Raw genomic sequence first — 139239 nt, 5'->3', positions numbered from 1 at the left:
TTTTGCGCCTTACTAGCCTTGGTGTTTTCGGACAATATTTCATAATGCATTATTAAGGTGTTTTTGGCAGTTTTTGCACCCTTTTATGCCATGGCCTGTTTCGGCACACTATTTAATGCGGTTTTCAGCCATATTTGGTACATGTCAAATTTTTGACATTTTTCGTCATACTATAGCCTTAGTGTTTTCAGCAGATTTTTCGACTTGCACTACAATGGTGTTTTTGTCACGGCTGGTAACAGGACCCAAAAGCAACACACAAATCGGAAATAGTCTTACAGAGTCTTTAATAAGAATGGCAGAATAAATCACAGTTCCAAAATACTCCACAGAGCTGAATGTCAATACCGGTGATCCACCGGAACGATCCCCAGACTGAGTCGAATCATTGAGGTCAGGTTGGAAACCAGGAAAGTGGAGCAGGTAAGCCACGGAGACCAGCCGATCTCACCCCAGCGATGGCGGATCTCACAGATGGGCAGGCTTGCAGAATTCCACCTCTTCTCTGTGACCAGTGATCAGGAAAACACAGACTGAACTCAGAACCAGGACACAGAAGGCAGATCAGATCACCGGGACAGAGAAAGAGCAGGTTGGTCAGGGATGAGCAGATTCAGCAACAGGAGGGCTGACAGGAGAAGAACGCTGTAGAGTCTTGCATGGCAAAGAACGGTCTGACAGAGAGGCTGAGACACAGGACAGGTTAAATGCAGGAGCAGAGATTGGCAACAGGTGAGTGTGATTACCACTGATGAGGGTGCAGCCAGGCAGAGGGAGAGACAGGAAACACCACAGGTGGAGGATATCAACGTGATTAAAGGAGAGGTGAGTGAGGTGAAGCAGCAGTGGTTTTTGGCAGTTTTTTTTAACATCTTATGCCATGGCGTGTTTTGGCGCACTATTTGATGCTGTTTCCAGATGTTTTTGGGACATGTCAAATTTTGACATTTTTCACCATACTATATAGCATTGGTGTTTTTGGCCAATTTTTCGACATCCTATATTATTTTGGTTTTTGCCATTTTTAGAACATTCTATTCCATGGCGTGTTTCGGCATGTTATTTTATGCTGTTTTTAGCATTTTTTGGGACATGTCAGATTTTGACAGTTATCACCATACGATATACCTTGGCGTTTTCGGCTAATTTTTTAACATGCATTATTATGGTGTTTTTGGCAGTTTTTTTTAATATTTAATGCCATGGCGTGTTTCGCCACGGTATTTAATGTAGTTTTCACCTGTTTTTGGGACATGTCAAATTTTGACATTTTTCGCCATACTATATCCTTGGTGTTTGCTGCCAATTTTTTGACATTCATTATTATTTTGTTTTTGGCCGTTTTTTTTGCTACACTCTGCCATGGCGTGTTTTGGCATGCTATTTTCTGCAGTTTTCAGCTGTTTTTGGAAATTTACACATTTTCCGCCAAACTATAGCCTTGGTGTTTGCTGAATTGTATTATAATGGTGTTTTTGGCCGTTCTTGCAACGTTCTATACCATGGTGCATTTCGGTACGCTATTTTATAAAGTTTTCAGGTGTTTTGGGGATATATCAAATTTTGACATTTTTCGCCATGCTATAGCCTTGGTCTTTTGGACCGATTTTTCGACCTCCTTTATTATTTATTATTATTATTTAATTTGACATGTTCCAAAAACAGCTGAAAACGGCATAGAATAGCGTACCAAAACACGCAATGGAATAGAATGTTGCAAAAACGGCCAAAAACACCATTATAATGCATGCCGAAAAATCATCCTAAAACGCTATGGCTATATTATGGCGAAAAAAGTCAAAATTTGACATGTCCCAAAAACAGCTGAAAACTGCGTTAAATAGCATGCTGAAATAAGCCATAACATAGAACGTTGCATAAACTGCCAAAACCACAAGGATAATGCAATCGAAATATCATCCGAAAACGTCAAGGCTATAGTATGGTGAAAAATGTGACATGTCCCAAAAACACCTGAAAACCACATAGAATAGCATACCAAAACACGCAATGGAATAGAACGTTGCAAAAACGGCCAAAAACACTATTATAATGCATGCCGAAAAATCATCCTAAAACGCTAAGGCTATGGTATGGCGAAAAATGTCAAAATTTGACATGTCCCAAAAACAGTTGAAAACCACAGAAAATAGCGTACCAAAACACGCAATGGAATAGAAGGTTGCAAAACGGCCGATAACACCATTATAATGCAATCGAAATATCATCTGAAAACGCCAAGGCTATAGTTGGAGAAAAATGTCAGACGTTGATATGTCCCAAAAACAGCTGAAAACCCGCAGAAAAAAGCGTACAAAAACACGCGATGGAATAGAATGTTGCAAAAACGGCCGATAACACCATTATAATGCATGCCAAAAAATCATCCTAAAACGCCAAGGCTATAGTATGACGAAAAATGTCAAAATTTGACATGTCCCAAAAACAGCTGAAAACTGCGCTAAATAGCATGCTGAAATAAGCCATAACATAGAACGTTGCAAAAACTGCCAAAACCAAAATGATAATGCAAGTCGAAAAATCGTCCGAAAACGCCATGGCTATAGTATGGCGAAAAATGTCAAACTGTGACATGTCCCAAAAACACCTGAAAACCGCATAGAATAGCATACCAAAACACGCGATGGAATAGAACTTTGAAAAAACTGCCAAAAACACCATTATAATGTAAGTCGAAAAATTGGCCGAAAACACCAAGGCTATAGTATGATGTAAAATGTCAAAATTTGACAGATCCCAAAAACAGCTGAAAACTGCGTTAAATAACATGCTGAAATAAGCCATAACATAGAACGTTGCATAAACTGCCAAAACCACAAGGATAATGCAATCGAAATATCATCCGAAAACGTCAAGGCTATAGTATGGCGAAAAATGTCAAACTGTGACATGTCCCAAAAACACCTGAAAACCACATAGAATAGCATACCAAAACATGCAATGGAATAGAACGTTGCAAAAACGGCCAAAAACACAATTATAATGTAAGTCGAAAAATTGCCCAACAACACCAAGGCTATAGTATGGCGAAAAATGTCAAAATTTGACATGTCCCAAAAACAACTGAAAACCACAGAAAATAGCGTACCAAAACGCGATGGAATAGAATGTTGCAAAAACGGCCGATAACACCATTATAATGCATGCTGAAAAATCATCCGAAAACGCAGAGGCTATAGTATGGCGAAAATGTCAAAATTTGACATGTCCCAAAAACAGCTGAAAACTGCGTTAAATAACATGCTGAAATAAGCCATAACATAGAACGCTGCATAAACTGCCAAAACCACAAGGATAATGCAATCGAAATATCATCCGAAAACGCTAAGGCTATAGTATGGCGAAAAATGTCAAACTGTGACATGTCCCAAAAACACCTGAAAACCGCATAGAATAGTGTACCAAAACACGCGATGGAATACAACGTTTCAAAAACGGCCAAAAACACTATTATAACGCATGCCGAAAAATCCCCCTAAAACGCTAAGGCTATAGTATGGCGAAAAATGTCAAAATTTGACATGTCCCAAAAACAGTTGAAAACCGCAGAAAATAGCGTACCAAAACACGCAATGGAATAGAATGTTGCAAAACGGCCGATAACACCATTATAATGCAATCGAAATATCACCTGAAAACGCCAAGGCCATAGTATGGCGAAAAATGTCAAACTGTGACATGTCCCAAAAACACCTGAAAACCGCACAGAATAGCATACCAAAACACGCAATGGAATAGAACGTTGCAAAAACTGCCAAAAACACTATTATAATGCATGCCGAAAAATCATCCTAAAACGCTATGGCTATATTATGGCGAAAAAAGTCAAAATTTGACATGTCCCAAAAACACCTGAAAACCGCATAGAATAGCATACCAAAACACGCGATGGAATAGAAGGTTGCAAAAACGGCCGAAAACACTATTATAATGTAAGTCGAAAAATTGGCCAAAAACACCAAGGCTATATTATGGCGAAAAATGTCAGACTTTGATATGTCCCAAAAACAGCTGAAAAACGCAGAAAATAGCGTACCAAAACACATGATGGAATAGAATGTTGCAAAAACGGCCAAAAACACTATTATAATGCATGCTGAAAAATCATCCTATAACGCCAAGGCTATAGTATGGCGAAAAAGTCAAACTTTGACATGTCCCAAAAACAGCTGAAAAATGCATCAAATAGTGTGCCGAGACACACTGTTGCATAGAATGTTGCATAAACTGCTGATAACACCATTATAATGCATGCCAAAAAATCATCCCAAAACGCCAAAGCTATAGTATGACGAAAAATTTCAAAATTTGACATGCCCCAAAAACAGCTGAAAACCGCAGAAAATAGCGTACCAAAACACGCGATGGAATAGAACATTGAATAAATGGCCGATAACACCATTATAATGCATGCTGAAAAATCATCCTAAAACGCCAAGGCTATAGTATGGCGAAAAATGTCAAAATTTGACATGTCCCAAAAACAGTTGAAAACTGCGTTAAATAGCATGCTGAAATAAGCCATAACATAGAACGCTGCATAAACTGCCAAAACCAAAATGATAATGCAAGTCGAAAAATCGTCCGAAAACACCAAGGCTACAGTATGGCGAAAAATGTCAAAATTTGACATGTCCCAAAAACAGCTGAAAAGTGCATCAAATAGCGTGCAGAGACATTCCATGGCACAGAACATTGCAAAAAACACCATAATAGTGTTTGGGGAAAAATCGGCAGAAACCGACAAGGCTATAGTATAGCAAAAAATGTCAAAATCTCACGTTACAAGAAGAGCTGAAAATTGCATTAAAAGGCGTGCCAAAATACGACATGGCATTAAATGATGCAAAACCTGCCAAAAACACCATTATATAGCATGTGGAAAAATTGTCCAAAAACACCAAGGCAATAGTATGGCGAAAAAATGTCAAAATTTGACATTACCCCAAAACAGCTGAAAATCGCATTAACGTTGTTTGTCCTTGTTTTGTCGATGAAGCAGACTGATTCTATGACGACCCTTTTTACTGGCCCTGGACTTTATTTCCATACAAATCTTCTCTACCGACCCATTAAGTTATGTTCAGTGTTTTGGAAAAGGCAAGATATACACAGATTATATTTCTCTATGTCTGTCAAAATATATCTGTCATATGTGTGGGTTTGTTTTTTTTATAGCAGGAAATCTTTTATCTTGAACAGGACAGCAGAGGAAAGAGTTGGAGGAAGCATCTTTATTTATGAAAGGCACTGAACACAAACACTAAAACAATAGCAAGTTCTATCATAATGAGAATGTCACATGATATCGCAACTGAAATAAATGTTTTACACTTCCTTATTAATTTCCTTTTAATTACCAATTACCACATGTATCAAATGTTTTTTTTTTTAAGGGTGTGACATATTTTCCAGTCATTTTTTCCAACATATGTAAATAAATAAACATACTTCTAGGTCCAGTTAAATTAAGCTTGAGGTGGAATGTTAGAAACATTTACTCTGAAAGGAAATTACAACCTTGTCACACAAACATGTTTTTGTGGCAGCACTTTAAAAGGAACTACAGGGCTGGACACAGAAACATCCAAAATGTGGCATGTCTTGTTTGGTTTTTTTTTGTTTTTTTGTTTTTTTTTTTTGTTTAAACACAATCATTCACAACATTTTTTGCTCAATAATTCTGTGTAATTTAAAACATAAGTGCTGTGGTTGAAGATCAGTGGTTTTTCAGCAAGAAATCTTTCTAAATCTTTTTACTTTCGTATCTGTAAAATGCGAAATTAACTCAGATTTATGTTACGTCAGATATGCCACATCTTTCACTCAAACCTAACAATTACTTCACTAAACACACAACAGCTCAAGGACCTTCAGTAGCATTGAAAAGTTAAAGATGTGCAAACTTACAATAAAAAAAAAAAAAAAAAGGAGCAACTTTGCATCTGAACACAACCAAAATTTCTCTTCCCAAATTTGCAACTATAACATTTAACTAGTTGAACCGTTTTCAGTATTTGGGATCAAACGGCATCGGGCCCAGTTCTATTTTGACGTCTGCCATGTGTCTGTCTGTGTTTCTTCCTGATCGGCTCCACTTGCGTTCACTTTGTGGTTTAGGTCTGGCTCTCTGCTGCTTTCGTTGATGATGCTTTGCTCTCGACTCCTTTGAGTCTGTGTCCGGTCTTTCAAATGGCCCGCTGTGTGGTTAAATCACAAAACATACATGGTATAATTAGTTAACAGCTATAAATATGTACAAACTGCAGCATGATAACGGAAGAAAGCAAGGGCTTAATTCACAAAACAACCAAGATTCTCGAACCTAATGTGGAGAACCATCTGAAAATAAGAGACAGCGCTGACCTAATGAAACTTTTTGGCATAAAAAGTATCAACAAGAAGCTGTTAAGACTGAAAGAAGAGAAGAATCAGTCAGGGGTACATCATGTACCTGCAGAACATTTTCACATTTTTTGGAGGTATATTTTTATGGCAATTGAGGTATTAGTAATGAAACATCCTTTATGCACTCTTTTGTGTTAATATTTCATTTCACATTTACTGAAACAAACCACCTATCAACAACTCCGACGTACTGAGTGAGCTCTTTTAACAGAACATAATGTCATCTAGAGCAGTGAGTCAACCCTGCCACTTCTCTTGGTTTCCTGATCATGAGTATCTTATTAAGTACAAAGTTTAGGAAAAATGTGAATTTCCTTGGAAAAAAGACACAACTTAAACCATGTAAGTATTAATTTACTGTTGGAAACTGATTTCGATTAATGTTGAATTGTATGCGTGTTTGCCTGTCATATTTCTGCATGTTCAGCTGACCACCCACTATAAGACTTTCCACTTTGGGCTAGCTGTTTATGGAAACAGAGAATTGAAGAATTGACAGCATTGCTGTTCAAAGTTAATATATTTTAGTAAAAAAAAAAAAATGTTGAAAGTTTTTGCCACCCTTTTGCACTGTAATTTGCAACGGCAAATTACATAGCTCCTCGACACAAGGACAATTACCAGACATAACTAGAAAAATGATATCAAATAATGAACTTAATGAAATTAGTACAATTTATTATTATTATTATTCAATTTTCTGAAAGAACAGCACAGTTGCGATATGTCATCATGCGTGTATGGTTTTACTGTCCAGGATGCGTTTACAGTCAGTCTGATTCCGTGTGAATGCAGCATAAAGTCTTTAATTCCAGGAAAACTCTTTCAAAGTATTATTGGGAAGTCACTGAGAAATTACACAATAAAAATAAACTATTAGCTGGGTAATTTCAGTATTTCAAAGATATGTTACTTTGTGACTTACTTTGGGCCGTAGCTTCTTCTGTAAGCCTCTCCAAAGAAGTGCCGATAGACAAAGTCATCAAGATCGCTGAACACGTCGTCGTCAAGGCCTCGCATGTCAGTCAGATAGTTTTCCACGCCGCTGACAAAGTCTGTGAACAGCATCTGGTCGTGGATGAACACTCCGTTGTGAAAAAAGTTGTTGATGAAAATCTCCAACTCTTTCCAGTGGTGGAAGTGGTCGACCTCTTGCTGCAGGTAGCTCTGCAGCAGCTGGTAAAATTTGTCCGCTCTGATTGGCTCCGTAGCTTTGTTGAAGAGACTCATAGACTCCTGGTAGGCGCAGTTGAAAACGCTGGAGCATCCTTTTAAGTTGGCTTTGTGGGACTCTTGACTCCGCTCTTCGTGAACTTTATCTCCTGATTTTCGCGTGTTGTGGTTGCTCTGGAAGGAGTTGTCAGATTTGCGCTGATGTCTGTGATGGTGCTTGTGGGATCTGTGCTGCCATGACTCTTTTGTGTTTTTCTCATCACGTCTCTTATCGTAAAAGCCTCTGGCTTTGTTGATGAAGGTCGACGCTGAATCCTTAAAGTGTCTGAAAGTTAATTTGACAGAATCTGAAAACTTCCTGAGGTTCTCCTTCACAGCTTCCTTTGCTTTCTTTATCTGCTCTTTGTGGTGATGGACAAACTCCTTGGTGGAGTTCTTCACAGCATCAAATGTCTCTTTCACTTTCCCCGACATGCCCTCTTTTGGTCTTTTCACTTTGGCCGACGTGTCGTCTCCTTTAGCTCTGTCTTCTTTGGTTTCCACATACAGCCTCTCCCACAGGTCGGAGCGCTGCTGTTCGAAGCTCAGTCGCTTCTCCAGCTCTGTCAGACGTGACTGCAGCTCTTCTGCCTCTGCATCGGCTTCCTTTCCAGCTGTGGGGATTTGACTTCTCAGCACATTTAACTCTCTCCTCAGCTCATCTGTAACTGCTCTCTCCTTTTTGAGTTTCTTTCTCAGTGTCTGTGCTTCAGCCCTCATGTTTTCCCTCTGGCCGTGGAGGCTCTGGATCAGCTGTTTCTCCTCCTCCAGCTGGTCTTTCAGCCTCTGGTTTTCTGAGAGCAGCGAGTCGACACCGGCTCCCATCGCCTCCTGATCTCCAATCTTAGAGCGAAGGTTTCTCAGCTCCTCCTGTAAGGTGGAGAGGGTCTTTTCTTCACGCTCTAGAGAGGTTTTCAGCACCCGGTTCTCAGCGGTCAACCTCTGCTGCTGAGACACAATGTTAGCCCTCTCCTCAGCCTTCTGTTTCAGCAACATTTCCAGGTCATCTGTATGGGCCTTAATGGAAAGTTTAAATCAATTTGAATTATTTCATTTAATTAAATTATCATTAAGCAATTGAGCAGTAAAACATTTTTCCATATAACAACATCTGCATTTGTATTATGTTACCAAAGCAGTACACACACTTCAAGTTACCTGAAAGTGGGCCCGTTTCATGTTGAGCTCCTGATTCTCTTTCTTCATCTTTTCAATCACCTCTTTGAGCAGTGAAATAACTTTTTTCTCATCCAGGTCTCCCAAACCAAAGTCTCCCCTCTGGACCAGAGTGAGATAAGAAAGAAACAAGTTATGGTCCCCTAAAGTCCTCGTTATATGGGTCACGATTGTTGAAGACAGTTAGAGTGCTCACTCACTATATGAATCATTGGGCACATGAAAAAGTAAGCATTAAGAGACTTTTTTTCAACACACTGTGTTTTTTTTATTTTTTCAATACACTATACTATGACTTTTTTCGAAATGCAAAAGTAGAAGATTTTTGTTGATGGACCACACAATGATTTGTATTTCAGCTCTAAGACACTACACACTGACATTTTGACACGCTGTGATATGACTTTTTTTCAGCTTCTTTTGACATTTTATACTATGACTTTTGTAATTTTTTTTGACATACTTTAATTGGACTGTTTTTCAAAATGCTATCCTATGACTTTTTTTCCCAAAATGCTATACTATGACATTCCTTTAAGTTTTTTTCCACATGATTGTTTTTCATTTTTTTAGAAAGACTATATGACCAAATTTTTCAACATGATATACTATGACTTTTTTCAGTTTTTATAATATAACCTATTTTCGACATGGAATACTATAAAATCTGTCTGCACTTTTTTCCCCTGACATGCTATGTGATGAGTTTTTTCAGTTTTTGAAAAAGAAAAAAAAGTCATAGTATAGTATGTCCAAAAAGTAGAGCCCGACCGATATGGGATTTATTACGGGATGGTTGTATTCTGTTGCATTGGTATGCAAGTATAACAACAAGGATAAAGTATATAAGTAAATAAGTATTATACGTATTATGCATGGAAAGAGGTCACACAAGTTTAAAGCATGGTACAGAATGAGCTAATGAGTGTTGTTGTTATGTATGTTCTGCCACAAATGAGCTTGTTGTTTCTTAACCTGTGACCTGTGTTGTAACTGACCTGGTTTGTAAAGGGTTGTTCTCCAACATGTTGCTGAATCAGATCCCTCACAACATCATGTTCATTTACTCTGACTTTATCAGTTTTCTGTCTTTCTTGAATTTGGACTGTACCTGTAACACAAACAGATTATTTACTTATTAATTAAGTTCTTAACATTAGAAAAGTTTATTAGGGCAAATATACATGTAATAAAGCAGCAGTCTCTAGTGCTCTATAAAAGTCAGAAACAGTTATGAGTAAGGAAAGTGGGACGGTCAGTTAAAAGTTCACAAACCAAATATAAAAACTGTTGAGATATCTCCTGCACTTACAAACAAACTAAAGTGCTGTGTGAAATGACACTCTGACACAAAGTGCATTTCTGATTGCTGCAAGAGGAGACTGATTATCAGATATCAGTGCATTATCAGTGCAACACTTAACCAGGCCATGAACCAAACCCAGACCTGATGTGCTTTAAAACAAGCGTGATTACAAGGTCTCTCACATGTGATGAAGGTGATGTACTATTCTGGCGTACATTTCTATTGTTTTGTAATTCCACTGGCCACTTCAAAGAGGTCTGAGGGAAGGGATGGAATAGGATTGAAACAAGTTTATAGACTGAAAAAAAGTGTGTATATATATATATATATATATATATATTCTCTATTTGCTCTATGTACCGCTCACTTGTTTTAATAAAAAAATTAAATACAGTAAAATCTTCTCACCATAGAAGTGGCCAAAGCCCATACTGATGGCTACAACGAGGGCGATCAGGATGCACCTGTTGAGGATGCTGCTGCCCTGGCCTTGCCTTCGGACATCCAGACCTCTAACTTCTGTCTCCTCCAGCTCCTGATTCTGTTCTCTGACGTCCTCCTCCTCCTCCTCCTCCTCCTCCTCCTCACTCTGGCCAGTCTCCTGCATCACCTCCTTCTCCTCAGGCTCTGTTGCGATGCTCACGGTATTCTTCCTCAATCTTCGTCTTCGGACAACAGTACTGGCGCTTCGTCCTGCCTCGTCCTCACTGCTGCTTGAGTTTGTTGCTGCAGGCTGCTGCACTGGGAAAACTGTAGTAAAAATACACAAATTTGTGGTTCTTGTGATTAGATTTTTAAAATAACAAGACATAAAAGTATGACAATTTAGGCTCAGAAAATTGGTAGGGTTAATCATGCAGATAAAAAATATTGCACATTAACAATATTGAATAATATTTTTGAAAATTCTTGATCTATTTTTGTGTTTGAAAAATGTTTTTGAAAACATGAAACCGGATTCCTTCAGCTCCTACAGAGTTTTTTAATGAATTTAATTAATTAATTAATTAATTATATTTACAATGGCCACAATTTTGCCCAAATGTTTATTGTGAGAGTAAACATGACTTTTTAAAATCAAGTTAAAAAGTTAGATGATACATTTCAAATGTTTTTTTGGAAATTAACACTTTCCAACCATCACTTTAAGCAGGGGACAGCTTAAACATGTATGGAAAAAAAGTCAAGAGAAAACATCACCTCTGCGGTAATTTAAACATTTATGGGGGCATAGCCTAGTGTGCTTCTGTCAGAAAGAAAAAAATGCAAAAATTCAAATTCAGAAATTCATACCTTAAATCTTCTCATGCACATGAATATTAAACAAAAAAAAAGCCAGTGTATGGCTGCATATTATCCAAATGTTATTCTTGGACTGAATTCACCCTAACTGTAATATGACTATATTTATGACATTAATTACACTCCTGTTCTGAGGTAGCCAGATCCACACATGCACACACATTAAAAAAAAGGTGAAGGACACCATGTTGTGGTTGATCATGCTTTTTAAAAGAAGCTCAGCGTGTTTTCTTCTCTGCAACTGATCAGGATTAGTTGTGTGCACTGCTGAGCAAGCTTAACACCATATCAGATCCACTCAAGTTTCAATCAAGACACCTGGAAAAGAGCGGCCTCCTGTGAGCTGACTTCTCAGATGGTAGCCTAAGTTCACAAGACTCTGTGGAAGTTTCCATTGACTCAACATCAATCCTGCTTCAATGATGTAAAAAAAGAAGGCAAAAGAAGACAGTATTTGTGTTGATGTGTCTCATTTCTTCATATTGACTCTGTGAAATTAAACCAGCTTGCTGAAGAAAACATGAAGGTGGTCCAGTGTGTTGGTGTGTGTGGTGCTGCCGGCCTACCGGTCTCTGCAGCAGTGAAGGCGTACTGGCTGCTGCAGGAGGTGCCGAGGTAGAACTCCTCATTGCCTGCCGCCTCCTCCTCCACCTCAGCCTGCTCATCCTCCTTCGAGTCTCCAAGAGTCACAATATCTGAGTGATCGCTATAGGACAACAGAGTGGCATGCTGTTTCTCTGTGCCGTTGTCTCCTGCCTGCAGAAGAGAGAATGTTTTAAAGATAAAGGGCTACGAGGGAGCATGTGGATTATTAAACCCAGCAGATTATTTCTGGGGTCTTCTCACCTCTGCGGCACACAATGTCTCATCTATGGTTTGTTCTTCCAGAGTTTTATCAAGCGACTCAGTAACCTTCTCTTCAACACACTGAGCTGAAAATATAATTAAAACAAATTAAAATAAATGTGTGAAATGTGGGGTGCCACACTAACTATTTAAACATTTAGTCTGTTTTACTGTTTAACTAAACAGCATTATTCTATTATTTTAAACATTTTTATCGATAATTATTTGTTCTGTTAACCTTTTATTTATCTTTGATCTACTTATTAGAGTTGTTTATTTATTTATTTAAGTTATTATTAATATTATATTTTTTTATTTTTATCTTTTATCTATAGGTTTTATCCATAGCCTCTGGTGTTTCTTCACTTATAGTAGGGTTTTCCTCAGTTCCTGCTTTTATTCAGAACTCTTATTTTAGTGTATTTTAGTTGTATTTTTAGTGTTTAATTAATTACATGGTCTTGCTTTTTTACCCCTGTGCCTGTGTCCTTGTGTATGTGTGCGTTTGTGTGTCTGTGTGTGCACTATTTTGTTCAAACAACTGTCCAAATCCAATGATATGCAGTTTCATGTCATACAAGACAAAGACAACAAGAAAATAATCATATTTGAGAACCTGAAAACAATAGTTTTGGGCATTTGTGCTTAAAAAAAACAAAACAAAAATAAACATCTGACCTAAATTAACCAGTAAACACAATAGTTGCAGATACATTTTCCGTCAATTAACTTAGTAATTAATTGTCTAATGGTTTCAGCTCTAATCAAAATTAATGTTTACTTTCAAAACAAGTATTTTCTAAAGTATGAATGGCTCAACAAACTCAATAAAATAAGGTATAAAAGGAGGGCAGATCATATGAAATAAACAATATTTTAAAAGGCGTGCGATAAAAACGTTTGGTTTGAAAGAGTTTATAGGCCATAGTGTGACTTTCAGATGTTTTACAAAGTTAACTTTGCAAAATGGCATTGAGCTGAATCAAATGTTCTAATTCTCAAGCTTTGTTAACATTACATTACATACAGTGAGTGTACCAAAGATCCTTTGTAGCAGGATCTAGGACAAATGCAATTTCGTTTTTTAAACTTTGTTTAAAAATTGACTAATAAATCTACTTTCTGCTTCTACCTTCTTCTTCTCTTCTTTATTTTTATGTCATATTAACAACATATTTAACAGTTAACACTACTGATAAATCTGCTATTGTTAAACACACACAGAAAGAACAATATGAGGATTTTTACCATCAGATGCAGAGGCCTGTTTTTCCTGCAACTCTTCTTCCTCCACTGGAGAGCGCTCTAACAGCTCGGCTCCATATTCCACTGCAGCCTCCGATCCCAACGTCTCGATATCTGAACCCTGTAAACACAAGCATATATTAAAACAGTTTATCTTAAAAAACTCATACAAGTTGTCTCAACAATTCCAGGAATACATTTGGTAAGAAATGTTCAGCAACCTTAACAATTTTCTGACAGGTGTGATCAACCTGTCTGTTTGAAATCCTGTGATTTGGTAATCATGTAACAATTTTACTTAAACTATCATAGTTTGAGTTTCTTTGATATAAACTTTTAGGAAACCTATATCTCCTTGCTGCCACCTTAAAAAGTCAAAAATCATACAACAAAACACACACACACACACACACACACACAAATCATTTATACCTCATTGCTGATAATGGTCCAGCCACAGGACGACTCTGTATCACTTGACGTCTCTGACATTTCTGTCAGTAGTCAGCAACACACAGGGATCTAGAGGAGATAAGGACGTTGAACACTGGAGATAGCATGTTTTGGTGAAAAAAATTAAGTAGGTCAGTGTGTCACAAGCTGAAAAATTGTGTCATGAATCTTCAGTTTAATCAGTACAGCACCATTATTATTATTACTATTAATGCAAATAGTCGAGATATAAAATAAAATAAGATACTTCAAAGTGAAGTGTGCTATATAAATAAACTTCTTTGCTATTCTTTATTGGGGTGTGTCAGAAATGTCAACAAAGTGCTATTATTAATAAAAAAGCTATTTCAAAGCAGTAACCTAATAAAAGCATCGAAAGTTACTGTACTGATTTGTTGAAAAATGAATGGGTCGACCCTGCCTGTCAGTTGGGTGTCACACTGACGACAAATAATGATAGTAAGATCTATTCTACACCTACTTTTCCAGAAAGCCTGATCCCAATCCGCCTCTAACTGTTTCACTTTTTTAAGTATTGGAAAGTACCCTTTACTGAGGATTACTTTCAGTTTCTTTCTTGTAATTATATTAATTTTAAGAAAAAGAAAAGAAGAAAGAAAAAAAGAAGAAAAAAAGGTAAAATTAAAAAATGAATGAGTATGTACAAATATTTACAAAAAATCTGGTCTTAAGTTCGAGAGACACAGTACCCATCTTGTTCAGTTTTCAATCTATGTACCCTTTTGGGTTCTCAATAAAGCTGCATTTAACTATTATTTTTATTGTCCAATAATCTGTTGATTGTTTTCACCATTAATTGATTACTTGTTTGACATTTTGTGCATCATTTTATGACATTTTATAGACCTATCAGTGACAAAAACCCAAATAAATTTAGTTTAATATCATAGAGGAGTGCAGACACCATGAAATATTCAGATCATTTTTTTACTTGGAAAAAAAAAAGTTGATCAAATTAGTTGCTAAATATTCGACAGTTGATAACCAATTAATTCATGCTGCAGCTCTACTATTTCTCTGCATTATATATGCCTAAATATTGCTTATCAATCAGTCCATTCATACACATCCTTTTCCCTGGCCTTTCCTTGGTGAAAGGGATTTCTTACAGAAGACCAAAAGTTTTCTAATACTTAACCTCCAGCCAAATCAGACACATTAATCAAAAGTAAAAATGATTTGCATTAGATTTGTATTAGAAAGACAGTTTCCAATATGCCATGAATTTTAGTCCAGAGGGACAAAATATATGAAAGTGATTTGCATGTTTGTTCCCGCGGGATCAGTTTTTACAGTCAGCCTGATTTGAATAAATGTATTTTGGGCAGGAGTGCATACACAAAGAAAGCCATTATACCTTTGTTTTGTTTCTGGTAAAGTGCAACAGAATCACTGAGATACTGTAGATCCTTTTTCTTCTGGGTTACTTTTATTTATTCTAGAGGGAAAAAATGGGTATAAACAAACAGCGACCTCTATCATTGACAGACCACAGTTGCAGCTAACAAACAATGCCAGCTCCTGCGGCCTGAAAATAAAAACAGGAAACGTTTCCCTCAACAGCAGAGTTGACAGCGGTTAAAAAAGCTGTCGTTAATTAAAGCTAACATGATTTTCACCTGCTAACGTCAAATAATGACATTTAATGCTTGATTTACGGCTAGTTAACAAACTTGTCAAGCTAGTTTTAACGTCACCTCTACAAGCATCGTCATAACATATACTCATTCCCGCGCTGACATCGTTAGTTTTTAGCAGCATTATAACATCACTAGCTTGTTAAAAAACTAAGAAAAACGACTTAACTCACCGGTGTTATGTGCCCAAAGACGAGCCAGCTGTTTGCAGGAGCTCCAGAGTTGTTGCAGTATGCCACTGCCCCAGTTATCCGTCAACAACAACACAAAGCCGACTGTTCTTCTGCTGGTTTTATTGGGTTTAACGGCGGCTGGCGTCCATAAAGTCGCATTACCGCCGCCTACTGGATTCAACCTAAGGCCTCCACCGTGGATGTATTATAGTGAAATGTCCACTAACTAAGCATAAACAACAATACTACTACTACTAATAATAATAACAATAATCACAATACTCCTCCTTATCTCCCTCTGAGGTTCAACAAACTCTGAGTCTAACCCTGAACTCTGAGCTGAGTCTGAGTCAATCACCATGGTAACTGACTCTGTGGACATAAATGTTGCTTTATGCTGTTTCAACACATATATGTCCTCTCGCCTAATATCCTGCTGAGTCAACATTAGATTTTGATATAAAGCACACACCGTGGACACAATATTAACTTTCTTTATGGGACTGAGAATTACTATGTTGATTATTGTAGATTATGGTGCATACGAATGTGAAGATGGACTGTTCAGCTGACTGATATTTGATTATTGGTTTTGTTTGCTGTCTTTTATTGTATGGTGGTATTTTAGCTTTTTAGATGCTTTTTAAATTAAATTTTTTGTTTTGTTTTTTTTGTTGAGTTTTGTTTTTATATTTTAATTTTATATTTAATTTTTAAATTGTATTTGTTTTATCCATATTGGAATCACTGATCTGTAGACTAAAATCTTGTGTCTATGAAAATTCAATAAAATACTAATTCTAAAAAAAAAAAAAAATAAATAAATTTAAATAATATTTGAGTTTCTACTCAGCCAACAGAAGGGTGGTGTGTAAGATTGAATAAGTACGGCCAGAGAACGTTATTAAGATAAATGATTGAGTGTAATGAAAAACTTCCATTATAATAAATATTCATCAGGGAATGAGATCCAATGAAAAATGAAATGAAAATCCTCTCCCGATGTAAGGCACTGCGTAAAGATTTTGCTTCGATATCTATCGGATTGCAAAAATACAGACAACCCATGTCTGACCGTTTGCTTCAGGTGGGAGGAGACAGGTAGAAACTCTGGGCTTCTTATAGAAAACCTGCCAGAAGGTTATGTTAACATAGTCAGTTACCATGGTGATTGACTCAGAGTTTGACCTAATTCAGGGTTAACCTACTCAGAGTTGAGAGAAAAAGAAAAAAAAAATAAAATTACATATTTTCACAACTACAAAAAAGTGCAAGTACAAAAAACGTTGTTAAGGTAACGAGAGTAAATGTACTTAATTATCTTAACACTGACATTAGCTATAACACCACAGACACACAAAAGAAGTAGACCTACGGCCTACAGCTTTCTTATTTTTGGAGTTAGAAAATGTTTTGATGTACTGTTAAGTTTTATTGTCAGATAATAAAAATGAAGGTTTAGAATTGCTAAATTTATGAATTTATGAATAATATTGCTAGAATGATCATCAAATTGATTATATGTGAGCTAGGCCTTATCCTTTTAAAGGCTTTTGTTTGTTTTCTTTTTTGTCTGTTTTTGTTTGTTTGTTTGCTTGCTTGGTGATTATAGATCCCAAACTGTATTTCTTTTTAGTAAAAAAAAAAAACAAAATAGAGTCACTGTTATCAAAAACATAGCTCAAATATAAATGTGTTGTGTTTAACTGACTTTCTGTCACTCTGCAAGATAAGGGATCTTTATGAAAGTAATTCTTTAAAATGATAAATAAAATTTCGTTTTTTATGCAGGTTTATTTGTTGTAGTTTTTTTTTGTACAATCATTATAAAATAACTTGATTATGGATTAGCGATCCTCTGATCTGCAGTTAGCATACAATACCAGTAGAGGTCACTGTTGTCACTGTTAAGATGTGTGCGTGCTGTGTTTGCATGTCAGTGCTTTGCTCATGTCTTTCCATGATGACAAACAGAGTAAAAGCTTATATGCATGCAGAAATCATGGCAATGGTAATGAGAACATATGACAGCATCTTCAGCAAAAACAACTGTACCAATGTTGCAATTTTTATGCTTTTATTTAAATTGAGAATCAGACTTCTTCATTATTAACCGCTGTCTAAAGTCTCCTAACTAAACATTTTTCTGCAAAAACCAACTTGCAAGTGATTTTACTTACAAAGACAAACTGACAAAATATAACAAAAACATTAACAGAAAATATCAGAAAAAAAACATACTTACAAAAAGGTACATTCAATTTTCAAGATTTGAAACTTGCATTCTCTTTGAGGAGGAGCAGCCGAGGGTTCCCCTGAGTTTCACTGTAAATGACCCGCAGCGCTCCACCTCACATTATTTAAACACAACATTACTGCAAAAAGGGAAACAAGTCTCAGTGTTTCATCCCTTTTAAATTCACATGTTTGGACAGGAACATAATTCCAACATAACACCATTCATGAGATTAAAGATAACAGAACAACATCTCGGGTCATCTCAAACTTACTGACACTAATGACCCAAGTTAACTGCATCTGCACCTTTCATAAAAATATGAAAAAACAAAAAACCTGAGGTAGCACGTATGAACTATAAAAAGGCTCAATTCAGAACCTGAATAACTCCAGCAGGTGTGGTATCGTGACCTGAAAACATAAACAGCTGCAGTTTTGTTGTGAAGCAGAAGGTCAGTATCTTATCAAAGCTACACAATATCACTCTAACGTTTTGAGTTCAGAAAATAAGCAGAGAACGAGTTTACAGATTCTGAATTGAGCCCTTAAAGCTCTCATAATACAGAATATATGAATACATTATGGTTCGAGATCAAATGGAAATGTGTATCCTTTTACTTTGCAAAAGCAGGATAAACATGACATCACTGTATTGAAAAATCAATTTTATCTCAAAAGACAACAGATTTAAACAAAAAAAAAGAGGAAAACTTGATTTAGTGGAAATACATGATGATTAAGAAACACAGTTGTCATCCTGCTTTCTCATAGTACAACATATTATACAGCTATAAAATGACACTGAAAAATGACATTTCACACAAAGATAGGATGCTATTAAACAGATCTCTCTCAATATGCCAATATGCAACGGTGACCTTAAAATAAATCTTTGGTTTTCATTGTTTGCTTTTGAAAAGAAAGTTTAACTGATTGTGTCACTTCTCATCCCGAAAATTTCCCATGATTGAATCCTCTGCAGAATCCTCTGATTAAAAATACATTAGTGTGAAAACATCTGTACGCCCACTGAACTTTCTATAATCTTTATTATAACTGAAATCATTTGTGAGACCTTTAAATTATCTCTAGAAATGAATCATATTTTAGTACTTAAAGGAATACTTCACATCCGAAATGACCATTTGTATATCGATTACTCATCCCGTTTTCGTTGAATTTGTAAAGAAAATGTTTTTCTCGCATTCTTTCGGTCTACGGAGAATCTAAAACAGACTGTAAAAAGACATTTTGATATAGTTTTGCTGCTGTTATACATGTTCCCCTAAGGGTTCAACCCATCAACATTTTCCAATTTTAGATTCTTCTTTCATTGGAGGCATGCAAGAAAAACTTTTCTTCATGAATCCAACACAGCAGGGGGTGAGCAACTGATATGCAAATGGTCATTTGGGGGGTGAAGTATTCCTTAAGGAAGTACTTTACATATGTCACATTTGAGGAAATCTCCCAAAAAACGCTTTTGAAACATTTAATAAATATTTTTTTCACTCCAGTGAAAATCAGTGGGTGCACATTTACACACAACTACACTGTTGCAACACAGAAACTACTCAATATAATATACTGTATTTAATAATTTTCTCCTACAATGTACAGACATCTGTTTGCAACAGTTTTCAAGGAACTCTGCAGCAGGATAGTTTGGTTTTTGTGCATATAATTGATTATAATTGTCACTCTGTCGTCGGTGAGTGCCCATGTATCCTGCTGGCACTTCTTCAGAGTATTAGCCCGCCTCTCTCATCACTCGTTTCGTCGCGGGTCAAGGCCACTAATGTGCAAGGCTTCATTTGAGGAGCTCAACTGATCTCAAAGGCCACGTTTCATCTTTGGTCTGTCTCGATTATTTCACATTCCTCAGTAACCTTCTGCCAGAGATTAGTTGAGAGACTAAAATAAACTCAGGTAGCAAACATCTCTTGGGGTCATAGCGTCACAGTCACCGCTGCACATTGGCCGATAATACAAAACTACTTGGCAGACAAGTGCTAATCTTCATCTACTCTACAGCAAAAACAAAACAAAACAAACTACTTGAAACAAAAGTAACTACAATGTGTACTCAGTAGTACAATATCTTCTAATAAAAATATAGTTTCATGGTGTTCATTCAATTCTTCACTTTCATCTCTGATTAAACACTTCCATTGCTTTTTACTACAATCATTCTTCACGTGTTGCATCCTCAAGTGGAGCTTCTCCCTCAGAGAGATTAGGCTTTGGTTTCAGCATCTGAGGGACGCTTTCCCACATTAAGGCCAATTATAAAGCTTTTCTGTACCGACACACCGCCACAAGCACTTCTGGTGCGAATCTTTCCACGCATAAAAAGGAAGAAGTCAATAGACAAAGGAGTCTGTTCTGCTGTAAAGGTAAACAAAACAGACACCCCAGGACCTGAGGACAGAGGATCTGTGGGGAGCACAAACACCTGAGCTACTAGCACACAATGTCGGAGATACATTCATAGCATATTCTATTATTACGCTCTACAACAGTTTAGTACTGAGAAGATACCCTGTCAGTTCAGCATGTAACACTACATGACTTTTCAAATGTACTAAACTTTGTTCCCTGAGTTTAGGAAAACAATAAGTATAAAATAAATTCTGAATCGAGGTAGTATAAAACAGGAATAGCAAGGGCAGCTGCACACTGACATACAAAAAAAAAAGCAGACATTCATTATCTTTTCATACCATTACTCAATAATGGAGGAAATGAACAAAAATTGAACAAACTAATACTGGCTCAGTACCTCAGCATCATCTGAGGAGATAAATAAACTGCATGTGTGTTTTCTGTCCTTCAGTCCAACGGGTGGAGCGAGAGGAGAGAGCTGCGGTGCCCTTACCATCCAGTGAAATTAGAGCAAAGTAAAAGAAAAAGACAAAATGGGATGACAATCAGAAGAAAAGTCATCAGGAAGTATCAAATGCAATGTAACTGAAGCAGCCCATCACATAACATAGGTATAAGTAGTTATTAAATACACAGTGGAGGTTTACCCGGAGGTAAACCGAGGTAGATAATCAGTGAAAAGGACTCATGCTTCCCTTTCGCTCCAGTGATAAACTCTCTTAAATAATGTCAAAAATGTCAATTTTCGTCACATTTTTGACAGTCTTTTTAGACATTCATGGTGGGTGAGATTTTTTTTTTCAAAAACATACACACACAAATAAAGAGAAAATTAAAAAAGACATTCGTTGAGTGAAAAAGAAAGTAACAGAAATCAAACGACCTCTCCCTGCCAACATGATACTCTGTAAAAGGCATTTGTTGGCTTTCTGTTCATTGTGTGTTGGACCAAAAGAGGATAAAGGTAAAAAAAAAAGGTCTCTCTCTCCTTGTTTCTTTTCACCTCTCTCTCACTTACATTCAGGCCTGCGGTACACTGCAGCGGAAAATAACTGCAGGACGTTAGGTGGATGAATTCTGGTCAGTTACGGAGTCAGAGAATAGAGCTTTTGGGCCGGTTCATGCTTTGTTGTTTTCTGTGTATCATCATCCGGTTTCTGTTGGTGGTAGTTACATAGTTAAAGGATTCGTTTGACACTTTTGGGAAATATGCCAGAGCAGAGTACATGAAAGTTTGATGAGAAAATCCATGAATTTACTGCCCGCAGCTTGTTAGCTTGGCACAAAGACTCAATCAATCTTCTCATCTATCTCTCCACCAGAGGACAAATAAATGAGAGATCTGTTCAACTGTGTCTCTACTTCAGTGCAGTTTGACTGTTTTTGCAAGTGTACCACAGCCTTCACATGTACACATACATACACACGCTTGCACACACACGCTTGCACACACACGCAGTCTCATACACACTCAGGCACACACGCTTGGAGAGAAAGTGCAGACTGAGGACTGCTCTGCGCCTCATAATGACAGCAGCCGTTCTCGACAGACTCCGTTATCTTCAGGTCAGTCTGACTTTCCTCCATCAGCTTGCCTGACTCCTCAGGGGGGCTGCTGTCCTCTGAGCCTCCGCTGTCCTCCACTGTCAGAGACGGAGGACGGCTGCTGGTACCGGAAGACAGGTTGGTCATCTCTGTCTCGTCGTGAGAGTAACGCCCTGAATCACCAGTGGCATGGCTGCCCTCGCTGTTGGAGGAGCCCTCCGAGTCACTAGGGCGCCAGAGCATGGCCTGCAGGGCGGTAGGCTGGTCCGGAGAGAGTTCCCCTTCGTAGGTCAACACTGTGGTACCGGGCGTGTACGAAACAGTGCTGTGTTTCATGTTCTGCACCACAGAGCAAATGTTGCTTTAGTTAGTTTTGATGGCTCAGGTGTGTAGTTGATATTGATGTCAAAAACTGCAGAATGAGATCTTATTCTGCCTTTGCATGCTTTCATCCAAACTGAAGCCTCAGAGGTCTTTTAATAAAATTTTCTAGTATTAAATGCAGTTCCTGAAATGATTTTTATTACTCAGCAAATGGGTTTTCTTTCCACTTGTTTTTGCTCATTTTCCTTGCTTTTTTGCTCTTAAGAGTAACATTTGCCAAGATAGAACTTTAATATCCTGCTGACATCCTTCATTGATTTCACCTACACTGGATTCATGATTATCACATGAGAAAAGACGCACCTAACAATGTGCTTTAAATATCAAACTCCACTTACAAGATTAAGTTAGGAGGTCTTCTCTGTGCAGAGCACTACCTTGAACTATGAGTGCATTATGATAAAATGGGCATCATACAGGAAACGATATACGGCCAAATTTCCTCTTATTCTTGTTTGTATTATTTTTATTTCTTATTTTTGCTCGTCTCTTAGGTAAGACAAAATCTTACAAGTGTTGGAGAGCACAACTACCGAGATATGAGGAAACATCACGTTGTGACAGTCCACAAGCTGTCCAATGCAAGGACACATAAGTTTAAAAACTAAAGAACATAAAAACGCACGACTATCATTTAATCAAATTTGGATTATTGTATGTCTTTTGAGTAATTATAATGATTGGGTTAAAAAATTTGTGGCAAAAGAAATAGTAGTGGTGTACTGATCCCAATTTAAACTATAAAAACCCCTGTATGATATTGTGTGCACTCAGCTTCTAAATGGTTTAAATCATGCTTTTTCCATTCAGTTACAAACCCTATTATTATGCCAGATATGTCTGCTAAGTTTTTTGGCTGAGGTTTCAGTTTGCAATCTATTTTTTCCAGGATTTTTACCTTCCAGTTTACTAATTACTTATGAGAACTGAACAAGCAGGACTCATCATCCTCAATCTTACCTGCACTGCTTTACTGTCCTTTTTCACATTACTGCTGAAGGAAAACCATTTCTCTTTCTTCTCAGTGCTCGGCTGAACAGGGCCGAGAGAATTGATAATGAGATTGGTTCCACCCTGCAAGTGAAGAATATATATATTATTTTTTGAAGTATGAAAACAAAAGAGTCATATCCAGTACTGTACTGTAAAGTAGATATAATTTTATGTTATTCTGATTATGTCAGGTCCTCACACGGCAGCAATTGGTATCCTTATGTACAATTTAATGTTCCCCAAAAACTGTATAACTTTAACACATTTCCAAACATTTTCCAGGCCTGAAAAAAATATAATTTAAAACATTTTCCAGCAAAACTAGTACTGGAAAAAGTACTAGTGCTTAGTTGTAAAAGCAGTGTTAAGTGTTAACTACCTTTGCATCAATGAAATGGTTTTGACTCATCATTGGCACGCGCACATCAGCGTTTTCAGCTTGTCCCTCAGAGCTCAGATGTCCTGCAGCTGAGGCAGATGTGTTCACTGCTTCTCTGTACATTTTAACAGCTGAAAATTTCCTGGAGGGAAACAAACATTACAATGTCACTACAGACAGAGGATACTGGACATTTGCTGTTAAGTGTTCAGACATATGAAGTACCTGTTTTTGCCTCTGCAGACGATGATGAAAGCACAGATGATGATGCAGATGAGAGCGATGCAGACTCCGACAGTGATCCCTGTCATTGACTTTTGGTCCAGGTGGTAGAAACCATCAGAAAAACCTGTGAAGAGTGAAGAAGACACTGTCAGACCTTCTATCACTTGCTTTAATAAAGTCTGAAAAAGCTTAATCAATTCATCATCAATTTCAAGTTCTATGAGAGGAAGAGCCTGAGCTTAACATATGAAGGGACTCTGTCACGGTGATGTTGATGTTACTTACTTGTTGAGTGAGCAGAGCCACCAGAGACACGGGTATCATGACCGGATGAGAGGTCAGCTCGGACCATCAGCTCCACCGTATGAGAAAACGGCCCATCACCCATGTCGTTGGATGCAGAAACTTTGACAAAGTAAACCTGGCCAGGCTTCAGGTTCTCCAGCAGAGCCATGGTGATGGTTCCTGTTGGTGAGATTTAACTTTGTGTTTAACTGCACATTGTTGGAGAAACAGTTTAACCTTATTTACTGGTGTTTAATGATAATTAACCTTCAGATATTTCACTCTGAGGTAGTGTAATGCATTACATCTGAAATAATGAATTTAAATACGATTATAGATAACAAACTAAATCAGTCACTCTTTAAAAACTCCGTGCTAATTCACTTTGAACAATGATCAAGTTCTGCTCGGATGGAGACAGACAGAATTTTGAGCTGGCGTGTCTTTGTATCACACCAGAAAAGAAGCAAAATTTTGTGCATGAACCTGGGTATCATTTTTCCATCACTGCAGATTGGAGACAATAAATGTCTGCAAAGTCATTTGTCCTGGGAGTGAAGCCAGATTACAATCTTTCCAATTTAATACAAAAGCCAAATGCTAAAGGATGTTTACTTCAATGAATAATGGTCTTAAAGCTCTTGGATCAACACGCTATATCTTGTTTAGATATTTATATTATATATAAATGTATAAACATTTATATATTTGTATATAATCCGTATAAAAAACAAGGTGTAAGAAAGATGAATTGCAGCCAAATTTGGAGTTTCCCAAAATGTCCAATCATTCCTTTAATGTCCACATCTTCAGTAAACACGTCATTCTGTTACTCCAATATTATCAGTTCCTGTCAAGATTTTTTTTTAGTCATCTGACTTTTGAAGAGCAGGACTATGAGATGCAATGGAAGACAAAGATAAAAACAATCCTCGCTGAGAGGTGCTATGTGAAAGAGGAGCAGGGGGTCAGGGGATCAGGGCTATACACATTCCCTTATCCAATACCACCCAGTGCACACACCACCAGGGTCCCATCAGAGAATGAAGGGGGTGGGTGTTCAGTTTGAGGTGATGGGGGGGCTGGGCCGAGCTGGAGGGGCTTTGTGAATGGCTTCACTTTTGACCCCTTTACCGGGGCCAAAGGGGAATCATGTGTGTCCTTTCTTGTGTGTTTCCTGAGGTCATCTGCTCTGAAAAACACCTACGCTGCTTTACAAATGGTGATACGACGACATAGATACTAATAGCTGTTACTAAGTGAAAAGGGTTGCTTTACAAACATTTCTCACTTTATTCTGGTTAGGGCAAAATCACTGTATACAATAATTTAATAAAGTGGCTCAAAATAGCCTTTGTGTGAAAAGGGTCAGTAAAAAGGTCAATCAAAGTCTTTGTTTTAAACACATTTAATCTCCATACTGGTTTGTTATCAGTAAAACAAAAGCAATGAGCTCAACCTGTCCTGACACCATTCAGGGACCATTATGAAGAGACGTAGATTAGAGGGTGAAATTAGTTACTGATTTCCAATGGACCCTTTGTGTGGGACAGGAGGTGACCCCCCCCACCCCTCGCACACCTGTATAACCTCTCTCGACACTCTTACTCACCTTCTCTTTGCAGCACTTGCCATTCCCCGGCTATCCAGGCTTTCCTGGAGGCGTACAGGATGGTGTAATGTGTCACAGCTACGCTGGGTTCATCTGGGGGTTTCCATGAAATCAGCGCTGTGTCCTCTTCAATCAGAGTCACTTTCACACTAGAGGGGGGCTGAGTGGGAGCTGTGTGCGGGCATTAAAAGAACAAGGTTAAAATAAAAATACTACTACTATGCAGCAGCAATAACAAAGTTCTTCATAGGTATAATTATGAGGATTGAAATGTTTGATAATCTTGCATTCACCATCGGGGAAAGTGCTCTGATACACCACAGGGCTCCAGGGGCTGGACAGCTGGTCAATGTGGAGGCGAATGGCGAATTCATACTTTGTGTTGGGCTCCAGATCTCGCACCAGGAGGCTCTGCTCATGCCTGCAGAAGAAAGACATAACAGAGGCTTTTAGAGGACAAGTTCACTTAAAATCACAGTGTTATAGCCAAGACCACCTAAATTAAGACCCAGACATGACCAAGCCTTTAAGGGCTTCAGACCAAGTCAAGACCAGACCAGACCAGTGAGAGTCCCAAAATGCAGCCATCACTTACAATAACAATACAATGTTACAAACAATGTACAATGTTAAACATGTAAGCCATAGACACTTTAAATTCACCTAAAAGATTCACATACCAATAAAAAATACCAAAGAAAACAAATGAAGACTCCTCTTCAGTCACCTTTTTATGGTCATATATATTGTAAACGTGTATGAATACTGAGAGAGCACCATGAGAAATGTCTTAAGAAAATAATATAAATGCATTGCAAAGATGACATTTATGTGTGGGATTTTTACTTGTCTTCTATGAGTTGGTCCAAGACAAGTAAAAATGCAGTCCTTAAACTGGTCTCAAGACCAAGACTGATCATGAGTACAGCATCACTGATAGATCACTCTAAAAAAAACTACTACCTGACATTTGTGTGCCAAAAAGTACATTAAATATCTTAAATGGTCTTTTATTATGCAGTCAGTCATATTAATCCATAACTACTTTATCAAGTTTTACTGTGTTTCTGAAAAGGAGTTGCCCAGCAGAGGGAGGTGTGGAGCTGTGCTGGCAGTGGGAGGATAACAAAACAACAGAGGGGTTCTGGTGACCAGTACACTTTCCTCCTCTGTGAGGAAAGTATTAATGTTGTTAAGTGTAAAGTCTTGTAAAGAAGCAGTTGAGGCTGTGATATGTCAAGTTGTTGTCAATATCATAACATGTTGCTAGGATAAAAACTTGAACAGCAGCATGAGACCAAGTCATCACACAGTAAGTTAAACAAAACACACATTTGTTTTACATCTGGCTTAACTTACAAAAAAAAACATTCTCTGCAATCAGGAAAGCATCTTATAATAGTCAAAACTAATTTATTAAAGCTTCATTCATCAATATTGCAGTTCATTGGGTGACAAAAAACACTGATCAAAACTGCCTTAAATGAAAAGTTGTATCATGAAGAAGTTCTTACGTCTGCAGGTAGAGCACCAGGGAGGCATTCTGCAGGCCCACTGGGTTGCAGCGGACAGTGTAGTTGACCGCATGGCTGGAGGTGAAGGCTGGTCGACCCCAGTGCAGAAAAACGGCGGTCGAACTGTTAGTCTTAGTGTACACGTTGTGTGGAGGAGGTGGAGGAGGCACCAGGCGATCTCTAACAGCTGAGAGATACATTTAGAGTTATTTAATGTCCAGATACAAGCAACACTAGAATTAAAAAATATCTTGTCAAGTATACTGAGGGACTTACAGACACATCCGGGGGTACTGATGGTCTGGTCTGCCTGGTAGCCATCTCCAACAAAATTATAAGCCAGAAGTTTAACGTGGTATTTCTTCCTTGGGTCTGGAAAAAGAAAGAAACCAAACCGTTTAAATAAATCATGTCAAAGAAATGTGAAAACACCAACATTTCTTGCTGCAAAATACACAATAAAAAGTCCGTGTGCACAAATTATCACCACAAACACTCAAATATTCACCACAACACAATGGCGGATGACAACATGACTCGTACAGCCAACAGGAAGCCAGGGTGAAACATGAAAGAGCCGTGGACTGAGTGGGTGTGGGGTCAGCGGGGTTTTCTGGTGTGATGGTGTGGTGGGAACCAGAGGTGAGGCAGAGCGACAGATGCTCATTGCCGTAAGTCCTTTGGTCAGTTTCTGCAGGGCAGCAGAGCAGAAGAGCTCCTCTATCCATCACCCTGTCACCTCCAGTCTTTTGATAAAATGAGCAGGCCCTTTCTCCGGCCTCGGTCAGGCCTGCTGGTCAGTGGTCAGTGGCCACTCCTATTCAGGTCCAGAATCTGGGGGTTAAATTGACGGACAAAATCCCCTGGGAAGGACATCGTGGACAGTCAACAGCAGTTGCAGGCCTCAGTGACCCTGAAGACCCTGCGCTGAACAAACACCATCTGACCAAATGTCCCTTTTACCCCAAAGAGAATAAAGATCAGAGTGTTGCGTACAATATCGATATTGTGAGTCATATTTGTCAACTCATACAGACCGTAAAATAAATGATCCCTAACTTCCTTAATTAACGTTGCTCAAATGCTTGGTCATAGTTTGGTGGGAAGATGAAAATAATGTTTGTAATACTTTTTCGAACCGAGAAAATAAAAAGCATTTTCTAGTCTGAGGCCTTTGAAGTCTCTCTGGAAGTTTGAAATTGGTATGAGCGGGACCACCTATTATTACTGTCATTGTGTCTGGTGTTTGGTTTTGTTCATCAGAAATTCACATTGCTATGGATGCTGCCTCTAAACTGGATTTTAATTAATTTTGAGATTGATATTCCTATGAATATTGCATTAGAAATTGGTTTTTCGTGATAATTTTAGGCAGTTTTTACGATTCTCTGTCTGTGTTGTGTTTTTTTATTATTTCTAATAACCATACATACTTAATGGGTGTCTTTTTGACAAATTCAGGGTTTTCTTCTCTCTTGGCCATTGTTCTCGTAGCCCGAAATAAATGAAATACTGAGATATAGGCCTTCTATGTATATCCCCTAAAAAGTGTACATCTGTATATCTGTGTCCTCCAACTCCTTAAAATCTATAGGTCCTTGCAACCTCTGTGAGGCTTTGGTGACCCCTAGAGGAAGGCGGGACCTCCAGGTTGGGAACCACTACTCTAGAACAATTTATTCCTGCATGCATGTTGTTGACAGAAGCACATAAAGAAATGTTAAGTAAAAAAATGATGATGCATTTTGCTCAACACAGCACTAAAATGATGTTGAATCTATTACTATCATTACCATCCTGTCTGTCCTGCAGAGAACAAACTTCTATTGTTGTATGCGACATTTAGGGGCACAACCACTGAAGATGAATATGTGTCCACCGAGGACAAGTTAAGGAGGAGTTGAGTCGAGCTGCTTGCACCCCCCTGCAGCCCTGAGGAGTTTCACTGGAGCCAGACCAGGGCCAGCAGGTCAGGCCGAGATTAAACTCTGAAAGAATCTGAGGTCACGGGTGGGGAATATGAGATGAGCCTCCTCTTGTTTTTTGCTCAGAGACCCTCCTGCCAAAAACTATATGGCTCTGTACGATGACAATTAAAAGTCAAAGAAAAATATTGACATTCTTATCAGAGATATGAACTGCAACATGAATTAGTATAAAATTTAGTGTGATTTTTTTTACCAGCACCTGGTAAAAAATATCTCGCATACCAAGACTGATCTGGAGGAAAATAAGTTCTCTTGATACATACATTTTTCTTTTGCAAAGAATAAATAGAACCAGTACTTTCTGTATATTTTGTTTGTAAAATGTCCACTGTGTTGTCCAGAGTGTCTACCCATTTTGTTTTGCCTCAGTGTCCACCTCTAAAGAGGCACATAGCAGGCACCTCCACCCAGCCCCACAGTACAATGGGCCTGCCGTAATTATGCGAGAGAGTTGCTCTGCGAGGGGGGAAGCTGTGACATCTGGGCCACGACCTTTGACATGGAATCTAGGCAGGCTAAATCCTGCAAAAGGAGGGGTGATAGGGCTCTCCGTAAGGGGGGAGGGTCAAACAGGGGAAGTGAGTGGAAAAACAGGGAAGTCAAAATAAAATGCCACTTAATAGGCGATGACACAGCATCCTGATAAGAGAAAACTCAGAGGACAGGTTTGTTTGTCCCTCACATGGACCTGACACCTGAGACTCTTACCTGAAACACTATGTGACCATGTAGTAATAAATACACACTCAGGCCACACATAACGAGATATCTGTCATTGCTTATCGAATTCAGCAGCTTTCTAAAAGATCCTGACCAATGCTTATTTCTATTATCAATGAAGAGTTGAATTTTGTTTTGATTAAAGCGAGTCACCCCAGGTGAAAACAGTTTTTATATGCACTGGTCAATTTTGAGATGTGGGGCTATTTTGCATCTATAACATATCTTCTTTCAGACTAGTGGAAAGAGAATGCCCAAAATGAGTGCGTGTGTGTGTGTGTCTGTGTGTGTGTGTGTGTGTGTGTGTGTGTGTGTGTGTGTATCTGTTTACAGACTGCGACTACCAGCTTTACCTCCTGAGGTCTTCAAAATGCGGGTGTGATGGCCTGGATTTTAGGGACTACCAACTTTTCTTTTTTCCATTATTTCATTTTATTGATATGTATCAGCACTCATATCACCTTTATTACTGCTCTTTCTGTGATTATTTTTATTTTTATTCAGATACCTGTTCTGAACTGATGTGAAGATAGTGAATATTTAACTAGATAATTCCTCATTTGCTTATTTAAATAGTAAAATCTCAGAAAACCTGTTATACTAAAAATGAAGGGCTCAATGTAAGTGATCAACTGGGGAAGTTTTTATGGTGATGTCGTAAAAACTTTTCCCCTATTCAACCCAGGCATATCCCCATAATCGTTTCATTTGTGAAACGTTGAACGCTTATATGAGAACCAAAGTGTTCAAATGCCAGCCAGCAGTCCCAAAATGAATAATATTGAGTTTAGTGACACCAGGTCACTAACAAGGAATTTGCTGTGGTGTTTTGTGCATACATTAAACATATTAAGAGAAATTATAAAACTGCAACACTCAAGAACATCAATATAGAATAGAAAAGTCACAACAATGATAACAAATATGTACAATACAGCTGTTTCAGGTAAGAAAAACTGCAGTTTTATGCAGGATGTACACAGAAGAGCAGAAAATTGTTACATTATAAAAGCTGGAGACACTGGCTATCTTTTCCTTGATAAAAGACTGAAATGATTAATTCAATATCAAAATTGCTTTTCAATGATTTCCAATGCATCTACTAATTGTTTCAGCAACACTTGATGCAGCAGAGGATGCCTAAAGTCACAAATGTGGCTGTGTTAGAGTGCTGCTTGAGTTGCCATTCCTTGAGCATTTTCCCGTCCTTCCCACTGGGATAAATCTCACATGGCCTTACACCCATAAATAAGGCTGCTTGTATTAAAGGGCATATTTGAGCCATTTGTGGTCACCCTTCTTTTTTTTTTTACAGCCAAAATGCAGATCCTGTTGGCCCCTGAGGTTTTTGTTCTGCCCTGCGAAAGGCCCCCCAGGCCGCAGCAAGCCAGGCCTGAACAGGGGCCATAAATGTCAACTCCTGCATGAACCCTCACACCAGCATCTATCATCTCTCTCCCTCTCCTCCCCCTCTCTCTCTTTTGCCCTTACTCACACAAATCAGCACATAGATGCATACTGACACACACAGAAGTTAAGCACAAAATGACCTTTTAAACTGATGGTCAGAATCTAGTTTTGAGCCTCATTTTTAATCAAAGGAGCAGAGAAGATACATGGCCCGCAGCTATGAGATAAATCTACAGTTGTGCGCACAGCGCTGCCTGGTGCCAACAGGTATGAGAGGTATTTAAGCCTCGACTACGACTACGTGTTCTTCTCATGGGCCGAGCAGAGAGTACACATGCGAGGAAAGGTCACATCACCATGTCATTTATACCCAACTGGAGCCTCTCAAACACATTCCTGTCTCTCAGGGTGCGCTTTCAATCATCTGGCCCGGTCATAAGTGATAATTTAACAGTCAGCTCAGAGCTTGTCCTTCTGCAGCCACACACAAAGCTAAATCAGCAGTACCTGGTTTTGATTGAGCTGACAGTTCAGAAATCAATGTTATTGGTGAAAAAAATAAAAAGAGTGAGAGAGAGATATGGCTGATGTTGGATTATAGGAAATACCATTGACAGTACAAGCAGATTTAATTTAGAAAAATAAATCACCTGTTGAGAGAATTCTATAGTCAGCATTTGGCAGTCTGAAGGACAAACTGTGGAGTCTTACATTAGAGCATCTTTAGCAAAAACTATGTAAAATGAAAATTAAATATGCAGCTAGAGACATTTGCAAATAATGCTTCAAAGCAAATCAGCCAAAAAGTAAAAGTTAAACTGTCTCTCTTAGTAGGGGAGGAGACTTAGAATATCTTGCAACGCAATGACTGGAGCAGGAAAGTGCAGGAAGAGAGCAACATGTACTCAAATTCCAACATGATGAACTGGTTGTTGCTTATTGATGTAGTTTCACTGTTACAGCACAAGAGAAATTTGAATGAACGAAAGACCTGTCAACTCTAGCCTCATCAGGTGACTTGTCGGTAAATATCAATTATGGCTGGCGCAGTATCAGTTTTTTACCAAACCATTGTCTTGGCCAAAAGAATTCACAATGATGATTTTATCGCGATATCTTAGAAAATTAAAACAATAGTGATGGTAATGCTGTCAGTTAAATTAATCACACTCAAAATACGAGTGGAAAGAGGTAAAGATGGAGACAACAAATGAAAAAAATCATTTAAGAGGCTCTGGATTATTTACATTATATTATCATGTGTGTATCATTGAGAGGATATTGATATTTCATTTTTTAAATATCATATTTAGTGGCGACAGCACTGTATCACAACACTCCTAATATCAATATTACAAGTTGTCATTACTTAATGAGACCAGCTTGTAGTAAATAGCATGTAGCAGTATTTATTCATAATAAAGTATCTCACATGTCCTAATATGAATATCCTCTTAAGTATCATCATTGTGGATACAGAGTAATTACTTAGCTCAACACTTGTGGAACAGATGATCGCATCTCCAACTCATCACCTGATCGCCTTGAGAGTGAGACTACGTAACGTCTGAGAAATAACATTTTCTTTCTCTTGCGAATGAAGTGAAACTCATTTGCCAAAAATGCAATCTGGCTAAATTCATTACATTCAGAGGTTTTGCTTCAACACCCTGACTTGGTCTGGTGGGAGCAGCAGTTTAATGGTGGCTGATGATGGCAAATTTAAGACACAGTCGATCGTGCTTTATAACTGGCATTACTGACTTTCTCCATATGTGCTTCTGTCAAAGTATATTTTAGCGTGTAGTGTGGATTTATATCAGGATTGCCTCTAAATATGTATATCTGTTTAAATTAAAAAAAAAAAAATCTTTTAAGGTTTGCTTTTGTCCCTTTTGAAATCATTGTGTTCAAATTTGATGAATTTATACTCAACTTGAAAAAAATTAAAAATAACTTGCTATTCGACTTGAACTTTAACACCAGTGACTCATGACTTGACCTGGACTCAAGCCTTTCCACTTTAAAGTGCTTGATACTTTCCCCCCACGATGAAAAAGATGCCTTTGTTAGAACCAGTTTGAAAGCATCCAATCAAATTGCAGGAGAGCCGTGAAGAACTTACATTAGGTTACTGAGTGTCAACTGAAAATTTTATACAAAACATCACATTGTTCACATACAAAAACTATGCGTGGTCATGGAAAAACAAATTGCAGTATGCAAACACATGGGTCGAAAAATTAAAGACGCACTTCCAGCAAAAAAAATAAATAAAAATACATTTTAGAAGCATTCATGATTTTTTAAAAATTTCATATGTATAATCACTCTTGTGAAGGCTGCATAATAACTTGTTAAGTACTCAAAATCCAAACTTTAGGACTTGGGACTTAACTTTTAATTCAAGACTTGCTTGGGACTTGAGTGCAAAGACTCAAGATTTTCTTGTGACTTGAAAAACAATGACTTGTACCCACATCTGATCAATAGATTAGTGTTTAATTAACGGTGCAGCTGTAATAACAGCAAAAAGCTATGTCTCGAAAAAGGAAGTAATAATTGGTAAAAAGCTGTTTAGTCAGATTCCTCAGAGCACAGCAGGTTTCCTCTGATGCAGGATGTGTTTCCACACAGAAGGTCAGATGCTGCATTTTACACCTCCCTCCTTTATGAGAACGAAATCTCAGAGCTGCAAGATAGTGAGCTCACAAGACACACTCATTGTTTGGCCTGCAGCTCAGTTGGTGAGGCTGCATTTCCTTTAAGCCTCGGCTAATAAACTATCTTTGTGGCTCTCGAAGCCAAACACAATGAGAGTCTTTGATGTCAATGCTCCTCCAGCAACGCTGCTCAAAGCAGTCATAAAACACATAATAAATCAGCCTCCACAAAAACGCTGCCCTCTCCTCAAAACACAGCCCTGCAAAGCTCCTTTATCAAAAAAGAACAAATAGATGATTCTTTTTATTTGAACGAAGCTCTATTTTGAAAGTTGCTAATTTTGTTGATCGGCTTAATATTTATCAGCAGCTGTGACCAAGGCTTTCTCTTCCTCCCAGAAGATTTATTCAATAGTTAGAGGATTGAGAGAAAGTGCATATCTCTCCATGGCATTACGCACCAATGCAACTGGTACCGTATGACAATAACATAACATATTTTTGAAGGCATTTAATTAATAAAAAAAAAGAATTTAGTTAATTTCATTTCTTTTAAACTGGCATGATTAGTTGCTGTTTCTTTCATAGAGGGTGTATTGTATGAATAGTGTTGGTGTTTAACCCACTGAACTAAATATCTAACTAAATGCCTGCAGCAGTTAGAGTTAACACCTATAGTAATTTATAGTGCTTCCTCATTTCTTTCTTTCTGATCCCATCCAAGCACCAAGCTTCCTGATTTACAAGTCAGCTGCTGACCACCTGGTTGACCCCCCCGGCCACAGATGGTCAGTTGTCCACTGCATTGGCCTGAGCTCCCTCTCCTCTCTCAAACAAAAAAAAGGCCAAAATGAATCTGACCTAAAGGCCAGAAGAGCTGCGATATGTCCCAAACACCATCCGGCAGCTGCTGAGAAGACACACACACTGCACAGAGGTTGGGAGGTCATGGAAGTGGGATGTGGCGCTGTTCTGTTTCACGGCTCGGCTCGACATCTGACGAGGCTTAAGCTAATTAATCACTTATCGTAAGGTTCATCGTCAATAGATGCTGCTGCTGGTTTTTACCACCTCAAAAGTATTTTACTTTTGTGCTTGAACATCTTAAAAAATACCCCTAAAACATGCACATTTTGTCTTACACTTATTTGTAGAAATATTTGGGTGCAAACTCAAATCTGTCTGTGTACTCATATTTGTTTTTTTTGTTTGCACACATAAGAAGAAGACTTAAGCTGCCTAAAAATTAGAGCTGCGTGTCGATACTCGATACCTGTAAGGTATTGACTAAAATAACCCAATACCAAGTAGTATTCAAACGTCTTTAGTCATATTATACCTTCATTCAATCATTTCTGTGCCGGGGTTGTGATCCAAGACCATCCCGCCTTGCAGCCAGATCAGCAAACTTTCTGTTGCTGCAACAACAGTATCTGCTTGGTTAGCACAAGCTAACACAGCAGCAGTGGCTTTCATCCAACACTGAGCCATTAAACGGTCCCCACAAACTCACACTGACACCAAAACGACTCTACTCTGTCATTTAACCTGTTTATAACCATTAGATAACAATAGCCGTGTGATGCTAACAGTTAGCCCTGTCTGTTGACCCTTATTCACAAGTATAAGCAGCTTCTGAGGCATATCGTGATTAAGATTATATTCAGGACAGGATATGGTGTTTCCATGAGCACAATGGGTTATTCCCATTAACAAAAGTACTTTTTCTTCAACAAGATGCTCTAAAATCTCATCAGATCAACCAAACATAATCTGATGTAAAAATGAAGCTAATCCTGTGCTACTGTTGAGCGTTTGTGTTCAAAAGTTGACCATGAAAACACTGTATGATGTAGTGCATAACTACACTGCCACTATGGCAGCAAGTGATCTGAAACAAAACTCACCAAGGCCTCCGATGGTGTATGTATAATCCGAGGCACGCAGCTGAACCGGGGCCCTCTCTGACTGGCTCTCCTCGTGATAGAAGAGTCTGAAGCCCTGAACGCTGGCTGAGTTCCTGGGTACCAGCTGCCAGCGCGCTGAGATAGTGGTGCAGTTTAAAGGCTCCAAATGCAGCTCGGGAGCCAGAGGGACTATAGAGAAAACAATCAGATAAACATCTATATTAAGATAATGATATTATGAAATAAATTACAAACGTACACTTCGACAAGAAAGTGTACACAAACAGTCTTTTTAGGTTCGTGATGACAAAAACACTCTTGCTGTGTGTGTTACGACTTTTCAGAAAAGACCAACGTGTTCTTGGAAAACTGGAAGCTGTTTCCAGTGTTTATGTGAGGGACAGAGGAGGTTCCTGTTCTTTGAAAAGTGAAACTACCATCTGATGCCTTACCAGCTGTTTCACACTCAATGCAGACCAGAGGAAACCACACGAGCAGCCAGGGGAGCCATTTCACACATTTTTATTTTAGGAATGAGGGGAATGATGTTTAGCAATGGAAGGCTCCTGTCTGAGTTTAAACTGGAGACAGAGGGCAATAGAGATGGGCAGGAAAAACAAACCTTCCCCTCCCCCGCCTCAAAGCTTCAGATGTGGCTCTAAACAGCCATATACTCTTTCCCACCCAGAGGCCCGAGTCGCTCCCTTTATGACCCATGACTGAAACCCTTCCAATGTTACTGACAGTGCGGGGCAAAGGTCACAGAGTAACAAACGCAATGCCTTAACAAGATTATAAGATCCTCTCTTGAGTCTGTCTCATGGCCTAAGCAGAAAATAATTCCCTGATCATTTTGGGTCCTCTATGTCCTAATTTTGTGCTTGCATGTCTGAAAGTCTGAAAATCACGAAATCTTTTCACCGCAACATTGTACCTTGAGCGCCAGATGCTTTCGGAGTACGGTGCGACGTCCAGGCAGACTGCTCCCCCCACCCAACACTGGTGGCAGCAGCAATGCGCAGGAGGTAGATGGTGTCAGGCTGCAGGTTTTCCAGGAGATGCTGGGTCTTTTCTCCAGGTAGCTCGATCTGTGAGACTGTATTCTCAGCACTGGTGCGATAGGACAAACGGTAGGTGGAGACTCGGCCACGACTCAGCTTTTCTGGAAGAGGCTGCCAAGATACCTGGATGTCCATGGGACTGCGGCTGGTGAGGCTGAGCTCAGGAGCCCGGAGGGGAACTGTGGACCGACAAGACAGGGAGGTTAAGACCAAAAGGGCTTCTGTGAGCCAAAAGACAGAAGAGTCACCCCTGATGCTTAGATTAACTGTTCCTATTGAAGGTTTGTCTTTACTAAAAAGGAATAGAGGAACACATATGCAAAATTAAAACTGACAAATATTCGCCTCCCATTCACTTCCACTCAATGAGAGTGAAGGGGCAAATAAAAATTAAAATAAAAACCACTACTAAATACTGATATTAATATATAATAATAATAAAAACAATGCAAATTTGCATATTTTTGGTGGACAATCACTGGTGAAGTCAGAGCGTCAAACAGTATCAAAGACATCTGTGTGGTTGACCCCACTTGTTGCCGTGTCTAACCACCCGACAATGTTCGATACTGGCCATGAAAAACAATAACTGCCTTATATGAGAGAGGCTGCCTGGCTGGCAGTGAGTCAGGAGACGCACATGGAATGTAAGAAAATAGAAAATGTACCAATAACATCATATTTTGGCAGACTTATTAGCAAGATACAACTGTCACATCTGGCACTGCCCTCAATTAGCACAAATACAGCATCTCCTGCATTCGCTCATGTGTAACCGTACCCTTAGGATGGGGTTTGGTAGCCATCTATCTTTTTCCCAAACATACACAATCACTCTTGAATGTATTTTGCTAACCATATTTATTCAGCTGCTTCAATTGCTAATTGAAAGCTTGAGCTCTGAATGAGAAGAGCTTTAAGTAAACATCTCAGGTTTGGGAGGTAAGAAGATATTTACCTGAGACAATATAATTTTGTTGACCATTAATATTGTAGCGATTCAATGAATATGTCTGATTGTATCAGGTCATTGTTGGCAATGTTGCAAATAACTGTAGCTGTTTTAAGGAAATATGTGATTTTTTATCTACCAACTTTCCAAAAATGTTGCAAATCACAATATAAAGAGGCTTAAGATTACATACGCAATGATATGGTATCTCATCCATATTGCTGACCCTAACACAAACTAACCCTAAAACTGGAAGACATAGCAAATCACAGCGGCTACAGTTTGTAGTAAAACCACTCTGACGTAAAGTCAGGATATGATAAAGCTACACGTCCCGTTTTAAGTAATGCTTTCATATGAAAATCTGACACAAACCTTTTAATGTGTTTAATCGAATCAAAAGACATATAGACTACTTATTTCTAATATAGAACTGGCTTAAATTGTCTTTACCAGAGCATCTATTAAAGGTGACCTCGAGCTCGCCCGGCAGGTTACGTGTGATATTTAATAACTGCGGCCATGTAGAACAGACAAAGGGCAACCTTGACCCACAGGCCATGAGCAAATAAGGTTAGCCTGGAACCCAAAAACACTCGAGGGGCCTGAACACAGATACCTGAGCTTGTGGGCACACGCACACACACACACACACACACACACACACACACACACACACACACACACACACACACATACACTGTACAAATAATTGTCTCTTACATCAACAGCAAAGCTCACTGCTAACAAATGCTAATATATTCTGCAAACCATCATCATCATCCCACTGAAATAACAGTCTGTTATAATAGCAGCTTGTCCTTTTATCTATCTCACTCCTAAATACATCTCGATTCTAATTTTGTCTTCACTGTGGCAAGGATTTCATTGTCTGTGACCTTTACTAAGTGTGTGACTCACCATCCTCAAGCGTGTGCTGGAACACGTTGTCCGACATACGACTGGCTCCCATGGGCATGTAGGCCACCACATAGAAGGTGTAGTTGCGAGCCGGCTCCAGGTCATCAATAATGTAGCGAGTTGTATCGTTCCCAATGACAACTTGATATTCCTCATTGTTTAATCCTGGACAAATGACGACATTGTAACAGGAGTTTTATATCAAAATAAACTCAAGTGATGAGGAGTTCTTATTCTTCTAAGAGCAATCTGTCCTGTGTTTTGTATTTTTCACATTTGTTTAGATAAATTGCAGCATATTAAAGAATTAAAAATTTACACACCATGCAGGAGATCAAAATCACACCCAATCTCTTATTCAGTTCATAAAAACGAGTAAAAATATAATAAAAGTTTATGTTGTTGCTATGGCACAGTACCTTTTAACACCTTTTTGTGTGTATGGTTTCATAATTAAACACGTGTGTGGTTTAATCACCCGTGGGGAAACATTTCATGTTCATCCAAGTCAAAAAAACAAATAAGGTCTGTGGTTAACACAAACTTAAGAGACTTTCATGTTTTGTTCTACAACATAAAATACATCAGTAAATACCACACTTGTGAATTTTTAAGATTTTACATCTTAAAGTGGCAGTTGCAAGTGGCTAAAAGAGACTTCAGAGGTTGACGCCAAACAACAAGTCCAAGTTGTTCACAAACACTTCTGGAACTAATGCAAAAAGTAGAACAACACAGTTCATGTACAATACATACAACCATGAGGCCGTAATTCTGGTATAAACCATGTAATCAGGAAGACTGTGATAAGATGACCAGTGCACTGACAGGATTGAACAAAGAAATCCCAAATTAAGATAAGAGTTGGGCTGATGGACGGATCAAACAAACACGGGACTGTGCGAAACCAACGGATGTTATTTCGATCAATCTCATCACCATGTTTCTTATAACTCATAACTATACCTAAACCTAACCTACATGACTTTGCATTAAGCACGTAACTTAACGATAAGTATGTAACATGACAATGGCATACTCTTTAGATATTATTAACCACTGTGTGAGGACACGTTGTGAAGTCGACTGTAGTGTAGTTCATTTATAGCTAACTATAAACTTTTTAACTTTTTACCTCTGATTGCATTTAGTTTTCAAAAACCCTAAAAGTGGTGTTTATTTGTTCATATCATCTTGCGCAACTAAACGTTTAAGTTTCATAACTTCTGTTTGCCACAGAGCTTATTTTTTGCAGAAATCCAAAATCCCCCCTAAAATCAAAATAAAAAGAAATTCCACAGACTGTTTGTCAACGTCACCCCTGCAGCACTCTCTTGTGTAAAAGTTATTTTGTTAGAGCAGATTAGCAAAGACACAAGAGATTTATTTTGTGTCCTAGTGGAATAAAAAATTCTGACTTCTGACTTGGTAAACAAGGTACTTGAGCAGTAAAAAAAAAAAAGCTTTCTCTGTGGTCTGATGGCCTCAGTAAGCCTCACTGAAAAATGTGTAACAAAGTCTGCCTTCCTGTCCAATTCACACTCTCCCACCCGCACTCACAGAACACACACTTTCCGACACTTAATCACGGGGGTTAATTAGTTCCTCCTTTCATTAGAGGATCCATTTAGTGCCGAGCTTCCCTCTCTGTAACCTCAGGTGCAGAGCGTACTGTCTGATACTGAGTCAATGTCAATGAACAGCTATTCTCTGAGACTGGGAGCAAGAAGATTGTGTCACTAAATCTAAATCAAGAGCAGAAAATCCCTGACAGATGCCAGTTACTCAAGAACAAAACAGAGAATTTGTTCTTTTAATGTTGACCTCCTTATCCCCAACAAAGTCCGGCAGGTGTTCCTTTCTCTCTGGTTGAATTCTGTACATTTCACCTCCACAATGGAAGTCAGTGGCATTATGATTAAGTGCAGTACTTGAATGAACAAGCTGATTTTTTTTCTCAAATGTTGCATTGTTTGATGTGACTCTTGCTGTCAACAGCAAGAGTTCCCAGGAAAGCTGAAAGGCTCTAAGGCTTTTCTGCTGCCACACTACAACCCTTGTGCTTTATGTGAATAGTTTTGTGTGCATCCTGCATTTTATCAGCCCAGGAAAGGACCCTGCATCTTTAAATTCCTCAGGGTTTCTGTCTATAGAAAACTATGCCTGTTTTTCAAAAAAAAAAGCCGTTGTTCTTTAGTTTGAAGAAGCATTTCTTTTTCTTCCCTTGACCTCTGCCCACCAACATAGCATTAACAACACTAATTAAGCTGCAACAATACACTTTCAAGACAGAAAGTGGCAGAATTTAAGTTCCTCAAGTGCTATTCTCTAAAGCTTCAACGCCTCATTTTCACACAGTTTTTTTTCCCGTAAGACCTATAATAATAACTACATATTGGACACCAAGATGCCACCTATTCATTCCAGTGGAGTTTTTGCCTGGTGCATACGCCAATAAAAGTTTTTAGCCTCCGGGTTTTTCCTCTGCAGTATGTGCCATTTTACCCCAACTGGCCTAAGTTTCACACTCGGCTCATGGACTGCACATTGTGACGGCGTCACCTCATTTTAAATTCCTTCTCTCATCGCGAGTTTCAGATTTTCATCTCGAATTTTCAGTACAGGTTCGATTTTTCTGCATTTTTCACATCCGTCAAAAGCTTTTGGAGAGCTGTTTGACCAAGAAACAGTGAAGAAAATGTGGTAGCAGGACACATAAGTGACAAGACAGAGGAGCGGAGCACACAGTATCCTGGCTCCCTCAGATGATCCCTTTTAACAGGTCAGACAGTAATATTCAGGTGGATGATGACAAGGAGGTGGATGAGGACCACACACAGACAGAGAAAGCGAAAGAGTGGAAACAGAAAAGAGGACAGTTAGTCTTCATGAGAGTGGTGAAAACCAGGGAGGTACCCCCAGTGGACAGGAGCAAGGGAGCAAGGGAGCAAATGTGTCTCATATTGTGAATTTTCGCAACAAATAAAACAATAAAGCGCATCGAACTCAGTGCGCAAGGTTTCTGAGGCTAAGGTTTTTGATTTTTTTTCAGGTAATGGATTAAAAAACGGACGTGTGTGCAAAGGCCTTACAGCAGGCCATTACTTTGCTATCGTAGGATTCGCAAATTTGCTGGAATGTGGTCAACTTGGGTGTCATCAAACGTCATTAAAACCCCAGATTTCCAAGGTAAAGGAACGAGCATGATGGACAACATGAAAAAAAACAACGACAGCTCTGATACTGGTGCATGGTGTTTTTAACCTTTTTGTTTCAAACTGTCCATCATGCAGCCAACAGTGTGACTGAAGTGCAATCCTAAATCAGTGGAGTTCTCTTTTAAAGGACACAAACATCAAAGATCTAAATACATTAAAAATAAACCTATATCCCTGCGTGACAAAATGACATTGAAAATCTGATCCCTGTTTGTCTCTTGTTTGTTTACACACCACTCACCTTCAGCCTTCATGTAGTGCACCGAGTAAGCAATAACTTTATCAGAGTTGTACTGAGGCCTCTCCCAGGCCAGGAGGATGGCCGAGCTCGACACGGTGTCAGCTTGGATATTCCTGGGAGCGCTCGGCCGATCCTCAGACATCACCACGATGAGCCTCGCCATGGAGAGGACCGATCCCTGCTCATTCTCCGCCTGGCACTGATAGATGGCGTCGTCCTCAGGGATGATCTGGTTGATGACCAGTTTGCTGTGTGACACAGACACACAAAGATGAAGCACAAGTACACAGATGGCTTTATCCTGAGGCTCTTCTACGAAGGTCTAATAATTCGATAATTACCTGAAACGAGGACGTTTGAACTAGGAGCGGGAGCAAATTATAGAGAAACCAACTAAAACCCCATTTGCAACGCTGTAAATTATTCAGTGTCCTTTCTACTGTAGGGAGCATAGTGAATTATTAATATCACTCGTTTGAAATTGGCAAACAAAGACTGTTAAACGAGTGTTTAAGGGTAGTAAAAGGAGTTAGGGTTGCTGTTTTCATGTTCTCCGTGGCTACAAATACATGTGACCGGTCAGAATGCCGATTTATGGATACCAGGAATTATCCCCTCAGTGGAAGGAGGAATTTACCTGTTGTACATCTTGATTCGACCATTGGAGTGAACTTTCTCTCCGTTCTTGAGCCAGGTGATTTGAGGCGTTGGAACTCCTTCGGCTTGACACACAAAGCGGGCTGTGCCGGCACGTGGACGGGTCAGGCTCTCCGGCCACTCCACCAAGGAAGGTGGAGCTTTATGAGAAGAACACCAGTGAGAAAGATTGAATCATAAAATATCAATACAAAATCCAAACAAATGCAGCCAAACAGCAGTATTTCTTTACCTAACACAGTGATATTGGCTGAAGTGACTGTGTAGTTTCGCGTGCCGGGGGTGGTGGCTCTGCACATATAGACTCCTCCATGCTGGGGCTTGATGTCTGTGATAAGGAGGTTGCCGTTTCCCAACACTTTGGTGTTGTAAACATCGATGGACTTGCTGTCCGCTCGGCTCCAGGAGATGATGGGTCGTGGATTGCCTGTGGCCATGCACTCCAGGATGGCGCTCTGGTGCAGCGACACTGAAATGTTCTGCGGCCCGGCAATGATGCGTGGCCTCTGGGGGAGCTGCGGCCTGGGAGCTGAAGGGAAAAGACAGCTTTAGACATCATAGACTGGAGTGAAAGTGATATCTCTGTCGTGTCCCTTGAGTGACTGAACAATCCTTTTGACTATTGACCAATCTACAACTGCTGGTGACACAAAAAGCTATGACTAAGTTCTGTTTTATTAGAGTTAAATAAAATACTCCTACAAAAAATTTCAATGAAGCACTGTTAGATAAGGTTAAACAACGTGCTGCTATGTAGTTAAATAACATATTGTTATAATAAAGTTAAATAAAGTTCTGTTACAATCAAGTTAAATAATGTTTTAATAAAGTTACAAAAAGTACTGCTATAATAATGTTAAATAAAGTATTGTTATTTCAAAGTAAATAATGTACTGTAAAAATTAAGTATTGTGATGATAAAGTTACATAAAGCACTGTAATAATAAAGCTAAATAAAGTACTGTTATAATTAAGCTTAATACAGTATTGTTACAAAGAAATGAATCAAAGCTAAGGTGGAACTACCTCAGCCCTTTCATCACATATTCTTTTTACATCGATTTCAGCAAACATCGACAGCAAACACAGTTCTGGCTTTGTGATGGATATTTCAATAATAAACTGTCTATTGATGAGGTTTACACAATATATTTGCAAAAACAGTACTGGTTGACAAACCTGGTGTGACAGTGAGGGTGGCCTCTGTGCTTCGGCGGCGGCTTGCAATGTTGGTGGCGATGCAGCGGTAATTTCCAGCATCTGACCGCTGCACACCGTGAATCTGAAGAACACCACTGGGCAGAACTGTGATTCTGGACGAGATATGAAACAGCATTTATCACTTACAATACAAATAAATTACATATAAAATATTTAGAATAACTAAGATAAAAATGATCACAGATTATATTTCATGTCAACATCTAATGTCCAGTAATTATATTAAAAATGATCATGAATTTCAGGTGACAACAGCGCATACCTCTCAGTGGCAAGGGGTAATGTGACCCGATTGAACTCCCAAGTGATGATGGGAGGAGGGTGTGCAGCGATTTTGCAGGAAAACCTGGCGACTGAGCCTTCAGTCACCACTATGGACGTTGGCTGGATTGTAAAAGCGGAGATACCTGCAGCAACACAGAACAAAAGGCAGATTAATATTTTTTAACCTTTATCTTACACTGTACCACAATGAGATGGTTTATATCTTAAGAGTTGTTACCAGTATCGCAAATGCCTCTGATACTGGCTAAAATGCAGTTATTGTTGAGTCACAGGAAAATTCCACCAGTAAGAAGACGATTGTGCCCAGAAAGCAACACTATAGTTTGGAGGGGTGACACTATGTTAGCACCAGCAATTTTAAGGGTTTAAAGACGCATCACACAAAAGAGTGAGACAAGTTCACCAAAGCAAAGGGCGTAAAAACGGAAACTGCAGAAACAAACATTGGCGGCTTCATTACAACAAGACAAGAAAAAAGACAGCCCAGGAATGACAAAGATAACCGATAAAATCGTTGAGTTAATTATTCTGGATGACAAACACCTCGGTCATCAAAAACGGGATATCAATGTTTAAATGGATTGGATCGGTACTCTCTATTGGTCAATACAAAAGTTCGCTTATCAAAATCAGAACGGAAAAAAGAAAAAAAGTAACAGAAACATCTCATATACTATCTCCCACAACGAGTATGTAACACAGCCACATTTATAAACAACTCTTTGATCACATATTGAGGTCGTACTTTTGCCAATAGGCAATAAGGAGACAAGTGGCTCAAATGTACAGCTTCTGCTGACGAACAGAAACTCCCTTTGACTCATTCAGTGGAATTTTTCCCTGTAACCAAGAAAGCATTCATGTTTTTATCTCTTACATGTGGCCTTCTTAAGAAAAAGCCAAAGGGAACTCCTTTCCCCTGAGGTGTTTCTTTGTCGTAAAAGCTAGTGTTGTATTTCACTTCAAGCTAAACTTGGTTTGACATAAAACTAAAGCACATTAGACATCTAAGCCAGGACATGCAATCAGTCAAAAGCTTGACACAACTGCCCACAACGTCACACATTAAAGAGAAACTCCCCAGTCAGGATGGAAAGATGATACAAGAGGAGGTTAAATCATTATTAATGTGGGTTTTAGCACTTTTATCTGTACTTTTAACCAACATTCTGAATAACTTCTCTTCCTTTCCAAACATATTGATGTATTTCGTCATCTCAGTCAGATCCAGTGGATGTCAGAAAACAGAGATACCTCTTTAAAGCTTCAGACCTGCTGAGTGCTGCAGGACGGTGATGACTGGAGTGGAACAGCTACATCCTGCGTGGATTGGGTTTCCCTGAACCTGAGCTGTTGTCAGCCACCAGCTGAGCAGAAAGCAAATGAGGCCCGACAAGAATTACAATGAGGCCTTTTACGGTGAACCAAACAGCTAACATATAATGATTTAAGTTGTTTTAGCCCTTTTTGTTAATGAATGCTCTCTTTTACAGTAGTTCCTCCAGGGCCGTAAAACTCCTAAAAGCCATTAAGGTCACCCACTGCTGTACCGTCCCCCTCCGAGCTTAAAAACAAGCAGAAGCCTGAGGTCAATCATCTGTTAAAAGAAATCAATTGCACTGCTGTTTGTGATAAAAAGCATGTATATATATGTCTAATAATCCATGGTGAAGACTGGAGAGGGACAAATCAATAAACTGTAAGAGATTTTTCCAGTGGACCAGAAAAATAAACCTGTATAATTACAATCTCAGCACGTCTCTTTCAAGATGTAAAAGTGCGGCCTGCTTTCAGGATGAAACTATCACCTCTCAAGTAACAGATAAACAAACACACTGTGGTGCTCTTTGACCTCTGTGCACATATCCAAAGCTTCCTCTGCTGCAGTGAACCATCAGCACTCAGCAAAGAAGAAACAGAGAGGAACACCAAGCAGGGCATCAAAAAGATTATAAAACATCCCAGAAAGATCCCAACTGGTTTTATTTATTATGCCAAAATCTTACGAAGATGCTGCATGAAACCCACAGATACACATACAAACTAGTGCTGCACAGCATGAAAATACACGATAATGTTGTTGTATCTCACAATTACAATATTACTTACTATATATGAACAGATATTAAAATTGAATCAGTTATTGACCCAGTCTTGCTCGGTAGCTTTGTTTACGGCACATCATCTCTCCTGTATCAAAAACACTGACAAATGGCTGAGGTGCTATTTTTTTAGGCATCTTCAAACTTTACTCTTAACCACGTAGAGTCGTACGGAGTCTATTATAACTCACTGACTTGGGTGCAGATTTTGCAGATGCAGATTTAGAGCTCTGTCTAACTGTCCCAAGATTTGACAGCATGACACATATCAGACAAACAAGCACCGACCTTAAATACGTTGTTTCTGCTCATACGATTCAGAGCGTTTCTCTCAGTCTTTTGTAATGTGTTTTTTGCGCAAGTTGACTTTGCAGTGACAATTATGGTGGTGGACAGTAACAAGGTACATTTACTTAAGTACTGCACTTAAGTACAGTTTTTAAGTATCTGTATTTTACCTGATTTTTTTTCTTTTGTAAACTTATTACCTTAACTCCACTACATTTGAAAAAGAAATATCATTTTGTCAGTTTGTGTTTCTGTGGGCATTTCCACAGGTTTTGCAGCGTATTCAACAACAAGCTTTTCTTCCTGCAGGTTCAACAAGCAAGTCAGTGCATTTAGTGGGTTGTTGTAGAGTCAAGTCAGGTTCTGCAAATGTGACAAATACTGTGAATACTTGAGTTATTTTTAAAGTACCCCAGTACTTCAACTAATTAAACTAAGTAATAAGTTGACTCAGATATAGGACTCATATATATATATATATATATATATATATATATATATATATATATATATACACATTTTAAAAGACACAATTTATTACACAGCCCTATTCCATTTATATGGATAATCCTAATATTGATACTTGTAAAGACAATTAAATATTTCTTAATATTTCTTGTGGCAAACCCACAATTAATAGGGAATATGCATGAATTTCTGTCTCAAACATTGCAAACAATAATTCTTCATACTGAATTAGATCCTTATCAGTATATTGTTCTACAGAGACATCCAACATCAAGCAGAGGTAACCCGTACTTTCGAGAAAAGTCTACGAGGAATCCCTCCACTGCCATAAACACGTTGTAGTGTCCATGAGGGCCATGATGGATGGCTGTGTGTAAGCAGTGCTGCCAGGTGTTGTGGTGCTAAACAGCAGGAGAGCTCTGACTGCCAAAAAAAACATTCAGTGAATTATGACTTTTACACAACTGACAGCGCCTTCCCTTTAAATCAAGCTGACGTTTGGAGAAAAAGAGCACCTCATTTTGGCTGAGAGATGGGTGATAGTTTCAGTTGCTGAGATAAAACTTTGAAGAATAACTTGTATTTCTGATCACTTGATTATTTTTAAATGAATATAATGATAAGTTAGTTGCAGAGATGTACTGTATTTTATGATGACGGCTGGGTCTATTTTTCTGTTGTCATAGTGCCGTCATGGAGCCTGATACAAGGGACTTGACGGACATATGAATCTACGTGATTCTGTTTATTAAGTTAATGGATGTTGTTTACAATTCTTTTGCTTTCCAGACTCAGAGGGAACGTCTCGGGTATCATTCAAAATGCCGGCACAATCAGATCCTTTCGCTTCGGACACATTTAATCAAATTAGTCCTGAGCTGCTACCCCTCTTCGCTCCTCTGTGGTTGTTTGATGTGAGGACAGAAGCACTGAGAGGCATTTAACCCCCCTCCTTCACAAGCACACCCTCTCCCACCCCCCAGTGTTAATGCAGGCTCTTACAAAAATGCCATTAATGTGCTGAAGTGATATGACTGCAGGGCATGAGAGATGAGCTGCACTGATCTTCTGCCGCACTACTTTGCCTTTCCATTCAGTCAAATGTTGCTGGATTGGCAAACAGCGGGATGATCATTGATTATTGATAAAGTACTAAGACAAGGAGGAAAATCTATAAGTGCTCGGGTTTGTGGAGCTTTGGCCAGAGCACTCACAGAGGAGGCTGACCTTCTGCTTTGAGTGATGATGTTTGCCGAGGGGCGTCTAATGTGCGGATGAAATTATCAAAACAAACACGTCAGGCTGTTTGTGATTAACCATCTGCATTTTGTCATCTAGTCTCTGTGTTACTGAAGTGTTACTAAAGACTTAAGTTTTTTTACTTTCGCTGTGAGTATGTGTGCATCCTCTCCTTCATTCCACCAAAGCCTATATTTATATAAAACATCAACTATAACAACTACTACAACTGCTACAAATACTACTATTACTGCCACAAATATTACTACTACTACCACTACTTCCTGTACTACTGCTGCTACTACTCCAAATATTACTAGTAGACTAGTAGCACTAATAGTATTATAGTATTACTACTACAGATACGACTACTACTGCTACAACAACTAATACTAGTACTTCAACTACTACTGCTACTACAACTACAACTACAGCAACTGCAACTACTACTGCTACGACAACTACCACAACAACTACTACTACAATTGCTACTACTACTACTGCTTTATGCTGCCACGACTACAACTACAGCCCATTTAGCTACTAATACTAATAGAACTAGTAGTACTTCTGTACATTTTCTGATCGCCTACTACCTCTGCATATTTTCAGCTACAGAAACCATTCAGTGTAAAAATGTTAAGCTCTTCAAGGATGTTTATGATTCTATACATTTTTTCTACTTTTAACAATTCAAAGTTTGAAGCATTTCTTCTTTCAAACTTTTCAGTTAATTTTAACAATCACCTTTGAAACTATTACAGTTTACCCTTCAGCTTATATAGTAATGCATTTCTGCTGTTAGCATCTTAAGGTTATGCAGTTCAGCCTCCATTTCTGACAGATTTTCGGATGTTTTAAGCAATTATTATTATTATATTTCTGCATTTTTAGCCATGGTTTTGAAATCCACACATATTTTCCGCAGTGAATACATTTTATAGTTTGTTATAAAATTTTAGATAACTAGACGATAGAACACATTCCTCAGCCTTTTCCCCCAAAATCATAAGAAAAACTGACTTCCTGCCAATCCCACCTCTCACCTCTGACCTCCACAAATCCTCACTGGCACCCAACTCAGATCTCTACATGACCACCCCAAACCAGCACCACTCCTACTGCTGCCCTGCAACCTGCCCATAAATCCCTCTATTCATTCTCCAGCTGCAACATTTTAAAGATCTGTTATGTAATAATATCCTCCTCTGCTGTATCAGTGACATCTGCCAGTTGCTGCTACTACAACAAATAATACATGCAGTCCAGCTGTTGCACATGGAAGTTAAAACTAATTGCATGCTTGATGTAAATTGACAGCAGTTCAAAATCCACAGCTAATAGACAAATATGTGTTGGTCTGCATGTCTTCCATGTGTTTTACAGTCATTCTCCCAACAGTCCAAACCTGAAGATGCATTTCCTTCACTTCAGCTTGTAACAGATGGGCCTGCCGATGCCCGCAGCTCAACAAACTGAAGGTCAGTGGACAGGTCAGACCCAGACAAAGGTTCCCACACAAATACCAGGAATTAGTTCAGCCCTCTCCCCTTCTGGTTACTGTGATCAGTTTCTCAGCAAGAGCAGAGCACAGCATAGTCAACCTGCATGTGTGGAGTGTTGTACTGCTCTTTACATAAATTTAGCATGTTCTTAACGACTAAATTACCAACCCTTAAACGGAAGTTTAAACTTTAAACTTCGACAACTCTATCAGTAAGAAAAACTTGGACAACATTCAAAACTGAGCGCAAAGTATTGCATATATCATAAGGGTAACTGGAAATCGTTCATCAAATTCTTCAATACCAAAATCACGTTTTAAATGCGGCTGAAATGTGCGTCGCTTCATGCATTACAAGCATTGCACATTATCCCAAAAAGAATGACAACTCAGTCTCACTAAACTCTTCTTTAGGTCAATAAATCTTTAGAAAACATGCCTGACTATTAAAACAGCACTTGTACAGCATATAAAAACAATAATTTTAATACGTTTAACAGATTTGTATCTCTGGTGCAGACTAGCGACGGTAGCAAAATGTAACTGACAAGTCGAGATCACACTTATCCCTAATATAAATCATTCAATTATTAATCTTTAAAGTCTTTTTAGCTCTTTATCATAACCAAAATTTTCATTACAAACTTAAAAACATAACAGCACACAAAGACACACGCATGCTCGCACGCACGCACAAACACACACACTTGTTTGTGGACTGATCATCAGCTTAATCTTCAAACACTAACAGCGCTGTCACAGTGCTAAACACAAAAAAACAACATGTAGAGACTAATACAGAACTAACTAACCACTTCAATCATCACTTATGAGCCACTGGAAGTGTGTGGTGGTGTATTTTTCTGCCCGCTGCCTGTGTTTTCTTAATTGCTTCTCATTTTCTGTGTTTGGGACTTTTATGAGTGTGTACCCCACACAGCGCTCACATGAGGTCAGGTCTCAAAAAATGCAAACAAAGCGAGGTGAAATGCAAAACAAGAGTGAATCTGGGGTTAGCTTTTACTTTCACTGGCGAGTGTCTTTACAAATAGTACCTGACGGTCATGCATAGTGTACCTAAACCTGACCAACATGCACTTCTATATCGATAAAGCTCTTACTCAGATGAGGGAACTCTCTGTGTCAGGACAAGATGATAGCATCATTTAAATTGTCAAACAAGGAACAGTCCTCTTTTGCAAAACCCAAATGTAAAAATGATTCTGGGAGAAATAAATAGTTTCCCACTGAAAGGAACAATCTGAGAAAACAGCCACATCCAATTTTTCAACTTTCCTATAAATGAAAATATTGTCAACAGTCAATAATAATGTTCACTTCAGCCTGGTTTTAACATTGTGGATGTCCAAGGCAGTTTGTGTTCACTTATGTTCAGATGTGGATGACCGCGACCCCCCAACCATCCCCAACCGACCCACCCCCCAGGGTCCAATCTTTTAGGAGAGACATTAAAATTGATCATTTTCTCCTGATCCTGCAGGCTGCATGTTAAATTAATGGCTTTCAGCATCAGGAGGTCCATGAAAAACCTTCACTAAATCACTGAAACAACCCTGAAAAGTTTCATGTTTTCTTCATTTGGGGCTTATTCCTGTGAGCTGGAGTGCACCGACCATGTGGTTACACCAGAAAAAAGTGTATTCTACATTCATTCCACAACTCCTACTGAAAAACACCCTAATTTAACTGAGTGATGAGTCCTATGTGCGGTGACCCCGCTAAACATTAATAAAAGGTTCTTAGAAAAAAAAAGAGGACTGATAAGCAAGAAGGAGAAGAATGCAAAGCTGAAAAAGCCCACAAATTAATCACTAGCTGGCTGGCAGATGTGCTGCTGCTCCACACAGGCTGCAGGACAGTCAAGTGACCACTGGCCTGGCTAAACAAAGAGCTATTCCCATGAGCAGTGTGACCTCTGAAAGCAGCGAGCGGCCGGTGGGGGAGCAGTGTTGGAAGAAGCACTCGCCCCCTCCTCCAAACCCTTATCTCTGCTACAAAGTTTTCCAATCACTCAACAGCAACCCTCCACTCACCACACACAGAGGCTTCATTGTCTTTAATCTCTGTATCATAGCACGGAGCTGAAGAAGTCAATCTGTAAATAGCTACACTCTGTTTTTAAGAACAGGTTTGTCCTTTGGCATATTAGAAAAATAAGTTGATGGCAGATAACGAAATTAAATCTAAGTCACAGAGTAGAGAGAAAATAAAAGTCAACCCACTGACGGTGACTAATGCAGCAACTGATAAAACTCGATGAGCATCCGCCTTTATTGTAGGAAAGATTTAAGTCCTGTGCTCTGTCTCACTGCCCTCCATCTATTGAACAATTTAAAGAAACCTTTGACCTCTGGGCCTGCCGTTCAGGGGAACCATGGTAACCTTTCGTGTCCAGCAGAGGAGAAAAACAAGATTCCAGGCTTTGAGTTGTCTCACTTCAGACCATCTCATTCATCCACACCACAGCTCACAGTGGGCAAGGTTTGCTTTCGTCTTATTGGGGTTTCTAATTGAACTGAGCTGGTGCTGGTCAGATGTATTCCTTAGCAACTGAAAATAATGCTGAGGTCCTCACCTGGCTGATACAATAACCTTTATATTTGAACAACAGCAGCTCCTTCAAATAATTCTCATTGTGATTCCAGTTTTAAATACCAGTCAAGTGAATACTCAGTGCAAGATATTTAACATCAGTTTCTGTGAGATTGGCCTCACTAGAGATAGAAACAATTGCAACAAAACTGTGATCTTGGATGCCATTACAATGCACTGACACTTATTCTGCTGAAGAGAAAAGGATGGATCAGTTCATCCCTTAAACAGCTGCAAATGAAGTGTTCACCGCAAAACAAGAACTTGAATAAATTACTTTTTATTCATCAAGCAGCAATACCATACACTATACTATGCAAGATTTCCCTAAAAGAAAAACTCATACAAAAGTCAACACTTATGACCCACTAGAGGTGTGAGGTTAAGTATTTTTCCTTCAGACTCTGCCCTCTGACTGTTTTTTTTCCTCTTTTTTGGTCTTTGGGATGTTTATGGGTGTGTATCCCCACAGTGCTCAGGTGAGATAAGGCCTTTTTGAAAAGGTAGCGACCAGGTGCCAGACTATAAGCAGCAGGCACCCAAGAGACACAGCGCAGAAAAAAACACAATCTGGGATTGGCTTTAACTTTCACTGGTAAGCGTGTTCACAAAAAGTAGCCGACAATCCTGCATAGTAAACTTTTTAACTTATCATATTTGCAACAAATGCAACGAGGAACTTTTTGTGGGTAAAAATCAGTAAAGCAATTTTAAATAAATGTACCCCATCTATGGGATTGCATCACACATTATTTAACACAGATGTGCTGAAAATAACGCCAACAATGGACTGTCCTCAGGGCGCCAAGTAGCCCAGTTGGTTGAGCTGGTGTCCCATATACAGAGGCTACGTCCTCACAGCTATTATGGCAAGTGTTACTGCAGGCTGCATGCTAACAAAGTGGCTAAAAAGTCACAGTATTTAAGGTGCATTCACTGAAAACTAACATTTACAAAACGTCAGACAAATGTCCTCGTCTCTCATTAACCTGCACTCCTTGATGCTTCTGTAATTCACAGATATTTCTTACCGACTCTTCAGTGCCCAAAAAACAATATTCTGGATAGCACTGATTTTCGCCACCTGACAGTGTCCAAATTGGGGGCCACAACTGAGCCGTTCATTTCCCTCATACCTGCGATCACATGCTACAAGAGGCCAAAAAACAAGCTATCTCGGGAGACAATCTCTCCACTGAAATCCCCATCAATCTGAAGTCTATTGACAAAAGTCACATGGTAAGGCTCATGTGTCACATTCCTTTTCATCAAGCCCAAATCCCTTCTCACCTTTGTGCTTTTAGCAAACCCAGTGTTTAAGGTTACCCTCCATCACCATCACATTCCTGAGAGAACAACTGGCAGGTCCACAGCTTCAACACATGAGCGCAGCATTAAAAGCTCACCAGCGACATCACTCCTCCTACGGCCGTCAAACGATGTTTCTATTTTTTTCGGGATTAATCACAGAATTTCAACAGTCAACTGCATTTTTTAATCACATGCTTTCAATTCAATTATTTTGCATTACAGAACTATTTTAAAGTTATGTAGGTGAATCAATTCTTACCAGATTGTCTTGATAAAGAATCAAATGAAAAAACTGTATGTGACGAGCATAAAGTGGGCACGTCTGTAAAGAGCAGACTCATGGGTACCCACAGAACCCATGTTCATTCAGATATCTTGAGGTCAGAGGTCAAGGGATCACTGTTAATCGGCCACGCCGTTTTCCCATCGCCAAAATGTAGCCTAACTTTGGAACCTTAGTTTCATATGATACCCATATCATCACTCTAGCTTTAAAAATTAGCCCAGTATAGCCTCTTAAAAACAGGAATGTTGGCAAGTAAAAATTTTAAAAAATGCATTGTGTCACATTGCGATTAATGCGTTAACACTGACAGCCCCAAAATATTGTCAGCCTTACATTTTATAAAGAAGGCTTCACACACGTTACACAATCCATCTCTGAACTGAGGAATAAACACATGAAACCACCTCAAGAAACTCGACCAAAACTTAAATAACAAGCATAACTTCATGTACAGCTAAAATAAACAAGCAGAGGAAGAGAGCCATGCTGTTTAATGAGGACTGCCCCCCTGACTTTTCAATCAAAATGTAACTTAGACTCAGTTATTACTATTAATGTAATTAGCCTTTCAGTGGTGAACAGGTCCAGCTGTTCTGTCCACTGATATCAGGACAAACAAAGGCCCCCAAAGAAAGCCTTTTCTTTTGAGAGCACAGGGGGCAATGTGGACAAAAACAGTCAGAGTGAAAAGCTTTTCACTCTTTCGCCAGAGAAGTGAAGCAGAAAACAGTTGTGGGCAAAGCCTGCAGCCTGCACTGACCCTGTAAGACCTGCAATAAAGTTTGGTCATTTAGACAGTCGGGGTAAGGCTGCGGTACTGGGAAACAGCAATTCACATTTGTGTGTGTGTGCGTATGTGTGTGGGCACACCGCTAGCAACAACCCCCACTGCTGCCTCTGTGTCCTTCAACTGAGCATTTCTCAGGTATGTGCAAATTTTATGAGCTTCCAGATAGACCCTCCAGCAGGTCTAAGAGCCATTTTAAAACAAACTAGTAAAGCTTACAGGCAGCCTTTATCACTTCTTAACTTGAAACTATGAAGCAGGTAAAACACTCCATTAATTCATGAACTATATATACTGTTAAAGGACCAGAAAATATCTGAGTTACAACTGGGATCTGTACCAGAGAGCATCGCCTGTGCAAATTTAACATACTTCATGCAAACTGGCTCAAGAAACTGTTATGTCAATCACACTAACTGCACTCCATTAAAGGGCCAGCGTGTAGGATTAATGGGGATATCGTGGCAGACATAACATATAGAATGTAAGTCAGATATCTTTAGTGTATAATCACATGAAAATAAGAATTTTTGTGTTTTTGTTACATAAAGATGAGCCATTCATATCTACATACAGAATGGGTCCCCGTCTTACCATGTCATAAGTGTAATAACTCGAAACCGGACGTCAAGATGGCACTCGCTCAGTTCAATGGAAAGAAAGTTTCTTGCTTTTATCAACAGTTTCACCAGCATGTCTTGTATCATGGTGGTCTATGGGGGAAAATTATTTTGGGGCCTCGGGGGATTTTTTCACTGTAATACCACAAGTGGCCACTGAAAAAACTGGAGGCAAGGCTGAGCTGCATTACTGTGCGCCCTACATGTTCTCATCTCAAACTATCAAATACAGATGCTTTGTAAGAGGACTTTCATGTCTCAATATGACATGCTAGGTGCCCCCCTGCGTCTGTTGCTGATGTTCCAGTATGCAATGAAAGTTTACACTTGTTAAATGCATTGTGTCTATTCAATATACACTTGATTCTGCTTGTTACAGGCATTCAGTCTTATCAAAATACACTCAACGACGATGGCAAAACAGAGTTTTTATGTTATTTCCTTTTGCAAAAAAAGCATTTGGTAAGGTTTAGAAAGTAACTCAACATTCACACGGGAAGCTAACAGTGGGCTTCTGGGTTAAAGTCGAACGGTTTGAAAGGTTTTGTCGAACCATCAAACTCCCCTCCCAGGAGCCCTACAGGGACTTTCTATTTATATTATAATACTTATAACAAACTGCCATCACCCTGTGCATATCATACTGCCGCAAAAGGTGCCTCTTATCGTCACTGTCTGACGCCGTGTGACGCTGACGTCATTTGCAAAGAGGTGGTAGTTGACAAGTTGGGAACGAGAACATGCTGGTCCGTCATGTTTTTACAGTAGCCACAAACAGACAAACCAAACACAGGCTTCAGACAGGGCCGTTCACGTAGCAGCTTCAGTCGGTTGCAATGTGCAGCCTTACTGGTAGATGCCACTAAATCCTACACACTGGACCATTAAACAAGCGTTTATTAACAATTATTGAAAAAGTGCTGCCAATGTTATCAAGCTCATGTTAATCTTTTTATCTGTTTAAGATAATTATCAAAGTTAATTTTGAACAACTCAACAATTATGTTTCTAAACTACTTCTCAAAATCAGGATCTCATAAGAGGGAGAAAAGACTTTGAAGAAGAAAAACTTCTGCAGAATTAAATTCCATATGATAATAAAATTTCAACAATGTTAAAAATGCACATTTTAGTACAGATGGGAACGCACTGCAGACGGGGTAAAAGGGTTAACATACATTCTGGAAAAGTGGCACAGCAAGATGCATGGCCAGTGGTGTGGGAGGAGGGGATATAACGTCCCAAAAGACCAACTCTGCCTGAAGCTTTTCCACACCCCCTTTAAAATACGAGGCCAGCTCGCATGGCACTGGAGGAGAAAGCATTCCAAAAGAACAATTCCTCAAGCAATCAGGGTGCAATAACATGAAAGCCGCAGCCCGTGAATAGGGGTCATCTGCTCTTTAGCATGGGAGAGCCGGTATCCTGGATAGCTCCTAACCTTTCAAATCTGCTGCTGCTTCATTAACACACCAATGGGCCAATATTCTCCTTACAAACAGAATCTTTTTTGGGCTCCAACTTTGAAGACTTTGTCCCTCTTCCTGCACTGCTAACACCAAAGCTGCCTTGAATGCAACACTGAGCAAAAAAACAAGCAGTAATGTGTAAAAGTTTAAATCTCCATGCAGGCAGATTTGAATCTCAAAAAGCAGTTTTCCATCGCTTCCGTCCCCTCTCATGTCCCCACCGCTATGTTTCTGCAGTACCATACTCACTTGCGATTGTAAGACGGGCTTTCTGGCTCAGGATTGCTCCATACTTGTTCTGAGCGAGGCACTGATAGAGCCCTTCATCTGATTTGTCTCCTCTTCTGCTCTCCACCTCTGAAATATAAAGGGAGCCGTTGGAGAGCAGGTACACCCGCTCGTTCTCCACCACTTTTACTCCGTTCTTGAGCCATCTGACGTCGATGGGCGACTCTCCATGCGCCTGACAGTCCAAAATAACGGCTTCTTTCCGCATGACAGTGACATCATGGGGCTCCTTGATGAAAAATAACTCACTGAAGCATAAAACACCTGCAGGAGGAGAGGAGACAAGCAGTGAGGAGGAGTGGAGGAGGTGATCAGCCCGGGGCGTCCAGTAAAACATTTAAAGCATTTACACACTGATCTAACTGCAGGCCTCTGGAGTCAGAGATTACTCTTACTGGAGTCTCAGTGTCCTCTGAATGGGTTTTATCATCGATTATAGTCTCAGATGGATACAAGTGTGACACTAATTAAAATATAAGCCGAAATATTACATTTTAGAGGCTTGGAGGCATAGGTGTAGATTTTAGGGGGGGAGAAGGGGCCACGTCCCTCTAAATTTTCCCTCACGGCACTGGACATTAATATGACGTCAGAAAGATGTTGGACTCTTGAAATCGAATGAAGATTGGGTTGATGATATTTTTAATGTCGGCGTTAGAATTTCACGCTGTGTGGACATTAACATTTTGTCTCCACACCCTACAAAGTTATTCTACATCTAGATGAGGTTGGCATAAGACGTTTGGAAGATTTTGGTCACATTAACAACGCAAAATAAAACCAACAAAACATCATCATCTGTTGTCAGTATCCTACGTCAAACTGACATCAGCTTTAGGAGTTGTCCCTTCAGGAAAAAAGTAACGCTTGCACACTAAAGACAATGCTTCAGTCCCACTTGTATCTTTGTTTGGTCAAAATGAAAATGTCCATATAGGACTGAAATGTTGTCTTCAACCTTTGTGGCATGATAAGCTAAGTGTGCAGGTGCTGCCCTGACATTGAATTTTGGTCACCCAACGTCACAACCTAAAGTCAACCAAATATCAGCGTCTAATGATGTTGGCGGCCAGCTGGGTTTAGGACATGTTTGTTTGTCCTCCACAGTAAAAACATGAAAGTAGCTCAGTTAAAGACATTTACACCGTAAGGTGATGCAAAAAATGCACACATTTGTACATAAAAAATCACCAGAATGCAGGAAATTGGGAGAACCCCCTAACCCCGCTGTTTCAGATGTGTCCCTCCAATTTAAAAAAAAAACAAAAAACAAGCCCCTGTGAACAGCAATCAGCAATGTGTAAGTACACTTACACAAGTACTGTACTTATATACAAATCTGAGGTACTTGTTCTTTATTTGAGACTATTATTTTCATGCCACTTTATACTTCTACTTCAATGCATTTCATAGGGAAATATTGTACTTTTTACTCCACTACATTTTTTTGAAAGTTTTAGTAACTAGTTATATTAGAAATTAAGAGTTTTGCTTTAAAATGAGAAGAGCTTATAAAATATGATGTTCTGTTATAAATGTATCTACCAAACAGTTTATACAAGTACATCTGCAATAAGTAGTTGATAAATCAACTGGCCAATTGACAGAAAATGTATTGGCAACTATGTTTTATTAACATTTAGTTCGTTTTTTTTTAATATATATATATATTGAACACATTTTGTATGTTTTGTTTAATTTCTGAATTGGGTACTTTTACTTTTAATACTTTAAGTAAATGTTCCTGATTATACTTTCTTAATTTGTCTTTAAGTAACATTTAAAGTACAGGACTTAAACTTGCAATAACACCGTTTTCCCAGTGTGGTATTAGTACTTTTACTTAAGTAAATGATCTGAATACTTCCTCCACCACTGACAGTGATCACATTGTAGCTTTCTTTCTGCACCACTTAAATCCACACGAAGGTGAGCTGTTGATCCTGTTTGTCTCTTTACTTTACTCAAAAACCATCACTGAGCTCTCAGTATCAGCTCAGTGACCAGACAGAGACACACTCAAATTTAAAGTACTCACGCAACAACCTGCAACGTTTTCTCACATCAGTCATTCATAACGCCACAGTGTGCGTCTGTCCTCAGCCACGTATCTCCAAAACCAGGCTACCTTTACGGTTAATATCACATAATGTGCATAATTCAGCTGTTGGACCGACACAGCAGCCTGCTAATCTCTCACTGCAGCTCTGAGGTCGGATGATCCTGCTTCACGGCGTCACACCGTAACTTAATACTTTCTGATAAAGTTTTCACGCTTTCACGAAATCAAACACAAATCGCTGCTTACCTGAGATGGGGACAAAAACGAGAAAAAACAGCAGCCGCTGGTATAATTTCCTTTTGACAGGCGCCATTTACATGAATTGTCTGTGCATGCTAGCTACTCTCTCATGCTTGTTTCCTCCACATGAACTGCGCTGCTACTGAGGAGGAGGACGCGTGTGTGGAGCTGCCGGAGAGGAGATCCCCTCCTCCGGGATGGACATCAGTCAATTAATCAGGTCTGTGTGTGGGACTGCAGCTTTTAGTCCAGCGCCACCTGCCGTCAGCTGCAGGTCACAGCGGGGACAGCTCACATCAGACCTCAGTGCATCTGCTATTCATGAAACATCAGCCATCACCACACTGTGAGGCTGCTGCACAAATTACATTTAAGCTGTGGTTTACCAAACTACGAGCTATTTTACAATGAAAAGTAGTTAAACTAGGTATTAATTATTCTCAAAAAATGTCAAAGTAAAAACAGGTTTGAAACCTGGGCAAATTGGCTTGATTTCTTAAAAAAAAAAAAAAAAAAAAGGTGAAGAAGGCATTGAGCAACAAAAGAAGAAATTACCCTAAAAAATAAATTATAAAAATGTTTTAATTAAACAACAATAATAATAATAATAATGATAATAAATGTATTGTTTTTTAATCACCTAAAAAATTGTTTGTTTTTTTAAAAATAATACAAATAACAATCATAATTCTGTAATATAATTTGAAATGTATAGTTTTTACCCAGCTTTTTTCATTTTTTCATTGACATTTTCCCAATGCGTTTTAAAAATGATTTTATAAGTCTATTAATTTCTTGTGAGTTGTGCTGCACTTCTTACCAAGTTGTTCATTTCCTTTTTCCCCACGTTTTTGGCAGAAGTCGCACCAATTTGCTCAGGGTTCAGAGGTTTAAATACTTGTGAAAGGTGTCTGAAAACAGCACAGGAAAAGTGATGTCGCTCCATGTTTCAAAGTAGACTGGTTCGCAAAAAAGTGGCTTCTACTTTGGTAGCTAAGTATTTTAAATGGAAAAGTTAACTTCCTCTTTGAGGACCCAAAAGAAAATATCTTTCAAATCTGTAACAGATGGATCAGTAATTATTCATATACTAGCAGACTTTGCTCCTGCATGTCCTGAGGTCTTTGTGACAGCAGCTCAGGTGCCATCTGATAGATGAAAAAAAAGTAAGAGGTGTAACTGTGAATGCATTTTAAGTACATATAAGTACAATGTTGGAAAGAACATTACAAAAACTTTAACTGATGAAGGAAAGTAGTATTCTTGTGTATGTTTACTTTTTTGTGTATGTGTACCTTTTAAATCAGCTATTCCCCTCTGACTGAAGTTGATTTTGATTATGTATTTGTACTTCTATGTATTGAATTAATTTGAGCCTTCTTCCACTTCTGAGGAATCATGCAATAATACTGCATGCTTTAATACGTTTAAGATGGGATTACTGTCTTCCTGTATAGTGTGAACCTGACACCAAAAACCTGAGTGACTCATAATAAATATTTTGTAACAATGGAAATTCAGCACCGATGTTTTAGTCCCACTTGCTCCACCACCACCACCTTTCACTCTCCCTTATCAATACATTTGAAGCTGTATTGATGAAAGCAGATCCCTCACTATCAGAGACCAACTGCACACCAAATGGTCTCTGCAGACTGAAAAAAATATTAATGGAAATTAGTTTGTCCTTTAAAACTGGGTTCTGCAATTAGGAGGAAGCATTGATAGGAGCAGGACAGCTGCTGTGTCAATGTCGATATTGATCCAATGTCCATCACTTATTGTGGAGAGAGATCAAACCCCCTTCCTCCCACAGTCCCACGGTCCTCCCCTCCTCCCTCTGCGGACCTTTATTCAGCAGCAGGACCGCAGCCCAGCTGTGATGTCCACTCAATCAGAAAAACACACAAAGTGCTGATTCGCTGGAAAAAAAATTGCACTTCAATAGTTGTAAGTGCAACAAAAATATTACTGATGTTGACTCACTGTTGTTGTTAACAATATATGTTCATAGTGTATCAAAAATGTTGTTTATGCACATTTATGTAAAAATGGAGGATCCTGTGCTTAAAGGGTCTCACAACCTCAATGAGCTGTGTATTGCTAGCTATGTATTTTAGCTTGTAGCTTCTTTAGGTAACGCAGTTCAGCTTCCACCAGTGTTACATTGTAGCTTTCAGGCTTTTCAGCAGTGTATTTAATGCACTTGAGTTTTCAGCATTCACACACATTTTCTGCAGGAAAAGTATTTTCTGGTTGACTTTGGACTCCTGCAGGCCTGGAGGGTGATAGCAGCTTTATGTGGGAGAAAAATGTATGTACCTCTTATACATGTACGGGTGAAGAAGATGGCATCATGTGTTGTACTGGAAAGACTCAGTTAAAATATCAGAGGAAGTAATTTGAAAAAGAGTAGAAATCTTTACTAGAGTACCTTGGACATTGAGGTGCACAATCAGTGTGTTTTTTGTTTTGTTTTCTCTTATATGTGGTGTCTTTTATTGAATTTTATTTACTTACTTACTTAATTTGTATGTGTGAAATTTGTCAAATTCTATTAAAAATATTGTTAAAAAAAACAACAAATTGGTTCCAAATGTCCTCACAAGTTTAATATAGGATTTTTTAGATGTCCAAAAGATGTTAATAAAAATGTACATTTATTTGTAAAATATTTTAAAATTCCAGATCTATTCCAAAAATAGCCTCAGGATATTTATCCCATTTATCAAAAAAAAACTTCTTCCATCACATTTAAACTTTCTGTTACAGTAAGCTTTTTTACACACTTTATGACTAACTTATGTTTCCCTGTAATGTGCTTGTACTGTATTATGTAACCAAATAACAGTTCACAGCCAAAGTGACACCTTGGGGCTCCTCTGTTACATAACGTGAGAAAGTGAAACCTGTCCTCATTCATGGTCAGAGATGCTCTCCAGGGTGTTTCATTAATCAAGAATTCAGTTTCAGCACCTGTCAATACCGCCCAGTTTGTGGGTGGAGTGACGGTCAGTCTGCATGTGAACTCGGGTCAAGCTCTGCGGTCGGATCAATGGAGGAAAAGTCATTATCAGCTTATGAATGTTGGTGAGGCTGTGGGTAGAGGGGAGCCAGATTTCCCAGAGCCTGCTGCTATTGGCTGAGGATGCTGTCTCTCTGCTGCCACACGAGCCCATCCCCACTGACCCCCAGAAGTGTCCAAAAGGCTGGCCTGAATGGTGTGCGACCTTTCCACTGACCCCTGTGGTGGGGAAGGGGCTTTTAGTGCCACATCAGGGGGGTTGTAGAGAATATAGGAGTGTGGGTGTTGAGCTGAGTCACACAAAAGGCTCTGACCACAGAGATATCGATGAATCCTCTCAGACCCCGCTCCTGTTAACATCTAACACCACTTGTGAATCAGTGCCCCATACTGTAGGTCAACAAGCACAGATCATCACAGATTCACATCTGACTGCAGCAAAAACCAGCCCCAGATAAACAGACAGTCTGTCCTCCCAGCACAGTAATGCAGGGACATGTAGTCTAAAATTTAAAAAAATGGTGTAATGCAACAAAATACTATTTCGTATCAGTGTTTTTGAGGAGTATCCGTACTGTGCACTTTTACCCCACTTCATTTCTCCTAAGCAGTTTAGTTACTTACTACAATATAGGAGAGAGGAAGGGACAGCCGCAAGAATGAAGGCATGAGAGGCAAGGAAAAACTGGATTTTGTTTCTCTTTAAATTGTTTTAATTTAAAAAAAAGTAATGTAGGCTGAATTTTTAAGGTGGTGAACATATTACAAAAAGTTAAACATAGTTATTCTCAAAATTCTCACCTTTTGCTTTTTATACCATTTTTTACTTGTACTTTAACTTTCAATAAGTACATTTAATATCATTACATTACTTGTGTTGATTAAGTAGAGAGAATATCAGATATTTTGAGACGTTTACTCAAGCAAAATCCTCATAGGTGATTTTAAGTCATTTCATGACAATATTAGTACTTTTACTCAAGTATGGCTTTGAGGTACTTAATCCACTCCTAAAAATAGATAAAACAAATACTAAAGACAGACAGTAGTTGGACATTAAAAAAGAAAAAATAACAGATTTAGTGTTTCCCCGTGCAATATGATTTTAAACAAACAGATTTTGTTTGATAGATATAAGTTTAAATGTTAAAAGTTGGATGATGTCATTCAGAAAGAATAAAATTGTGCTCCATCTCCCCCAGCTGGAACAACTCAGTACTACAAACATCTATATCTATACAAGCCACAAGAATCTGGTAACGTTGCTGTATTTTAGGAAGCTTAAAAGGGAATACTGAAACACAGCACCTCAGTCTAGACATGGACACATAACCGATACAGCACACCAAGTCATAAACCCACACCAGCAGTTATTCAGTGTGAAAACACAAAACTGAAAATAAAATTAACAAAATATTTTAGGTAGTTTGTTTTCTGCTCTACTTCTCCTTACTGTTGTTTACTTCACTGTCATTCACTGTTCATACACAGCTTATAAATACTAAATAGGATGAGTTCAGCTGTTACTGAGAACTGTGAAAAGTTAAGTGAATGCATTTTAAGTTGGCAGAAGTTCATTATATCAATGGAGACAATCCACAATAAAAACAAAAAACCAAATGCACATCAGCAGGAAAGTTAGACATAAAGACACTGTATAATGTTTTTCTATTTCTTTATTTTTCAAATATATTTTATATTCAACTTGGTGTACTATAGTTCATCAAATTGGGAATTAACAGCTACAGTTCATTCCGCCCTTTAAACTGTTGTATATATGTTGCATGTGTGTTGTTGTTTTAATGCACTTATAGGTGTTACAATCAAATTGTATAATACGAAAATTTGATATATCAGAAATTAAGTTTTGATCTATTCATTATTATTCAATAGACAATAGATATATAACAGTACTTCCATTTAGAGATTAAAACATCAATAAACAATCAAATTCTACAATACATTACAAATGAAGGCCTCCGTATTTAACTTTAAATATAAGTGAAAGAAGAGAATGTGCTTATTTTCAGCAATGTTTACATGTAAACATTTAAACACATGTGCACTTGAAGCATAGGATCATTTTCTTAAAGAGTGATTTAAGCGGCCTGCAGGTGACAGATTGGCAAAGGTTCCGACAGTTCAGAAGTAAGACTCATCGATATGAACAAAGTGCTTCACTTTATAAAAGCATAAAATATAAAATTGTGTTGTCAGAGACAAGAACCAACCACGATATCTTCTTTTATCAACGACCTGTAAACATGGCAGGTAGTGTAAACACATGTTTTACCATTCAGAAAATGTTAAAACCACTGCTGAAGCACAGTTACGTTCCCACAAAGGTATTAACAAGTGATTACTCATTTTGAAAACAGACAATAAACTGTACACATTTTGACAACCAAGAAAACATTTGTTAAAAATGTACTCTTAAAAATAGAGCACTGTGCTGCAATTAGACACCCATGATGAGTAGAGGAAAACAAAATGATATCACTCATTGATAAAAGGCAACAAACATGATTTCTAACATACTGTATGCAAAGTGTGTGATTAAAAAGGTCAGTCTGTTGGATAATGTTTCCGTGGGCTACTGGCCGGGAGATATGAGTATGTACATTAGTTTATTCCTCTTATACACAGTCAGTGTTGAACTTGAGTATGAGCGGGTAGTGATGAGAGAGGATTACATATTGAAGGAGCAGTGTGTAGGATTTAGTGGCATCTGAAATCAGTGAGATTTGCAGACTGCGACCAGTTGAAACTTCTGTCAGTCATGAACTTCCAAGTAGGATTCCTTCAGTGTTCGTTGTTCAGAGGGTTTTGACCAGGAGCCAAATTATCTGCAGAGGTCTCTTCCTCTCCAAAACAAGCGGAACAGGTCATTTAAACCGGTAAAAACACTTTTAAAAAAGCAGTTTTAAATTAAAAATCGATGCTTTTCTGACTGCTCGGCTTGTCAGCGGGCCCCTAGCCCACTGCCTGCTAATGCATGCTCATTTTTTTTCACTGAATAAAATAGTTTCACATTAAAAATTAGTGTTTTTCCGAATGCTCTTTTACACATCTCAAAGGGGCCGTTACCTACATAGCCAATGAAAACATATGAAAATGCAAATGACCCTATCCAGAGCCAGTGTTTGGTTTGTCTATTCTGAGCTACTGTAGAACAAAATGGTGGTGCAATAGGGCGGACTCCATGGATAATACATCCATGGGATGACAAGGCTATTTTAAGATGGCTGGGTCACGCTTTTTTATCCCATGGGAGCTTTTTGGGTATGCTCGGCCACACAGAACTTTTGGGTACGCTCAGATAATTGGCAGCCAGTATTCAATAGAACATTTGCATATAGGAAATGTATGGCATTTTATTCTGTTTTTTTTTTTCAATGACAGCAGAATTGTTATTCTAACCCATATCTTTATTTTTTATACAAAAATATTACACCCCAGGGCTGCCTCAGTGAAACAAATTAATCATTCCCATGTGCTGAGATAGTGCACCAGGTATTGAACCTTTTGGAAAGTGCAGAGCAGATTTCACTGTGTATGTGTTGTACCCCAGTGACATGGTGTGATACGCCACTTCTCTTTTTAACCCGCTTGGTGGACGAGGACCCACTCCTTCTGTAGATATAACCAGCTCATTTTAAGGAAGTGAAAACACTACAATTCTTATTTTCAGGTGATTATAAACTAAAGAAACAATATTTATGACAATATAGTCAATTTCTGCCAATATATTCCCCTAAATCCTACACACTGGACCTTTAATGTAGAAGTTCACCAATAACCATTTGCCAATTTCAAAACTTTGAGAGAACAGTTTTAACAATAAATTCTTTGTCGTTTTGTAGAAGGCAACGTTGAATTTGCATGTACAGTAAATTTATGTAAAAACTACAAACTCAATGATCTCATGTCAATATGTACAAATCTGTATTGCACTTCAGCACAATCTAACACTGCATGTAGTCAGATTCAAACTACTGTATAATTAGTTTAGCCGTGGTCCAGGTATTGATACATCACTATTGTATTGATTAAATGATACTCTTTTCTTCAGTGTAGTCGCTCAGACTTGTATAGAACTTTTCTGCTACCAATGCTTATGAGGTGAATATGTATTTGGGATTTGCATCAGTGTTTCTAGTGTGATGGAATGAAAAATATATAATTACTATGTATAGAAATTGAACGATAGTAAAACATCTTCACATCTGTTTTATTAAGGGTTGAATTGCCAATTAATCATTCAGGTTTTGCTGTTTAAAACGTCTGACGCATTGCTGCCTTGACTTTTTAATTATAAAAACCTTTGGACGATATTTTCTTTGCGATTCCAGTTGATCCAATATCGTGTTTAAAGGGAGACTTGTTAACTTTATTCAAAATATTTAATGGTTTGGGACTGGAAACATGGGTTAAGTGAGTTTTATTTTTTTAAATTAAATTGTCAAGAGTTGATGCTATCCTTGTGTTGAACTTAATGAGTATTCTGACCCATGGTCCACTCTTTCCAGCGCTAACATGAGGTGACGGGACAAGTTAAAGGATTTCAACAAAGAAGCTACACAACTTAACTAATTTCCCAACGACAACAAAGTGAAGACAAAATCTTACAAATACCTGATGTGAGAATCTGAGAAAGTTTTTCTGAGGCAATTCAGCCCAAATGAAACTAATGTTTTTAAGGTTAAATGTTTTTGCTAAACAGTATACAGCTTTGCATTTTTGCTTTGTAAACTTAAGAACACGTAGAGTGATTAAATACCTCTGTCACTCCAGATATAATGTCCTTTCTCCACGTGTGCCTCAACCGAGGACCAAAGTGAAGGCTGCGTGACTGTCCTTCATCCGTCACACAGCTGGTACGTCAACACCCGAATCTGATGCATGGCTTGTGTCTCTCATCAACTTCTCGACCACATCATGCAGTAATGTCAGTTCAGCTCAATAACAGCAAAAACTCTAATCCACACCGTCGAAGCCTTGTGCATTCTCAATGGCGATGTGAAGTTTCTCCCTCAGCTCCTCAAACGACTCATAAGGAGGCAGGTCCAGTCGGTTGAAGCTATGTGAGGCGAAAGAGAAATGACAGTGAGGGAGGATATAAAGTAAACATTTACAGGAATCAACTTCAGCTGCTATTTAGCCATTATATTTCTCATGGGACAGTTCAGTGATTTCGTGCTGCATCTCCGTAAAGCTGAAGGACTTTGCAGAGATAGTTTAACAAGTGAATGGCCAAATATGGTGCAGCAGAGGCAGAAATATCCTGACTTTTAGTCCTTGGTATGAATCAAGCTCCAAAAATGCTGGATAATACACTTCCCATAATGCAACTCAATTTCAACTTTTATAGAGAAAATTATAGATAGATACATTGGTAATCCTTGACAGGAAATGACATTTGTTATGGCAGTTCATTCACAGCCACACCCACACACAACCACACATAACATAAAAGCACATCTGCAATTATCCACAGGAAAAAAGAAACAAAATACCTTAAAAATAAATATTACATAAATACTAAAAAATACAAAATTAAAAAAAAAATCAAATAATAATAAATACAATGTTGTGTATAAATTTCATTGTATAAAAGTGCAGTAATTCATTTCTGTAATTAGAAATTTACTTGGAATGCAAAATTAATGGAGTTTGCTCTTAAAGGGACAATTCACCTCAAAAATACATATTTTTTTTCTCTTTCTTTTTGTGCTATTCATCATTCTAGATTTTTTTGGTGTGAGTTGCTGAGTGTTGTAATAATAGTAATGTTGCATGTGCAAGCTACAGTGTGTATATAAACTGTTATGTGTTTGCTCACAACAAGCTCTATTGATTATCTTGAGTCACCAGGCCATGAGTTCCTGAATCTTGTGACATTGCTGCTGAGTTTTTCAAATGTATCGTTCGGTGCTTTGACCACCTCAAGCCAAATGCCATCTAGTTCCATTAAGTTGGAGAGAAGGCAGACATCTATAGCTGTTATCTCCAACAGTCTGCAACGCACACCAAGCTTATCTAGACTGATAAAACCCACTACAAGTAAGACGAAAAACATGTACTTTTGATTTGGGGTGACCTGTCCCGATTTGGGGTAACTGAGGCGTCTCACTTAGCCCACTAACAGTTTTCAAGCAGCAGAGTGAGAGCTATGACTATATCCAGCCACTAGAGGGCTTCAACCCATTATTGCTCAGTAACATATTATTTTGTAATAATCTTTTAAAAAAAATATCATTCATTCATCATCACATCTGAGCCCATCAGGATGTCTTTGAGGAGCACCTGAAGCCCCAAAATATGTTTTTTTTTATCTCGCATGCACGGTTTATAATCAAGAGCGGCCCTTGTTCCACAGAGCTGAACTGAAAGCTCTGCTCTAATTCCAAACATCACTGCACAACATAAGCAACATATTACTATTAAGCAGAGCAGAAAGCAATGTAAGCAATTACGGTTTTTTGGCACAATGTGCTTCAGTCTTTTTGAAACACCAGAAAATATTAAGGAAAAAATCTTAGTGAAGTGCTCACCATGTGTGGGCTCGGGGGAGTTTATCACGTGTTCCCCACTGCTCGATGGTGAACAGCTGTGGTCCGTTAGACCCTGAAAAATAAAACATCAGACAAACACAAACAGCTTGATTTAAACTGGAATTAATTTAAATCTAGACTACAACAGAGTACTTTCAACAACAATGCAGTATAAAAAGCGTTATCTCACCATAGAGTTCAGCAAAGCCGTTCATTGGGACCCTTGATGTTCCTGTCACAAACTGTAAGAGCCTGATTCTCTTTTCTGCATCCATCAACAGCACCGTCTGTGACAGCACAAACAGATACACAAATAAATAACCAATGCAAAGCTCTGTTTGAGAGGAGAAAACCTCTGAAAGATCCACAGCTCAGCTGGATGGCTCCAGGCATGGAAAGTTGTCTTACTTTCCAAAACCACTGGATAACGACGTGGTTGGCGCAGTAGTTGTTCTTGTACTTGGTGTTCTCTCGCCAGTCATTCACGTCCACGTCTCCGAGACCACACATGAGCAGCTGTGGGTGAGAAGGCAGGTAGATACACCGTTATTGATCTCTCTGGACAAATCTGGTTCATTTTAGCACATCAGACGGACTAAAAACTCACCTCGAGCTCATTCTCATCAAAGATCTTGATCAGATCCTGTGGTATCAACTCAAAGAATCCCTAAAACACAAAAATGTGACTTTTATTAATACTTTATAACGTTAAATGGTGTCTACTATGTTGGGAAAAAATGTATGAAATAAATAGTTACGTCTTTGAATGCAGTCATCTGCTTCTGTATCCTGTTCACGAACCTAAACTGCATTACCAGACTGTCAAATACAAAACAGCAGATTAACATCAAAACAAAATTTCAACACTTCAATGAAGGTAAAAAGTGTTTGATTTTTTTTTTTGCTTACTGGATGTACTCCTTCTTGTTGTCATTAGTGATGACGATCTCTGAGCCACCGGACTTCAATTCATGCTGGTGAGTCTAAAAAGGAAGAATGGGGTAAATAATGTAAATAACACAAAAAGCAAATATCACAAATTGTAAGCTGTAGGGGCAAAGACTGCATGTTTGAACACACCTGTCCAAAGAGTTCCTCGTCGATGGTGAACCTCAAATCCAAGTCTGTTGGGTCGTTCTCCAAAATCCACATCAAGGAGTTGAAATATTCACTGTCCTGAAAAATACAACAAAACGAAAGTCTTCCAGATTACCTGGTCCCGAAGAGCTGAAATCAAGGTGTTAACTATTTGCAGTGGAAAAATGTGACACTCACCACAGACTCCATGTCCTGGAGAATGATCGGCTTCTGCAGCATCATCTTGTAGAAAGGACGAATGAAGAAAGCTGTTGAGGACAGAAACAAAATTGTCAGGAACTAAAAAAAAAAAAACACTAAATTTTCCCTAATCCATTTGATATTCTGTCTGCACTTCGACATCATATCTACAGAGATTTTCACGAGTGGTATACAATCAGGTGGCACTCACCATCAAGCAGTTTGCCATGATAAACAGCCATGCCTGCCACGCGGCCGATGAACTTGAAGTAGGACAGGTGGTCCTCATTACATAAACCTGAGTTGGGGTTAATCTGCAGTGTGTAGTTGTCCCTGGAAGCAAAAAAAAAAAAAATGAACTTTAACTTTTAAGTCCCTCTCAAGGCATGTTTAAAGTATACCAATATGTTGTTTAACATGGTTTTCCCACATTATCGTAAAAAAAAGCACAACTACTCTTTCTCCCTTATTGAGAAAATCACTTCCAGTGAGTTTTTACTTTTGCTTTTCGCTTTCTCCAGCATTGCTTGCGCTATGTTGACAGAAAAAAGAGCAGTGCGCATCACGATGGCTCATGTTAGATTCAGAGGAAACATCAGAGAGATTCAGCCGTACAAGTTTGAGCCTCAGTCAGACCCAGACTCAGGTGTTGAGGAGTCTGTTGTGCCCCAAAATCGGCGACTAGCGGACAAACCAGAATGCTAAGTGTAGTTAGCATCTTTTACTTAAGTTGTTTGTTAGCTTGTAGGCTAATTGGCAGTGACTGCAACAGTGTTAGTGATTGTGAAATGTACAATAATATCTGCTACAGTGGAGTTTCTGGTAGATAGTTGAAGGAAGCTTCAGTTTACACCCAAAACTGCACACTTTGCCATGTTTGCCATCAAAACTTTAACAATGCTAATGCTAACTCTCGCTCTGTCACAAGTCTGCTCTGGGCTTCAGGTTCCACGTTTTTTTGCAGGTGTTTAATGTGTTTAATGTTTTGGAAAGGCCTTCGTATTAGTCGCCTACCAAATCTAGCTTTCAAGGCGTGAGCTTGAATCTCAGATTTCAGGGAAATGCAAAGACATCATTCTCTTTAATATATGAAAACACCTTTCTAGTGACAAACGTTGCACAGAAACAAGTCAGTGTAGTCACGGTCAGACATAAACAAAAGAAAAGAACATTTTTAGCAGGTCTTTAAAGCACAAATATTTTGTCCTGGTCCCTACCCACAGATAATTACAGCTCTTGTATGTGTATTTTTGTATTGCCACTATAATAAGAAATACAATCCCGTAATTTTTTTAACTTAAAGTTGTATTTTCATTGATGCTCCTCCCAGGCTGTGTAAATATCCATGGAGAACTTAATCCCAACTAATTTTTCCATTTACCAAATAAAGCTTTCCAGAAGACTTTGTAGATTTCGACAGTAAATGACGATGAGTAATTTGAATCTTATTGTGGCCTGACACTGTGTAAACAAAAGTGCATCCTCACAACAACAAAAAGTCAGTGACAACATGAAGTGAGTAATGTGTATGCCTGAGTATTTTCACATATTTCTCTAGACTTTCCAGACCTAGAGGCAGGATATCCGTCCTGGATGTCTTTCATTTACTGTTCTTTTATATAAGTCGGAGCAGCACTACATGTTCGTCTAAATGTGAACAAGCTGTACAATACAAGACTGTTCTGGATGTCTTGGATGTCTGTACTCATTTTAAAGGGAACCAGTTATGCTCATGTCCAGGTTCATACTCATATTTAAGGTTTCCACTAAAATGTGTTTACATGCTTCAATGGTTAAAGAAATGGTCAGCGTTTCTGGGTCTTTTGGATCCCGGCATCTCTACACTGTAATTACAGCCGGTCAATGACTGTAATGGAAAATAGTGGCACTTTCTACATAAAAAAAAAAAAAAATCACCAATAAAAGCCTCTAAACAAAAATCTCCACAACTGGACATATTCCAGCAGGAAAATGTTCTGAAATCGTGAAGAAATTAACAACAATGGTAACCAAGTTTACATGTTTCCATGACCTTAGAGTGTAGCTACATGTATGTTAGCAGTATACATGCAGCCAGGGAATGACTAAAACAGAAAATGACAGCACTTTTTACAATGAAAAGTCACCAATAAAAGCTACTAAACAGCCAGACATGTTCCAACAACAGGAATATGATCCGAACCAAGTGTACCTGACTCTGATGGTAGCATGTAGCTGCATGTAGCAGTGTAGTCAAGTCAAGTCAATTCTATTTATAATCACAATTCGCCTCAGAGGGCTTTACAGCTAACTACGCCCCTCTGTCCTTGGATCCTCACAGAGCATGATGAAAAACTTCCCCCAAAAACCCTTTAACGGGGAAAAAAGTAGACTTAATATAAACACATGCAGTAGCGTGCCAGGAGCAGATGACCATATAAAGAAAACTGACAGGCTATGATGTCATACTGTAGCCAGAGAAGTAAAAACAGTTGTGTTCAAAATCCTAGAAGACCTAAGGTTTCTGGTCACTGGCATTACTTCTACATACATTAACCTCATTGTTTGAAACTTTGGCCACCTGTAATATGAACATCCGACATTGTAACACTATAAGACACAAACGGAAAAGCAAAATAGGCCCCCTTTAACACACCATAATAATGCTTAAGACAATAAGAGTATTTATAACAAGAGAGAGTGTTTGGACTCACGTTGCAGAATACTCAAACAGTCCGTAGTACGGGTTGAACATCTCCTTGGACATGAGGAAGAACCACTCCCTGGCCAGGCCACCGTAGTCCAGTCCTTTCTCTCCCTCAAACTCCACCCACAGTCGTGCCTTCAGCAGGTCTGCCCTCTTCACTGAGAGGATGCGTCTGTATGAGTCCTCCAGCACCGCATTTCTTCTCATCTTCATCTCAAAGCGGTTTGGGATGTCGGCCTATGAAGAAATGTATTGCGTTCATTAAAAAGACAGTTTACGATCATCTGCAGGCTGAATAAATAAACCATGTGAGAAACTGATAACAGCTATATGCAACACCAGTCTTCATTAAAGTAGTTTTAATAAAGTGGAGGTCACAGTTGCTCTTTGAGGACACTCACCGGTTTCTTCAGCTTCTTCCGGAAGTAGTCATACTTCTGTTTATAATCTCTGGAATAAGGCACTGCCTATAATCAATCAGAAAAGGACAGTATTCAGTGACAACAAATCAATCTGAACCTCATGACCTACACTGTGGTTGATGATACATGTTTGCAGGAAACTTGTAAACTTTAAATATAGATAGCTGTATTCACTGTATGCCAACATCATGTCAGTGATGAAGCATTTCTGAAATATAATCTATCAACTCACTGGTCCAGTTATAGCTGAGTTCTGTAATCTGGGGTCATCCCATTGTGTGGTCCTGGTGTCTATGAAATACAATATGACACATCAGAAATCATTTATTTACACAGAAACCTATTCATCATATAGTCCAAATTAGCATTAAACGTGATACATACTGTGATCTATGTAGAATATCCTCCCATCACTGTGGACTCTCTCCTCCCAGCCAGGCTAGGAACAAAGAAAACACCACATTATTTACCACAGTATCAGTTCTGATTAAAAAATACAACAACAAAGACCAATTAAGGCGTCATTAAGGATCTTTTTTTTTTTGCCTGTGATCTAAAGCCTGAAATTGATATATGTCTTTCAATTGATTTGTCAGTGATTATCTGTAAGTGATGAACTCACCGGCAGAGGGCCGAGATCAGACGGGTCGAGGGAGGGTCTCCTCCTCATTTGCACAGGAATCTTGAGCCTGGGGTCTTCCTGTTCAGAGGAAAACAAACAGGATGTGTTTTAGTCAAAGAGGAAACACAGGAAATAAATATGAGCCAGGGGAGGCAAAAGCATATGTGCACAGCCAATCCAACCTTTGAGCAGGTGCTGAACCGAAGGTAGTAAAAAATAAAAAGGCAAAAAATGCCTCTCTGATGAGGAGCTCGAAACATTACTTTGGTGCATTTTGTAGGTGATAAGTGGGGCCCTGCAGTGAGCGAGCCATTTTTTGCCTTTTTCCTTGGCGTCAGCCCCGGATGGCCATGAAAGCGTTGATCGGACCCAAAAATATTCAGGCCCAACTCCACCTGAGCCAGCACAGTTTCTGTGGGCAGCAGTTTTGGACGCAAGCCCAATTAAAAACTTGAATATCTACTGTAAAAACCAACTTTAAAAAAAAGCATGAAATGTTTCCTTGCACCACTTCTTCCTCTTCTCTTCTCTGTGCCATTTCAGTCGCTGGTCAGTGACTCAGCAGGTTCAGCAGATGCCTTTCACTGTGTATGGTGATCCATAGAGTTGTGGTGTGCAGATGATGATTATTGTTCTTTGCTGTATGTTACACACCTCATCTCTCACATCTCTCCCATTGCTGAGGGGGCAGCAGCAAACACGACGAACAAATATGGTCTTGCAACCTCCCCCTCCCTTGTTTTCAAATCCTCTTTCCATGCACTTTATCTCTCTCCCTGTCCACTATACTGCTCAGTTGTTCCTTCACTCTCTCTCTTTCTGTCGTTCAAACAAGTAACTGCCTGAGCCCGATTAGGTTCAGGCGGAGAATCAAAGCTCTTGTGGCCATTAATCTCCACTGATAATGATACTTATAATTGGAGTTAAAAGCAAATCTGAAGTCTGCTGCTTTCTCACCCAAGTAGTAGTCTTTGTGTTGTGGTCAATGAAAAACGGTCTTCCACTGGGAGCACTGCGAACCTCCCACCCAACTGGCAAGAAGCCAGATTCTTGTGTGGCCTCAGGGCTTGGGGCGTGCTGAGGAGACCCCTCGGGGGACATGGCTGGCAAGGGTGGAGTCAGGCTCTGGGGAACACCAGGACCCCTCTGTGGTGGTGGTGGTGGTGCTGCTGCTGCTGCTGCTGCTGCTGCTGCTGCTGCTGCTGCTGCTGCTGGTGGTGCTGGTGGTGCTGCTGCTGGTGCTGGTGGTGCTGATACCTCTGCGGTTCTCTGTCAAGCAAAAAGTAATAATATGGAGAAGTTTAGGCATTGTAGAAAAGACTACATTTGACTTTGTTTCAGATCTTGTTTATGAACAGAGAGCAGCAAAGAGCACAGCCAACCTCGAGGAATTGGTTTTATGTCTTCCCTTATCAATATCACAAAAAAGCCCACTTTGTACCTGGATGAGAGGTCGTGTCCATGAAGTGGTTCGGGTGTTGTGGTTGACATAGTAGCGTCTTCCTTTGAGGTCTCGTTTCTCCTCCCAGCCTGGAGGAAGCCCAGCTGAGGTTGGAAGCAGCTATTGAATGACATAAAAATTGAATTTAGCGACCGATACTGAAAACCTCAACCTTATTGGGTCACATAAAAGCGACAAAGAAACGCGTAACGTGACTCAAATGATTTCCTAACTTCCACACCACAGAAACCGATAGACTGAAGAAAACACCTGTGAATCCTGAGCACTGTTGTCTGTCCACTTTAACAGCAACATGCTGCTGCAAGAACAGGTTTGGTAAAATGTGGGAAGGAATGATTTCAACAGTGAGTGAGATACTCACCACAGGATTAACAGGATGTTCCTCTCCTGTTGAAGTCTGGGCACTTCCTCTGAGACTGGAATGGCTTGAATTACTAGCACGATCCTGCAGGACAGAGGAAGGATGTCAAAGACAACAATGATCACTTAGCCATTAATGTGTTATATACTTTCCACTTTTCTCCGTCATCCACTGAAGGCGTGTGGTTCATATTAATCTCATTGTGGGTCTGTCTTCCCCTGGCTTTCCTGTAACCAGAGCCATATGCTGCACAGAAAAAGACTCACCCTCTGGGAGGTGCGACGCTCGCTAGCTGTGACCCAAGGCATGTGAGTGTTTCTCGGCTCGTCGCGGAACGGTTGGAACTCTGTAGATGAGTGTGGTGGTGGAGGTGATGTGATCTGGTTATTGCTGTGGTACAAGGTGGACTCGTCCTCTGTGATGATCTCCCAGCTCTAGAAGATGAGGCAGAAGAGACTCATCAATAAGACACGGTGGTGGACTCATCCAAGGTCAGATATGACAACAACTACTCTGCCAAATGACTCTGTTTAAATGTTTAAACCTTGTTCAAAGTTAGAAAAGTACATTTCTTAAAGTGCTTTTTCTAAAGTCCTCAGGACAAGCCAGAAGTACACTGCTACAACCACCACTGCAGCACTTGGCTTCAACATCTGCATCACTATCAGAACAGTCTTCCCCCATTCACCAAAAAAGCCTTTTTAAAAATGGTGTTAAAATTACCTCAGGAGACTCTCGTGTGGTGTTCTCATCCGGGTCTGAGATCTGTCTGCGTGTAATGAAAGCATGCTCCGAGTCCATATTATTGTTCTGTCTTCTTTGCGTCTCCTCATCACCATCCCTGTTTAACACACACACACACACACACACACACACACACACAATGAGTAATGCACCAACAAGGAAAGTGAACTCTGTTAGAAAGAGGGGAGCAGTCTTACTGGATCGTGGGTCGTTGCCACTGCGTGGTTCTGCTCTCGTGATTGACATAGAAGGTTCTTCCCAGGTTGTCCTGCCGCTCCTCCCAGCCAGGGGGCAGAGCAGGCAGCAGCTGGCTTTGTCTGGGACCTGACATGTCCTGTGCCTCCAGATACTCCCAACTAGGCTGCACAAGGAAAACAAATACTTTAAAAGGGTAGCACAAGCAATATGGAGACAACATCCTCAATGCCAGCTGCTAAACTGCACAAACCAAAGAAGCTACCAGAAGAAAATTCACTGGTTAGGATGAAGACTGAAGCTCCGAGTTGGCTTAAGGTTGAAGAAATCTGCATATTTTCTGTAAAGTGACGTTTGTCATCGACCTAACCATTGGTGACATTTAAATACGCCTGAAAAAATGCTTCTTTTAGTAGTTCTCTTAAGATTTATAATTTTAAAACATTATGAATTAAATCATGCACTTTGTAAGTTGAATAGAGATTTGTGGAGATACTGGATTGATTCAGTTCAATAAAAATAATTTTAAACAGCCTCACAATCAAAAACAGCCTATACATATTGTACCCTTCCTTGCTATGCCAGTTCCCCTCTCGAATAACCCATATGTCAATTAAACATGTTGTTTTTACAAATTTGAACAAATTTTTAGGTTGCAAGTTATGTCAATTGTTTTTTATTTTTTTTAAATTCAGACTGATCTATTCTTGTTTTATTTTCAATGTTTCATTTTCATTTCATTCATTTGATTCATATTCAAGGTGGTAGGATTCACTTCTTCCTACTCCTTTTCAGGCATGAAGTACTTGTTATTTTCTGAATAAGTTTGTGGGTAGTCTTGTTTTGTTTTCTTACTTAAATGTCATTTTCAATCTTTATTTGTATTTTTTTAAACTTATTTTGATATGTTTGAATTCACATCAATGTCCAGTCACACAAATGTCTGTGTGAGGATACGTAATTATTTTGACTGCTGAAACTTATTTCATGGTGAAAAAAATGCATACGTAAAAGGCAATGATATCTGAGGTCACACTCAATTTGATTTTGGGTAAGAACCTGGTCATTTTTGGCTGGTAGAAAGTCGTATAAAGTAGGAGCTGATATCCATTAATTATTTTGCCTCCGAAAAGTTAATTGGAGGCTTCAGCTGATCTATTATGAATATCAGGTAGATAGAATAATCAGTAAACGCAAGACGATCTGTAATATTTTGGACGATCATGTGAGATATTTTTTTGCTGAACAAAGACTAGCCACACACACTTACATCCATGTCCTCAGTCTGCTCTGTTGTTTCCTCCTCTGAGCCTGAGTTTTTTGGCAGATATGTCATTTTGAGACGCAGGTGACCTTTGACTCTGGACTTGTGGCTGCGTGACAAACACATTTAATCATTTTTTTTAACACGGAAGAAAGAGAGAAATGCCGTCAGGAGTGTTTCAGAATAAACTTTGAACTATGGACTTTAATTTCTCCTGCTAAGAACCACATGTTAATATGGAATTTAAAACGGGAAAGCCAAAAGATAAAAAACCATGAAATCATGCCAACCTTCGTGGGTGAAGCAGAAAATCCTTGAATGTGTATGGCCTTTCTGTTCTAGGATTTTCTGTCTGAGAAAAAAAAATACAACAAAAAGGAAATCTTTAATACTCCAAACAATTTTACAGCCATGTTCAGAATGGCATGGTATCATAACACAGTATATGTACAGATAGTGATGACGGTGACAGTGAACCATGAGGGCTTATTTGTGGGTGTTGTATTTATATTGAAACAAAAGCAAGAACGTAACATAAACATAACGGACAGTGTTTCCAAAACTATAGACAACGATGTGGAACAGACACTAGAATAGGGGCGAGCGTGTTTATATTTACATGGTGACATGGGTGAGACTGAGGTCAAGAGCTTGTGCAGCAAAGCCACAATTAAAAACAGAATAAATTCTGACTTACATGAACTTAAACAAGTCACAGATATTAATAAACAAAGAAGAAAGATTTCCTGCAACCCAGGACTCACCGGTATCTGATTTAAAGGGACGTCCACCTGTCCAAGAAAGTCATCACGCGTCTGACGGGGAGAAAGAGAGAGAGAGGGAGTTACACACACGAAGATCATGACAACACACACACACACGGACAGAGGATTGGCCGATTTCCTGTCACTCAGCTGTCACTGGAGTTATGGGAATCACTGTAATATCCCCATGAGATCATGCAGTGTGTCTGTCACTTACATTGATTATGCCACATCTATTTCCTCACAAGCCAGTTCCTCGAACAGACTATCTTTAAACAATAGATCAAACAGAGCACGGCACTACTGAGAGTCATTTGACCTGATCTATTTCGTTATTATGTAGTCTAGACAGGAATGTGTTTATCGGCCCACAATGAATGGCCGCACTGTGTTATTGCTGGTAAGATTAGGACCAAACTAATGTAGCATTTGTCAGATAAACTTTTCCTTTGACACATTTATGCTTTACATCAGCCGTTACAGTCCTGAAGGCAGAGTGCTGAAGGCAAACACACAACACACTGAGGGAGTCAGCTTTGAGACCAAATTAACACCCGCTGTGGGTCAAACTGTCTGACAGCGGTATAGGGTGTTTACGTGAGCAAATATAGATGGAGGCCTCCTTCGTCCTGCCCTTGCACATCTAATGGTGCAACCCAGAAAAGCAGTTAAGTCCAGATTAAAAGATACCTGCTACATGCACACATGAACCTTAACATTTGTGTTAATATTTCCTCCATATATTTTTATTTTGGCAAAGAGCTTTACTACAACTAGTTTGATGAGCGCAGTTGTCAATGGTGGTTTTGAATGATTTTTAATATTTTAACACATTCTTGGTTTCATGTTAACTTTAACCGCATAATAAAAAAATAAAGGTGCTTATTGGATATTTCATTATAGATACACTATGCAGAATTTTATTCAAAAACAAAAAAAAACCGAACAAACAAAAAAAAAAAACTGTATAGACTCATAAAGAATTAGTCCCTCTCAATCATTACTTATAACCCACTAGTATGGTCGTATATTTTTCTGCAGAACTCTGTCCTCCGCCTGTATTTTTCAATTTTTTCTTAATTTCTGTGCTCAGGACATTTATGGGCGTGTACCCCCACAGTGCTCAGGTTAGGTCATGGTTTATAAAAAGGTAGAGACTAGGTGCCAGACCGCAAGCAGCAGGGATCCAAGAGACACATCAATGAAAAAAAAAACACAAATATAGCGAGGCAAAAAGCCAAACAAGAGTAAATCTGAGGTTGGCTTTTACTTTCACTTTCATTGGCAAGCATGTTTACAAAGAGTATCCAGCAACCTGGTATAGTATATCTTTAAAAATGTCTAAAAAGTCAACAGTAAATACTCTGAACAGTTACAGTTACTGCCAACTAAATAGAAATTACAAAGCACAAAGCTGAGCTACAACTAACAATTGTATTCATTATTGAGATGAAAAAAGAAAAAAAAATCCAGTTTATTACAAAGTCAGGCAGCAAATACTTTCAGCTGAGCAACTGGAAGAGTATTTGCTTGGGTAGGTCAAACACAGTTGTTACCACAGCTACTCTGCAAGCTGCTTTCAATTTCCAGAGAGCAAACTGCTTTTATGGTTGCAGTGCATTTAGAAAAAACACTTTGCACAATGTTTCCTTACAATAAAGTTTTCTAAAATACTGATGTTTAAGCAGGTCTCAGTACTCTGTGGCTCTAATGTTGGTTGTATTTATTTACACACCACAGTTAGAATTTATTTCTTTTGGTAGTGTTTAAGAACAGCCACAGTACTAGAGATGTAGTACAATAGTATGAGTGTATACAGGAAACACAGTTGTGTTGTTTATATAGAACCCGGTCATGCACTGATTTCCTCGCTCTTGTATTTATGTTTTCAACATTCACATGAGTAGAAAGAAAAAAGTAAGGCTGCACATGGAAACAGCAAATAAAAAATATACTGAGATTATTTTGACAGATATTTTGATTGCAATATGAATCACAATTTTGGTGTGAATGGTAATTTTTGCATTTAATTTTCAAATGGAAAAAAAAAACCCATGATGATGTGATTTTTGCTGGGATCTGTACCAAACAAGTTTGTTCCCTTAGGTCTGGAATATGATTTGATGAATGGCGGGCTGCGGCCTCTCTGTCGCACCACAATGCTTCATTCATAAGGGTATGCGCAGACCCATTTTGCTTTTATTAAAAACTTGGGATTTGGATATTGCACTTGGACATATTGCAATTTCCATAATACTTTGATTAATTGTGTAGCCCCCAAATGCAGAAATAAATGAAAAAGCCTCATACTGACTGAGGCATTGTTAAACTTCAGTGTCCTATTCCGGATCTCATTTAGGTCAATATAACAAGTACAAATTCTAGAAGATCATCATTATTTCATCTAAACTCCACTTCCTTTTTTGGGGGGGTAGGGTTATTATTTTTTGGCTTTTCATGCCTTTATTATAGTGCAGTCAGAGAGTCACAGGAACGGGGGAGAGAGACGGGGATGACACACAGCAAAGGGCTACAAGCCGGAAATGAACCCAGGCCACTGCTAAGGATTCAGCCTACAGGGGCGCACGCTCTGCTCACTGAGCTAGAGGCCGCCCCTAAACTCCACTTTCTCTAAAACCACAGTATATTTTACACTTAACCCCAGCACCCATGTCACAGTTACCCACTTCTTCTGGAGCTCTTAACAACAATATTTATCAATACCTTGCCCTTCATAGCTTTTAACAGTCTGCCCAGATGATGAGAAGCTGAACTTCACACAGACTAATTGGACAACTGATCCCTCTGTTAGGCTAAAATGCAGTACTTCATAAACAGTAATGCATAAACAATTACAGGCTAATAGTGATGACTGTCCCTGCTGGTTTGAAAAGGCAAGTAGGTCACTGCTATATCAGTAACAAATTCAGTTTTCTATCAAGTGAAACTGTGTCTGTTCTTGGAAACGCTGTGGATGTCGGGTGAGGTGAGGCCAAGCTCAACAAAGAGGAAGTGTATGCTTTGGACACATGACAAGACTGCCTGAGATAAAAAAGATAGCTATAGAGAAATGTCTGTTCGGAGCATCCCTGAAGGTTCATGTGACACAAAATGCAACTCAGTTTAGCATGTGGCATTAAGCAGTGCCGAGCACGGACTGTAAGAGGCTGTGGCAAACAGCTATAGACACATGTTTGGGCGTCTGTGGAGCAAGCTCGGTGATATCCATCTCAGCTCTGCAACGACAAACTACTTTTAACAGGTGGATGGCAGCTTGTGAAACCTAAACTTCTAAAGCTATTGGAGCGTGCAAACAAAGTGTCTCATGATGGGCCACCCTGATGAGGAGCTGAAGTACACATTAGAAAATCAGTTCCATTTAATACACTGAAACAAGATTTTTTTTGGCAAATGCTAACTGGGAGCAAACAAAAGGCTGACTCATGAGACTGCCAGAGCTGCAGAGACTATGTTTGATTATCACGTCAAAGTTAAGTCAACGCTGTAAAATAAGGAAGCCCTTGTTCTTTGTACCTGAAAGCATTTGCTATCACAGCAAGAGGCAGTAATACCAAGTCTGAAGCCCTGCACTGTTCATTTGTCACGCTGATGAGGAAGAATAACCAAAACCGTTTTATTTTAACTCTTAAAAGGAAAAAAGAGTCACATTTTCCTGGTTGCTCAGATTTTTTAACAGTTGAAGCTTAAAAGTTGTTGCTGGGGTCTTTTTATACTAGTTTAGAGACTTCTCTAAACCAGGAAGGACTCTTAAAGCTTCATTTCAACCAGGAAATGCTACCCACCCCTACAACTACAAACACTGTGGCAGCTGCACAAAACTAGTTGAGGCTATAAAGTCTAGGCAGTGCAAAATGTAGGTAATGTTTATCTTGATACCCCAGAAAATTATAGTTGAATTTAGGCATTTATAACACGTCTTGGGTTTGAGGGTTGCTCAAAATACAGCAGAGAGATTCTGTGTTCATGTTTTTCACCTTTCTCGTGTAATGTGGTCAGCGCTGGTTGTTCATTAACTCTTGAGATGAGGAATTACAAGGTTATGAGGGCAATGCAGATAAGAACAGCAGAACTGAAATTTAATAAAAAAATTCCATTGTAGATTTCTTCTTCTTTCAATGCCCCACCAAGCTGCATCACAGCGGACACATTCAGCTATATAGTTTATCAGCTTTATCTTTGTTTTTCTGGCAGTATTGTGCTTCAAACAACAGGCACTGCCTAGATATGTCACATTTAGCCTATCTAGGTCTACGGATTGGTGACTTCAATTTTGTAACATTCTGAATTTGGAAATTTGCTAAATCATTACATTGCAAAAAAAAAATGTAGCTGTTTTTTTTAAATTTTGCAGTAGACAAATAGAACATTGTAGTTGGACTGTTATTAGGCAAGAGGTGATCCTTTAGTGCTGCGGTAAAAGGAGATCAATGTGAGTACAAAGCTCATTTAACCATACTGAGTCAAGAAAAACACTACCCACAAATACTTACATTTCTGAGGTGAGAGGAAATCTTAAAGGGAACACTTTACCCCATTTGTTAATCAATTGGTCATGAATTACCTAGTTACCTTGAATTTGTGAAGAAATGTTTATTTTTCTCACATGCCTGCATGGAAAACATTGAACAAATGGATTAATTGGTGGATTGGGGACCATGCTTAATGAAAGCAAATCTATATCAGAACACCAGTTTACAAACCGTCATACAACTGGTGCAGTAATATCCAAGTCTCATTCAGTACTTCCCAAACAAATGCTTTTTCACTGAGACATTACTTTACAAAACCAAACTAAAAGTGAAACTTATCTATGCTATCTTCAAAGCCAAAATACAACTTGATAAATAAGACTTGTATTATTCTACACGGGTTGTGCGAGAGTTTGTCAACAGATGTTTAAATAAAGTTCTGCTGTTATTAAACATGATCCCCTATTAATCAATAAATCAGTGTTTGTAGCTTTCTGTGGAGGAATGCACAAAAAAGTTTTTTTCATGAATTCAAGGTTACATGCCATGACTTAGATTTAGAAATTTGTGGGTTTCATCTTTTTGTGGGTGAAGTTTTCCTTTAATCATTGTTGTTGGACTGTGTGAAGGCAAGAGATGATTCTTTTTATTGCTGTGGTAAACGGAGGTCATTGTAAGTGCAAAGCTCATTTAGCCTTATTGAGTCAGGAAAATCACTGCACACTTAAAAAAACCCCTTATCTTTCAAAGAAGGAAGTCTTTAGACCATTACGTACATGTCTTCGTGTTTTTTGCACGTGCTTGATAGTTATTTTAAGTATGATAGACTTATGTAGTATAAATGATGTTGCCACATGAGGGCAGACATGCTCAGAATGTAAACAAAAGGTGTGTCGTATATGATGCAGACGTTTAAAAGCGAGACATGTGATGTGACACTTGACGAACATTAAAAGCTGAAGTGAAATTAATACACTTGATGCTGGTATTTCACAGGTATTTTAAAGTGAGAAGATAAAATCTAAATTTACTAAAGCAAATTTAGATCTTTTAAAGTAAATGCACTGGTTAATTAGGTAAAGAGGAGACCTTCTTACTTGACAACCTGCTAAATGCAGGGGGGGTGAGGGGGTCTGACACTTGATACTTCACAAACACTGCCTGGCAGGGGGACCCACAGGGAAGGGAACGCACCATCCTTTTACTGGGAAAGGCTCACGCTCCCATCCTGCCTACATTACATTACCCCCACCACACACACACACACACACACACACACACACACACACACCATGTCCACAGATGGCTGGCATGACTGTGCGCTGCTCTAGTATCATGCTGTTAAATTTGAATCCACGGGACTGGGCAGTGCTACAGACCACCAGACTATCTGGAGTCAGGGGGAATATTTCAGAGGCACTTTATTTATATCAGCAAGGGGCACTGCTTTTCCCACCACTAAAATTAGCTCGGGTAAATACTTAAGTCGATTACTCATAGCGCTAACAGAATAGTAAAAACGTAGAACTATTCCAAAATGTCTTCACACATACACACACACACACACACACACCAACAAACTCACAAGAAGACAGATGGGCAACTTTTTTTCTTCTTTCACATTTTTCTTAGAAACCAAAATGCGAATGGATTTACTGTAATGTAACCGAATACCTCTGAATGTTTGTCCACATTGGGCTTGTTAATTGCGTGACTTAGCTGTAGCGATCTCCTCAGTTACTGAATGTCGCTCTAGCTTGTGGGGAACCTAATGGCTGACCCTGAGTAAACAGAGTTTTAAGGATTTGTATGGCCACAGCAGTTAAGGGGAGCACCATTATCACAGTATATATATTGAAAAATATCTAGTGTCAGAAAAATAATCTCCTGAACTTTAAACTTTCCATAAGCAATTATGCGCCGAGGATATAGCATAAAGCCAACACACTAATGAGTAACACACTAATGAGTTTGTTATTTGCAGTATTCAGGACAGTCCAACTTGAATTTTACTCTGTACATGAGAGCTTAAGTAAAAGTGCCATCACCTGAGCAGTCAAGCCAAAGCAGTGTGGAATCTACTTGAACCAGTTAAACAACATTATAGGTGACTCCGCAGTGTTCCTCCAGAGGGCATTTATGTAACATGTACAAGCTAATTTGATTTGTTGTCAAGTTTCAGGCACTTCAGCTCCTTCCTGTTGGTCAGGGAGCAGCGGCTAGATCCAATGAAACAACTTCACACTCACCTTGGTGTTTAGAACTGGGCTCTTTGGTGTATTATTCCCTTTGTGGCTTGTGTTTACATCAGAGCTTGGCAACTTAGCTGGGCAGAAAGGAGACAGATGAATGTGCACATGTGGAGAGTGAGGGCTACTGAGTTTTGGATTTGAAACGTGACATGAAATCCCAGTGTTAGCGTAGGGCACCTCCAGGGAAAAGCTCCTTTGTATGGCTCGATGACAGTGTTTTTCCTCAGGCCTTTCCTGCCCTTTTCCTGATGGTTTAGTTGAGGAGAACAAACAAGCAGAAGTACTGCGATACAGTTTTTTGCGAGGGTCGTGCTCACCCTCAGGCTGTGAGGCTGGGTCAGGAGCGTCAGGATATTCCACGTTGACAGTAGCCGTGGTTGTGGCTCCCTTCCCAAACATTATTGGTCTCTGGTGGGCAAAGTGCAGCAAAACTCTGCTAGAGTGACGATTTGATCTGTCTAAAGTTGACGACAGTTCCCTTATTTTATTCCTGTCCTCCATTTTGCCATTTGGTTCATCCTGTAAAGGAATATTAAATTGCACCATGTGTTTGGTGTCCCTCAACTCGGCAAAACAGCCTCCTTTTGGGAGACGATGTCCGCTTACTGCCGTGGTGGTGGACCCTTTGCAAGTCACTTCCTCATCATCTTGTGAAAGTTCATTGGAAGATGTTTGAAGCGATGACTGATGAGACCCTCTTGCTGGTGGGAGCGCAGGTAGAGCCACTGGACTCACTGGGGACGCAGGCGGGGTGCTGCAGGGGCTCTTTGGAAATATCACCAACGAGGAGCACCGTCTCAGCGGGACCTTGGACTTGCAGCAGGGTTGACTCCTCTCCTGGGTGGTCCTGTGCTTTTCCGAACCCTCTGGCTCAAAGATGCTGTTGCTGCTACAGTACCCGGCATCGCTGGCCATGCTGCTGCTGCACGAGCCTCCGTCAGAACCACTGCCCGCTCCTCCCTCACCGGCACCCGGGTCTCCATCCTCTAAACTGCCATCCAGCTCTCCACTGAGCTTCCCACACGGTTGCAGCGAGATCTGCACAATGCTCTTCTTATTTAATCCTCCACTGTTAACCCTGGGTATGAATACTGAAGAGTAGCGCTGTAAATTAGCATAGTCTGGTGACAGAGGAGTCACCTTCAAGTGGACAGAACTGTGCGCCAGACTCTCTGCGGGGCTACGAGCTGACACACTGACTGCGCTCTCCTCACCATGGCTGCTGAGGCTTTCTGACAGAGGGTCCGTGTTGCTTCTCCTTGACGCGAAATGCAAGCGCAGCCGACGTGCCATTCGTTTAACTCTCTAATCCCTGCTGCGTCTGTGAGAGCTACATGATCAAACTTGCTGAGAGGAAAAAAGGAAAGCAGGCAACTGCTCCGAGCTCTGCTCTGTGATCACAATCATTAGCGGCTGTACATTGCCAAAATAGCTCTGGTGACAACCTACATTCCTGTCCAGGCTGATCTCAGCTTTTAGTCAGAGGAGGTCAGTGGTTCTGTTTGGAGACATGACCCAAACACACGACCTTTGAAACAAGAGTAATCCCAGAGCCGCTTTAGGAAGCTTAAACTCTGTCAGAAAAAGAAAATTACACTAAAACTTAGAGCTTCCCCTACTGACCTGCTTTATAACCTTAGCTTAGCTTAGCTGCTAGTTAAATGCACCTCCCGAGTTCCTGCCAGATTAATATCTAACACCTCGTGTCTGCTCCGGCCGCCTCACTCCTGTTCCCCCCTTTGGAGAAAACAACAACATGGTAGCCCTCTACTTTGCATCTTACACTGAAGCGCTGGTAAACTGCGCTACATTTGCCTCAGGCCACTCACTCAAGACTCCACTTCCTGCTGCAGCTATGCTTCTAATGTTTCTGCTGCTCTGTGCCCCAACAAATATTTTTACCCACTGCTATTGAATTACAGGAAATCAAAAGGGGATGACTTTCAGCATAATTCTGTACCAAACGCAGGACTGGGTTGCAAAATCACATAGCACACAATAAGCCCACCACAGCCTGTGGAAATATGTATTGATTGTAAACTGCAAAATTCATCAAAATTATTTCATAGAAAGGAAGAGCTTAAGGAAATAGATATTTCAGAGTTTTCTGCTCCCAAAGTAACAGAAAATGTGGTAAACAAAGATGCAGTGATAAAGTAAGCTGTGACATATTATCTGCCTGCCTACAGAAAACACAAGAAGATGAGGACGAGCTTTGCTAGCGACGTGACACCTGTTATATGACACCTCATGTAACAGTCAGTGCTGCTCTGATTTCCTCTCCGAGGCTGTTGACAGTCCCATTTATTAATGGCAGCCTATTGTGAGCCAGGCTGGCCTATTTCAGAGCATTACCCTGCACCCAAGTCAGTTTCAGTAGAAGGTGTAATAGTAAGAGACACAGCCAGGATAAACGCATGATTCATCAGAGGACACTTCACTGCTGCAGCTGCCTGTCTTTTTAAACCGATGTGACCAGGAAACCTCGTGATCGACTATCAATCACTCATCCAGCCAAAAACAGATTTAATTGATGGTGGCGTGTAGGTGTCGTGGAAAAATTTTCCACATCAGTAGCCCATAAGATAAGATTGCTGACGCACACTGCCCTATTTCTGCCAAGTTATACAGTATGGTGTAATAGACCAATAATAAAGTAAAGCTGTAATACACACACTGAATGTGGCGCCAAAAAGACTTTGAGCCTCAAGAAACCCTGAAAGACAGGCTAAATTTAATAAACATTTGTGTTTGCACGTCATTACACGCTGTGTCAGTGGGGTGTGGTTAGAGTAGTGGCTGACATGAGAGGGGAAGGCTCTGTCAATCAGCAGGTGCAGCTGTAATGAGTTGGTCTAAAGAGTTGCTAAACTGCATGTGCTACCATCAGCTCCACACCACCACTGAGTGACAGGACAAATCTGCTCTGTCTGCTGTGAGCGGAGCAGATATATGGAGGAAAACAAAACACCGCTTTGAAAAAGGAAATGGCCATGTGAATATTTTTACTTTCCCTCTTGTTGAATCTTTCTATGAGGACTTGAAGGTATTCTTTTGCTGGTTATACATAATTTCCTCCTGGCATGAAACACAATAAGTGCACTGACATGGATCCTAATATTCCACTAATATTTAGAATAATAGCCCGATCAGAAAAAAAATGCCTCATGTAACCGACTGAATCGGAAGAGACAGACCTGATCGGAAGGAATTTTCAATCAGGTTGAGAGGGGTGGTGTTAACCCTTGAAAATCCATTTAATAATTAAACATTAGCTACTAATAACCATGTGAACACTTAATCTGATTGTTTCTGTCAGGTTGGAATAAATATATTCTCCCTGCTCATGTTTGCCTCCCTCTGCTGATTTTGACAGAGTTGTTTTTAAATTTAAAAAATATTTAGCAAGTCTATATGTGAGATCTCTGATTAATTAATATAGCTATTCATTGATTTTATACAGTAGCCTTGCAAAATTTTGTTGCTCAATAGTGGAGTCACTGGACATAAGAATCATCTGTCACTACGAGAAGCAGTATCCTGTATATGAGATGTTTAGGGAACATCTCTAAATTGCAGCGTCTGCCAATAATCTGCATGTGAGGTGTTTAGGGGATGTCTGAGATTTGAAGCTACAAAAGTTAACCTTGGTTACACCATTTACTTATTGCGAAATTGTACTAACAGGCAGAGCCACTTCTTCTGCTTCTACACTTAATATATTGAATGAATTAAATTTTTAAAATAAAGTTGGATAAAACTTTATTCTGCAATATTTCCAGCAAATTACACTTCACAGCAGACTAAACTACTATGTGCAAGTCAAAGAAGCCACATTGTAATTAAATGCTTCAGGGTATTCAAACACACGTTCCTTCTGATTACTTTATTCGGTGCCCATGTAAACAATTAAGCTTGAATCTCTGATGAAAGTGTTTCAGTCAGATTGATGAAATATTGTTGATGTAACAGCAGCTAATGTAATTATGCTTTTGTGAATCCACTTCTTTCAAACTCTTTCGATACCTTAATTGTAACTTTTGTGTGGAAGGTCATAATTTTCTGATTTGTATTCACTATCATTGAATTTGTCCAGGTACTGTTTTCTTGCAGTAAAAAAACTTCAAATGCTTACTCAACTTTTATTGGAACTGTTATAGCTATATATAGCCATAGTGAGGGCAGAAGAATGCATCATTAAACTGAACAAAGCCTGCAGGCATGTAGATGCCTTAAAGCAGGACCTGTAAGTCTTATCACAATCACCTGGACTTCAGAGGATACTTTGTCAGTGGACAGATCTCACCTCCAGGACAGGTCTGGACCAGTTTTTTTTTTCTTTCAGAGAACTGTGTGTTTAAAAAGTATGGTGGCATCTCTTCTCTTTAGCCTTCAGCAGTCTCTAAAAACTTCTTCCTGAATCTGTTTGAGGAGTCGAGTGGTCATTCATTCACAGGAGAGTAACCATGGCAACTCCTGCATATAGTAATGTTATGTGCGTACCCTCTATTCATGTTGCCTCTGGAAGTGAGACAAGGCCTGCTGCACAGACATCTTCAACCTTATAAAGTATCTTACTTAGATTTGTATGTATCTGATTCTAAGTATGTCTTCTAGTGGTGTCTGTGAGTTTCTGAGTGTCTCCAGGAATCACAACACTGTTAGATGAAGGAGTCTGAAGTACTCCTTTACTCCCCTCCTTCAGTAAATTGCTTAACCTGCTCAGCAAGCCACAGAAAAGCTGAACTCAGCATGAATGAAATGTACAAACTTCCCCTGTAGCATTTACAAAATGACTGATCCAAAGCTGCAATATTCATCTCAATCCAAAATACCAGTGTATTATTGTGTTATTTGAGCCTTTTATGGCGCCAACATCTGTGTTTGTCCTCCCTATAAGGCCATATAAGTAGCAGCTTTTTTTGACAAAATAATAGTCGTTTACAGCATAAAGTGATGTAGAAATTGCACAAATAATACATTGAAACCAGAATGCAGGAAAATAGGTGTTTCATGCTAAAAGAAAACTGACAATGAACCCCCAGTAATGGCACTAGGTGAAGGTTCAAACTGTGGATTACGACAAAATGAAGATCTCTCATTAGGGACTACACATGAACAACAAATTTCATATCTTGCAAGGGACAGACCAGCAGACCCAGTTTCATTCTCAAATCTGCTGCTAGCAAGACAACAATGACCACGTTTGCAACATTTTCTGTCTCTATTTGTCAGAGCAGCAGTGACACACATGCACACAGAAACACGTTCAAATCCCGGACACACCCTCCAAATTTGTTCTAAATCTACCTGCAGCATGACAAGGCAGCCTTGAAACAGTCACGCCCAGGTTTGTTTAACAGAACGACACGTTCCAGAAACATTCAACCAAACTACACATAAGATAAACATGTAAAGAAGGGGTTCACACGGACAATATGTGCATATGTGTTGCATATGTGTGGACTGTATGTTTGTATTTTACTGTCAATCTAATGTGCTGCTTCTTCTTATATTCACTCAGCAGTCTCTACCAGTTTGGGCAGGTTCATGAAGCTGTTGGCAGGTCAAGATATGTCCAAACTCTGTAGAACTGCAACTAAGTAAGAAAACTGCAAGATACATTTTAATCACTACTACCGTCAATTTTCACGAAGTGAAAAGGGGAATTAAAGCAGGGGGAAAACGCATGTTAACTAATCTTTAGAATCCTGAAAAAAAACTTTACATAACAAATCAATCAACAAAAACTATACAAAGTGTGAAGATAGGCTACAGATGGAATTTCAATTTTTTGTACTTTTCCAAACTCAAGTTTCTAGACTTTTCAGTAAATTTTTCAAAACCATTTTTGAAATCTGAGCACAAATATATATGAGTTGTAAAAAGTTAAATAACTTTATCACCACATCATCTGTGCAGCCTTGTCCATTCACTGTGTCTACTGAAACAAGAGGAACGAAGCCATAAAGGTTTCTACACAGAAAAAGCAGTAGGTTAACTTTTCTGATAACTGCATCACTGCATAACTTCCATAAATGTTTGAAGAAACTTAATATTTGGTTACTTGTGATCCTATGTATATATACAATTTAAAGATATTTAATTTTCTTGCACTCTTATTTGCTTGTCAATGTCGGGCTTTGGTTCAGTTATAAGGTACTGGCCAGAGCTGTTTTGCAGGCTGTGACATACGGGCGAACGGCAGCTCTGCATTAATGTTTGCATTCAGTCACACGCCATATACTTGTAGCCTTGCTTTTGATGACATCAAGCCCGCACTGGCCCGCATTTTCTCACACAGTGGTAAACATTTTGGCTGAACTGGCTGCTATCTTCAAATGCCATGAAAAGCACCATGTTTGTATGATCAATTTATAATTGGAAAATTTGTTTTTGTATTTTTTAGAAAACAGATAAGAGAAAAAAAATAGCCTGGGAACACATTTTTCATAATCTCTTTTCTTTTCCCATAATTATACAGACCTGGAAATTAATTTATATGATTCTGTGTAGGAACCCTTTACACCAACTACAGAATATATTATTATATATACTTTGCCGTGTACAAACAGTGTTAATTGGAGAACACTGTGATCTATATTCCCTGCAGTATTTTATCTCAAAATTCACAAAATAACCCCAAACCTCAGTTCTTACGAAGCTGCAGCTACACACTAGAGCCCTACACATTTATGTCATAACTACACATCTATTATATTTAGCTACACATCAGTACATACAATACCTCCATCATCTATTTGATATTCAGCACTCAACCTGATATATGACTCCTTCAATCTCCATCCACACTTTGTGAGCAACAGCCTTTTAGGATGCCCTTAAGGCAGCCAGATTTACCTGTATTTATAGCTCTGAATAATAAGGGATCCCAGTTTTCTGACAATATCTCAGGTGTCATGGCAAAATAAGGGCAGCAGTATCTGACAGACAAACCACAGTTAACCTTGCACTGACTGGGGGATACCCTTATCCACAGAAATATGACACATTGTCTGACATTCACTGAGCTTTACAGTATACACATTAGGTTACGGGAAATAATTGTTTACAGCTGTAATTATTTCAAAGCTGTTCTGCAAATCTGTCACGTTTAAAGTTTTCTGGTTGGAACATATTGGGGTTGTGTCCAATATGCAGAAGTTTCTGCTCATAATAAGATATTTTTAGACCAGTCTGCAGAGCTAGCAGCCCTGTTGATGGAGAGCCAGGCTTTTAGGCTCAATGTAGTAAACAAAACACCCCATCCTAAACTGACAGGTGTCATGTACAGCAGGTTGGACAGCATGGCTGTATTTCTGTGTATACTTTGTGCTAAAGGTATAGAAGTGATGACCACTATAAATGAGCCAAGGTGGGAGGTTATAATGTATATTTTTTACTTCACATCAGGAAACAGCCCTAAACACTGTTTGTAGGTGAACTAGAGCTGCAACAATTACACGATACATAAAAATATTCTCTTGTTCTTTCCTCTCAATTGTGAGGAGTTGCAGGTTTTGTTGTTGCATGTGAACATAAATCTGAATATATTTGAGTTTTGTGCTGTTGGCCAGATAAAGCTAACAAATTAAAAACATCTTCTTGGGCATACAGGCACTGACATTTATATATAAGTCCATATCTATGTACACAAACCAAACAATTAAACAAGAAAAAAATGGCATATTGATTGCTAAGGAAAATTGAATAATTTCAGTAAAGTTGCAGTCCTTAAGTGAACCAAGCTTCTTTCTTTCCGGTAATATCAAGATGCGCTTAAATAGACTTCATGGAGAAAAAAAACCCAGTTGCCATTGAAAAGAAAGATTTGTCCAACACAACAAGCTAAGATCAAAACCTTAGCATAATTCAGCATAATTCAGCATAATCAAAATTAAACAAAGAAAGGGTGAACACATTAAATGACTTACCAGACGGTTCTCATCAAACACCTCTAAGAGCAGACGATGCTTTGTGGGATCAACCTGAAACATAACGTGGATTGTAAAGTCAAAGTGCTGAAGTACTGGGTTCAACTAGCAGCCAGGTTTAGCAAAGCCAACAACGTGATTTTAACTTTTTTATGGTTTAACATGATTAAATATACAGTAACTTTATCAAGTTTCCTGTCATGAAAAGCAGCATTTTATCTTCTGTCGCATGCAAGAGTAAATATTCACACGTTAAATCGTCAGATTTTAAAATTGTTAAAATATTGTGCGTTTCACTTACTTTGAAAAAAAATTCTTCGTTCCATTTTGGGTCCAGAGTCTTCGTGTAACATGAGATAGGAAGCAAATATAAAATCACAATTAATCAGAATCCACAAAAAAACCTGCAATAGTGAACATCTCACTTACTCACCTTCTTTAGTGTTTTAGTCTGAAGACTTGTGATCTCTCCATTGACCGGGTCATAGAGGGACAGTCTTGTATATGGATCGCTGCAAAGACAAATTTGAAAGGTTATGATCTACTTTTTACTCTTTTGCTATAAATGCTTTGTGTGGTTGATTAGTCTAAACTTTATTTCCAAGGCAAGCTTATCACTTTGCCTCACTGTCAGTTTTAATCTTAGAAAACATTAACATATTGGCTCCAGTTCCTTGAAGCACGACAGCTTGAGGCAAATGTGATGCGCATTAAGATCACATCCATCAATCACATCACATTATCCATTACTAAATCTTTATGCCACTTCAGGCCTGCAGCAATGTTGTGTTATTAGTTATATATTAAGTGACTGGTGTTACATTAGAGTGATGCTAATACTGCAATTTAGGTTATGACATGCACAATTAAACATACAGTGAGCATGAGGGCATACAATCCATATTTCATAAACTCTTGCTTAGATGTCATTTTCAGATTTTTATTTTATAGATGTTATGGAGGAGTAAATGCTGATGAATCAAGGATTTTAAAGAAATCTAAAAAAAAAAAAGTGTGAAAAGGCCATAAACAGGGCTTTGGAGAATTACATATCAAAATTTGGAGAGCAGTTCATGGCTTATTTTTAGAGTAAAAATTTCCAGCATGACAATAAGCTGTAGACTAACCTAATCACCACTCATCATTACTGATCAATACTCTTGGAGGAGGTGCCAACATTTCATAGGTCAGGGAAATACCATAGAAAACATTTCATATGAATTCTTAAAACTCTGTTTTAAAGAATTAAGATTTTCTCCTCTTTTTATAGCTGCAACAAAAAAACTCTCAGCCTTTCCCCTTCTGCTCCTTCCAAAATACTATAACGAGAATAAATAAAAACATAACGAAAGTAAACTATCATAACCTGGAGTTTAATTTAATGTTTCTTTCCAAAAATACAGAATCCATTACTTTGGGTCTTAATAGGATTTTGGAAAGAAAGGCAGATTCAATCATAATAATGAAACACAAGACGATTAATTAACAGATGGTTCTGACGTACAGTTTGTTCATGGAAAAGATACTGTCATCAACTTCCTGTCACTCCACACAATAGTTTAGAGGATGCAATCTCAGCAAGCTTTTCTGACGGTCCGGCTTTACTAAAGAAATCTAAGATAACTGACGGGAAATGGTTACTACACATGCACAAGAAGATGATGACTTTGAATTCACAGAACATGAAAAAACCCAGCTCACATGTGCTACCAAATTTCCCTAAAATTGAAAGGAAATGAATCATCAGAAATTTTGAATTTGTTAAGAAAATTACAAGAAAAAGATCTGGTTTAAGTGTCTCAAACGTGAGAATTTGTTGCTTTAATGTTGTAACTTAAATAGACTTGGGCTTTGGGCTGTTGGTCGAACTCAACATGGTATTCTAAGACGTTATCTTGGGGTCTGTGAAATTGTGACGGATATTTTTCACTATTTTCTGACATATTTTAGAGCAAACCATTAATTCCTTAATTAAAAATTGATCAATTTACCATTTATGTACAGCTAAGGTCAGTAGCCATTTAGTAATACAGTTGATGATTCTAGCCTCTAAATTGTAAGGGTTTGCTGCTTTTCATGTCTTTCATGATATTCAACAGACTGCACTTTGGTTTTAGAACTGCTGTTATCATTAATAACCAACAGGAAGTTCAAACTCTACTCTAAGTTACACAACAGAAGAAAGTTTTAACCATCTACAGCTTACCTGGCTCCCAGTATATCTTTTTTGGCCAGCCCGATTCCAGCAATGACTTTCACTTTTAGGACTCTGGATCCATCCTAAAATGAAAAAATATAAAAAAAACTAATGAGTTCATGAATATGATAATAACATAAAGAGAGAGAAGGAGGCTGAGTACTTACATTGCAAATAAATCACTTGAGTATTACCTTTTGTTGGTATAGCAAGGTGTATATACACACACAAGTATATACAGGTATGTTATATACATATAGGTATACTATAGAAATCAATAGCAATGTAATGAACCACAAAAAGGGACTGTTCTTCATTTACGAGGGGGGAGAAAGTGGTGCAAAAAGGGTGATGATGCCTGGGAAGGTCTTGTGTTTTTTATTTGGGCTTAGGGAAGGGGCATACAACTTTAAATGGCTGTATTTTGTATATATTTTACTGCTGATTTCTTTAAAATCGCCAAAATTACACATTTAGCAGAACCTGAATCTGTAACAGAAGTTATCATTGGATAAACAAATTACGCTTCAGTCAGAAAAAAATATACCACATTTCAGCTTAAAATGGTGATAATTCATCACAATCTCTTAATTCTACATTTCATTTAGCATTTTGACAAATATGAGCCGTTTCCACGAAATACCCCGCATGTACAACAAGAGTGAAAAACCAAGGCTTTTTCAACTCCAGGCTTTCATCTTCAACTTCTCAGTTTCAAACATCAAAGTAGACGCTTTTATAATCCAATAACTAATTTATGGTGGTGATAGGGTCATGGATTTTCAATCAACTCCGGGAGGCTTAAGGAAAAATACTGGAAGCTTCAGGAAAGGTAAAACAAAACAACAAAAAAACATTAAAAAAGAAACCCAAATTCATACCACAGCCACTCCCCTCCTCTCAAAAATACAGAAAAGTCCCTAAACTGAACGAAAACTAAAAACGACAACAATAGTGTCTGTTAATAATTTGTACATACATAATTGTCTTGTGTTGGTATAGCAGGGTGTACATACACGCACGTTTTTACAGGTATGTTAGTAAGTATAGTATAGAAATCAATAGCAATGCACTGGACCATGAGAAGTAGGCAAAACTCATTTTAACATGAATCCCTATCCCATGCATGCAGTTAACACCCCCCAGTATAATCAGGATGATGTAACATCCTGACAATACTTGGCACAGCTGCACATTTCCCATCATAACCCACAGCCTCATAATACTTTTACTGTCAAGTAAGAGAGTCATCATGGGATTTCGCAATCAGTCACACTGCCTCAGCATTAAGGATCAAACGACAGGGCCCTTCTGTGGTTAGCAGGAGTTAAAGCTCTGACAACTTGATTTTTAAGCGAGATAAGTCAGAGTTTGGTCGATGTTTGGTATGTGCGCGCGCGTGTGTGTGTGTGTGTGTGTGTGTGTGTGTGTTGAAGACGGGAAACAGCCGTCGGCGGTCAGAGAGGCGTTACCAGCCCAGGAGCCCGCTGTGTTTCCTGGCTGAAAAAAGTGATCAGCTAGGGATCCAATATGGATAGCATTGACTAAGAAGTAAAGCTGAACAAGTAAATCGAAATATTTATGGAAAACACACAGAGTTGACACATTTTTGTTCACATAAAACTCCTCATATCGGAAGTTAACACGCTCGTGAGTTAGTTAGCTCGCTAATTGATCCCAAGTGTTAGCGTTAACCAACTAGTTAGCACGTTGGCTAACGACGTGATCACATGGACAGCCGCGTTAAACGCGGGGTGAATGTTAAAGGAGAGATAGTTTACCTCATCTGTCTGAAGTCCTCGGAGCTGTGGAGAAAGTGCAGCCATAATATCCTCGCCCTTTTCCCCCCGGAGAGCGACAACAAGCAGCAGAAGAAAAAGGAGAAGACGACAGTGGTCCGCTCAACAGTAGACTCCGGCGGTGTTTGGTTTCTACTCTACGCCTCTATTATGCCCTCTGTGTGTTTACGATACCGTGAACCTGACCTAGTGGCGAGTGCTGACACCGTCGTCACTCACTGTATCCATCCTCATCCTCCTTTTCCTCCTCCTCCTCCTCTTCTTCCTCCTCCTCCTCCTCTTGTTTCCTTCTTCCTGTCACTGACACAGCCTGAGAAAAGCCAGAGCGAAACAAATGAGAGGGCAAGTCATCAATCTTTAACTCAGCTACGTTAATGAAGTTAAAGTACCATAATGTAAAAAGCAAACTCAATTAGAGACTGGGGGAAATGCCTGACCCTTCCTCCACCATTTTTCACCTCCTCTTCCTCACCTGGTTAAAGACTTCCCTCTTTTATCGTTTAAAAAGTATCCTACTACAACAGTAGCCCAACACCATGTGTGTTATTCCATGTTTACCTTTTTCTCTCTTCCTCTTTTTCTTTACATAATTATGTCTGTCCTCAGCTGCCTTATTTATATTTTTATTATAGCATATATATATAAAGTTTTGAATGTTTTCTTCAAAGATCAGGAGTGAAATACAAAATACAGCCATTTAAAGTTGTGTGGCCCTCCTCTAAGCCTAAACATACAATATAAGTCCTTTCCCAGTGCCTAAATGGTTTGACATGCTTCCCTCTTTTTTTTCCACCCCTCCCCCTCTCATAAATAACAAGCAGTCCCTTACAAGTAAGGGCTGTGCATTTAAAAAGTCCCAGAAGCAAAGGCACTGGTGAAGAGTAACTAAGTACATTTACTCAAGTATTGTACTGAAGTATAATTTTGAGGTTTATGTACTTGTATTTCCATTTTTTGCTACATTTTTCTTCAACTCCTTTAGGGACAAATTTTGTACTTTTTACTCCATTATTATTTGACAGCTTTAGGAACTAGTTACTTTATGGATTTATGTTGTCAATGCAAAATATAAATCACATAATAAATTATGATATATTATTATAGATTCTAGATTAAGGTACCCAGCAGTGAACTGGGCAATAAAGCATAAAAAGATGCAAAGCAGCAGAATGAATGTTGTGCTATATGAGCTTTATAGTCAAAACAATATATTTGGATGTAGCTCCTGTGTAATCACCATCTTTTTTAAAAGTCATTTTAATTTAATTAATGTTTTTTCTCAATTAGTGTAACTGACTCAATGACATTTATTGTGTGATTTCATTACAAGTAACTAGTCATTCCCCAGCACGGCTTATACTAATGCTCCGCCTGAAAGTTAGGAAATCTCAGAATAAAAATGAGCTGATGGTCCCACCATGTCTGGCACGCTGCAACTGTAACTAATCGTGTGCAGGCGTACTCTTGGCTCCAACACAGGAGGTCTGGAGATGCATAAACAGTGGATGGCTAGAGAGGGGCAGAGTCGCTTTGGGCTGTCATCAGTCAAACACTCAGGCTTGCTCAGGAGGAGCACAGCCCTGCTGTTTTACGCTGGTGCACGAACAACAAGAGAAATTGACGTAGTGTAATTGTCATGCAGTTAGAAAGCTGGGGCTGGTTTGCAGAACAGGTTGGAACAAGAATAGATACTTCTGTAAAGACTCTGCACAACCACACAGGTGTTTTCAATTATTCTGGCTAATTAAACTCCTGCACAGGCTGCAGTTGAGTGGAGCAATACTGGGAATAGGCATTTTTTTCAACAATACAACATTTTGTCATGACTTAACAGGAAAATCACATGCGTGACTATAACTAATAGTTCTGTTATGTTTTGGTATTCCAGTTAGACACATGTGACAATGAACCAGCATGTAGAATACAAGGACTTCGGGCCTGTAACACACTAAGTGTAACGTTATTTATTTCTCATTGCCAAACTTCCTAAACTAATAAGAGTGATTAAGGTTGTCCAGTTACAACAAAAATGACAGCAAAGTCAGGAAATGACAGTCAAGCATGGTCTATAAAAACACCTGTGTGGGCAGTTTTATATGTTTAAATGTGTATAATTGGGGGGTGGGGGCAGTTTCAAGCATTCACGATTCCTGAACCAGATGTGGCGAACAAAGATGTGAGGTAACATTGCTCCCATGGAAACGTGGCTCTGAGTTAGTCCGAGGGCAGGGTGGCTAACTTTTTAAGTCTTTATTTATTTCAGACCAAATTAGCCCATGAATAGACAGGAGGACACTAAAGCCATGTCAAAATGAGTCTCTGCTTGCTGCCTGATGCATTATGTTTATTTAATGTAATATAACTGGAAAGCTTAGACTCTCCATTGGAATTATACACAACATTATGCCATAAAAAAAATCCTACAATTGAACAAGAAATGCAGCCTCCATAGTGTATAATATATAATGTATAGCATGCCTCTTTCAGCTAAAATACCAGAGCTGTGTAAACTCTATGAGTTTGTTTTGTAGGGAATAATGAATGACTGAACAGGGGGGAGGTTTTGAATGCAGCACAACCATTCTCAGAAATATCCGTGCATACAAAAGTTATTGCGTTTTTCCTCCTTTCTGTTCTAACAAAAGACGTTTCCCTCATTAAATGTTTACTACAGGTCTTTCTCACTGCAGACATTTTGACTTGTCATAGTAGGAAAAGCACAGGTGTCAATAATAACACTAACGATGGCTCTGCTCCAATAAAGGTGAGAGTGACAGTGAGCCAGCATACCTAATACCAGGAGCCTGAATCAAAGCAGCTAAATGTAATCCCGTCATCGTTTTCATTATTTACACCTGTGCTTGTCTACTGTGACATATCTTCTCTGGAAAATGCCCATTGCCAACAAATGACTTCTACTTTCGAAAGTTGCATTTTGGGTGACATTTCAAATGTTCAGGAGCATGTGTTTCCTGTGCAGACTCTCTCAGACTCTTAAAGAAAAACTAACTCCAGGATACTGAGGTACTTAAAAATGTTTATTAGATTGAAAAAGTCTTTAAAAACCAGTATCAACAAGCACTTCCTCTTATAAAAGCACTTGCTAAAATGCACAAAAAAAAAGAAAATTGCCAGTACACTGACCACAGCAACGAAACAGTAGATGGCAGTTCTACAGCTCTGAACCACTTTCAACAAGAGGAAGGGTAACGTCTTATTTTAACACAAACATCAGCGCTAACCAAATAAATGCTTTGTTTGTTTTAACAGTCACAGAAAAGAGAAACTAAAACATAAATAAGGACAGCTTGTCTTAATTGCCCGTTATTGAATTATACTTGAAATGAGATTATATATTACAGTGATATAATCTTTTACAGAAATGAAACATTTTCTAAAATGTATAAAACAACTTGTCACACACTGAAAGAGATTCAATGTACTCCATGACATTAATATTTTACCATATACGTATTAATGGATGGTCTTATTTCCATATTTTAAATGTGTGCAAACATCCTCGGGGATAATTTTCTGCCAAAATCCAGTTCTTTTGAATCTGGAGAATTTTGTTAAATTTTCTCATTATTCACAAAATTGGACAAATCATCTGTTGAAAAAAAAAAAAGTATATGATACCTGGTGGTAATATGCTATGATGCTTAAAAACGTATGCTACAAAACATGATGACAGTGCAAGTCAGATTATTGTGAATTCACAAGATTATATGGTTTGCAAGGTTCTGTACAAACAACACACTCTAAATTAATAATTAAATTAATAAAAACAAAAATACACAGAACAACAGGCACACCTTCAATCTGTACAACAAATCAAGTCAGTGTGACCAACAGTACAAACACGCTCACTGATCTAATGCTAACACAGAGAAACACAATAAATTAGAGTTTTTTTTGTTGTTTTTTTCCTCGCTAAAAATATTATATACCTGTTGGGTTTACAAAAGCATAAACAACAGTAAACAAAGAAAACATTGTCCTGATGTATTGATTTTGTTGTTTTCCAGTGCTGCAAATGTTTCACTTGTTTTACATTTTATCCCTCTCATTACAGAATTTGTATTTGTTATGGCTGTTGTCAAACATGACTAACTATGTCAGCCAAGATCTTAGTGCATGTTATTGTACGTTATATTCAAAAGTTAGTCTTTGGTTTGGACATAAGGCTCAGAAACCAAAACCCTCAGGGAGTCTCATCTCATCTGTGGTTGCATGACATCTTTACACACACTTCCTTATTGTTTTAAAACAGAGACTGTCACATTTTGATCAGTGTTTTTTTTGATTAAAAATGCTCAGACCATACAGAAAAACATGTTCCTCCATCACCAAAACCAAACACAATGCATTTCTGTAAAGAAACAAAAGTAGTACAGATTGTCAGTGCAGTATGACGAGTGCTACATTAGGCACAAAACTTGTTCAAGTTCTTCAGAAATAAAATTCTGCTTAATTTTATCTGTTGGGCTCATTTTATCATTTTCAGACGAGAACCTTCAACTTAACGGAGTCATTTTCACACGATGAAATGCATTTTCTGAGTGCTAAGGAAGATGGCATCATTATATCATTATGTCCCATATTTTTTCTTTTATACAAGAATCATACTTTAAAAGTGCAGAAACCCCACATTCATGGGGTTTAGTTTAATTCTTAGGTAGATGGCTTCTTTTTTTAATAAATATTTCCCCTTTTTTTATCTACACATGGTTAAGAGTTGAGCCCTCATCTTTCACTGCTTATTTTCTAAGTACATCTATGGATGTAACAATGGACAAAGAAATATTATGCATTTAAACTAAAGGGCTTTCATTGGAGCAAGACAATTACTTCTGCAGAATATGGCTTGAAAAACAAAATGAAGTGCAAAATAGGCCTAAATCTATTTTTGACATCATCATATTCAAGTTGTCAGAGCACTTTATTGAACAGGCGTCTGATTCTGGCGATGACTGACAGATGAGAGGTTGACTTGGCTCTTTAAATTGATTGGCTCATTTTAGAGGCATAAAGTCTGTGATGATTGTCAAAAGGCCTTATATAAAAGGATAACATTTTTTTAGCATTTAGCTTGAAAATCTGTGCATGAAAACCAGATGAACTGACAGTTTAGACCTTTATCATGCTCTTTTATAGTTCTGGTTCACTTTAAGTTCACAAAAGCATGCACATCCAGACAACAAAAAGACCAGGTGCCGGAAAAAAAGATAATATAAGAAAAGAAAGAACTTGTTGGTAATTCTATTAAATATTCATAGGAGCATAATATAGTGTGCAGCCTTTGTTTTTTTCTTCTCTGGTTAACTTAAAGCGGTGGTTCTCAAACCTTTTTCCAGCTTTCTTCCGTCTTTGAAATATTTTGTCAGCCAAGTACCCCCTGACCAACGCAAACCTTTTTTTTGGAAGAAGACAAGCCAATATAAAGAGGTACGGTGCTATCAGTCTCTTATTGTGACTGAAAAACACTGAAATGCTACATCCCAAATGTGAAGAATCCATCGACTATCACGCAGTAACAGTAGGATGACGTCGTAGTTGGGTTGAACTGCACATTTTTGATAAGTTGAACTTACAATTTAGTGAGATACAAGGGTCCTTGTCATTCTCAGCTGCAGGCAGGCGACTTAAATTAACCCTGCATTCATGTGGAGTCAGAATAATCGAAAAATGAGTTCCTGACTGGAAAAATTCACATGTTCAAGTCTTGGAAAGTCAGACAACATTTTGGTAGACGGGTTGCCGACTTGATGTGATATATGCAGAAACATGGTGATAAACTTTTTGTTAATTCACACATTGCATGCCATTTTTACTCACATGTAAGGTGTTATGTGATATAAGGTTGTAAATGTTAGTTGCTGTTTGTGTAGAGTGACCTAGATTAGCTACAAAAGGTATTCATTAGCACTGGTCAGGTAAAGCAATATCTAAGTAGTTTTAGGGGATTTCTGGTGCAGCAGCAAATCACGGACAAAATCACTTCGTAATATAAAGCTTCAAACTGTTATCAACGTGTTGTTCAAATGCAGTAAAACATAAACACATCTTCTTTGTAGCGTAAATCTTGTTTCACATTACGAATCAAAGCTAAAAAAACAAATCAGAGTCGGGAGAATGACTTACCAAATATGGAAATTCAGAGAAGAACTTGAATGCAGTGTAACATTTTAAAAAATATCACCTATCCCCTGCAGTACTACTACCCATAGGGGTACGCAAACCCCCATTTGAGAAACTGACTTAAAGTATTAACAGATACTCTTCATGTATTCCATCAAGGTAAACCATCAGTAAAGGAGTTAACACTACTATGTTACATATAATAAGCTAATACATTTATTATTTTATGCTCCATGCCAATTCTAGCAGATCATGAGAGTACAATAAATGGATGAGTTTGGTTCTATGTTCCTGTCACTACATTATTTTTTGTAAACTGAGTGCACACTTTTTGTTTTGTTAATATATTATTTTGGCTAAAAAAATTCACTTAAAACAGACAGACACCTAAAGCTCCTACAGGTATCTTGTCATTTATGACACTTCCAGTTTTTCTTCAGTGAATCTACATCACACAAATAGGCTTCATGACATGTTATTAGTTCAGCAGTAAATATATTTAGTAATTTTGTACGTTCAGCTTTAGTTAGATAATGCCTGCAGTTATAAGACTTAGACACAATGATATAAAGAAATATTTTTGCAAAAGGCTTATTAATTATAATCTTGTTTCATCCATTTCCACATTTCTTTAAACACAGAAATGTGATTCTCTTATGATTTCTTCACAAATTATTCAGTGAAACATTGAATATAAAACATTTTTTGTTGTCGTTTAGTAACTTTTGTTTACTTGTTGGAAATGCTCTTGATCATACAACGTGAGGCGATGTCTTCTGATAAAAGGGAAATGACCAGCATTTTAATCAGAGTGTTGCAGCATCGTAGCAGTCAGCCTGGCACTTAAACTGGACAAACCTCAACGTGTCCAGTGTTGCATTATAAAGTGTAAATGCCTGAAAATAAATAAAAACAAACAGCAACCACACATTAACATGTTCAACATGTTAATGCTCCACTCTCAACCCATCAGCCCGACAGTTGGATGATCTTTGCTCTCGAGCCAGTCAAGCCCACTTGAATGTGTCGCCTCGCTGGTGATTTGCTGAAACAGCGCATCATTCACCAACTCCTCCTCCGCTGAAACATTCTGATATTGCCCTTGCTGCTGGTTGGGGTCAAACAGAAGGTCTGTGTCCAGTGCGTTAAGGTCATTGATGCTACTGGAGAGCTCCGATGTCATTCTGATTTCACAGGGGAAATCTGTCGTGCCTGTAGTCAGCTCTGACACCTGCTCCATGAGCTGACTGCCAGCAGTGAGTCTGTTGTCTGTCAGGAGGTCTTTCACAGTGCTGCTGAAATCCAAATGCTGCTGGAGCTCTTCTTGATGCGGCTGCGAGCTCACAGTTAACAACATAGACTGGGCCCGTTGTGGATGCTGCTCTCCAGAAGCTGATTGTCCTAAGCTGTCACCCGCTGGGAGAATCATTTGCTCATTAATAGCGTTTTCGATGAGGTAATTTGGCCTCTGCAGCTTGCACGTGCTGTTGGATTCAGAGGTCATCAGGCTGAAGTGGCTGTCACTGCAGGAGAGGTTGGGGTCGGACTCCAGGAGCTGGGTGAGGTTCATGCGTGCGGTGTAGCTGGAGGGTAAATTATTGATGCCCAGACCCCGAACCGTATCGTCATGGTCCCCATCCAGCTTGCTCAGAAGAACATTGGTGATGTTTTTGCTGTTGCATTGTTGGCCCGGCGTGGGCAGGACCTCAGTTTGCATCATGATGTTGAGCGGCACAGAATGGCTCCTCTGAGCCATGCTGCTCACCCCGAGATTTGTCTGGCTGTTTGCAAAGATGTTCAACATCTCAGGCGTCACAGGAGAGTTGAAAGGAGACACTACTGAACGAGGAACATGGGGAAGGTTTCCTGTGTTTCCACTCACGTTCCTCTGATGCACAGCGGGGCTCACACTGCGGCAACGAAAAGTGGTAGCAGCCGTGCTGGTGGCTTTGTTATCCAGAGGGGCGGGCACAGCAAAGCCCTCCTGCTTGGCCATGCTCGCTACCTGCTGCTGCACAGGCGAGATGGGAGTCAAGCGGCCAAAATGGCTGTCGTGGTGCCGTGCATGAGGGACGGCGAAGGCGTGAGGTTTTTGAAAATGGTCGCCTATCAGGCCTTGATAGCTGGGCAGGATTCCACTGTTTGACTTGTTTAAGCTTCCACTGCTGCTGTTGTAATTGTTATTCATCCACTCCAGCCTCGTCTTGTCAGGGTGCGTGGCCATCGGTCTCTGCATGGGCTTGACCGGGCTGCTGGAGACGGTGCTGCTGTCATGGAAACCAGTGATGCTGGAGTTGATGGGTGTAAATGCAAACGGGTTCCTGCACTCGACTGGACTGGGAGGCACGGTGCTGCTGCAGTTGGAGTGTGGAGTTCCGACTGGGGTGTGACGGCTGCTTCCCAGTGCGCTGTCCACTGGGGTTGTGGAGGCGATGCGGGAGAAAGGGCTCTCTCCGGTGAGGCCTTGGGTTCCTCCAGTCACTTCTGATGTCGGTGTGGGTGTAGGTGTTGGAGTTTGGATCAAGTTGCTGCTGCTGTTGTTAGCAGCATGATAGAAAGCAGTGATGGTTTGACTGGTGGACAGTGTGTTGTCCTGCATCGCAGCCTGTTGGTCTTGCAGTGCAACACTGTCTCTGAACTCCTGCAGGTTGTTAAGTTTCATCTGCTCCTCCATCTGCACCAGCTCCTCCACGATGCTGTCCTGAGTCACATCATCATCAAAGGAGAAGTAGTCCATATCTGTCTGCATAGGGAGCTGGCTTGACGATGAAGCTTGATTTAAACAGTCAGCGGGGTTGGACTGAGTGTAGGTGTGTTGTTGAGCTCCTTCAAGGCTCCCTGCAGCTGAACTCTGAACATCACACACACCTGACTGTGTTTGGAGGCCCGAGTTATTAGTCATGGCATGCACATTAGCCACCATGTGCCCCTGCTGTTGCTGTATTAATGCTCGACTTACTGAGGTGCTAGTTTCCATAACAGTGGAGGTGTTTTTACTCTGCATCGTGCTCTGTGTTTTGGCAACAGAGTAAAAGCCACTGGCTCTGAAAGAGGAAGTGCAGAGTGCATGGACTTGACTGGAGTTCATTTTCGTCTCGACCTCCCTAGTAGCTGGTGCACTCTCAGGTCTGGTTGGAGCTCCTGGCCTGAGGATGTTACCGGCTGTGTTTCTAATCCCGTATCCAAGGCCAGCAGCGCCCTCTAGCTCTGGCTGCTGGGGCATAAAAACCCTTTTGATTGGAGAAAGGTCCGGAGTGAGGCCTGAACGCTTCCTGAGGCTCTTAGTGGACAAGAAACCGTCTTTTGCTGACGTTACGCTGCTGCCCTCCCCGAATGAAGGTGGTCTGCTGGTGTTCAGTAAAGAAGCAGCGCTGGTGTTGTGTGTTGAGGGAGATAAGTGCAAAGCGCTGGTATTATTGGTATTAATACTGATATTGTTAGCACTATTATTGCTTTCGACTGCTGCCACAGTGCTTGAGGGGGACTTGTCGTTGCATTTAGAGGTTGATGTGTCCTCCAGACCCAGGAAGCCTTTAGACTGGGGTATGGGCACACTGGCTGCCCTCTGTAAAGCTCCTCCAGCCCTGTTTGCAGTTGCTTCTTGAGTCAGAATTTGACCACCAGGATTTTGCATTTGGCTGTTTTTATGTATAGCTTCGACTTCCATTTCAACATCGACAGTGTTGGTAGTCTCGCTGGGCCTGGCCACCGGGGCCAGAATGGGGACTGCAGAGGTACTCCTCATGTTTTGATTGGAGCTGATGTCTTCGGCACCTGCAGAACTACCGACGCATGCAGATGCCGGCCGCAGAGTGGCGTTAGTGAGGGAAGTGGTGGTATTGCTGCTGTTTGGTGCGAGCGATATGGCTGTCATCTTGACCAAACTGACCGGGCTGACGTGACATGTGGTCATCACGGTCTTAACGGGGCTGTTGCCGATGATCATGGCGGAGGGCGAGCGCAAAGTGATAGCAGTCGTCGCCGTCGGCTTGGGCAGGATTTGCGGATAGCGCTGCCGAGCCGAGCGATCCCCCACGGGAGTGAGGATATTTTGCGGGGTTTTAGGGCTCTGTTTCACTGCCTGCACTGGCTGGGTCACCATTTGGAAGTTGATAGGAAGCATTTTGCTCTCAACTGCTCCCATTGGACTCGGGGACATCAGCTGCCTGCTTCTTTGTACCTGCAGAGAGGGAAGCTCAGTCAGAGTCGAACGTCTGAAGCCTAGATGATTCTCACAAGATTTGCATCCAAATCTGACTCTCATGACCGACAAGGAGCACACTGTTTGCTGTTACACAGCCATAAATAAAACTGTGAAACCACAGCCTCGATATTATCAGCTTCATAAAACTGTCATCAGGCCATCAGCGAGGCAGGCCGTGTATTATTTTCAGGACAGGGGCGGCTATTTAGGAATATCATCTTTGTCATATGACCGGTAGTAGACATTTACTCAGAAAAAAAAAGAAATTTAAACGGCATCAAAGTTTCCAAACATCAATCCAGACTCCTTTGAATGTTTAAAAATGGCTCAGGACTCTGATGACCAACAAGACTCGATACAAGCATCATCTATGTCCTCTAAACAAAGCTCTATATGACTGAAAGGGGTCCACAGAGCACATTTTACTCATGCTAGCCTGATAAAGACTCATCTTAATACTGAGCCGTTATGTCCTCGATGTGGAAACGACTTCATGCAGTCAGTGAGCTCTTTGAAGTCTCTTCTTAAAACATGCTTTATTTCCAGAGCCTAACCTGATTTTACTTGAGTTCTTTTAAACTGTCTTTATTTCCTTTGTTTTTATACACGTAATTGTTTCTGTCTTCTTTTAAAACCCTGTTGTTTTTACTTTTGGCTCGTCTATTCTATTATGTTGCCTTGCAAAGCACTTTGTAACGCTGCTTTGAAAAGTGATTTATAAATAAAGATAATCATTATTATATAGTATTATTATATATTCTGGTTATGTCCAAATTTCCTCACCCTCTGGATAAGTATTTTTTAGTGAGATGTTTGAAACCTTACTTTGGTCCTGACCCAGTTTGTGTTGATTGAACAAAAAAAAAACCCAAGCTGTCTGACTAAATAAAGCCGATGTGGTCGTAGCTTTCACTACACTCCTCTCAATATGATCCCCCTGAAAAGGAAGCAACACGCTCCCTCGTCTTTTTTGCATTAGATTAAAGATCTTATGTATTTCTTTACGCTAGAAAAAAAACAAACACTCAAAATGTCCTCTCAGGCGTTGTTAAGATATGAAGAGGTAGGGATTTTTTTTAGTCTCTACAGGAACCCCATTAAAGAGTAGAGTAGTACCTCTAAATGTCACTTTACAGCAGAGAGCAATTTCTTTCTCTACTCCTCTCCTCTTTTAACCACTCAGAGTGATTAGACAGAAAATCAGAGGTGTACATTAGAAATGCAATTTGCAGCAGTGATCTGATTACCTGTTTGATGTCAGTGTGTTCAGTATTAAATTATTTGCTAGAACAAAAAGACTTTGAAAACAATGCATCAGTCAGACTGCACTCATCTTTATCATTAAATGACTTCGCTGTGTTAGATTTTTAGAGAGGGGGGATTTTGTGATTATCAGGTTTCAAGCATTCAGAAAAACACATTTTTACCATGTTAAGTAAAAGTGAATCTGGTTTTTAGTTTTTCCTCACCGTGATGGGGCTCGGGACAGCAGCAACCACGATGCCGATGGTTGGCTGAGGTGAGGGAGGGGCGGGGCTGGCACAAGGCACGCTGTTGTCTGCCCTCTTGGTTTGTGGCTCTCCAGGCGAAGGAGACTGCAGCTTCTGTTCCTGTTGTTTCCTCTGGATCTTCCTCTGGAGCTGCTGCTTTGCGTCAACAGACGGTGAGGACAGGGTCGCCACATGAGGCTGGAAGGAGTGAGCCTCAGCCGCAGTGGGGACGAACGCTGAGACCGTCTGTGGAGGCTTAACCTCTGAAGAAAGGAAACAAGGGATTTACATATATGCTGCCAGAGTGTAGGTATCAGACACTTAAATGTAATGCTTTTTAAGGTTTAAAATATCTGTGGCAACTGAGACCTCACTTATTAAAATGTAAGATTATTTATTGACTTTTAAGGTGTAATATCTGTAAAATTAAATTTAAGACACTCTAAAAAGTTTTTAAGGACCTGTAGGTGCCTTGTGTGCTACTGATTTTAGTAAAAAGTAATAACCTCATCATGTGAATATGTAGCTATGGACAATATGGTTTGATCATGATTATCATGATCATGTTTATTTGATCCCCATTAGCTTTTGCAGTAGCTAAACTTTAAGGGGTCTGCACATATAAAATGTCCACATTAAACATTGACGCACTAATGAATAGAAGGTCAGAAAGTAGAATAAAACATGAAACAGATTTAAATTTCATGTTTTTAGATTTAAAAACCCAGCTGATGCTCATATAACAAAACCATATTAATAACAACACACATCAGTTAAAAATATCAATAACCAGTTCAAATTGCCACATAAAATAAACAAATGAAGGCAAAAGCACAACGAGCAGGGCTAACAAATGACAGCACACCTACAGCTTAAGGCAGGTGACATTTATTGTAACATAAAACATGACTTTTCTATTGTGTGGCCAAAAAGCGGGGGGAACACAAATGGGGCGTTTGTCGGCAGGTTTCCGGGTAATTTTGTGTTTTTCACTCTGCATGTAGGATGGGTTTATTACCACTGTATATTTAAGCCATGCTGCAAAATCTTGGTTATATTTTTTGGGAACGATGTTAGCAGTTATTTTGAGATTTTGCAGTGCATGTACATGAAAAAAAAACAAGTCATAAAATACTACTTCCTATGTCTCTGCATTTATTAGATATTTTAAAGATTGATTTATGACATTTTAATACCAATTAAGGCAATATTTTAGATTAGTGTCCTCAGTGCCCTTTAAGACTTTTAAAGGATCTGCAGGAGCGCTGAATGAGAACTAATAATTACGAGAATACAACCAGCTACAACATCAAATAGTAACATTCATGTATTAATATTCAGTCCTATAGTATGACTTAGCTACAAATGCATTTATTTCTAAAATGTGTGAGCACTTATTGATTCTCTATTATTGAAACTTTTGAAAACGCAGAAAAATTTTGAAAAAAGAAAAGTAAAATTAACTGGACGTTTCAAAGATAATTAAAAGATATTCTTGGGTCTAGAGATTAACTCCGTGTTGTTTATCCATATACAGAGTGTGTTATATGAATGGGTTGTGCAAGAATGCTCCATTAAAGTTGTAAAGGTTTAAGGTACAGCTATCCTCATGAAAAGAAGCATCTGGAATAAAAGTGCAGTAACAAGCAGCTGCCACCAGATGTCACTGTTGACCCGTTTTTTTTCCCCCATGAAGCTCATGTTAACTGAGTCTGACCTGTTGCTGTGCCCGTCATTATGGTGAGAGCTGCCAGAGACTTGTTGCTGATGTAATGGCTGTCGATGAGGAATCGAGCCAAGTCTTCCACGGCATCAAACTGGCGTTTCAGCACCTTTTGAGCCCACTCACACACCAGATCACAGGCTGCAAATCTCACGTCCTCCTTTATGCTGCTCAGCTGGCCCGGTGACTCCAGGACGTCACACTGGAGCTACACACAACAGATATGTGGTTAAATATATTAAAATGGCACATTGCATGACGGAACAGTGACCACACTGAATCAATGTAAGGAAATATTATTAGGGAAAATGCAAAATGTACTTACTCCGTCCCCTGTTTTATGGAGATCCAGAACGGGTAAAGATGGCATGTGAACAAATGGCCTCTTCCTCAGTCCACTGTAGCAATATGTACACTGGTGTTAAGATAAAAAAAACCTTGTGATTCCAAAAAATTAACATACTGGCAATATAAAATTAGAAATATGGAAATTAAAACTTGAACTTAAATATTGAAGAGTGAAGGACTAATGTCAGTTTGCCTGATGACACTACTCTAATTTTAAAATGTTGATATGTTGATATTGAACCCATTCTGTTACTTTTTTTTTTAATCTGGTGCAAAAAGTGGAAAAATGATATGGAGAAAAACAAATGTTTGATTCCTTGGAGCTCAAAACTGACTCCCTTCAACAGGCAAAAGTTTTTCCACAATATAATTCATAAAATGAATGACTTACGATCTGACCTTACACAAACATAATTCCATTAACCAGAATGACAAAAGGTCATGAATATAAATCAAAACCCTCAAAACAGAAAAAATTACAGTTGCATCATGAAGGTCAAGATCACCGTGACTTCTCCAAGGGGCTCTGCATTATGCTTCTGCTTCTGAGGCACAGGGGGACTTTATTTTATTTCACATCTATATTTAGAGGGCTTATGAACTGCGACAGCAGATGGTCTATGACCAGAGACAGAGGCCAGACTGTTACAATCCATTCCAGCAAAGGATATTTTGATTTTCCTCTCATGCCAAGTCGACGCGCCTTCATGTTTGGGAAGACATTTTTCATCATTTTTCCAAAGTCTGCAGCGCTCAGCGGGTGGTAGTTCAGATTGTCACAGAAGCTCCTGAAAGACATAAAACACAGAATAAATGTAACTAAGAATACAGAATTAAGAAATTAATCCAAGTTAGTTTTTAACAAAACCACAGTATATTCTTTATCATGAATATATAATGTCAACAAAGAGCAGGTTATTAATTTGCATCCCTGTTAATGTCAGTTAAAACTCTTTTTCCATTTGAAAACTTAAAGTGGCAATATTTAAAGTTTTTTTGTCTTAACTTATCATGATGAAGTAAAACTTGATGGCACATTGACTAAATGAGTGCATGTAGATTGGTTCCCTGAAAGCTTCACTTTTACTTTGCAGTTCAGTCTGTCACCTTATAATCTTCCGGGTAAATGAAGGCTCAATTTACAGCACAAATGAAGTGCATTTCCCCGTTCGGTTTTGGTAGCTATCCTGACTTACCAAAGATCAATTTAGATTTTTTTGCAGTTATTATCCCCCAGAAGTGGAAATGGTGGATGGTGTTATCTGGTTCTCTGTATGACAGCAGCGCTAACAATAAGTACACATGGAAACACTAGTGGGGTTGAAAGTTGAAAAGTTGTCTTTTTCCAATTTAATGTGATTTTCATCATGGTTTGGCAATACTGGTTGGAATAATTAAAGCTAATATATATTTAAAATAAATCATCTAAAAAAATTGTTACATAATAGGAATTATATGATATCACCTAATAATAAATAATAATAATAATAATAATAATAATAATAATACATTTTATTTATCAGCACCTTTCTCGACACTCAAGGTCACCACACATTCAATGATAAAACAAACACACAGCAATAAAACTGATTTTAATGAAAACAAAAAAATTAAACAGCGCAGTGTGGTCAGTGGGAATATGTGAGTGTGAACAGGTGAGTTTTTCTGGCTCTGCAATTCTCCTCGGCACTGGATTTTAGCATCTTTTGTTTTACTTTTACGGCCCTTAACTGTTCTGGTGTAATCTCTCAACTCCCTCTCTTCGGTGTCGTTTTCAGCAAAAAAAGCTCTGACAAACCTATTGTACATACATTACCTGCTCAACACCAAACAGACACACTGACTGGGGCCTTTAGCGGCCAAAGAGACAGATATTTCCCTAAGCAGCTGGTAGAGACCAAAAACAAAGCTGAAAGAGAGTCAATATTAAACATACATTCATCACGTTGCCCAAAATGTGACTTTGTTGTGTTGCCCCCAAGTGGTCAAAGAAATCAGTTTATAAATCAGTTAATCAGTAAGGTATGTTATGAAAAGTTAAGTGTGTAGAATTGCAACAGCAAAGTAGTCTTATTAGTGCCCGCAGATAGAAGCATTAGTAAAATGATAACCATAAAAACTAAACTCAAAGTGAAGTCCAGTTCTGGTATTCTTGAATTGTAGTTTAGTATGCTTTATTCCCATTTCCACCTAATATTAAGTTACCCAAAAACTTATATACATTTATATATGCACCACACAGACATGTTTATGTATGTATTTTACACTGTAGTCCATTGATTGCGGGGTTAACTAAAGTACTGATGATCTTCAAATGTCTTTGTGTTACTTTAACCAAAAACTTAATATGTTTTTAAATTTAGCATCAGCTTTCAGAAGAGAAAGTACTGTATGTGAATATCAGCTGTTAAATGGACTTTTAAAACTCCCTAGAAAGACTGCAGTGTGTTGTTTAATTGTAGAAAACAAAATGTTTTAATTGCATTTCAATGCAAGCACACAGCGTCTCTTTAAAGCCTTTTCACCTGTCTGTCCTAAAGGCGCCAATATTTCTGGAGGGCACTGTATTTCTGATCTAGTAGAGTTAAAAAGACAGTTACATAACACTGTCAGAGCATTTCAATGGCTGTCTCAGACTTTCCATTCTAATATTACCAACACATGCTGCTCTCTGTGATTCCCATGCCTGCTGCGTCTATTTATACTGTCGCTTCAGCCGCCAGTAATTTAGAGGAGAAAGAATCTCCAACATTGGTATCTATTTAAAAGGTGAACACCAATGATACAAATACATAGTGCAGTTAAATAAGTCAGATTTATTCTCTGTGACTCATAAATTTTTATGTGTTTAATGTAAAGTTTATGCTTTTGACTCCACCGTCTGTTTGTACCTACTTGTATTCATCGTAGACTTCCTGTTTGGGAAGAGAGGTCTCAGGGTATTCCTCTAAATGATGGCGGATCCAGTTGAATGCGTGCATCTGCTGCGTGCGGCTTGATGACAGGGCGCTCTGGTCACTGAGAAAACATAAATGACAAGGCAGAAGAACAACACTTACGCCGTGACCTTGATTGTAAAAAACCTTCCTCACCAAAGATAATCTAAGATATTAGAGTGTGTTTTGTGAGTGTGTGTATGAATGATCATTATATATCAATTCCATAATCCTTTTAAGACAATACCAAACACAAATATATGCCACTATCAATGATCTATTGTTCCCCTTTCATAAATAATTAATAAGCCGTCAATTTTTTCTATAAATACTGTCAGACAGCAGGTGTATTTTTACCTTTTATCGGCGCTGCTGCTCGGACCAGAAGGCAACTTAAGGTAGAGGTAGAGTTTTTCAATGTCTGAGAACTTCTCCACATCTTGCTGCAGAAATAAAAAGGGGACAAAAATAGTTTTATTACTTGTCCTTCCCATTCATCAGCACAAAGCAGTTTCTTGTCATGGTTATAAAAGTCCTGTTACACCTGCAGAGCAGAGAGTTTGTTTGATCAGTCACTGTGTTTAAGACTGAAATACCTCAACCATTATTTCATGAATTGCCAAGAAATTTTGTGTTACCCAGGGGATGTATCTTATTGATTCTGGTGATTCTCTCACGTTTCACGTAGCTCCACCTGCAGGTTCGCATTTGTACTTTTGTGGATATGCTATGCAGGACTTACCAAAACAACAACACATAGGCTCATACAGAGGTAATCCCTCTCATTCATCACCGAACCATTAGTAGTGTGTGGTGGTATGTTTTTCTGCAGAGACTGTCCTCTGTTTATATTTTCTTAATGTCTTCATATTTTCTCTGTCCATGATTTTTATAAACAAAGTACTCATGTGAGGCTTTCTAAAAGGGCACACAGCTTCCAGATCATAAGCAGCAGGCATCCAAAAGACTCGAAAAAACACAAATATCTATGTTTTTTGACCTTCAAGCAAGAGGGGAACCATTTCATCCTTTGATGAGGTCTTGGATGCTGCTCTGCAGATCGGCATTCCCTCCACAAACTCAAATTAATTATCAGCCTTAAGAAAGCATATTGGGTGTCCTGTTAGCCTCGGAATCTAAGATGCGTGCTAACTAAACGTCCTAAGCGCTGCCCCGAGCTTCAAACACTCTTCAACACTTCTAACTATGTTCTTCAAAGCGAAAAAAGAAACATGAGAGTGTGAAGAAGGCACAGTTTAAATTCTGCTGTTTGAATGGCAGCAGACAACAGTTTTGAACATCAAGCAATACTATAATCCTCTAGGAGTGAATTCAGTGACATATACTATAAAAAGCACACATACCCTTTATAAGTATTCATGTTTTATGGTTTTACAAAATTCATTTGTATAAATTACATAATACTTGTTTGCATAAGTATTACAATACATACTGCATCTGGAAGTTTGACTTTTGATGAGTCGGTGTTGTGACAAAACCTTCATCATGGAGACAGGAGCACGCCAAGCAACTCCCCGAAAAGTTGATGTACGAGTTCTACTTCATGTATGAAAAAGCCATTTGGGCTGAAGCCATTTGGGCTCCAGAGAAAGCAGTGTAAAATCAAATAAACTGCCTCAAGTGATGTCACTTGAGGTAACATTACTTGGAGATTAAAGACTAAAAGTTTGAAAATCAAAAAAAAAAAAAAAAAAGAAAATCTGGGAGTGTGGTTTTAGTGATCTTACCACATCTCTGACAGCCTGTTCCTTATCTCCGCTTAAAGCTAAATCAGTCGTTACTAACACCACACGCCTGAATCTCAAGCACTGTACCACGGTCATGTAGGCTCCACGGTTTAAGAGGAGTGAGATTTTTATCTTTTTTTTTAATCTGTCCATCTTGAATTTGACAGTGTTATAGGAATGGAAAGAACAATGCACAGCTGAAATCTGCCTGGCGCAGATATTCCTCCAAAACGTAACATGCAAGGAGACGAGTGAAGGAGGAGGAGAAGTCTAAAGGAGTTAAAAGCTTCAGAAACTGGGCGATCCAAATGCTTAGGGCATACCACATGGGTGCAAAAACCCTGAGCAGCAAGTTTACAAATTGATTCTTGACTGGCCAGACCATCTGCTGCATAATATTCCCCTATTTTCTTTCGCCACATTACCTGTCTCTCTCTACTATCAATAAAGGCATAAAACACCCGAAACCACTGAACAGTTGTATGTCTCTGGAAACCACTTAAGTTCTGTTGCTAAGATATGACGTTGAATACTATAAAGATAAGTGTTTTTGCAGAGCATTATGATTTCACAGTGAAGTTGACCTTTGACCTTTTGTATTTAAAACATTGTCGCTTCATCACTTTATCCTTTTAGACTTTTGTGTGAAATTTTGTCATAACTAGTTTATGAATATTTGAGTTATGGCCAAAAACAAGGTCCCAGTGACCTTGAAGTTTGACCTTTTAACACCAAATTCTTATTGCTTCATTACTGAGTCCAAGTGGACATTTGTGCAAAACTTGAAGAAATTCCCTTCAAGGTATTCTTGAGATATCCCGTTCACAAATGGGAACGTACAGAAATACAGATATAGGCTTGGATGTTTTAAAATGAGTTTTACTCTGACTTTGACAGCAGTGTGGAGATATGACGCATGAACATGCTGCATGCGCTCAGCTGTACAGTGGAGACACACAAGCATGTGCAGACAGACAGTGTAACCGGCTGCAGACAGACACACAGAGACAGACAGACAGACAGACACACAGAGACAGACAGACAGACAGACAGACAGACAGACTTCTGCAGAGCCGGGGAGCTTGTGAGGTGAACTTGAATCCTCTGCTCTCTGCATGATGAGTGTACAGACACACGTCCACACAGCCAGCACACTCATTCACCCCTTACAACTTCCTTCTTGTCAGGAACCACAGCTCTCCCACGGCTGAGAGAAACACTCACATGCACATAATCCACATTTAAAAAAAGCGCTGTCATTTTAAAACTAGGGGTCGACAGATTATCGGCCTGTGCGATAATTGGGACAGATTTTTGGCATTTTGACAATATTCTCTGTCGGTATTTTATTTTCATGAGTCCTGATAAAATTACTAATTAAACAATGAAAAGAAGGTGTCAGCATGGGAGGAACTGAAATTTTTTAAAACCTCAAGGAGCCATTTTTAGTTATTCAATTTTTGTTTAAATTTTCACTTGACTTCATAAAAAAGCATATGATGATGAACATTTCAGTTTTGATTAAACATTTGCTGAAGGCATTTAAACAAAGTTTTGTTTTAGAGTTTGTTATATTCCAAAATCTAAATATTGACAGAAAATTTTTTATTTTTATTGCAAATGCATATCAGTTTCACATACTGGTTAATAGTCTCATTAACTACTAATAATCGGCGTCGGTACTGGCCCTGAAAAACAAATATTGTTCGACCCCTATTTAAAACAAGGCAGTAACGGTGAGCATTTTGTTTTGAGCTAAATTTCAGGCGCAATCTTGCCGCAATCTTGTTGTGGACATTGTTGTCTTTTTTAGTGTGACTCACTTCCTGCTCTGCTTATTTGGGCTGTCAGTGTCTGTATATTAATGTGCCATCAGCTCTGCACAGTGAACTCCTTTCCCCGTTAAACCCACTATAACTCAAAACAGACACCGTGAAAACACACAGGCAGTGTGCATTTTAGGAGCTGAAAGCTACTTTGCACTGTTTGCACATATTTTGTGCCACTTTATACCATAAAGTACATTTCTGATACAACATGCTGAGGGTTTGTCATCTGTAAGATTTTGGTCCTTTCTTTTTTTGAAAGGCACGACAGAGATGAAGGTAGAAGAACCAATCTGTATGAACAGCTACATGACATCACACATTATATACCGAGTAGGCTCTTACATAAGGTGCCAACTTCAACCAGCCTCGGCTCCACCATGATTGTTTTTGCATTGAGGGTTTCTTTAAAGGGCAATTAGAGCATTTAATTAGCAGCAAACAACCATTTGTTATGTAAAGTTATGTTCCCCCTCCAGTACCACCCACATTAACACTGTTAGCTCTGTCAGCACTGTAGCGATTAGCTACCACCCACCGGCTACAGAAATGTCAAAATTTAACTGGATGATTTTTATGTAATTGACTATGCCCAGTAGAGATGTAATGACTAGCTGATTAGTTGATCAAAAGAAAACTAATTGTTTACTATTTTGGTCATCAATTTGTTGTTTCAACCATTTTTTAAGCAAAAATGCCAAATGTTTGCTGGTCCCTCAAATATGAGGATTTGCTACTTGTTTTTCTCATATGATGATAAGGAAAAATGTCTTGGTTTTGAACATTTGGCTGGATAAAACAAGAAAATAAAGGCGATCACTTTGAGCTTCTGAGTTGTTTAGGGTTTTTAACTTCTCTGATGTTTTATGGACTACAGGAATAAATCAAGAGAATAACCTGCAGATTAATCTAAATTGATAATAATCTTCTTCCTTGAGCTTGATCTTTCATGTTTTGGGGCTCGCATTATCTTCAGGTCAGGACTAGTAAAACCCAAGGAACAGTATTAGTATGTTAGTACGTTATTATAACATCTGTGGAACATTTTCCCGTTGTGCAGTAAGATCTGCTGTTTTTTTGTTTGTTTGTTTTATGTATGCTGGGATTAAATAAATCCACCGAGAAGTGCTAGTGTTAAAACTCTAAATGCTAGAATAAAAAATAAATCCTAATTAATACTTCCAAAGGTGATATAAAAACGTGTCATTTAAACTTTAATTTGTATGTTAAAAACACACCAAGGATACTCACCAGGATGTTTTCCACTTTTGATTGAACCGATTTGCTGCAAAACAGAGACAAATTATAAATTAGTATGAAGCCGGTGTAACATGAGCGCTTGTGTCTAAAGTGTATTTATTTATAAAGCAGAGGAATGTTTGGTATGAGACGACCCTCCCTTCAGCATCTCTCAGGTCATGTATCCCACCACCAGGAACACGTGTTGTCATATGTAAAAAGAGACAGAGAGAGACTGTGGTAACATTGTCTCACACAGAAAGCTTTTTATACACAGTAATTCATTTTCAGCCACTGACGAAATCTACAGGGTTCCCACAGATTTTCATAGATAAAATTTGTGTATGTGTGTGTATATATGTATGAATATATATGTATGAATATATATATACACACACACACATACATACATATATAAATATACACTCACATACATGTGTGTGTGTGTGTGTGTGTGTGTGTGTACTTGTCTTTTTTTCATACATATCACATTTAAACACAGCTTCAGACAATAAATCTGCCTTTATGATACATTGCATGACGGTTATCCAGGGAAGTAACAGTTTCATTCAAAATTCCATGAGTTTTGCAAAACTTTCAATGATTTTTCCAGGACTGGAAAATGAGATTGTGAAATTCCATGACTTTTCCAGGTTTTCCATGACTATGGGAATGTTTGATCACATTTAATTCAATCTTGAAGGAAGAATTTGATTAAAAAAAATATGGACCTTTAACCTTAATCAGGTTTATTTTAGCCATAGTGTTTAATAAGATTTTAGGAAAAAGAGTTCCAAAATGTTTTATTGTGATTTCAGATATTGCACATATAATTATGTAATTAATTATGTATAATTAATTATGTAATTATAAATTACATTCATACTGCTCAAATTCAAACTCCAGACAAAAGGTGCAGAACAAATTCACTTCTGCCACATGCTATTCTGACAGCAGGAAATACCAAAAATTGGCAAACTGACAAATTTAGGTCCATAAATTACATGGCCTTCTGCAAGAAGATAAAACAGCACTAGAAGACAGATTTAAACCATTAAAACATTGCACAGAGTCGAACCAGTAACGTGATTATAACTTCTCGAGGTCTAATTCCTAATCTGCAGACAGGTCAAGTTGTTGTTGTGAGTGAGACAGAAGGCAGGTGTCATTTAAAGACTCGGCAGGTCAGAATCAGGAGACACTCTAAGCCATGACAGGAACAGTTCACTTTAATTCACTGTTACTAGGGAGCCAGGGATTTCTCAGTGCTGAAAGGACATCGTTGAGGTGTTTGTTAGGCAGATTTGGCAGACACACTGAATTAGACCTGAGCTGATACAAGAGATCCTTCAGCTCAAACTGTGAATGTCCAGGTGGGTGACTTGAATGAAAGGCAGGAACGCTCGCACTTCACTATCACTCCACCTGAAGACAGTGTGACCTTATAGTTGCAATTGAACTTGCTGACCTGGTTTAAGACAGTCTCACTCTACCATTAACCAGCTGCTCAAGTGAGCGTCAATATTTCTGCTCTAATCGTCTTAGGGTCAGGTCTTAAGGCCATCTTAAGGTTAAAGATTTAGGGAGCAGGACAAATATTCAATAATATGGACGCACAGTGACGTGTTTCTGTTACGGTTCTCCTGCAGACGTTTCACCTCTGAACTGTCCTGCTTTCTGGTAGTTCAGCCTTTTCACATATTATGGCTGTTTGACATTTAAATGATAATACCTGAGTTCATTCACATTCAAAAATAAAATGGTATTTCCAGTCAGAAACTGTCCTTAAGTAACAGCAACCACAGACAGGATACACAATCAAGTAAAAAGTCAAAGTAAAGGGATACTTTGACATTTTCAACTAACTTTCGAGCATAACAATGTGGTTTGAATATGTAATAATAATAATAATAATAATAATAATAAATGATGTTAAACCTCCCTCAATATTACCAGCGCCCAGATTTCTCAGCTCGAAACCTCTGGGTGACGCAAAAGTAGATTTTCGATGGCTCCTGGCCATGGATGTATAAGGAGAGCTGGATATAGTGGTGGGACCCCATTCATTCCTATGAAAGTTGCTCGAATGATCGACACAGCTTCCATATCATCAGGCAAGAGACTAGAGACTTCAGTCAGCCAAGCCGGCTACTTCTGCTTTAGCATTTTGCTAACTTAAATGGGAATAAAATAATTTCATTTTACAGCTCTTCTAGGCTTTTCAAATGTTATCAGACTAAATGGATCCTGAAAGTAAAAAAAGTCATTTTGTAGGAGTTGAGACACAATATACTCACTGATTTGCAGAAGTCTGATTGACCATGTAAGCCAATTGGAAAAAAATCTTTTTGGGTCATAGGGTAAAACTTTCCAGACACTGAAGCTGTAATTCTGCTGTTTGGTCACTATGAAAATTGGCGTCAAAGCCTGGTGCACTTCCTGGGGGAAGCACTCGAAGGCTGTTGCTCAAACTACTGATTGTACTTCTGTATTTCCATATGCCCGCCACCACGGAAACAACAAGAGTACAGAAGAAGATGGAGAGAGAGACCTGCCCCTCTTTCTCTCTCAAACGCAGACCACACTCAGATCAAAAAGTAAAACTAAGCTTGCTGATCAAATATACCCCAAGATTTTTTTAATATAATTTCTCACCTAAAATGTCTTCAGAAACATGTTGTTCCCTGTGTCAAAATGAACAAGCTCGCATTAAATCACCCACCCACGCAGAAGAGTTTATTAGTCTGATGCCGCACAGTGCATTCTGGTAGTTGCAGGCTTTCTAACACAGCCCTTTTTCTCTGTTTTCTCGAGTCATGTAGCACCAAGTTGTGCACTAGTTTTATGGAAACAGCAGTGACATACTACTTTAAACTGACTGGCAGCTTTATGCAATCCCTGAATTAATTTTTTTAAGTGTAATTCACCTTTACTTGAGGTTTGTTTTTGATTTTGACTTTGTTATGTGATTAAACTAAGGTGTCAGTCATCCTTATTTCCAACTGGTAATATCATACTTCACGGTCACTTATAGTCACAAGATACTGTCTGGTTTATTTATTTATTTGAAGCTTAAACCAGGCAAAGACGTCTGACTTCAGTGAGTTCTTTAAATAAATTGGTGTGAAAATAATTTAGATAATATCACTGCCATGTCTGGGCATGTATGAGCAGTTTTCCAAAACAGATCTTGGAGATATACTTGCCATTATAGTTATGATGCATAATATCAGACCAAGTTAAGTTGATTCGCCCGCTGCTACAGGAGCTACATACTACATACTACATACTGGAGGTGCTGGTTTTGGCCTGACAGTAATGTTTGGTGATGAAAATAGAAGGAACTTGAATGTCGATGGCTACTACGGCAACAATGCCTTTGACCAATCAGTAAACAAGCAAGAGATGAGGAAGCTGGTGTGAAGTCACGAAAGGTGGGGACGAGTGCTACGTCATTTAAAAGTAAAAGTAGCAGTACTCTATAATATAATATATAATACGATATGAGATTATTATTATAACAGGTGTGTTTGTGTTTATGCAACACAATATTTTAATGTTGTAGCTGTTTGAGGTGGAGCTAATTGCAGCTACTAAATACAGTATTAGAGTTGGGCGATAGAGGCTGAAAATTATATTGCATTTTTTTAGGCTATATCTCAAAGCACAATATATATCTTGATACTTTAAAATCTCATCAAAAGCACTTCATTAATGCTAGAACTGGGACACAGAATTGACCTTTTTTTAAGAAAAATTCCCTCACTGATGGGTCAATATTGTTGGAATGACTATACTTTGAAAAAATATGAACACAATTCCATTTTTGATCAATAATCATTAGTAATGTAGCTTTAATGACTTATGAGAGTAAAGGCAAGTAGAACTGTTTGATAAGTTGAGAAAAGTCCATCACTTTACTGTAATGCAATCTGTAATATTGGGGGAAAAAAAGCACCATTTATTCCATATCACAATATCCCATAACTTAGACACTATATAGTCTATATGCACACGATATAATATCTTTATATTGCCCAGCCATTTACAGTATACTATCAGGCCGTTTAATGTAAAGCAGTGCATATGTTTATAAACTGTTCACATAATTTGTAGGTATACAGCTGCAGAATAACTGGTGACTATAGCCGTCAAAACTATGCAGAGGAGTAAAACGTACAACATTTTCTTCAGGTGGAGTATTAAGTGTGATAAGGCTACATATTGATCCCAAGGTGATCTTTTGACTTAAGTCTGTCAACATTAACAAATTTAAACACTCATCACATGTTTATCAGACATACTTCATAATACTGCAGTTCAGCTTTAAGATTGCATTTCAGAGGAAAACTTTGTACTTCTTACCCAGCTACATACATGTGTAACTCTAGATTCTTGACGGATTCATGTTTTACATATAAGACATATCATCAGTAAATACTTTACAAGGCACAGCAAAAAACTACCTGACAGCATGAAAAATGTTCAAATCTGCTCCATCAATAGTCATAACAATAATGCAGTTTTAGTCATAATTAACTATTGTGCCATGGCCCATGCATAATTTAACTTTGATGACATTTTGTTTGGAAGACTTTCAGTATACTTGTAATGGAATATTTTTACTCTGTGGATACTACTACTTCTATCAGAGTTAACACAGCGGTGGAATGTGACACTACATGTACTCAAGTACTTTAGTTACTTGAGTATTTCAAATTTCTGCCACTTTCTAATCCCATTCCACCTTACTCCACTGCATTTATTTGACAGATACTTTGCAGATAAATATTTTACATGTAAAACATAGGATCAGATCATAAAATATGATGCATTGTTTCAGGTTAGAGTATATAGCTAAACCTGGCAACACCTTGAGCGACTAAAACAGGGTGCTACTAATATATTAATGCATCAATAATCCAGTATAATAATATCACATATGTACAACATATAATACAAGGTTTAAGTGCTCAGTGAGTACTGATTACTTTTTCTGCAAGCACATTTTGCTGATAATACTTGTGTACTTTTACTGGAGTAATATTTCGCATTCAGGACAAGGTTACTAAATATAAGTATTATTACATTGTGGAACTGCTATTTTCACTAAAGTAAAGGATGTGAACACGACTTCAACTTCTTGGTTCTGACTTTGTGACGGAGAGCAGTAAAATTAAATGTGATAATTGCTGAGTATTTTCCCCTCAAAGTGTGCACGGTGTGTGAACAGCTCCTCACCAGATGGAGTTTTTGATCCTGAGCTGCAGAGCGCTGGCCTCAGCGCCCTGCAGCCCGGTGAGCAGGCCGGGCAGGCTCCTCGCCCCGCGGTCCCCCTGCTGCTGCGGGTCCTCCTCGGCCATCACGGCGGGCGTCGGGACGAGTCTGGACTGGACTGGACTGGACAGGAGGCGTGGACAGGTGCACTCGGGTTAAACAACATGGATCGAAGGACGTCGCGATGCTAACGGGACAGCAGCGCGCCCTGTTGTTGTTGTCGTTGCCACCCTGTCCTCCTCCGACATCGCTCGCTTGAAGTCCAACACTTGGCGAATTAAAGACGCTCTGCAGCAAAACTACGCGTCGCTGTCCAACGCGACCCGATGCATGGATATAAATAAAGGCGGGTGTAAACAGGACACGGACAGCTGCAAAACAACTAGCTGGTCCCTCCGGTGAGCTGTGCCCCTCACGTTATGGGATTTCTCTGCATGTGCATGGTGAGTAGTAGTTGTTGAGCAAACGCATGCGCACTGAAGACCCCCAGAATTAAAAACAACATGTAAGCAGACGGCGTTGCTGAACACGTTACTATCAATGTCTGTGAATGTAAATATACGATGCTAACTTTGACCCAGCAATGAAACAAACTTAAACCTAAGAATATTATGTATAATAAGTAATAATTATGATGATGATGATGATGATGATAATAATAATAATAATAATAATAATAATAATAATAATAATAATAATAATAATAATAATAATAATAATAATAATAATAATAATAATGGTGGTACTAATAATAATAATAATATTTTCCACTATTATTATTATTATTACCTGAATTACCAACAGAGCAATATTGGCAACTGTCCGGGGTACCATGTGACTCAATGATAGGGCCCCTAAAGACCCTATCTTGACAATATGAGGCTGGTTTGGTAAGACGTACATTTATTTGAGAATAAAGCACAATATCCACTGATATAATGCAGTCTTTATTACCCGATGACTCTTACTGTAGAATAACTAAATAGCCTAGATTTATAATATTGATCTATACTCACCTGTACATACGTGGGCTACAATTTTGAACTATTTTTACTAAAATGTTTCCTAGTTCATACATTTACTTCACTAAATTTATTTGGTAGGGTCTAGATACCACATACTTTTTAGATAATATAATAAAAGGAAAACAAAATAACATAATAATAATAATAACCCTGAAGTTGTCATTAGGTTTTCACAGCTTGGATTTGAGACATATTTATTTGTTTATTATTCAGTTATTCAATTTTTTTCTCGAAAGTACCACTTTTATGAGTTTAATGGGCAAATATCACACCCATAGAGCTAAAGCTAATATATCAGTTCTATACAAATATGTTTTTTCTTTTTACATTCTAACCAAGTAATGAAAAAAATAATAGATTTTATATATACATATATATTTTTTGTTGTTGAGGAACATATACATTAGACATTTTTTGTTTTTGATGTTAGCACATTTCCTGTAATGCAACTGCTACTGTATGTTTGATGAAGGTTCGCCTTTGAATGTCCGTAAAGGGCTGCCGTACCGAGCGCGCCCTGAACAAGCAGTTGCTATGCAACCAGAGCCGCGTCTTCTTCCTCTGTTGCAATCGGTTACAATGGCTGAAAGAAGTTGTAATAAAAAGGCTCGTCCTCCTCAGTCCGTCGTCTCAAAGGTTTGTAACATAGTTTATAAAAACGTTTTATTCGTCATAGGTTTGAACAGAACTGTTAGTGGCCTAAAATAGAGGTTTAAACTTTGTCTTTGTTTCCAACAAGTGAAGTTAACAAACATCAACACTAAGCTAACGTTACTTCCTCAAACGTGAATGATGGACGCGACACTAAAAACGCCTCGTCGTGTCTGTCTCTTCCTTAATACCGTGGAAAATAATGCTGAGACAGAGGAGACCAAATATGTACCGTTACAAAAATGTTACAATATGGTCACTTTATGTTGAAGGACCATTTGGGACACATTTAATCAGGAAGATACGTTGAAACTTCAACTCAGCGTTTGACCCCTTACCTAAAAGGTGTGGGCTGGTGCTACTGCGCACAGCCTGACTGATACTGGTCTTAAAGACCAACAACAGTATCAGTGTTTGAGAGTTAAAAATCAGATCATGGTATATTGTTTTCTAGTATAAACAAGCATCCATTAAATCTGATTTTTAAAGAGTGATGACTATTATTCTGTCTGAGCTGTGCTGAAGATTTTTGTTATTTATCAGGCAATGTCTGCCAATTTAGCAGTCAGGCAGGTTGAAATGCAAACAGGATGAAATGCAAATTAATTTATGTTCTAATCAAATCTTGTGAAATGTTCAATTTCACCTCAGCAAAATAATGTTACAAATTCTGCTGTCTTGTCTCATTTAGCTGAAGAAACGGCCGTCCTCTAGTGGTAAGGCTGAGAGATCCAAGAGGGTTGAGGTGAGACCACAGACAAAATCTGCCTCTGCTCCAACGAGGAAGGACACAGACGACCTTTTTGCGAAGGAAGAGGAGTACAAGTAAGACTGCCTGTTTCAATATCTGGTGGCTTTGCTTTGATTCAGTTTGAATTAATTCATGTCAAAGCTCCTCAGATGAACCCTTGTTACTAATTTTAATAAGGAAAGTTTATTCCTCATTTATTCCTCTCTCTTTCCTCTTTTGAACTCATTGGACTCTTTCACCTTCAGTTAATCCCTTCATCAAACTTGCAGAGAAATCACTCCTGTATACTTACAATTAATAATTATAATAACTGACTTTACCTTAGCTTTTTAATAAATCCCTGTCATTACCCCAATACCACAAGTGAGAGTTAATGCAAAAAAAAAAAAAATAAGAATAAAAAAATTAAAAAATCACAAAGACACAATAAGGCTGCTAAGTGGTGTAAACTTTACAATCCATATAATGTCATAATTCTCTATTGTATTTCCTTCAGACTCTTAAATGCAGAGCTGGAAGCAAAAACAGCAGATATAGTACGACAGGCTGAACAACTTCTAGTAAGTTCTGGACATGTTTACTTTCATTAATTAAAAAAATGTACATTTTTGTTTAGTTTTGGTGAGTAAAGACTTGCTTTAAACTTAAAAAACGTGAATCTTTGTCTTGGTGTTTTATCAAATTACAGAAAGATCAAAGTGAAGTTCTGTCAAAACCTTTATCCACCCTCCTGCTCACAGACATTGAGGATGAAGAGGATTCAAGGTAATAAATATCTGAGGCTCAGATCATTAAAGGCTTTGGCATCCCGCAAGAATGACTATTGACTTTTTAATAATCAATTTTCTTGCTTGAAAGTTAACATTTATTCCAGTGAAGTGCTCCAGCCTCAATAAAACCATTTAAATATTCACTGGTAGTTAAAACAGTATTAAAAAAGCAACAAAATCATTAATTTCTTCATTGATGTATTAGCTGATCTATTTATCGGTCTCTTTGTATATATCTATCTGTTCACCTACAGGATAAAGCCTCAGCAGGGCGCTGTGCAGCAGCCCGGTGTGAAGGTATCAGCTCAGATCCAAAAGTTAGGGTGTCTGTATAACTGAAACCAAGTTTACATTTCACAGGTATAGTTTGTTAAAGTTTGTTAATGCTGTAGACCTACATGACATAAAGATGCTTCTGTTTGCTGTCCCTTATCTTAGGCGGTGGCCAAGAACAGAGTCATGTCAACATCAAACATGTGTAAAGGAAATCAAGGAAAAGAGCCTCACTGTAAAACAGCGTGAGTTTGATTATACATAATTTTAGAGCCATTTACAACTATCTTCATTCACACGGTCTGTCATATATTTCGTCACTGTATTAGCATTCCTCATAAGGCTGCTAAACATTTTCACATTGTTTGCTTGATTTCAGAACCGCAAGTGTGTCTCATGTGGATGATTTAGCAGCTGTAGAAGACTCAGCTGATTTTTTCCTAGCAAAGACGATCCGTGGCATGGAGGAGAGGCTGACCGACGATGAGATTCATGAAAATGTTGTGGATGCTGTGGCTGACACTGGAGACAATCTAGGATCAGGTATGTTGATGTCACTCTGTGAAGGCCCAGTTTTATTTATAAATATATAAATACTTTTTGCAAATATTAATTTAAAGATGATGTTCTGTCCTAGAAGCACCACAAATTTTCCATAAAACTCAACAGAAATTATTTTCACTGTCACACAGTGTGTGTTAGCTCTTTTTGCAAATACTTATGAGTTGTAATTGTATTTTGCAACAATAAATAATACATTCACATTATTTGTTGCATTCATAACAAAGAGGAACTGTGTGTAGGGGGTCAGTGTGGGATCTGAAAGTCACAAAGTAAGTATTTTCAGTGTTAAAATTTTGCCGCATAAAGGAGTAGTGTGCAAGATTTAAGGACATTTAGTGGCGTGTAGCTGTAAGTATTGCAAATTACAAAGAGCTGAAACGTCTCCCAGTTAGGATTCCTTTAGTGTTAAGGTTTTCAACTAAATTATCCACAGAGTTCTCTTTGTCTCCAAAACAAACAGGCCACGCGATTTAAACCGGTAAAAACAATGAATGAAGCAGTTCCACACTACATATCAGTGTTTATCTGGTCACTAGTCCAGCACCTGGTAATGTGTGCTCACCGTTTTTTCTCTGGTAACTTAAGATCCATATGTTTAAAATGCACAGATCATGTGACTTAAATTGGTAAAAACACTAAATAAAGTAGTTTTTCTGATGTTGTTCTGCTTGACAAGCTGCCAACTACTATGGCTGATGTTAAAATGCAGATGGTTCTTTTTGGAGTCAGTGTTTGGTTTGTCTGTTCTGGGCTACTGTAGAAACGTGGCAGTGCAACACAGGACTCCGTGGATGAGGACCCACTTCCTTTGTACATGTATTCTTACTTATTGTATTATATTCCACTTCTGCCAATTTATCCCCCTAAACCCTACACACTGGACCTTTAAGAATCCTAAATGAAATCAAGATTGGAGCATTAACATCACATAGCAGCCTACAGTGAAAACCTTTTCTTGGTCTTCCAGGTCTGATTGTGTTGCTCTGTTTTGTTAAGGTGTTTCAGAAGCTCAAATACGAGTTCTCAAGGCAAAACTACGGATCATGCAAGAGGAACTGGACCAACTCTCATGTGACTATTATAAGAAGGTAGTTTGCAGATAAACAATAATTTAAAAAGAGCTGTTATTGCCCTGGACTGTCAGCAGAGGGGGGCAGAGCTTCAGCTGAACAGCTGTGAACCATCCACAGATAGTAAAATGTGGATGTTTTAATACTAAAATATTATTTTTGTATAGATACCAATGTGTTTTTACTGTTGCAGGATGATGAAAACGCTAAACTTAGTGCAAAAATTAAGGAGCTTGAGGAGGATAGAGCCAGACTGCGGAAAACAACAAACATCCAGCAGACACAAATCGAGAAGCACAGAGCTTTAGCAGAGGAGTCCGACAAAAAATGTGACAGTCTTCAAATCCAAGTGACTGCTTTGCACAAGGTCTGTAAAAGTCTGACAACAGACTGCAGTTATCAGTGTTTCTTTTTTTTTTTTTTTTTTGTCATTTACTTTTTATTGGTTTTTAATTTTACATGTAAACAGACAAACAGTCAAACTATCAACATGAAGACCTATAAATGAGTATAGAAGTATCAGGGAAAAAGAATAAGCGTACATAGGGGGACTGGTAAATACCTCCAGTTGAGAAATCAAGAAAAAAGAAATAAAAATAAAGTAATGAGTACTTATAAGTATTCCGATAGTACAGATTGAAATTACTTGAAATCTGGTCTTATGGTAGAGACAAATGCACACCATTTTTGCCAATTATCAATAAATGCCTCTTTTTGTGTTCTTAAATTAAAAGTGATTCTTTCCATTACAAAGATGCTGTACACTGTATCCATCCATTCATCATCAGTGTTTCTTAATAACCACCATCTTCCACTATATGTGAACTGTTGTGATCACTTGCTGTGCAGGAAATAGAAAATCTGAATAGATCGCACAAACAAGCGGCGGCTGTCCACAGCACCGTGGAGGTTCGTCTGAACAGAGCCCTGGAGGAGGTGGAGAGGTTAAAGACTCAACTCAACAAGATGAAACAGATGAACAAGGTATGCAAATAACAGTGTTGATGAACACATCATCTTCTTAATAAAATGTGATTTTTTTATTACTAGTTACAGATTTTCATGCATAAATGAATAATGTTGAACTGACATATAAACTATTCTTTCCAAACTAGGGTTTAGATACAGATGTTCACATTCATCTCACTGAATATCATGCTTTAAAAACACTTTATCTTACATTAGTGATTTGTTGTTTCATCTTAACCATAACATGCTGTAGAGATGTGTCTTAAACAGGAAATCTGTACACTGAGCGTAAGCAAACAGGTTTTTTATGATTTAATTCTTCGTTACTTTTCCTTTCTATCAGTTATATAGAGAAAAATAAATCATTAGCAGAAGAATAAAAAATAAGGTATTTTTTTACAATCACTAATAATTGAACCTTTATTTGAATATTAAAAACTACTCCATTTGTAGAGGGCATATCAGCAATATTTTACAGGGTTAATTTAATGTATTTTTTAAAGATATGTAATCATGGCTGTTTTAGTCTTTCATGTAAAGTAGATAAATGTTAAGCTGCATAGTGGACAACATGGAATACAATATTCGAAGATGGAAAGTTTATTTAGCTCTTTAGATTCACACAAAGAAACTGAATTTCAACATGTTTCAAACAAATGTTAGGAGCTGCTTAACTTCAACTGATTCCAGTCTTTCAAATGATTTAAATTAAGGACAAGATCAGTGAGGAACACCAGAGTAAAGAAAATCTACAGGCTGAAAACAAAATGCTAAAAAAACAGAAAGCAGAACTCATCGTGGGTTTCAAGAAACAGCTCAAGCTGATTGACATTCTCAGAAGACAAAAGGTGCGTGTCTCTGTCTCACATACCCTGCTAATACACACCCTGTTCACATTTAAATTAAAATCTAAACTAACGTTGTTTTCTGTGCAGATGCATTTTGAAGCTGCCAAGCTGCTGTCGTTCACAGAAGATGAGTTCATGAAAGCTCTAGACTGGGGGAAGTCTTAAACACTGAGAGAATCAGATGTTTAGAGGACTAAACTTTGAGATTTTTCTCTTAATTACTAGCACATTTATCCAGCAGACGACCTCACATCTTTTCTGGAATGATTAAATAAGATCCTGTCAGCACTGTCCTAATAAAATATGAAACTAAACCATTTTGTCGATACTGAATACTAAAAAAGTTTCATGGTGTATACTGAGAAATGAAAAAAACTAATAAGCGCTGCTTGGTTACCTGTAACCTTAAACTGCCATCTAGTGGCATAAAGTGGAACTTCAAGGACAAAATTTACTCATCACTTTCCCAGCCGTCGTCAGAGAGGATATCTGCCTGACGTGCTTTAAAGTTTTTTCGGAAGTCTTCATCAAAGTGCTGCAGGTCGTCTTCACGGAGCAAACCCTGAAAATGGACACACTCATGGTCATACACTTGTTTGACCTACAGGAGATATGAACCCGTGTTACATTTTTTATGATTCACACACTGCATCATACCTTTGGTAGGTATCCCAGGAGTTTTGTTGCGTGACGTTTAAGAAGTCGCTGCCTCTCTTCTTCAATTATCTGTCTTCGCAGCGCCTCCCTCTCTTGCTCAATGGCTCTTTCTTTAGCCTCCAGCTCCTTGAAAAGAGAGATCAATTGTGTCAGAGCAGGTCATTCAAAACTGACGTTAGAATCAAAGCTTATACACAACATCTTATTTTGTGTTTCACTTACATTCCTCAAATAAATGTGCTGCTTTCTGTTGTAAAATGTCTTAAGTGTTCAGCCATGCTACGACAAGTTCTCTTTTCATGTTGGGATACTTTCAGTAACTTTAACTTTGCAAGGGTTAAACATCATCAAGGTTGCTGCTCCCTGTTGCCCTCCATACTGGCAGCTTAACCTCTGACAGTAAAACTATGCACACTGAGAGCACGGTTCGTACCATGTCGGCCTCATGCCGCCGTCTTCTGTCCTCTATCAGTTTTTCCACCTCCCGTTTGTGCTCGAGTTGCTTCATGCGTCGTTTCTGGGCGCTCATCTGCTCCAACCGATCGTCCTCTGAAAACTTGGCCATCATCATCTTCTTGAAGGCCTCCTCTTCCTCTTTTTCTGCCTGCCTCCGCATCTCTTTGAAGGCCATCTGCTCTTGGCAGGTCTGCTGCATCATCAGCCTCTGTCGGATTTTCTTCTCCATGTCTTCCTGTTACATAAAAGCAGAAGGAAACAACTCAATCCTCGGACTTGAAATAGAGTATAACTTTCAGACTGTATATCTGTGTAAACTACCAGACGATTTTAATTCCCAGGATAAATACCTGCTTAAGATACTACTAATAGCAGGCAAGAAACCAATAACAAGGAAATGGCTCAACAGGGAGCCGCCAACGGTTGGAGAGTGGTCAGCCACTGTGAAAAATATACATGAAATGGAGATGATGACCTTTTCTTTAAGACTGAATCGTAGTAAAGCTGAGAGGTATTGGTCGAGATGGCTTTTGTATGTAACCAAAAAAACCAGTAGAATAGTTTCTCTTTTTGCTTTACATGTGGTTCTGTTTGTCCTCTGTGCTGTGTCTGATGTTTTGATGGATTTGCCTTGGAGAGACTGCCCTCCTGGCAGTTTAGACTGAACTGGCTTCCCGCTGCCCCCTTCCCCCCCCTCCTAATTACTTATCTATGAATTTCTGTGGCCCTATATACTACATGATGCAGTACTGTTGTGTGTATATTCATCTTTTTATTTTCCTGAGACATTCCCCTTGGTGACCTGAAAGTTCTGGTTCGTTTTACCTGTATGTTTGTCATGTTTCTGTAAAAACCTGAAACTTTGCACTTAAAAATAAAGTATAAAAAAAAAAGCAGAAGGAAACATTATAGAAATGATAATTTAGGTGCTCTTATAAATCTGAGCCCCACAGCATACAGGAATCTGTGTATGTCTCTTGTCTCATATTGGGCATTTTTCATTGTTTTCAAATACTTTATAGACCAGACCATTAATTAAAAAAATCACTTACACATTCATTGATAATTTCTTCTTGTAATAATGACTTGCATCCCTGATATACAATATATTTGTTTCAACTTTGTCTCAACTGTTTTCCGTATTGTAGTCAGAATTTCTGAGCTTGTATGTTTAAAGGTTAGACAGTTAAGTGACAATACTCACAATGTCTCTCTGCCTGTTAGCCTCTTTTTGTTCCTCTAAGTAAAGTTCCTCTCGGACTCGCTCCATCTCTTCTCGCTGCTGCCTCTCCTCTTCGATCTTCTCAGACAGCTGGAGGAAGAAAGAAAGGAGTGATTTTTGACTCCAAATACAGGACATCATGAAATGAATCGATACAAGCATTTAAAAAAAAAAAAGTGGAACCATTTTGTGAAGCTGCTCCTTTGCTTCTTCTCTTTCTCTGATCTTCGCCATTCTGATCTGCTCCGTCTGCTGCTGATGGCTCGCAAACTCCATGATGCGTCTGTTCTCTTCCTCCATCCTCTCTTGCTCCATGCGTCTCCACTCGGCCTGCTGTCTCTTGAATTCCTCGATGTGCAGCTGAGTGGCTCTGACCTTCTCCAGCTTCAGCTGTCTCTCCCTTCAAGAAAACATTCTTTTTCAATAAATTCATCGTGCTACCACAAACGTAACGTTTTCTCCGAAAGGAAACATGATGAAATGCATGCTCATACTGAACCAATAAATAACATATATGTAATGAGATTGGTAGCATGGATGTCTTCAGAGATTTAAAGGAGCAGTGTGTTATATTCAGGGAGCTTTAGGAGTATTTCGTGGTGAGGGGTGCAGATTGCAACCAGCTGAAGCTTCTCCTGGTTAGAACTCTTTCAGCGTTCAGAAAGTGTTTTATCGGGAGCCAAATTATCTGCAGAAGTCTCCTTCTCTCTCCAAAACGACAAGATGATGAAAACAGGTAAAAACACTGAATAAAATAGCTTCACATAAAAAAAACTGTGAATTTTCAATGCTGCTCGTCACAGAGGGGCTTCTACACAAAAACATGAATGGCCCTATCTAGAGCCAGTTTTTGGTTTGTCTGTTTTGGGCTACTGTAGAAACATGGCAGTGCAGCGTGGAGATCTCCGAAGACGATAAAAAGCTAATTTCAGGGTAACAAAACACCACAATTCTTATGTTTTGGGTGATTATACACTAAAGAAAACATATTATCTTCCATTCCATTTTTACCTTTATATCCCTCTGAAATCCTACACACAGGACCTTTAATTTGTAAGTTTTAATGGCATGCAAAAATCATGAAATGGATATTTCATGATTTCCCTGATTTCCTACTTAATGTAACTGTACATTTTTTCTTTTTTACATATTGTTACGTTTTTTACTATTATTTTTAAATATTAATTTATCATTACAATTATCATTAATAATTCTTTTTTTCACAGTAATATCTTATCTGTTGACTGTTGTGTTTAGCAGGAAAAATGCCCTTGCATTGTGCACTCATGTTACAGGCTGAAAGAACTGGCAACGAAGGACTCACATCTGATCCTCCTCGTAAATCTTCCTGACAATCTCATCAACCATGAGCTTCTCTTTGAGGAACTCCTCGTACGCCTCTTGTCTCTCGCGCTCCCTCTCGATGAGCTGCTGCTCCAGCTCCCTCTGATACTGCGCCAGCTCCTCTTGGCGTTTCTGCCCCAGCTTCTGCTCCTCAGCGGCTGCTCGCTCTTGTTCGCTCTTCATCTTGCGAGCAAAGTCTGCCTCTTCACGCTAATGTCAAAGAAGAGACACTGTATACAGCTTGTAGGAAATATTCTGTATTCAGAATTTCCACTTAAAATTGAAGTCTTATAAAGTTAAAAGCTCCTCATCGAGAGGAGTAAGACCCAGTTTTACTCCTGAATTATAAGTACTTTGATAAATATGGGCCCTGGTGCATGAAGCCAATCAAACCTTTTCTTAACATAACTTACATAATGAATAGCCCCTGACAACACTTTAAAACTTAATGTCATAATAGCTGTTATGCAAAGAAAAGCATGTGGAGTTATTTGAAGGGAGATATTTTGCAGAACAGAATCCATCTTTTGCAACCAGCAGTTCAGATTTGTTATTAAATGAGCGTAATCAAAGAAAACGGTGCTCACCTTTGTCTCAAACTTCACAGCTTCGTGCTCAGCAATCTGTGCAGCTCTTTCCTTATTCAGATACGCAGACTTCAGCTTTGACTCCAGCTCTCGAAGCTCCATGCTGTAAAGGATTTAAACAGACTTTAAAAATTAATAAGGAAACCAGAGCATTTGTATATTGGCCCAGAATATCCAGTAAATCAAGGTAATGAAGTAACCTGTGCGTACCTGTTCTCTTTAATATACTGCCTCATTTTCTCCTCTCTCTGTGTCTCATAGTTGATGCGGGCCAGCTCTTTAGCCATCCGCTCCTCTTGTTCAAGCTGCTTTTCTCTGTTTATTCTCTCCTCCTCTGCCTGCAAAGAAAATTTCATTCTAATTATCTACATCTGAGATCAGGTAAATTACAGGTAATATCATGATGATGATACAGTGAAGTGTTTGGGTTTCTAGCAGTCTATTAAAAAGAACAAACAGGTAAAAACCTGTTTTAATAACAACCACCAATAAAACAGAAACCAGCCAACTATTGATAAATTTAGAATATTGGTCATTAAAAGAGCTTCCTCTCATTCTCACCTCTTAACCACAAAATTAGGTTGGTATAAAAGGAAAATTCCCAAATGTCTTCATCTGATTCAGATGTCTGAATCGCCGTCCACATTTGTAATTTTTTCCCCAGCAAAATTAGGGAGCAGTTCAGCCTGATATTACGGATTATAAAGTTATAGTTTACAATAAAATAAAAAATCAGTGTCACCAGTAAATGATTCATATCTGTAGTACATTTGCACAAGTAAAACGTTCAGTACAAATTTCATTACAATGTTCTGGATTTGACCTGTAAAATAAGTGCAAGTAAGTCTTCACAATTGCATATTTTTTATTCTTAATTAATATTTGTATGATGCCTGAAGTGTCTGTAGGTTCTTAAAAAGTCAATGAAATACGTATTAAGCCTTAAAAGTCATTAAATGGTTCTAAAATTTGAAATTATAAGGTCATAATTGTCACAGAGATTTATCTTATTTCATTTATTCATCTTTTAATTTTATTTTGTCAAAATGAGTTGAGCTTTTCTGCTCAACTCAAATAAAGTCCAAATTTCTGATGTAACACATCTGAAAACCTACCATTGAGCCTAACAGTGTCTTTTTACTTTATACTTGCACCTACCTGTTGGCAAAATGTAAATCAGCCTAAGACACACATTTCCACCACTATCTCATTTCTTTGCACGAACATTATTTTGTTAAATTGTAGATTTTGTAGAATTGTAGAATTGTAGAGACTGTATGTTTCTGCACACACATTTTTGTATATCCTTTTTTCTTAAATGCTACTACTACTATAGTCTCTTAATAATATTCATTTGTTTAATTTTTTTTTTAGCTTTTTATTTTTTATTTTTTTTATTATAATCTAATTTATTTTAGTCTTATTTATACAGTTCTGATGTGTGTACCATGAAGTGAGCCACCACAACTACAGTTCATTCTTCAATATTTTGTAATGGCTGATAATCAGTGGTGGAATGCATCTAAGTACATTATTTGTAATGTTTCCACATTTATTCACAGGAACATGTAGTCCATTACTGCTATTGTCAAGGACTGAGTCTATTTCTAATCTATCTATTTCTAATTTATTTTAGTTATTGTTTTTTTTTTCTTTAGCTATTTCTCTTATCATTCAGATACTGTGTGAATGGTGCACTGACTGGTTAGCATTTTTAATTTCGTTGGACATTTCACATGTTACAATGACAATAAAGACCTAATCTATTCTATAAACCACTGTCTTTCCCATAAAGACCAGCACACAATTAACGCGCATACACATGCATGCACATACACATACATCCACACAGACACAGCTGCACACGTTTTCATTTTTCTTCTTTTAAGATAGACAGATAGATACATACATACATGCATTTTGATATTTGTCATCATCAATCATGTATATGTTTTCATGTCAGTATCTGTTAAAATTTGTGTTTCTTATAACATTGTGAAATTGTAACTTTCTTTTTTGTCTCTCTCTCTCTGTATATTGTGTTTCTTTTTGTGTGTTATAAAATTATGTAAAAGTTAAAAAACTTAAGTACATTCACTAAAATACTTTGCTTGAGTACAATTCACTTGAGTATTTCCATTTTCCCATTTTCTGCTACTTTAAACTCCTACTCCACTACATTTCAGAGGGAAATACTGTACTTCAAAATCACAATTTTTAAGCCAAATAATTTTTTTTTGCGTCTGTTCTGCCTTTTGATAAGAAATTTAGATTGGAGGGTCTGGAACACACAGCTGATGGGGGGGGGGGGGCAACTTTATTCAAGCAAAACATAACTGAGAACAACACCTGCACAACAGAGCGACTAACCTTGAGCAGAGCGCTCTTCATCTGCCTCTCCCTGAGCTCCTCCTGCACCTGTCGCAGGTATCTCTTCCTCTCGAAGCTCTCCTCGTCCCGCAGCCCGGCCTGCAGCTGCCTCTCCCTGGACACGCGCCGAGCCTCCTCCTGCCGGTGCTGCTCCTGCTGCTGCCGCTGCAACACCAACCTCTGCTGCTGGCTGTACGCCCAGTTACGACTCTGTAACACAGACACACGATAAAACACTGACTAAACTCAACACGTGAGCAACAACAAATGCTGAGTCAACAGTGAGGTAACATAGTTGCTCTGTTTGTAGCAGTTAAGCTAACGTTTACTCCAACTTCGGTCTGGTGACGAGGATTTACCATGTTTGTGGGGTTTTTGTCGATTCCTGCCCTCTTTACTTAACTCCTCTTAACTCTCTACTTCAACAAACAATTTTGGATACATTAACTTCATCCAAATTTCGGTCCACGCGCGTCACGACCGATTAATTAGCCGTTGTTAACCCAAATGTCGATGGGGTTCCTCGGTTGTTTGGAGTTTCGTTGTCCTGGGAACGCCGCGTCTCCGTTCGCTCAGCCAATAAGAGGGAGTGTTGAGAATGACGTCAGGTCCGGGAAAATCAAAACCAGCCTTCTTCACAGGAAATCAATTAATGTCTGTTTTGTGCGTCTAAGACTCCCTTATAATACATCCATGGTCTATATGTGTACATTTAAATTTAAATAAATAAAAATAAATATGAATGATGCAATAACTCAGTTTGGTATGATCATTTGCCATGTAGATTGATATCTTCTATTTTTTGTATTGCATTGAAAGG

At 38.8% G+C, this 139239-nt stretch overlaps 6 protein-coding genes across 11 annotated transcripts; 1 reads left to right on the top strand and 5 right to left on the bottom strand.

Annotated features, from left to right (window-relative positions):
* Window positions 1-5240: 5240 nt before the first annotated feature.
* On the bottom strand, window positions 5241-15936 carry ccpg1 (cell cycle progression 1). Of its 4 annotated transcripts, none has more exons than XM_088077976.1 (11): window positions 15801-15936; window positions 13949-14038; window positions 13520-13637; window positions 12272-12357; window positions 11992-12181; window positions 11744-11839; window positions 10532-10873; window positions 9816-9928; window positions 8800-8919; window positions 7355-8658; window positions 5241-6221 (listed from the first exon to the last, which is right to left on the bottom strand). In XM_088077976.1, exons 2-11 carry the CDS (start codon window positions 14006-14008, stop codon window positions 6032-6034), a joined length of 2619 nt encoding a protein of 872 aa, XP_087934102.1. In that variant the 5' UTR covers window positions 14009-14038; window positions 15801-15936; the 3' UTR covers window positions 5241-6031. The 4 variants fall into 4 exon arrangements, with proteins under 4 accessions (XP_087934102.1, XP_087934104.1, XP_087934103.1 ...); XM_088077978.1 differs by having other exon boundaries at window positions 11744-11836; XM_088077977.1 differs by having other exon boundaries at window positions 13949-14063; window positions 15801-15897.
* Window positions 15937-17919: 1983 nt separating this feature from the next.
* Window positions 17920-60083, bottom strand: prtga (protogenin homolog a (Gallus gallus)). The gene is made up of 19 exons (XM_042489453.2): window positions 59888-60083; window positions 57541-57843; window positions 44582-44726; window positions 44278-44411; window positions 43331-43627; window positions 43079-43238; window positions 42442-42689; window positions 38983-39147; window positions 36983-37288; window positions 36049-36237; window positions 27637-27732; window positions 27361-27547; window positions 26140-26267; window positions 25847-26017; window positions 24235-24414; window positions 23950-24073; window positions 23725-23866; window positions 23313-23426; window positions 17920-22307 (listed from the first exon to the last, which is right to left on the bottom strand). Exons 1-19 carry the CDS (start codon window positions 59952-59954, stop codon window positions 21885-21887), a joined length of 3579 nt encoding a protein of 1192 aa, XP_042345387.2. The 5' UTR covers window positions 59955-60083; the 3' UTR covers window positions 17920-21884.
* A 4481-nt stretch (window positions 60084-64564) lies between these two features.
* Window positions 64565-98188, bottom strand: nedd4a (NEDD4 E3 ubiquitin protein ligase a). Of its 2 annotated transcripts, XM_042494747.2 has the most exons (29): window positions 97913-98188; window positions 96141-96214; window positions 94368-94446; window positions 94236-94274; window positions 93935-93988; window positions 79259-79309; window positions 78785-78846; window positions 78501-78603; window positions 77233-77396; window positions 77015-77132; window positions 76558-76725; window positions 76292-76375; window positions 75910-76029; window positions 75426-75737; window positions 74469-74546; window positions 74231-74285; window positions 74079-74137; window positions 73826-73891; window positions 73432-73661; window positions 70950-71071; window positions 70736-70806; window positions 70541-70636; window positions 70370-70443; window positions 70219-70279; window positions 70068-70127; window positions 69869-69976; window positions 69651-69747; window positions 69461-69533; window positions 64565-67986 (listed from the first exon to the last, which is right to left on the bottom strand). In XM_042494747.2, the coding sequence occupies exons 1-29, from the start codon at window positions 97955-97957 to the stop codon at window positions 67884-67886; spliced, it is 2826 nt and encodes a 941-aa protein (XP_042350681.2). In that variant the 5' UTR covers window positions 97958-98188; the 3' UTR covers window positions 64565-67883. The 2 variants fall into 2 exon arrangements, with proteins under 2 accessions (XP_042350681.2, XP_042350607.2); XM_042494673.2 differs by lacking the exons at window positions 93935-93988; window positions 94236-94274; window positions 94368-94446; window positions 96141-96214; window positions 97913-98188 and adding an exon at window positions 85998-87753.
* A 2759-nt stretch (window positions 98189-100947) lies between these two features.
* LOC121944103 (DNA-binding protein RFX7-like) lies at window positions 100948-124960 on the bottom strand. Its single transcript, XM_042487784.2, has 9 exons — window positions 124827-124960; window positions 119598-119631; window positions 115130-115215; window positions 114732-114854; window positions 112508-112624; window positions 111814-111898; window positions 111483-111696; window positions 109745-110028; window positions 100948-108251 (listed from the first exon to the last, which is right to left on the bottom strand). The coding sequence occupies exons 1-9, from the start codon at window positions 124946-124948 to the stop codon at window positions 105033-105035; spliced, it is 4284 nt and encodes a 1427-aa protein (XP_042343718.2). The 5' UTR covers window positions 124949-124960; the 3' UTR covers window positions 100948-105032.
* Window positions 124961-126431: 1471 nt separating this feature from the next.
* On the top strand, window positions 126432-132097 carry tex9 (testis expressed 9). Of its 2 annotated transcripts, XM_042486357.2 has the most exons (12): window positions 126432-126523; window positions 127230-127363; window positions 127786-127849; window positions 127978-128054; window positions 128314-128356; window positions 128498-128577; window positions 128712-128875; window positions 129893-129984; window positions 130160-130333; window positions 130816-130950; window positions 131649-131783; window positions 131871-132097. In XM_042486357.2, the coding sequence occupies exons 1-12, from the start codon at window positions 126467-126469 to the stop codon at window positions 131946-131948; spliced, it is 1233 nt and encodes a 410-aa protein (XP_042342291.1). In that variant the 5' UTR covers window positions 126432-126466; the 3' UTR covers window positions 131949-132097. The 2 variants fall into 2 exon arrangements, with proteins under 2 accessions (XP_042342291.1, XP_042342274.1); XM_042486340.2 differs by having other exon boundaries at window positions 131649-132097.
* A 116-nt stretch (window positions 132098-132213) lies between these two features.
* mns1 (meiosis-specific nuclear structural 1) lies at window positions 132214-138985 on the bottom strand. The gene is made up of 10 exons (XM_042486322.2): window positions 138779-138985; window positions 138420-138629; window positions 136260-136387; window positions 136050-136152; window positions 135443-135672; window positions 134302-134518; window positions 134101-134208; window positions 132874-133131; window positions 132441-132566; window positions 132214-132345 (listed from the first exon to the last, which is right to left on the bottom strand). Exons 1-10 carry the CDS (start codon window positions 138779-138781, stop codon window positions 132235-132237), a joined length of 1494 nt encoding a protein of 497 aa, XP_042342256.2. The 5' UTR covers window positions 138782-138985; the 3' UTR covers window positions 132214-132234.
* Between the last annotated feature and the right edge of the window lie 254 nt (window positions 138986-139239).

Source organism: Plectropomus leopardus, chromosome 1 (assembly GCF_026936395.1).
Source record: "Plectropomus leopardus strain MGB_pleo_1.0 chromosome 1, ASM2693639v1, whole genome shotgun sequence".
Taxonomy (NCBI): Eukaryota; Metazoa; Chordata; class Actinopteri; order Perciformes; family Serranidae; genus Plectropomus; species Plectropomus leopardus.
The sequence above is the reverse complement of the archived record's forward strand: the minus strand, read 5'-3'. Positions and strand labels throughout refer to the sequence as shown.

What these genes read in the sequence shown, in the direction of transcription:
- ccpg1 (XM_088077976.1), bottom strand. Translation starts at nt 14,008, where the DNA reads ATGTCAGAGACGTCAAGTGATACAGAGTCGTCCTGTGGCTGGACCATT. An exon ending in ACAGGCCTCTGCATCTGATG is followed by an intron (nt 12,358 to 13,519) that starts GTAAAAATCCTC and finishes TTATATTTTCAG; the next exon opens with CTCAGTGTGTTGAAGAGAAG. An exon ending in TGAAACGGGCCCACTTTCAG is followed by an intron (nt 8,659 to 8,799) that starts GTAACTTGAAGT and finishes CTTTCCATTAAG; the next exon opens with GCCCATACAGATGACCTGGA.
- prtga (XM_042489453.2), bottom strand. Translation starts at nt 59,954, where the DNA reads ATGGCGCCTGTCAAAAGGAAATTATACCAGCGGCTGCTGTTTTTTCTC. An exon ending in CGTTTTTGTCCCCATCTCAG is followed by an intron (nt 57,844 to 59,887) that starts GTAAGCAGCGAT and finishes CTCCTCCTGCAG; the next exon opens with GTGTTTTATGCTTCAGTGAG. An exon ending in GTCTGCAGAGGCAAAAACAG is followed by an intron (nt 23,867 to 23,949) that starts GTACTTCATATG and finishes GTTTCCCTCCAG; the next exon opens with GAAATTTTCAGCTGTTAAAA.
- nedd4a (XM_042494673.2), bottom strand. Translation starts at nt 87,293, where the DNA reads ATGGCACGTCGGCTGCGCTTGCATTTCGCGTCAAGGAGAAGCAACACG. An exon ending in GGACACGACCTCTCATCCAG is followed by an intron (nt 75,738 to 75,909) that starts GTACAAAGTGGG and finishes TTTGCTTGACAG; the next exon opens with AGAACCGCAGAGGTATCAGC. An exon ending in ACACAAAGACTACTACTTGG is followed by an intron (nt 74,547 to 75,425) that starts GTGAGAAAGCAG and finishes TCCTCTGAACAG; the next exon opens with GAAGACCCCAGGCTCAAGAT.
- LOC121944103 (XM_042487784.2), bottom strand. Translation starts at nt 124,948, where the DNA reads ATGGCCGAGGAGGACCCGCAGCAGCAGGGGGACCGCGGGGCGAGGAGC. An exon ending in GAAGTCTACGATGAATACAA is followed by an intron (nt 112,625 to 114,731) that starts GTAGGTACAAAC and finishes TATGTCTTTCAG; the next exon opens with GAGCTTCTGTGACAATCTGA. An exon ending in CTGTCCCGAGCCCCATCACG is followed by an intron (nt 108,252 to 109,744) that starts GTGAGGAAAAAC and finishes CCCTCTCTGCAG; the next exon opens with GTACAAAGAAGCAGGCAGCT.
- tex9 (XM_042486340.2), top strand. Translation starts at nt 126,467, where the DNA reads ATGGCTGAAAGAAGTTGTAATAAAAAGGCTCGTCCTCCTCAGTCCGTC. An exon ending in GCGAAGGAAGAGGAGTACAA is followed by an intron (nt 127,364 to 127,785) that starts GTAAGACTGCCT and finishes TATTTCCTTCAG; the next exon opens with ACTCTTAAATGCAGAGCTGG. An exon ending in GAGCCTCACTGTAAAACAGC is followed by an intron (nt 128,578 to 128,711) that starts GTGAGTTTGATT and finishes GCTTGATTTCAG; the next exon opens with AACCGCAAGTGTGTCTCATG.
- mns1 (XM_042486322.2), bottom strand. An exon ending in ATTTACGAGGAGGATCAGAT is followed by an intron (nt 134,519 to 135,442) that starts GTGAGTCCTTCG and finishes GTTTTCTTGAAG; the next exon opens with GGAGAGACAGCTGAAGCTGG. An exon ending in GGCGGCATGAGGCCGACATG is followed by an intron (nt 132,567 to 132,873) that starts GTACGAACCGTG and finishes TCTCTTTTCAAG; the next exon opens with GAGCTGGAGGCTAAAGAAAG.